The 121,400-nt window shown below is 39.6% G+C and overlaps 7 protein-coding genes and 1 long non-coding RNA gene across 8 annotated transcripts; 6 read left to right on the top strand and 2 right to left on the bottom strand.

Annotated features, from left to right (window-relative positions):
- The first annotated feature begins 13,637 nt into the window (after positions 1-13,637).
- Positions 13,638-16,739, top strand: LOC139783678 (uncharacterized). Its single transcript, XM_071722820.1, has 2 exons — positions 13,638-14,886; positions 15,133-16,739. Exons 1-2 carry the CDS (start codon positions 13,638-13,640, stop codon positions 16,737-16,739), a joined length of 2,856 nt encoding a protein of 951 aa, XP_071578921.1.
- A 163-nt stretch (positions 16,740-16,902) lies between these two features.
- LOC139783679 (uncharacterized) lies at positions 16,903-18,906 on the top strand. The gene has a single exon (XM_071722821.1). The coding sequence runs from the start codon at positions 16,903-16,905 to the stop codon at positions 18,904-18,906; it is 2,004 nt and encodes a 667-aa protein (XP_071578922.1).
- Positions 18,907-27,376: 8,470 nt separating this feature from the next.
- Positions 27,377-28,587, top strand: LOC139783681 (uncharacterized). Its single transcript, XM_071722822.1, has 2 exons — positions 27,377-27,550; positions 27,835-28,587. Exons 1-2 carry the CDS (start codon positions 27,377-27,379, stop codon positions 28,585-28,587), a joined length of 927 nt encoding a protein of 308 aa, XP_071578923.1.
- A 5,368-nt stretch (positions 28,588-33,955) lies between these two features.
- LOC139783682 (uncharacterized) lies at positions 33,956-35,605 on the top strand. The gene has a single exon (XM_071722823.1). It carries the CDS (start codon positions 33,956-33,958, stop codon positions 35,603-35,605), a length of 1,650 nt encoding a protein of 549 aa, XP_071578924.1.
- Positions 35,606-44,660: 9,055 nt separating this feature from the next.
- LOC139783686 (uncharacterized) lies at positions 44,661-59,498 on the top strand. The gene is made up of 4 exons (XM_071722827.1): positions 44,661-45,007; positions 45,110-45,896; positions 51,480-51,998; positions 59,054-59,498. The coding sequence occupies exons 1-4, from the start codon at positions 44,872-44,874 to the stop codon at positions 59,055-59,057; spliced, it is 1,446 nt and encodes a 481-aa protein (XP_071578928.1). The 5' UTR covers positions 44,661-44,871; the 3' UTR covers positions 59,058-59,498.
- LOC139783685 (uncharacterized) lies at positions 50,416-51,279 on the bottom strand. The gene is made up of 3 exons (XR_011721345.1): positions 51,004-51,279; positions 50,842-50,909; positions 50,416-50,553 (listed from the first exon to the last, which is right to left on the bottom strand). It is a non-coding gene; the product is annotated as an uncharacterized lncRNA (long non-coding RNA).
- A 5,861-nt stretch (positions 59,499-65,359) lies between the features above and the next one.
- LOC139783683 (uncharacterized) lies at positions 65,360-70,044 on the top strand. Its single transcript, XM_071722825.1, has 7 exons — positions 65,360-66,443; positions 66,551-66,872; positions 67,536-67,737; positions 67,811-68,004; positions 68,124-68,343; positions 68,745-69,186; positions 69,399-70,044. Exons 2-7 carry the CDS (start codon positions 66,564-66,566, stop codon positions 70,042-70,044), a joined length of 2,013 nt encoding a protein of 670 aa, XP_071578926.1. The 5' UTR covers positions 65,360-66,443; positions 66,551-66,563.
- Positions 70,045-102,811: 32,767 nt separating this feature from the next.
- LOC139783684 (uncharacterized) lies at positions 102,812-107,138 on the bottom strand. The gene is made up of 4 exons (XM_071722826.1): positions 106,846-107,138; positions 103,620-103,761; positions 103,355-103,530; positions 102,812-103,271 (listed from the first exon to the last, which is right to left on the bottom strand). Exons 1-4 carry the CDS (start codon positions 107,136-107,138, stop codon positions 102,812-102,814), a joined length of 1,071 nt encoding a protein of 356 aa, XP_071578927.1.
- Positions 107,139-121,400: the final 14,262 nt, after the last annotated feature.

Consider the following 121,400-nt stretch of genomic DNA (forward strand, 5'->3'; position numbering starts at 1 on the left):
GGGGGGGGGGGTGCTTCGCCCCCCTGCACCCCCCCATACACGTGAACCTCGCTTTATAACTTATAAAGCACATGCATGGGGGATACATAAACTTTCGTATTTTATTTCCAAACGGCACCGTGTCCGATCAGCACCGTGTCCGATCGGCACCGTGTCCGAATGCAACTAAATGTGTCCGATAGTAACTGTGTCCGATCGGGATTGTGTCCAATCGGTACCGTGTCCGATCGTCACCGTGTCCGATCGGGACTGTGTCCGATCGGGAATGTGTCCGATCGGGAAATATTGTCGTGTCCGATTTGTAATGTGCGCAATCGGGACAATCCCGATGGTAGTTCGATGCTTGCGCGCGTTGTAATCCGATACGAGTCGCGGCAAGGCGCCGACCCACTTGTAATTTCCATTGAGCGTAAACATCTTCCACATGTTCTTGAGCGTGCGATTGAATCGCTCGACGAGCGACGCCTTCAACATCGAATATGTGGAATAGTGATTGATGCTGTGTTTCCTCACGAGACGTTGCATGTCGGTGTTGTAAAATTCCTTCCCCATATCGGTTTGTAGGTTTCTAGGGCACCTCTCGCTGTCTCGAATGATCTCAGCGATAGCGCCTTTACTCTTGAGTGGCACGCGTGCTTGCTCAACACATCGATGACGGGTAGTATGTAGTGGTAGCTTCCGTTGAAACGTGAGTACGGACGCATCTCGACGATGTCAGCCTGCCACAGGTCATCGTACCCTCGCACTATGACGTGTCTTCGGGGATAATTTCTTCTCGCCGGAACGTACAGTTCCTCGACGAGTCGTTGCTTCTCGATATTTTTACGTTCATCGGATTTTAACGATGTCATGTTTTAGCGGTGCGATTGGTTGGCGCGTAATAATGTGTGCAAAGAAATTATATTATAATTTATATTTAAAACTTTTTTAACCATTCAATAGCTGTTTATTTCCGTTCCTGAGCTGTTTCTAGCCTTTTCTAACCGTCCCTGAGCCGTTTTTAGCCGTTCCTGAGCCATTTGTTAGCCGTTTGATATCTGTTCGTTAGCTGTTCGATAGTCGCTCGACAGCCGTCCGATAGCCGTTCCTGAACTGTTCGTTGTCGTTTTCGTTCGTTAGCCGTTCGTAACCGTTCCTGAACCATTTGTCCATTGTTGTTCGTTGTCGTTATCGTTCGCTATCTCCTCGTTGCGCCCCTCCCCCCCTCCGGGTGTTGGTGGTGACGATGTCAGGGAACAAGAAAACCCCGCTTGAACCCCGGCCCCCATGGCCGCAATTGATTTGGCTTAGTACACAGCCTAAGTTAACTTGAAATTAAAAATGAACATTAATAAACGCAAGTTTTTTTTTTAATTTTTTAGACAGTATGTTGAATCTAACTTTAAACTAAATGTATGATGTGGCAAATATGTAGGTATTACAAAATATTATTTTAAGTAAGTACTGATTAAGAAAAGTTTGTGTGTGTGTGTGTGTGTTGTATAAACTCTTGAGTATTGAGTATAAAAATAAAATATAGTAAAGTTATATAAATTATTAAGTAAAGATTAATTGTGTTAATTATTCTCTGGCGAAGCAAATGTTACTTATTTGGTTTTAAATGATTATTGAGAATACACATAAAAAAATTAGAAGCTAATAAAGTACAACCGTTTTAAAAGAACTCGTAAAGTTTACTCACATTTAACATATAAGCCTAAATTAACAGAAAATTAAAAGTAAACATTAATGAACGTAATTTTTTTAAAGCAATATTTGTTGAACTTATTTTTAATCTAAATGTATTGTGTAGCATATAAGTATTGCAAATATTATTTTAAGTAAGTATTGGTTTAATATGTATGTATATGGGGCATTCTTTCTCAACGAGAGACCCGTCGCCCCCAAAGTTGGTTTTGACGTAAAGAGTTCTAATATGGCTTAAAATTTAGGTAATTATATCTACTTTTAAATGCAAAGTGGCAAAATAAAAAATTCAATATGGCCGATCCAATATGGCGGACAATGTACATAAAATTGCTTAAATTCGCTTGAAACTTGTTACTCGGGGGTTTTTGGTGTCGCTGAACACGAATCTAACATTAGATTTTCAAAATTCAAAATGGCGGATCCAATATGGTGGACGATTTTTTAAAATTATATTGAATTCACATGAAAATTTTTACACGGGCGTTTTAAGGTGATTGAATAGAAATGTGACATAAGATATTCAAAATTGAAACAAAAGCGGATCCAACACAATGTTCCCAAAGCATAATAAATAGCAAGACAAGTTTTCAGTCCAATAAGCAAAGGCAAAGCAATATGAAAGTTCAGGCAGTGAAGGCAAGACTAGTTAAGGTTCCAACTAGTAAAAGTAAGACACGTTGCTGGTCCAACCAGCAAAGTAATGACTAGTTAAGGGCTCAACCAGTAAAGGCAAGACAATACCATAATCCAACCAGTAAAGGTAAGACTACTGAAGTTCAATCCTGTAAAAGTGTTACGTCCTGTTGACTCCACGATTTCTTTCTTTCGTGGGATCGCTCATTTCATCACACAAAACAGACGGAAACCGTAAAATAGCGGTTATCAATTGACGAAGCGGATGCACTCCAACTGTCATCGCTCATTAAATAGTAAATGACGAAACCTTCCAGAAGACTCGAGCCTAATAAAATAGGCAAATTATAGACTTGTTTGTCGCATTCCATTCTAATTCCACGAAATGAAGCACGAAATTTCAATTATCTCGAAATTTCGTGGCATAGGGCGCAACAAATTAAAAATGCCATAAGGATCTGGGTGACCTCTCGGGTCACGGGGGAGCTGATCTCACGCTTTTCCGTGAAACGCAGATTTGACCTAAGACCTACGGCTCGGGACGATTGATAAAGTTAAGCCTCTGGAAGGGACTGTCAAAGGGCAAGTGATAACGTACTCGCCAATGAATAGCCGCTAACTAGAAATTGCTCATAGACAATGACGATTTTTGGGGAAACTCGCCAGGGGATAGGCGGAAAGTCGAAACCGACGTCACGATCAAAAGAGAACTCCACCAATCAAATCAGAATAAAACATAATCCCGCCTCCTTAATTTTGTATAAAAATCGCGACTTAGCGCACTTGGAGTCACTTCTGATCCAGTCCGAGACGTCTTATCTTGAAGCGATATTCACCAGCCGTACCTATTACTCAAACGTGAAACAGATTTCTGTTGCTCCCGCGGTTTCAACAATCGCGAGTAGATTCTGTGTGCGTGCCCATCACCCCGCAGTACTAAGCCGAACCGAGGCCCCAGGCGAACTCACTAATCAGCACCACTGCCGCAATTATACGTTTCACGTCCGGAAGAATCCGCCGCAGTCACCTTAGACATTCCCCGATCGCAACCGTCAACAGTAAGTCCGAGATACCCCCTCGGTTATCTATATACATCTCTACATAACTATATATATATATATGTATATACCATATACGGGAATACATATATATATATATATATATATATATATATATATATACATATAAATATAAATTTGTCATTAAAATCCTGCCTCATTTCGGATTCAAATTAATTTTAGTGAACTCACAAATACCCCGCCGCAAGTCCTTGGGAATTACTATTCGCAATCGAATAAATCGGAGCAGGCGGGGGCGCGCGGTAGAGAGGAAACTCCTACGTTCATATATAAACTGTCTTAGACATCCATCGCGTCTCGCCCCTCCTCCACCACTCTCTGTCCCTCTAAACTATCGAGTCCTCCCCGATACCCCTGACTCATCCCCCTTCTTAGAGCCCTCCTATTCCCCGGTTCCTTCCGTCGAACTCGAGGATTCCCCCCGGAGCCCCTTTTTCGACCCCTATTCCCCGCTCCCGTATGAATATCCCGAAGATCAACATTACCGGACATCCTCTCCCGCTATCTCCACATCATCGATCGAGATTCTCGACCCTCGATCATCTTCCCCCGCGCTCTCTACTTCTAGCGTAGAAATCGTTTACGAAGCGATTTCTTTAGATTAGAATATCTTTTAAATAATATAACTAGAAGCACAATAGTTCCTCGATATGTGTACATACTTTATATAAACATCTAGCTTGTAATTATATTTCATTCTTATACATTACTTTTATATATTCACACATATACAGCCCGTGCTTATTCCCCACAATCTAAAGTAAAATATTAATTTACTCACCAAATGTATTTTGACGGGGAGAATACCGATCTTTATAAAAATCATCCCCAACCCTCCGAATCTGTGTAACATCCGTACCGGAACAAATGTCACTCCACACCCACACACCACACTCCCACGCATTTTATATATAATAATGAATTTTAATTTGTAATAATATTTGTTCTTTTGCTTTTTGTAATAAATGTTCTAATTATTTTGATAAGATTAAACTCAATGTTTATTCGTTATAAATAAGACCTCGCCTCACCGCTACCTCTCTAAATCGCACAAGGTCCGATCCCCGGTAATAGGGATATTATATCCTTGACCGAAAACAGGACCGCGAGTGCACGAAACTCTCAGCTGGCGTAATAGCGTCCCTTCTGGACGTTGACCCACGACTAGAGTTGTCCCGAAAAGTGCATTCGACTCGAGGCACGCGCCCTTCTAGCGTGAACCCGAGAGAACATAAAGATCTCGTTACGTCTTCCCATACCCCCTCCCTTGGATAGCCTTTCCTTCGCTATCCGTCGAACCAATATACCTAAATTCCGGGGTTCTGACGTAACAAAAGTAAGAGTAGTCGGTTGTCCAACCAGAGAAGGCAAGATGATGATTAACTCTAAAGCACAAGTCAAAATGACAATAACTATTTTAATATCAAAGTTAATAGGTCAGAACATTCCCAGTTGAAGCATTGGAATATCTTTTTATTAGCAATTGTTTATTGTCCTGAACAAGGAAGCAATGATTTTTTATCAAAAAATCATCTTGCCTTCTCTGGTTGGACAACCGACTACTCTTACTTTTACAGGATTGAACTTCAGTAGTCTTACCTTTACTGGTTGGATTATGGTATTGTCTTGCCTTTACTGGTTGAGCCCTTAACTAGTCATTACTTTGCTGGTTGGACCAGCAACGTGTCTTACTTTTACTAGTTGGAACCTTAACTAGTCTTGCCTTCACTGCCTGAACTTTCATATTGCTTTGCCTTTGCTTATTGGACTGAAAACTTGTCTTGCTATTTATTATGCTTTGGGAACATTGTCTTGGATCCGCTTTTGTTTCAATTTTGAATATCTTATGTCACATTTCTATTCAATCACCTTAAAACCCCCGTGTAAAAATTTTCATGTGAATTCGATATAATTTTAAAAAATCGTCCACCATATTGGATCCGCCATTTTGAATTTTGAAAATCTAATGTCAGATTCGTGTTCAGCGACACCAAAAACCCCCGAGTAACGAGTTTCAAGCGAATTTAAGCAATTTTATGTACATTGTCCGCCATATTGGATCGGCCATCTTGAATTTTTTATTTTGCCACTTTGCATTTAAAAGTAGATATAATTACCTAAATTTTAAGCCATATTAGAACTCTTTACGTCAAAACCAACTTTGGGGGCAAGGGCCTCTCGTTGAGAAAGAATGCCCCATATATATATTATGTGTTATATGAAAACTCTTAAGTGTGTATTGATAGAAGGGGGTGTGTGTACGTCCCCTCGTTTGCGAGAAAACTATGAAAAGACTCGAAGGACCAGAGGAGGTGTGTTGGCGTCTCCTCAAAGCGAATAGTAGCGAAATAAACGAAAGCAAAAAGCGACTCACTGTTCGGTCGGCCGTCGTCTCCTGGAGGGATTCGTCCTTCTCCTGGCGAAGCTCGGTTATAGGCAAGCACGTGCAAAGCAAAGTCAGATCTAGAATGTGTAGCACTAAAGTCGCAATTTCGGAAAATTTCAAACAATTTTATGAAAATTGTTTTGAAAACATAAAAGGTAATGTAACAGACGTATAACAGACGTATCATCGGATATTTCGATAAAAAGTAACGATAATGTACCTGCTTTAGACACAGATTTTTCTAAAGCTAACTTGACAAATAGACTTGACACAAACGAAAACAATTCCAAATGTAATATTTGGAATATACTTGAAAATTGGCACGGTTTGACAAGTTCAGATAACGTTGATGATTGTTTGTAAGATCCTAAATCTGTACCTGTGTAAAACGTTCTAAACCATCCTATCTCGATAAATGCCCAGAATGGGATTACTTAAAAAATACAAAATTATTTAATTTACCTCTTCTTATTAACGGTAGTAAAGGCAATCCGGTCAAACAAGGACAGACATTAATAATTGTGGTGGAAATATGCGCTTTTGATTCGATTGTGCAGCTCGTCACCAATGGAATTTCAGCGCATGCAGCATATCGGGATGCAATTCCGTCATCTGAGGATACTTTTAATTTAGCGCGATCCATTCTAGAAAGTGGAAGAATACTCTCAAGGCATTACGATGAACGAGCTATCATCTTGCAAAATTTGCCACTTTTTTCTGAGGCGATTAAATGGTTGTGACATGACAAGGTCACGTCCCCTGTCCGGATGGTAGCTCGGTCGAGTCGAGGAGGAGCGTCAGGAGTGGTGCTTCCACCCGAGAGGGGCGGGGCGTTTGCGTTAGAATTAAATCTAATTGTATTTGCGAGACTTACAGGTTGCGTGAAGTTGCTGAGCAGGTGGCCACCGAATATTGTAACGACTTGAGTCGCACCGCGGGAATTACAGGTGGAGGCTTTCTGCGGAAGAATGGCCGGCGGGCGGGTCACGCTGGGGCCCACAGCCGGTAAAGCAGCGTCTCGCACGGCGAACGCTCAGCCCGTGACGCCGATTAACAAGCCCGAGCACGGAGAATCCGGGAAGGGGGACGCCCCGACGAGATCGCCGCCGAGGAATAGAACAGCCACCGCCCACGAGGTCCTGCCACCGGTCGACAAGCCACGGCCCGGCCAACCTGGCTGTCGAATTACCGGTCCCGGAGTCGCGGCCTGGTCAGCCGGACTCGGAGCGGATTCAAAACCACCGCCGCCGCGCCGGCGGGTGGAGGCGGACGCGAGGGGCGCTCAGGTCGGACGCAGCGCTCGCTAAGGGTTGAGTGGCGGACAGGACTTGCAACCCCGGCGCGCAGGCGCGCGGGCCCAGAGTGGTCCCGCCGGGCCAGAAGAGCGACAATGTCGCGCGAGCTTGCGAGCGGAGAGGTGCCACCCATCCCCTGTCATCGCGAATGACTGGTTGCCGACGAGCGTGCGAAAAATTGTAAGGCCACTGCTCAAGCACCGTACAAGTAAGATCGTCTCATGGCGAGTGTTGTGAAATTCCGCTATTGTAAAGTAATACCGAGAGAAGTACTACGGGAGGGCCCGGCCGGGAACGTGAGACGCAATTGCCCGTCTCGGGAACTCGCGCGCGCGGCCGCCGACAGTCAACGCGTGTTTAATGCGTGATTAGAGTCACCGCGGGTTTAGGGTCAATGTGCGATTGGAGTCAACGCGTAATTAAAGTCACGCGTGCGCCCCGTTCCGTAGTGCGGGAGCGGAGACGTGATCTTCGCGTATGGATACAGTACCCGGAGATCGTGTGCATTTACCGTCCCGTAGCGTGGGACCGAGTAATTGCTATCAAATTGTGTAATCGTCATCGGGGATGATTGTAAAATTCGGTAGTGCGTAACCGTCATCGGGGATGAGAGTAAAATTCGGTTCAGACTCGAGATTATTGTGAAACGGCGAAATGCGCTACGCGTAACCAAGTCGTTCTTGGCGAGGTGTCCTTCGCACGGGCCGGACAGAGTATTATCGCGGAGCCGTAAAATGTGTTTCGCGTATTCGCGTCGTGGCGTGCAGGGCATTTTTGCGTTTGGTATTGCGGACCTCGCGAGGTATCGTGCGTGATTGCAGATGCTCTTCGCGAGATCATTTCGGACTTGCGGGATATCCTAGCGTATTCGTGGGATATTCGCGTGGTCGTTATACGCTATTGCGGGCGAGGTAGCTTCGCGGAGAGGCGAACTATCATTCGCGTTTAGTCGTAATCCGACGTTTTTGTTACTGTGAGATTGTAACGGGACGTGTTACAAGAGTATTTCTTCAAGATATTATTTGCTGCGGTCGTGATGGTATTATTGCTATCCGTGAAACGACCCGTTATTGACTCTTCCTTATTTACTATGCTATCTATTCTTATTAAATATATCATCTATTTTTGTTTATCTATTTTGTGTGCTGATTGCGCTGCGTTCCCTCTCCTCCTCTCCGAGATCTAACAGCGATCAAAATATTGAATTCACACCTGAGATAATTAGTCGGCTTAGATTTCGTGTACCGTGGTGCGAGTAATCGCGCCTGGCGCATGGAGCTTTAGAAAATATACCTGGTCGAGCTACCATTCGTTATTAACACCCTTCACCAATTTCAGAGCACATTCCGAGATACTGAGAACACCTTGAGAGATTTAGTGAAATTGACGGCGCGCTCCTTCTCGGCAGGCGAGACCGAGGGGACTCGTCGTTGTCATATGGTATACACATGGTATTAAAAGATTGAACGCTAATTGCAATGCCGCTCACCTAGCCGATCATCTGTTTAAAAATGAACCTACACGGAGAAAAAGTTACGGTTGCTACAACAGAATAATAATGTTAATTTTCGCCCATCCATACAAAAGGGTTATGGAAACCATAGTACTCTGGAAGTGACCTATATGGTTGCCCTAACCTTAGTGAGGGTAGCTACTATATGGATGTTGCAACCATAATATATGGATGTTACAACCATAATGAACAAATATTCACCCGACAAAAAAAATTATTTATTTCGAAATTTTATTACTATTTTTTAACTAAATTTGTTTCTTAAGATGCGGTCTATGATTATAAATATTTTCTCGTATTTGAAAAAAACACCTTGGTGGGATTCGAACTCGGGACCTCTGGATCGTGAGCCAACTGCCTTACGTGGTAGACTACTTCTTAATTTAATGTAAGTGTTATATATAGTCTACATATGTACCAGCGCAAATATATAATTTTTCAAAAATCTTCTTAAAAAACAAATTCAGTTTAAAAAGAGTAATAAAATTTTGAATTGGATATATGATATAATATTTCTTAATGTCGGGTGAATGTCAGAAACCAGTGTCGGCTCATTACGAAATTTTGTGTTCGTAAATATATTTATAAAGAAAGTATATTTATAAAGTTAAAACATCCTTATCAAATCCACTTTATTCTATGCAGAAATTCTTTTGCGCGCGCAATGGAACTAAACTCTCAATCATGCAGTGATTCAGTGCTGTACCGTGCAGCTATATCTTATGGATCTCTCAACCATAATATTTGTGCTGCAGACCACATAAGAGAGATAGCAATAATCCTTTGGTTGAGGCAACCATATACGAGGGTATTGTAACCGAATGTCACGTATCGTAAGAACTACGGTTATGAAAACTGTATAAATGAGCATATCTTAACAGCTACATTCAATGTAATATCAATTTAACTTGAATTCACATACATTTCTTTTTCAATCATAGAGAATGTTGTTGTAACAACCGTAGCAATTTTCTCCGTGTAGTTGCGCGTTTACTAGGTCTTGTTCTTGCGGTAATATGCATTCGCGTCAAACAATAACGTGCAATGTAAATATAGACATACTTCTACAGGAAGGTTTGGCACACATGCAACGTGCTATCGACGATACAAAAAATATTCAGTCTAAATGTCGTACGTGTGGTGCATCAGCGGAAACTAGTGTGACTTACGGTAAACACGTAATAATTGATACGTCTATATTTATAGATGATACAATAGATATATTCGATCAGATATAAAACAAAATTTGCATTCCATTGCCAAAACTATTACATTAAATAATATACATTATACTTTGTCAGGGGTAGTGCACTATATACCAGGCCACTATATAGCCTTTGCATATGCAGGCACACATTGGTATGGATACGACGATTTAAAGAAAAAGCGTATTACTGAAAAACCCCAATCAACATGTGACTCCACATGTTATATTATATGTTAGATGTGAGTAAACTAAATAAGTTTTTCAAAATGGTTTTTATTAGCTCCTAAGTACTTTTTATGTGTATTCTCAATGGCAATTTAAAGCTTTACTATATTTTATTTTGATATCAATTGTTCGGCGCTCGCCTCATTGTATATAGTAATTGTCAGTATAGTCGTATATTCATTAGTATATTCGTATTCGTGTTAATATTCGCTTTATTTAGTAGTTATTTCGGGTACTTGCCATTAGGCTTTACCATGAGCTGCCAATGCTCATTATTCGGTATATTGCCGATAAAATCAGTTTATTCACGGTGACTCGCGCGAAACGTCGGTAAATCGCGATCGAATTGTGTTATCGATATTTTCGCGACTCACTAATCGGTGCTGCCTTCGTTCACACTACGAGGGTACCAGTTATCAAGGAAGAGCAAGTACTCGCTCGCGACACGCGTTACAGGACTTGCTCATCACTCATCGTCACGAAGTTTTGGGGTGCACAACTCATTCGGTTGCACATCTGAACCTCCGGGAGGCCCTATAGTGCTCGCTCCATGGTGCGCGATCTCGGCCTGATCGTGCCTGTCTTGCCTGCCTTTGCCTGCTTGCGCCCGCTTGCATATCGCCTGACTTTGCTTTGCACGTGCTTGCCTATAACCGAGCTTCGCCAGGAGAAGGACGAATCCCTCCAGGAGACGACGGCCGACCGAACGGTGAGTCGCTTTTTGCTTTCGTTTATTTCGCTACTATTCGCTTTGAGGAGACGCCAACACACCTCCTCTGGTCCTTCGAGTCTTTTCATAGTTTTCTCGCAAACGAGGGGACGTACACACACCGCCTTCTATCAATACTTAAGAGTTTTCATATAACACATAATATATACAATATACATACATATTAAACCAATACTTACTTAAAATAATATTTGTAATACTTATATGCTACACAATACATTTAGATTAAAAATAAGTTCAACAAATATTGCTTTAAAAAAAATTACGTTCATTAATGTTTACTTTTAATTTTCTGTTAACTTAGGCTTATATGTTAAATGTGAGTAAACTTTACGAGTTCTTTTAAAACGGTAGTATTTTATTAGCTTCTAATTTTTTTATGTGTATTCTCAATAATCATTTAAAACCAAATGAGTAACATTTGCTTCGCCAGAGAATAATTAACACAATTAATCTTTACTTAATAATTTGTAACGATGCACCCCGAAAAATGCATCGTTCCGGCCGAACATCAGGCCGAGCCGCCCGGCCGACCATCCGCCGGGCGAGGAACGGGCCCACTTTATTTTAAACGCTTACATGTAGCGATAAGAAGTCCGCGAACGGGCTTACCGCGGCAACCGTCTCGACGCGCCGAGCGGTGCCGACCGCGACCGAAGACCGCCGAACGCGATCGCGGAATCGGGACGCCCGTAATTTCCGACCGTTCCGCCGCACCGTCCCGGCGCTCGCGATCGCCGTCGCTATCCCCGCCACTCCGTAGCGCCGCCGCGACGGCTATATAAACGGAGCGTTTTTAACGCTAAATGCGATTTCCTGATCAACTTTCCGACCGAACGTACCGATCCTGAACTCCCGCATCCGCCAGTCATAACGAGGGTAGAGCGCCTCCGGCATACTCTGTCTTCATCGAGCGAGTCTTGATAAAGGACCGGCTTCCTTACACCCACGGCTATCCGAACGGGGGTAGAGCGTTTCTCTGCCTCCACCGAGCGCTTCTCGCCGGATACCGCTCCGTCTCCAGACGCTTGCAGCCTTCCAACGGGGGTAGAGCCACCGTACTCTACCTCCACCGAGCGCTTCTCGGTGGTTGGTCTCGCGCCTTTTCCTCGATCTAGCCGCTCGCAGCCGTCCTCGGGGGTAGAGCCCCGTACTCTGCCTCCACCGAGCGCTTCTCGGTGGTCGGACTCGCACTAGACCGATCCTGCTCCGCACGATCTCATCGCCGCTTCCGCGCTTCGCGCCCCTACCTCGGGCCACCCGCGGCACGCCGATAGCATTCTGCTGTAAATACCGCGAGCACTGTACGTTATTCGCGCTCCGCGATCTCAAACTCCGCCGCACGCGCGATCTCTGCGATATTCGCGCCGATCTCCGCGAACCACCCCGCGTCACCCGCGGCACGCCGACAGTAATCCGCTGTAAAATACCGCGAGTACTGTATGGTCGTGGCCAAAAAGGTTGTCCGACTTTTTTTTATAAGTTTTGGAACGCACTCTGTCATGTGAGAGTTGATGATCCCTGCTCACGGCCATAACCTAAAGTTTCGCAGTGACACATTATCGGAGCAGACGGGCAGTCTATACAAGGTGTCAGAAAAGTTTAGAATACCAGAAAAAGTAAGCACGTGTATTTGACGTAAGGAACAAAACCCGTCATAAAGAGGAAAAAGGAGAAGAGGAATATGAGCAGAGAATGGTAAGTAAAATGACCAGTGACCAATATTAGAAAAGAAATGTAAGATATATTAATAATATACCCATAAGAAAGTATAAATAGATATTTTAATACACCTGTAAAAAAGAAATTTATTGAAGTATAATTTGTTTAAACTAATAGATAGAATATGATGAAATCACATTAGATTTCAATGTAAATTAATAAAAGTCTTGTTAACATTAATTGAATTAAATTGAATGTAATGTAATCCTGTCATGTTCTATCTGTTATGTCGAACAGTATATGTTCGAGATTCCGTTATCGCGTTGCGCCATCTCATCAGATGGCAGCATCAATCGGGTATCGACAGGCCGGATCGGCGCGGCAGCTTGCGCAAGCACGGGCGCGCTCATCGCGAACTTCTCCCTCGGCAGAGAGAAAACATGTCTGCGCTGTGAGTAGACGTACGACGTGTGCTCTGTGCGTTTCTCGAGTGGAACTACGGACAAAGTGCCCATCGCAGTGATTGAAGCTTCCGAGATACTTTAACGTGTAAAGAAACCGCTTTTCCAGCTCTGGTACGTCAACACGACGACTCAGGCTCACACGTGCGCGAGTGCCGACCGCCACGTGTCTCAACGGCTCACGGGCGAATCACCACGAGCGAGGCAATTCATATAATTGCCTCGCGCATTAAAGACTTCTCACTTATACACTGCTCATCGTTTCTCAGGTCAGATTGTATATATTTTGACGCATTAAAGACGGCTCAGACTGTGGTCTGAGTTACACAAAAAACATAAAGAAAATAATTCGTTGACACCCTCCACGCGCGTCCTTCTCATCCCGCTACCATCGCCGGGATTAATCAGCGATTTCGCGAACATTTGGTCCTTCGAGCCGGATCCGTGGAACGTATGGTGTAACTCAGACACAGATCATGTGAAAAGGGCATGCCCTTCCCGAAGTGCCACGTAGACATTATCGCGCCTTCGCGAGTGACGTATAGACATCCTCACGCGCGCTCGCGAGTGTTATACAAATATGTCGCGCTCTCGCGAGTGTCATATAAACATTATCACGTGCTCAGTACATGACTCTCGCTTCGCATAGCGCTTTTCTCTCGCATTCCTCGAACGTTCTCGTCTCGTGCAGCATTTCTTACACGTGTCTCGACGTTTCTCAGGTTTCTCATCGTGCGCAGCTCAGGGACGGCTCATCATGACGGATCCCGCCAAAACCGGGACGGGCGGAAAGACCCCGCCATTGCTCGAACTGCCGGGCGACAAGCGCACGTCAGAGCGTCAGGCCTCACCGGTGCGTCTGTCCGCGGAGCTCACGCTGAAGGTGCAGACGCAGATGAACCGCATCGCGACGGTGCGGGCCATTAGCCAGACGTTGCCATCTACCGCGGATGACACGTCGGTGGATGAAATCCTCCAGCTCTCGATCCAGCTCGAGGAAGTGCACAAGGCGTTCCTTAAGGAACACGCCTATTTCGAGGTCTCATGGCCGGCGGCGCTCATCGCTCATGAGTACTTCGCCAAGAACGCTTTCACCGTGGAGGCGCAGGAGTGCATGGCGGCTCGTCGCTCTCTGGCGAAGCTCAAGGGCGCATTGGCGGAGAGGCTTGCTCCGAAGGCGGCGTCTGAAACGGCGCAGCCCTCACAGTCTCAATCGAGACTGCCGGACATCAACATTCCGTCGTTCAAGGGCGAGTACGAGGCTTGGCCCACATATCGGGATCTCTTCAAGGCTGTCATTTATGACAGCCGACGTCTCACCGACGTGGAGAAACTCCACTATTTGCGGCTCTCACTGGAAGGTCCACCTGCTCAGCTCATTTCCGGATTGCCTCTCACCGCCGACTCGCTCAAACCATCCTGGGAACTGCTCGTCGATCGATACGAAAACAAGCGCCTGCTCATACACTCATACCTCGACCAGCTCTTTGCCAGCTCAACACCGGTGCAAAAGAACGCCGCATTACTGGACAAGCTGCTCAACACCTTCAAGGAAGGAATAAAGGGCCTGCAAGCCTTGGGCGTCTCACAGGATCTGGGAGATAGCATCCTGGTGTACCAGCTGTCCAGGCAGCTGGATCGCCAGACGAAGGAGCAGTGGGAAACGTCCTTAGGAGCCACGCGCGAGTATCCGCGATTCGAGCAGCTCGAGCAGTTTCTCTCCTCTCGAGCACGAGCACTCGAGAGGATAGAGTCCACGGCCAGCTCAGGGAGCACGGTCGTCTCAACATCCAGGCGTTCTTCGACAGCTCAACATGCGGCAGTTCAACCGGCTTGCACGGAACCATCAGACGGCTCCACGGTGTACCCGTGTGACTGCTGCAACGGCACGCATTTTGTTGTGACGTGCACCAAATTCAGGGACCTCTCACCGGTCGACCGACAAAAACTCGTCATCTCAGGGAGGCTCTGTTTTAATTGCCTCGGCCGCCACAACGTCCGCTCATGTAAGAGCTCACGGGGGTGCAAAAATTGCACCAACCGACACCACACGATGCTGCATGAGGCTCAGCAGTCGAACTCATCAGCGAAGCCGATCACCAGCTCAGCCACGTCCTCTCAATAGGAAGATGGTGCAATCGTCGCTCACTTCTCTTCGGCCCGCTCATCACACTCAACATTATTAGCTACGGCCCTGGCTCAGATAAATTCATTTGTGACTACTCAACGCGTACGGCTTCTCATCGACTCAGGTTCAGAACTCACCTTCGTTTCTGAATCACTCGTTTGTCAGCTCAACATTCCTCGACAGCATTCTGTCATTGTCATTACTGGAATTGGTGGCGAAAAGTCAACTCAAACTCGAGGAGTTGCATCACTCAAGCTCAGCTCACTTCAACCAAGAACAGACGTCATCGTTCAAGCTCACATTCTGCAGACGTTAACCAACATCCTGCCATCCTTCAACGCTGCACCACAGGAATGGCCGCATCTCACCAAGTTAACCTTGGCCGATCCAGACTTTCTTACACCACGGCCAGTGGATTTCATCATTGGAGCTGACTCATATGGGCAGATCATCAAGCCCAACATCATCAAACAAGATCCATTGATGCCAATTGCGCAGCTCTCAATTTTTGGATGGCTCGTCCTCGGACCTGTCGACACATCATTATCGGCATCTGCTGCAGTGCATCATGCCTCGATTCAGGAGAGAGAAGATGCTCTCGACGAGTTGCTGGCGAAATTCTGGACGCAAGAAGAAGTGCTTGCGAGTAACAATCATGAGCTTACTCCTGACGAGCAACGATGTGAAGAATATTACAAGAGCACTGTTTCGCGGGACTCAACAGGTCGATACACGGTTCGTCTTCCGCTAAAATCATCACCTGATACTCTTGGGGATTCGTATCACACTGCGCATCAATGTCTGCAGGGCTTACTCAGAAGATTCTCACGAGATGACAACTATCGACGCCTGTATCATCAGTTTATGACAGAATATCGAGAGCTCAATCACATGACGGAGGCTTCACCCGCGTCCAGCCAGCACGCGCAATATTACTTGCCACATCACGGTGTGCTCAAACCAGACAGTGCAACCACAAAATTACGGGTGGTGTTTAATGGCTCGAGTGCATCTACATCCGGCCGCTCACTCAATGATATCATGTACACGGGAGCCAAGTTGCATTTAGACATCACAGACGTTTCGCTCTGGATTCGACAATTTCGGCACTTAGTGGCCACTGACATCACCAAAATGTACAGGCAAATCAACGTACATAAGGATGACTGGAATTTACAACGGGTCCTCTGGATCGGCAAGCAACTCAAGGAAGTGGAAAATTATCTAACAACGGTCACGTATGGTACCAAGGGTGCCCCGTTCTTAGCAGTGCGAACACTGCTGCAACTGGTGAAGGATGAAGGCCACAAGTTTCCCCTTGCAGTGCCGCCACTCACTGAGGGTCGATATGTCGACGACACTTTTGGAGGCGCCGACACAGTTCAGCAGGTGATAAAAATTGCATTGCAACTAAAGAGTTTGTGCATGGCGGGCGGTTTCCCATTGTCAAAGTGGCCCGCGACTCATCAAGATGTGCTCACTGCGGTTCAAGCAGAAAAAGACCAGGGCTCACAAATTGCATTTGACGATTGCACAACCAAAATCCTCGGATTAAAATGGCTTCCTCACGAAGATTCATTCACATTCTCAACAAGGATCTTGTCGCACACCAATCATTTCACCAAACGCCTCGTTTTGTCTGAAGTGGCTCAGATAATTCGATCCACTAGGCTTTGCATCACCAGTAGTGATCAAGGCGAAGATGCTCTTGCAGGAGCTGTGGCTTCATAAACTCCGATGGGATGAACCACTGCCATCCCAGCTCTCATCACGGTGGCTCATCATCAGAAAAGAACTCACCAGCTTAAGCAGAATCTCAATACCTCGATGGTATAACACATGGAGTACCTCGTCAGTGGAATTTCACGGTTTTTCTGATGCTTCTCAACTAGCAATGGCTGCAGTCGTATATATCACCGTCCGCGGCTCTAACGGCGCCACGATTTCATTGGTGTGCTCCAAAACTAAGGTAGCACCGCTCAAACGGCTCACCATCCCGAGACTTGAACTCACCGCAGCACTGTTGCTCTCAAGGCTCATGCAATACGTTCAAGCCACCTTGAAGTTGAACGTTACAGCAATTCACCTGTGGACGGACTCTGTTGTGACACTCACGTGGATCAAATCTCATGCATCGCGCTGGAAGGATTTTGTGAGAAACCGAGTTTCTCAGATTCAAGATCTCACTGCAAAGGCACACTGGAGATACGTACCTGGTACATCCAATCCAGCCCATTGCGCATCACGAGGATTGACTACTTCTCAACTCCAAAGCCACTCATTATGGTGGACGGGACCACCGTGGATACTCACACCTGAAGCATGGCCATCACAACCCGCGCTGTCGGACGAGTTGAGCACTCATGAGGCTCGTCCTGGCATTGCGCTACATGTAGCAACATCGCAGTCGGACTGCCACTGGGACCTCATATCTAGGTACTCAACCCTCAATAAATTATTAAAAGTAACAGCTCTCTGTTTCAGGTTTATATCTCTTTTGAGAAAGGGCCGAGCCAAGTCACTGGACTTGCACTCAGCTTTGGAGAAGGCCAGACTATTCTGGGTCAAGGCTACTCAAGCGGCTTACTTCACGCATGAGATCAAGATGCTTACGACCAATTCGAGACTACCACCTACTCACGCATTCAGTCGATTGACTGCGTACATAGACGCTCAAAGGGTTATCCGAGTTGGCGGCCGCCTCAACCAATCAGCACTAGCTCAAGACAACAAACACCAGGCGATTCTACCTCGCCACTCACGGTTCTCAACCCTCATCATCGCCCACGCTCATTCGCGCACCCTGCATGGAGGAACACAGCTGACATTGGCTCATGTCAGACAACAATACTGGATCATCGGCGGACGGGCTCCAGTAAAGTCTCATATCTTACGGTGTGTCATGTGTGCTCGGCAGAGGGGGATCCGTGCTCATCAACTGATGGGCCAACTACCTCTCTCTCGGGTTACGCCGTCACGTCCGTTTGCTCATACAGGAGTCGACTATGCCGGACCGCTCCCCATCAAGACATGGAAGGGACGAGGTGCCAAAACATACAAGGGATGGATCTGTGTGTTCGTCTGCTTCTCCACCTCCGCAATTCACCTCGAAGTAGTCAGTGACTACTCATCAGAAGGATTCATAGCAGCCTTCCGAAGATTTTCAGCGAGAAGGGGAATTGCTCAGACCATGTACTCAGACTGCGGGACAACTTTCATTGGAGCAGACGCCGCGCTCAAAAAAATGTTCGTCCAAGGCGCTCAAGAACATCAACGGATTGCTCAAGTTTTGCAACTTGACGGCACAAGATGGGAGTTCAACCCACCAGGCGCTCCACACATGGGGGGCAAGTGGGAGGCGGTTGTAAAGTCCGTGAAGTTTCATTTGAGACGGACCATCGGGGAGACTCTACTCACGACGGAAGAACTAACAACGTTGCTTACGCAAATAGAAGCCATTCTCAACTCAAGGCCTTTGGAACCGTTGAGCGACGACCCTGAAGACGTCTCAGCGCTCACCCCAGGTCATTTTCTCATTGGAGGTCCACTCACTACCATACCCGAGCCATCTCTGATCGACCTGGCAAACTCGCGACTATCTCGGTGGCAGCTCATCCAGCAGCATGTTCAACATTTTTGGGCACAGTGGTCGGTTCATTATCTGCAACGCCAGCAGGCGATATCCAAGTGGCATCATCCTAACAACAACATCAAGGTGGGTTCTATCGTGCTGCTCACCGACGAACGCTCTCCACCGTGCAAATGGCCACTCGCAAGAGTAACGGCCTTGCACCCCGGAAAGGATGGACTTACTAGGGTGGTTACCCTCAAGACGGCCACCACGACGCTCACCCGGCCAATTGCCAAGCTTGCCGTATTACCCATTTCATCAGAATAAAGGATCAAGAGTAAGGAATCATCAACAAGGTTGCTGATGGCGGGCGGAATGTTCGAGATTCCGTTATCGCGTTGCGCCATCTCATCAGATGGCAGCATCAATCGGGTATCGACAGGCCGGATCGGCGCGGCAGCTTGCGCAAGCACGGGCGCGCTCATCGCGAACTTCTCCCTCGGCAGAGAGAAAACATGTCTGCGCTGTGAGTAGACGTACGACGTGTGCTCTGTGCGTTTCTCGAGTGGAACTACGGACAAAGTGCCCATCGCAGTGATTGAAGCTGCCGAGATACTTTAACGTGTAAAGAGACCGCTCATCCAGCTCTGGTACGTCAACACGACGACTCAGGCTCACACGTGCGCGAGTGCCGACCGCCACGTGTCTCAACGGCTCACGGGCGAATCACCACGAGCGAGGCAATTCATATAATTGCCTCGCGCATTAAAGACTTCTCACTTATACACTGCTCATCGTTTCTCAGGTCAGATTGTATAGATTTTGACGCATTAAAGACGGCTCAGACTGTGGTCTGAGTTACACAAAAAACATAAAGAAAATAATTTGTTGACACCCTCCACGCGCGTCCTTCTCATCCCGCTACCATCGCCGGGATTAATCAGCGATTTCGCAAACAGTATATTTTATTACAATTGGAAAAATAATATGCATGAATATTACAGAGGAAACAGTGGTTCGAGACGTGGAAGAAAGCTTTTAATCAACGATGGACGCAGGTATGATGATAATTAATGTTTAAAACAACATTTTTACACAACACTAATGAAGAATTTGTCAGCATAATTAAGAATTGAGAGATTAAATTAAATTAAAATAACTTCAATTAAATTGTCATATGTCTGCTTGTAGGTAAAAGGGGAGGCAGCGTTAAACAGAGGTAAAAGAAGAATACTTAATGGGATTTGTGGGAAAGTTGGAGCTTGATGTGAAAAAATGTAAGAATATTCATAAAACTGAAAATCTGCACTTGGAGATGAGAGAAAAAATGAGGGATTCGAAGAACTTGCCGAAGGAGAAGGAAATACGCAATATTAAACAATTAAGAGGTATGAAAAATCAACAAATTCAATAACAAGGTAAGCTGCTGAACTGATAAAATTTCTCTTGCATTGAGAAATTGTAGTGTATCATATTGCAAAATTGTTAACAAACTAAATTAATTCCTGTTTTAAACCTTTAGGAAAATGAAAAAACTACGCCTAACAGGTGAAGACGTCACATAAATACGACAAAATAACAAAGCCAGGCTGCGTTCACAAATTGTGGAAGAATATATACGATTAAGAGGACGATAAGTATAGGCATATATCCACGCGGTAAAAATTTTTTATATAAAAATATATAAAAACAAAAACATATATATAAATATATCTACTATCTACTATCTACTATCTAGCGAAACCACTGCCAAGGGAACGGGCTTGGAAAAATTAGCGGGGAAAGAAGACCCTGTTGAGCTTGACTCTAGTCTGGCATAAATTATATATATTTATATATGTTTTTATGTTTTTTATGTTAATTATATATAACAACTGTTACATTTATACATATATGATTATATATGGGCAATTTTTTTCTCATTACCTCAAACTTCACATATTATAAAAAATGCAATGCGAAAATGATCTTTTTAATCATTTTTAGATTCTTCTTTTTATTTTTTTTCTGTAATATATATTATAGAAGAGACAAAAACATGTATGGGCATATTTGATGTATTTAATTATAAATATATATATATATATATATATATATTTATAATTAAATATATCAAATATGTCCATACATGTTTTTGTCTCTTGTCTCCGGGTAAAAAAAATTATGTACATATATATATATGTATGTATATGTACATAATTTTTTTTACCCGGCATTAAAAAAAATATGTATACGATTATCCATTGGAATAATGTGCAATAACAGATTTGTCCAATATTTGCAGAGTTACTTGGATAAATTATACTAATAGGTTGTGGTGATGCAATATCAACGAAGTATTGAAGATAAAAACCGGCGATCGCTCAACGTTGGAGAAAGGAAGTGGGATACAATTTCCGATTTCGAATCCAGTATGCAATTTAAAGATCATTTATTATTGAAGGTATACATATTAACAATAATAAAACAAGGGCTTGCGAACCAGCAGGTTGTTTATGCTATCGTGTATATTTCAAACAAAATAAGGACAAACGTTTCGGCCATAACTGTGGCCTTCTTCAGTGTATCAACTAGTCGTTAAAATTTAAAACATCCCCCCTTTTTACAATAATAAAAACGCCATTCGCTTACAAAAATCAGATTAATCAACTAGTCGTTAAAATTTAAAACATCCCCCTTTTACAATAATAAAAACGCCATTCGCTTACAAAAATCAGATTAACGCATCTTCTTCCATTAATTCAAACGCCAGTTGAATTATTAACCAGTGACCTGCAATGTGGGGACATGGTAGAGACGGATTCGTTCTCGATTGACTCAGGGAAGGCTCAAATCAAGTACTAGACACGATGATACGTCGACGAGCTGTGATCGGACTTGAGACGACGATTGCATTGACGATGTAAGCGAATGGCGTTTGAATTAATGGAAGAGGATGCGTTAATCTGATTTTTGTAAGCGAATGGCGTTTTTATTATTGTAAAAGGGAGGAAGTTTTAAATTTTAACGACTAGTTGATTAATCTGATTTTTGTAAGCGAATGGCGTTTTTATTATTGTAAAAAGGGGGGATGTTTTAAATTTTAACGACTAGTTGATACACTGAAGAAGGCCACAGTTATGGCCGAAACGTTTGTCCTTATTTTGTTTGAAATATACACGATAGCATAAACAACCCGCTGGTTCGCAAGCCCTTTGTTTTATTATTGTTATTCCAAGCGAACACTATATACTAATTGTTATACATATTAAGTAAAAGTATCTGTGCGATTATCCATTCAAATAATGTGCATTTACATATTTATCCAATACTTTACTTGCAGATAAATAACTTTGACAAAGGATGAATTACGTTGGGACACAGGATGGATTTACATTAGTTCATCACAAGAAATTCTGATATATGTGAGTGTATAAGGTATCTACTTAATTGTTACGCCGATTGCACGATGTGTATTTTTATACGCCGCAAGAGTATAAGTGACTTCCCCCCGATAGGAAAAGATTTATAAGATGATATGACGAAATCTGAATGAAATTGGAAATGCTGCAATTATATGTCTCGATATTAATTTGCAACAATACTAGTAGAAATTGAGACCTTTGTGCAAATATTGATACATATTTGCACAATTTATTTATAAATAGTATTTCAGCAAGACAGCAGCGTTATGAAGAACCATCTTAGCGCAATAATTGTCCAATTGTAAATGATAATATTTGAGTAATTTTCCTATCGGGGATCCTTCAAAGGAGCAACGGATGGCTTTCGCTTTGTTCACTATGCGCAGCATTCATTCAGCATTCACTTTCCTCATTCACACACACACATACACTTTTAATTATATTGCAATAACAATTATATTTACAAATTATATAACTGTTACTGTAATATAATTAATTCAATCACTCATCGAGAATTGTTCACTTTGCAGTCATGCAACATTCATACATCACCATGCATTCATAGAGAGTAATGGAGGCGTCACTCAATATCGCGTGACGCTTCCATTACTGTTAATTACGCAATTCATTATTCGGGGCATTGACCGCACTAAATTTTTCAAAAAATTGTGGCCTTGCGCGGAGACCCTCCCATTTTTCCACAACATATTGTGCAAGAGCCTCTCGTGTTCGTGGAATTTGAGGGTCCCACTCTTGCACCATAATGCCCCAAACATGTTCGATAACATTCAAATCAGGAGATTTGGCTGGCCAGTTCAACGTCCTGAGGTTGGGTTGTTCAGCCAGCCAATCCTGGACAATTCTCGCTCGATGCACTCCTGAATTGTCTTGAACGAAATTCACGTACGGTATGCCAGGAAAAGTCTCCGCGACGTATGGCATCATAACATCAGATAATATGTGGTTGTATTCTTCGCCGTTCATGTGTGGTGTTGTGCGAACAAGCGGCCCAGGGCCTTGCGAAGTCATACATCCCCAAAAACTTAATGTGATGCGTCCACTTCGTGCGCGAAAACGAACATTTTCATCCGCATACCTCGTTCCTCTCGTTCTCCACAATGTCACTCTACCAGACTCGTCAGTCGAAAATACCTTCTCATCTGAAAAGATAGTATACATCCATTCTTCCTCCCATCCCAAGTGTTCCCTTGCGAAAGCCAGCCGTTGCTCCTTGTGCCGATGAGAGAAAACTTCTCTTTGTGCGGGAATCCGGTGATGATAACCGGCATTGTGCAAACGGCGCCGCACAGTACGATCTGAGCAAGTTAGATCGACATTTAGTCGGATTTGTCGCGACGAATGGAAGCCAGATTGTTGAATGACGTTCAATATTCCCTGGTCTTCCTCAGCATTTGTTCCTCTCGGTCGTCCAGGTATCGGGGACGGAGTGACATGTCCCAATGTGTCGTATCTTCTCAAATTCGATGAACTGAACGTTCCTGTAATAAAAGCGCATGTTCCTGAAGATGCTATGTATGCATTCAGAACGAACTCTGTATACATTTCTTTTATTTTATATATTTTTTAATTACAAAGAAAGATACGCGCACGCTTGTGTGCAATTTTTAGATCGATGACTTTAGGCATGAAAGTGTCTAAACAACGTTTTTTCGGTGATTTATTTTTAGCTCGAGCAATACTTACACTTATATTCAAATGGGCTGATATGTCTGTCGGATCCATGCCACTTTCCCTCAACGCTATTATCTGTCCTCTCTTAAATTGGCTTATGGGACCAGGCATTTTGTTCTTCAATTAATTTTACTTTGATTATATATTTTCTTATTATACGATGCGCTTCTCTACGCCGTCACGATCGTTTCAGACGCCACATCAGAAGAAATAAAGGAACATCGAGAATCTATTATACAATTATTATCTATTTCTTCTAACATTCTCGATGTTCCTTTATTTCTTTTGATGTGGCGTCTGAAACGATCGTGACGGCGTAAAGAAGCGCATCGTATAATAAGAAAATATATAATAATAATATATAATATATAATATAATATAGTAAAATAAATAATATATATAATATATATAATATATAATATATAAATATATTATATATATTATATATTATATAATATATAAAATAAATAATATATATAATATATATAATATATAATATATAAATATATTATATATATTATATATTATATAATATATAATATATATTATATAATATATAATATATTATATAATATACAGGGTGAATCTTAATGGATGCACCAACTTTTTACCATAGGAGATGAGTTACCGACCGCAACTGTAATGAACCGAACGATCCATAGGTGACACCAGCTTGAATCGACCGCTTCGATCGACGAGTCCGAGGTGATGTACAGGCAAGTTAAAAACTGTGAATCAAATAACGTATATCGTATGTACATACTTTTCTAATATATCCAACTATCTTACGCATTTTTTTTTTACATATAATTTTATTTAATAACACGATTTCTTATTATTCTCCATCTATGCGCAACGTATTTACCGCATGTACTACGTTTACGCGAGCGTTACTTTTGTAGTAACTTACAATAATTCACTCGTTTACGCAGAGTAAATTATCGTAAGTTACTACAAAATTTCCTTTACGCGAAGGAATTATCGAAAGTTACTACAGAAGTAACGCTCGCTTAAACGTAGTAATATAGTACGAGATCCGGCCGCGTGATTTATACGTTTATCTGTTATTTTATCGAAAATGCGATTTTAATGGAAGATTACATATCAGGTCATACATCGCGGCCGGTGTGCCTAGCAAAATCTTGCCGCAAGTATGAAGCATTGGAATATCTTTTATTAGCAATTGTTTATTGTCCCGAACAAGGAAGCAATGATTTTTTATCAAAAAATCATCTTGCCTTCTCTGGTTGGACAACCGACTACTCTTACTTTTACAGGATTGAACTTCAGTAGTCTTACCTTTACTGGTTGGATTATGGTATTGTCTTGCCTTTACTGGTTGAGCCCTTAACTAGTCATTACTTTGCTGGTTGGACCAGCAACGTGTCTTACTTTTACTAGTTGGAACCTTAAACTAGTCTTGCCTTCACTGCCTGAACTTTCATATTGCTTTGCCTTTGCTTATTGGACTGAAAACTTGTCTTGCTATTTATTATGCTTTGGGAACATTGTCTTGGATCCGCTTTTGTTTCAATTTTGAATATCTTATGTCACATTTCTATTCAATCACCTTAAAACCCCCGTGTAAAAATTTTCATGTGAATTCAATATAATTTTAAAAAATCGTCCACCATATTGGATCCGCCATTTTGAATTTTAAAAAATCTAATGTCAGATTCGTGTTCAGCGACACCAAAAACCCCCGAGTAACGAGTTTCAAGCGAATTTAAGGTGGTTCATGCAGTACTTGCAAGGCAAATAGGCAACTATTCTTATTAGTGATAATAAGTGTGATTTTTTGTCCGTAAAAAATCAGCATATAATTAGATTTTTTATTTATAACATCTTTAATGTTATACGAACCTCTACGTAATTAAAATATTGAGACAAAAGTCACATTTTTTGCTAGAGTTGTGAGACCGTGTGAATATATTGTATACAACAGCAGCGCGGCAACGTCGCAGTCAGCTGAGTTCAGCAGTCTTCGCGTCGTCGCGATCTACATAACCTAGTGTAGTACGTAGATAAAAGTGTGAAATATGAGTTGGAACGAGCAGCCTCGACGTAAGGGACGTTTCGAGACGAAACGGAAAATTGCGTGGAAAAACAATGTCGTCGCCGGAAGCCAAAAAAAGAAAATTAGCATCTGACATAAATAAAGTCGAAGGTCAGCGAATCGTGAATATCACGCGAGTGGCGGAGGATTTGTGGTGCAAGTCCTGCAATAAAACACTTTCGTTTCGGCACGTAAAAAGTGAAACCATATGCGGTTTGGCAAGCACCTTCAAAGTGCAGTGTCCAAATTGCATCATGATAAAAACAGTCGCAACTAGTAATCGGGCAAAAGATGTCAGCGATAATCGTAAAATGATGTTTGAGAATAATTACAAAGGAGCTATAGGTAGGTGAATATCGTCGGATCCAATATGATTGTCTCTCGACAAATTTATAATATACAATATTTTAGGAGTCATCGATGGAGGCATTGGTGTAACGCAGTTGAACACTTTCTTGCAACCATGAACATGCCATCAGTCCATTCTACGTTATTAAACGTTACGAACGTTTAGTTGGGGTCGCTATCGAAGCACTGCTAAGGAGAGTTGTGCCGAGGCAATAAAAATAGAAAAAGAGGTTTCTATTGCTGCAGACACGTAAGCTAAAGTGTTATATGACTGACATCTATCCCTGTCATGCAACGCATGCAATTAAAAAGAGAAACGTTAATTCTAGATCGAGGCAACCACGAAGTAAACGATCCTGTAATGATCGCAGCTTCCTACGATGCTGCCTGGCCAAAGCGTGGAAATGGTCACTCATATGATAGTTTTAGCAGGTATTTCTGATGTTTTAGTTGCAAATGATTGAAACGCAGGCTAAACGCGTAATAGTGTACATACAACTACGATTATATATATAACTTATATATACAACTGTATACAACAATTTTAGAATAATGAATAAATAATACTTTATACAATAATTACTATATACAATAATATAACTTTATAGAATAATTACTATATACAATTTTAGAATAATTATGAAATAACTAATACTTTATACAATAATTACTATATACAATAATATGTATAACTGTATAGGATATTTACATTAGATATATTTTTCTATATTCAAAATATGACGTGTGTTTTAAAATATTTTTATCATCTCGCAAAAGAAATGAATTAAATATGAAACCGTACATTCTACTCCTGATTCCATAAATTCTTCCCATTTCTCTTAGCTCTCGGATCTTTAATTGGCTCGAATTCAGGAAAGATTCGTGGATGGTCAACTCGGGTTAAGCACTGCCGAAAGTGTCAAGCGGGGCCATAGCCCAGAAGATCACGACTGTCGGCTCAATTGGACCAGGAGTGCAAAAGCAATGGGAATCAGATATAGCAGTAGAAATTATTGCAAAAAATAAAGATCTCGAAGAGAATAACGTCAAATTGGGCACACTTATTGTGATGATGATAGCTCCACAATTGCTGCAGTCCGTCGTGAATGCAGCCATCCTGTAACCAAGTGGTCCGATTTAAATCACGCTACAAAGAAGTTGAGCAAAGCTTTGTGGTTGCAAAAACTTCCAAGAGACTGTGATAGAATACTTAAAATACTGCTTTGGATGTGCTTTTGAAAAAAAAACATAGGCGATGTAGAGGCTACAGAAAAAGCCTTAAAAAACATTATACCCCATGCGTTTGATGAGCACGAAAAGCTGTGGCGCGTGGTGCAAGTATAAAGAGGATCCCGAGAATTACAGCATAATGTGCTACCGGGAGGCAAAGGACTCACTGGATCTACCACAAGAGCAGCACTTACATCCATTTTTGATGCATTTTGGAAAAATGCAGATAAACTCGCCCCATGTGGGTCTAGTCACCGAACGAAGCTTTCAATTCGAGTGTGGCAGCTAAAACCCAAAATCTCACCACTACGCTGGTTCTGAATCGTTCGACTTTCGTGTTGCTGCTACAGTCTGCGAGAAGAATATCGGCACAAAATATGTCGTCGATTTGAACCAAAAACTCGGGCTGTCTCCAGGTAAAATAACCGAAGCTTTTCGGAGAAGAAAGATTACTATCGAGCTAAGAGAAAAGAACGAGCGCAAAGGCCGGAAATCAAGAGACGACGTCTCTTTCTGCAAAAACAGCGGTCCAGTAAGAAGAGTAGCGCCGAGAGAAAGGAAGGAAAAACATACTTGTCTGAGTGTGGATTTGATGGAATAGCGGATCTCATCGATAGCCCTATCGTAAGAAAAGCTGCACCTGCCGACAGTCCTATAGTTTATTTCGATCTCGAAACGACGGGACTTTCTTTACAATACGCGGAATTTGTCAAATTGCTGCGAAATATCAAGATCAAGAATTTAATTGCGTACATGGTGCCGTTGAGAGCCATTTCGAAATCGGCTGCCGAGGTAACTGGCTTGTCAATCTGCGGCGGAGAAATGTTTCTCAATGGACAGAAGGTCGAGACAATTCCATTTCATGCTGCTCTTCAGAACTTTCTGCAGTTCCTCAGTAACATAGGCAAGGAAATTACTTTGGTTGCCCACAACGGATTCAAGTTTGATTCTCGGTTTCTTATCAGAGATATTCGCGCAAACAATCTGTGGGACGACTTTATATCCATCGTGTACGGTTTCGCGGATACTCTTGGCATTTTAAAAGCAAAATTGCCTGCCAGAACTGCTGCGAAGCTAAAATTTAATCAAGTTGATCTGGCACGTGATTTGTTGGGCGAGAATGTCGTGCATGACGCTCACAATGCATTGAACGACGTGAAAATTCTCCAGAAAATCGTTGATAAAGCTGAAGTTACACGTAAAGAATTGTTGGACAGCTCGAAATCTGTGACCGCTTTGATGCAGATAAGTCAAAGGTCCTGCTTTGAAAAATGTTAATAAATTAACGTTGGATTGTATGAAGAGTTCTATTTCTGTGAGCATGATTGGAAAGATGGCAGAAGCAGGTATAACGCTTGATTATTTGCAACGTACCTATAAAAAAGGGAGCGATAAGGGCATAAAACTTCTACTGGGCGAAGATATTGGAGGACGCCCAAGAGTAACGAAGAATAAGAAGTTCTCCAGAATGTCATCGCAGAGGTGATAAATTCAATAGGAAATACGCAAATTAGCCCGTGATTTTTCATCTAGAAGATGTTATCGTCAATGCGTCCCACCTCTGTGCAAATATTTTGATTTAAAAAATTATATTTTTTCCTTTATATATATTATATACGTAATGTGATATTAAATATATGCACTTATGATAATAGAATAAACGATGCATGTTAAAATTATTTGGACATCCTATAACTTCATTATATTGAAACTTGTATTTATTTAGTATTTTGATAAAAAAAATGATTTTTTTCCCCTTTATATATATTATATACGTAATGTGATAATAAGTATAATGCACTTATGATAAATGATAAATAGAATAAACGATGCATATTAAAATTATTTTACATTTCATAACCTCATTACACGGAGGAATAGAATCTATGCGCTATACTCATCAGCTGACACGTGCGACGTTGCCAAGTTGCCGCTCGAGTCCAGCCATCAGTTCCGTGTTGTCGATTTAGTCAATCGAAAATTACGTTTTATTATTATATGGTACGGTCAATGAACTCGAGCTTTCATCCAGTATCTTGCAAAATGTTTATTGCATCGTTCGTCAGTTTTTGGTTCGTTTATCTATTTTTGAAGTATTGCAATTTTTGCAGCATAAGCGCTTTAACCTCGTTTTCGGATAAGGGGTCCCCCCACCGCGTTAAATTGGCAAAGTTTACGGACAGATATCTCCGGAACCAATCGGTTAAAAATCCAAAATTTTACAGACACACTCGAGGAACGTTAATCTTTCATTTCATATTACATTTTCCGGGCTAAGTACATATGACCTAAATGCATGAACCACCTTAAGCATTTTTATGTACATTGTCCGCCATATTGGATCGGCCATCTTGAATTTTTATTTTGCTACTTTGCATTTAAAAGTAGATATAATTACCTAAATTTTAAGCCATATTAGAACTCTTTACGTCAAAACCAACTTTGGGGGCGGGGGGTCTCTCGTTGAGAAAGAATGCCCCATATATATTATATATAATATATTATATAATATATAATATATTATATAATATATTATATTATAATTGTTTGGCGCTCGCCAAATTGTATACATATGTGATCGTTAGTTAATAATCGTTAGTTTAATCTCGTTAAATACATCTCGTATATAGTATATAGTAGGTTACAAATATCCCGCGTTAACGTATTTCGGCGACTCGCGCGAGACGTCGGCGGATCGCGATCGATCTCGCGTTAATCGATATCCCCGCGACTCACCAATCGGTGCTGCCCCCGTTCACCCCACGAGGGCACCCGCCGAAGAAGAGCAAGTACTCGCGTGCGACACTGTTCCAGAGCGCGAGCTCCGACACACACTCGCTCATCGTCCATCCGTGGGGATGAACACACTCAACTACCAATACGGAGCCCGAGAGCTCTAGAAGTTTTGCTCCTCGGAGAGATCGCCTGTTCTCTGCCTGCTTGCCTGCTGCCTTGCCCTGCTTGCCTCGCCGTTTGCTTGCTGCTCTGCCTACCTTGTTAGCCTGCTGCCTTGCCTGCTGCCTGTGCCTCGCCTGCGCTTACTGCACGTGTCCACGAGCTTGCACGAGAGATCCTCCAGGAGACGGCGGCACCCCCCGAACGGTGAGTCGCCTTTCGTTATATCTTTTCTCGTTGTCTATTGCTTTCATTTCGCTTTGAGGAGACGGGATACACTTCCTCTGTTCCTTCGAACCTAAAATCTCGCGGACAATCGCAAATCCGGGAACGGTCTTACGCACCCCCCGAGCATTGGTCCTTCAAGCCGGATTGTCGCGTTAGTGAATACCGCCGACCTTTCGCTAGAATACCTCGTAAATTCGATATCAAGCATCCCTTATAGCGGATCGCTATCGTTAAATTAATTCGCTCGCGCTCGTGCATCTACGTATTAATCGGCCTAGCTCGCCCGCCTCGATATCTCTCGCTCGCAACCGCTCGCGACGAGAATACACGTGCGGAGCCTTGCGCGCCATTATCGCTGATCGCTCTTGTCGTCGAATTAATTGTGCAATCAAATCGTCATTGTCGCTCGCGTGCACGATACGATTTATTACGTTAGAATTAAGGAATATTCTTTCGCGAATATACCACAGTGCCGTTGCTCCGATATTTCTAACGGAGCCATCCGTTACTCGTCACCTTGGCGAGCGGACGTTATTGTTTTGCCTCAGTTTTTCTGTCGGTCGAACTCAGAGTCTTTGTGTCTCGTTGTTATTGTGGATCTTTCGAGCTGCCGTCGACTCGAGATTATATTTCGCTGGCCTTCGACCGTTCTGACTTCGTATATACTCTGCTATAATAATTGTTTGCTGAATCACTCTCTTCCTCTCTGCTTCCTCGCGGGAAAATAGTCATACACCTATTTCTTATCGTTTATTCGCACCATGCCTAAGAACGCCGAAGCTTGTTGCGAATTGTGCATTAGGCGGATACGAGAGATTCACGATCTCTCCTTGCAAGCCGCGACAGACACGGCGATCCGCGCGAATTTTCTCGCCCGCTATCCGAGCGTGGCGAAACTCGCGGAGGATTTCGAGAACGCTCACCTGAAAATCATTCAGGAAACCGCGGATTTCGAGGCCGAGGACGTGATTAGAGCCGAATTCGACAAAATGCACTATGCCGTAAAGAGCCGGTATCACCTTATTGTTGGATAGCGCGAGCCAGGCCAATTTCATTACAGAACGCTGCCTTCAGGCGGCTTCCGTCGCACCAAGCACAGTGCGACCGTATTCGCTGTAAACGAGACTAACAAGGGAACGGTCGGAAGTGTCCCTACCCGATTTGGATGCGCTTTGGATATGTTGTTGAGCATAAAAAAAACAGACTCGTATTTTTTTTTGCGGCGTATCTCGACGTTTAGGGGTTGAAAAAACCCCTAAAAAATAACGACCGATTTGGATGCGCTTTGGATATGTTGTAGAGCATCAAAAAACATTAGACACGGGTTTTTTTTGCTGCTTATCTCGACGTTTAGGGGTTGAAACAACCCCTAAAAAATAACGACCGATTTGGATGCGCTTTGGATATGTTGTCGAGCATCAAAAAACATTAGACACGGGTTTTTTTTTGCTGGTTATCTCGACGTTTAGGGGTTGAAACAACCCCTAAAAAATAACGAATTTTATAGTTTTTAGCGAATATCTTCGAAAATATAAGGCGTATGAAAAAAAGTTTGGTACAAAAGGTTTATGGCTTTTTGTGCTCTTTACAATGGCGTAATCAGATTTTTCAAATTTGTCACATTTTTTAATTTAACCCCACTCCCACCTATTATTTTTGCCAAATATAACAATTTTTTCAAAGCAAATTTAAGAGCGTCAAATGCCAAATACATCCATGTGTATTTTTATTATGATACCATTATTAGATTTTTGGCAAGACGAGATGATATGTGGTATAGGCGTCGCCCTGTAGGTAGGAGTTGCGTTATTTCTGTTCAGTTGCGCCGTACGCTTAAAAATTTCCATTTCAACTCCGGGATGACCGAAAGCGCTGATGCAAAGGCCAGCGCAAGGCACTGACAGCGAGAGGTTAACGCTATTTCGAGAGTCCTAGACTAGCAACGGAATGTCGACTCCGACATTATAAATACCGCCGAATTGTAAGATCACATTAATGAATAATTATATTGTTGTGCGCTCACAATTTACTTCGACGCGTATTTATAACACTGTTTTGCGCACGCGCCATTTGAACTTCGGATGACGTGATATCTTTTCCTCTGCTTGGACTTTCATCGCATATTATGTCGTAGTATATAGTAATGGAAATTTTTAAGCGCACAGCGCAACTGAACAGAAATAACGCAACACCTACCTACAGCGCGACGCCTATACCACATATTATCTCGTCTTGCCAAAAATCTAATAATGGTATCATAATAAAAATACACATGGATGTATTTGGCATTTGACGCTCTTAAATTTGCGTTGGAAAAATTGTTATATTTGGCAAAAATAATAGGTGGGAGTGGGGTTAAATTAAAAAATGTGACAAATTTGAAAAATCTGATTACGCCATTGTAAAGAGCACAAAAAGCCATAAACCTTTTGTACCAAACTTTTTTTCATACGCCTTATATTTTCGAAGATATTCGCTAAAAACTATAAAATCCGTTATTTTTTAGGGGTTGTTTCAACCCCTAAACGTCGAGATAACCAGCAAAAAAAACCCGTGTCTAATGTTTTTTGATGCTCGACAACATATCCAAAGCGCATCCAAATCGGTCGTTATTTTTTAGGAGTTGTTTCAACCCCTAAACGTCGAGATAAGCAGCAAAAAAAACCCGTGTCTAATGTTTTTTGATGCTCGACAACATATCCAAAGCGCATCCAAATCGGGTAGGGACACTTCCGACCGTTCCCTTGTAAGGCGGCTACAACGAAGGGCCTCACCTCCTTTGTAATTCGTGCGCGAGGTCGGCACGATACTCGTTTCTCCATTGAGGCTACGGTCCTCTCGCGTATAACTTCGCCGTTGCCTAGTGATAAAGTCGAAGTCCGGTCGTGGAATCATTTAAAAGGATTGCCGCTCGCGGATCCCGAGTATTGTGTGCCCGGTAATATTGACATTCTTTTGGGAGCTGAATCGTTTTTATCTGTGTTGCGCGACGGCCGCCGTAAGGGAGGGGAGGGAGAACCTGACGCTTTCAATACGATATTCGGTTGGGTACTGACAGGTGCGGTATCCTCAACGGTGCAATCGGCACCCCTGCGCTCGTTCGCTACCACCCTCGAGTCGATCGAGAGATCCGTGAGCAACCTTTGGCAATTAGATGAGGTGCCGGAACACGCTCCTTGTTCAGAAGAAGATCGGCGTTGCCAAGAGATCTTCGCCAAGACCACATATCGTGACCACTCGGGCCGTTTCGTGGTTTCGTATCCATTCGCGTCGGATCCTCCTACATTCGTCGACTCGCGTTCTATAGCTGTTAGTCGTCTCCGCGCGCTTGAACGTCGCTTCAAATCGAACCCAGAGTATAGAATCGGTTACAATAAATTCATGCAAGACTATCTCGATAGCGGTCATATGGAAGTAATTCGTGATCCATTCCCGTCGGATAGTCATATTTATTATTTGTCTCACCACGGCGTGTACAAACTCGATAGCACTACCACCAAATCTCACTGCGGACGTGAAACAGATGTTTCGCCAAGTATGGATAAACCCGGAGCAATGCGACTACCAACGCATTGTCTGGCGGTTTTCGGAATCGGATCCTATCCTGGATTACATTCTCAAGACAGTTACTTTCGGCTCAACTTGTTCACCGTTCCTGGCGATCTATTGCTTGCTCCAGCTCGCGACTCTATATCGGGAAGAATATCCTTTAGCGTTCGCCGCATTATTCGAGGCGCTTTACGTGGATGACGTCGTGGTTAGTGTTCGTACGGTGGAGCAGGCTCGCGCGCTTCGAGATCAGTTGTTATCGCTTCTCCGAAGCGCCGGCTTCGAACTCAGAAATTGGGCGAGCAGCCATCCTGCCGCGTTGGATGGACTCGACCCGCAGTTATGTAACCCATCCGAGTTATCGTTTGAATCGAGCGAAGATCAATCTCTTAAAGTCCTGGGCCTTCGGTGGTACTCACAATCCGATAGTTTCGGATTCCAGGTTAATCCGTTGGATCGCAGATGCACTAAACGTACTATCCTGTCGGAGGTGGCGCGTATTTTCGACCTTTTAGGATTACTGGCTCCTCTCACGTTTACCGCGAAGTGTTTCATCCAACGTCTATGGACGCTTAAACTGGAATGGGATGACGAGCCTCCCGCAGATATTCGTCGCTGCTGGGATCGGTTTCAGGCGGAAATCGACACGTTAGCTTCGCTTCGCATCCCTCGCACGTTTGACACACGCAATGTCGTTCGTTGTGAGATTCATGGCTTTTGCGAAGCCAGTGAATTGGGCTACGGAGCCGTGATTTATTTACGTTTTGTCACCCGGGATGGTGTGGTCATTCGCCTACTCTGCGCTAAATCTAAAGTGGCGCCGCTTCGGCCTGTCACGATTCCCCGTTTAGAGCTCTGTGCAGCTTTGCTTCTTTCGAAGCTCATCGCTTACGTTCGTCAAGTCCTTCAGGGACACCTCGGAATCGATGCTGAGTATGCATGGTCGGATGCCGAGGTGGTCCTTGCCTGGATTCGCTCGTCTCCACATAGGTGGAAGACGTTTGTTCGCAACCGCGTTGCTCTCATTCAAGAGAAGGTACCGGTCTCATCCTGGGGCCACGTCGATACGGAGACCAATCCGGCGGATCATTGCTCCCGCGGACTTTATCCCCGCGATCTGGTGGCTAATTCGATGTGGTGGACGGGCCCCGAGTGGCTCGTGCGCTTCGAACCTCGAGTTGAACCTTTACCTCAGCTAGTCGTCCTTCCTATCGAGGAAAAACAAGTCACATCTCTTGTCGCGCTCGATACGCCCAACGCGGTATATTCGTTGTTAAATAAATTCTCGTCGCAGGACAAAATTTGTAGAGTAATCGCGTACCTTCTAAGGTTCGTAAGTCGCTTTCGTGCCAAGTCGGCTCACACGACTCTGGCCATTGATCGACTCGAGATGCAGGCCGCGCTATTAGTTATAGTCAAAGTCGTACAAGCGGATGCATTTCGAGACGAGATAGACCGACTGAGGATCGGGAAAGGGATCCCTAAGTCTCTCCTCCAGCTTGCTCCCTTCCTCGATCCCTCGGGCGTCCTCATGGTGGGCGGGAGACTCGTGCAGTCGGTGCTGCCATACGAGAATAAACACCTGCCTTACTACCGAACAAACATAGACTCACGGAGCTCGTGATCGAACAAATGCACCGCGCTCACCTACATCCGGGCAGACGTACCATGCAATATTTGTTGGCTCAGAGATTTTGGATCCTTGGCGTACACCGCGCTGTTACCGACCGACCGCGTTAGTCAGGTCAAGCTATTCTCGATTACCGGCGTCGATTTTGCGGGACCATTCTCGTTGGTTACTCGCCGAGCGCGTGGAGTCTCATCGTTCAAAGCCTATGTCTGTATATTCGTTTGTTTTGCGATCAAAGCTGTTCATCTTGAAGTCGTTCTTTCGCTGTCTACTGACTCATTTCTCGCTGCGTTGCAACGCTTCGTGGCACGACGCGGCCGCTGCTCACTCCTCTACAGTGACTGCGGCACCAATTCGTGGGAGCCGCGCGCGAACTCGAGGGGCACATGAGCCTCGCGGCAGAGCGGGAGACGATCAAATGGACGTTCAATCCTCCCTCCGCGCCCCACTTCGGGGGCCTCTGGGAGTCGGGCGTTAAATCCTTCAAAACCCACCTGCGACGGTGGTGGGGGTTCAAGTCTTGTCAATCGAGGAGTTTACTACAGTTCTCGCGCAAATCGAGGCCGTCTTGAATTCCCGACCCCTCTGCCCTGTGAGCACCGGTCCTTCAGATCTCGAAGTACTGTCTCCGGGCCATTTCCTCACGATGGAGCCCCTGGTATCCGTTCCCACGCACGACGTGACTCCGCTGCAAATTAATCGTTTGAGTCGATGGCAGCTCATACAACGAATCCACCAGGATTTCTGGAAGCGCTGGCACCATGAGTACCTCAATACGCTACAGCAGCGTCCCAAATGGTGGAACTCGATCAATCAGATCGCTGTCGGCTCGTTGGTCCTCATCAAGGACGCCAAAATGTCCCCTTTGCGTTGGAAACGTGGACGCGTAGAGGCGCTACACCCGGGTAGCGATGGCGTCTCGCGTGTCGCCACGGTGCGGGTGGCGGATGGCTCAATCGTACGTCCCCTGGTGAAATTGTGCCCCCTACCAATGGGCACTGTTCCACCGGCGGCTCACTCCGCGTAATAAAATACAACACGCTGTATTTTGGTGGGCGGCATGTTTGGCGCTCGCCAAATTGTATACATATGTGATCGTTAGTTAATAATCGTTAGTTTAATCTCGTTAAATACATCTCGTATATAGTATATAGTAGGTTACAAATATCCCGCGTTAACGTATTTCGGCGACTCGCGCGAGACGTCGGCGGATCGCGATCGATCCCGCGTTAATCGATATCCCCGCGACTCACCAATCGGTGCTGCCCCCGTTCACCCCACGAGGGCACCCGCCGAAGAAGAGCAAGTACTCGCGTGCGACACTGTTCCAGAGCGCGAGCTCCGACACACACTCGCTCATCGTCCATCCGTCGGGATGAACACACTCAACTACCAATACGGAGCCCGAGAGCTCTAGAAGTTTCGCTCCTCGGAGAGATCGCCTGTTCTCTGCCTGCTTGCCTGCTGCCTTGCCCTGCTTGCCTCGCCGTTTGCTTGCTGCTCTGCCTACCTTGTTAGCCTGCTGCCTTGCCTGCTGCCTGTGCCTCGCCTGCGCTTACTGCACGTGTCCACGAGCTTGCACGAGAGATCCTCCAGGAGACGGCGGCACCCCCCGAACGGTGAGTCGCCTTTCGTTATATCTTTTCTCGTTGTCTATCGCTTTCATTTCGCTTTGAGGAGACGGGATACACCTCCTCTGGTCCTTCGAACCTAAAATCTCGCGGACAATCGCAAATCCGGGAACGGTCTTACGCATCCCCCGAGCAATAATATATTATAATATATTATATTATATAATATATAATATATATATCATATATTATATATTATATAATATATATAATATACCGGGTGAATCTTAATGGATGCACCAACTTTTTACCATAGGAGATGAGTTACCGACCGCAACTGTAATGAACCGAACGATCCATAGGTGACACCAGCTTGAATCGACCGCTTCGATCGACGAGTCCGAGGTGATGTACAGGCAAGTTAAAAACTGTGAATCAAATAACGTATGTCGTATGTACATACTTTTCTAATATATCCAACTATCTTACGCATTTTTTTTTTACATACGTATAATTTTATTTAATAACACGATTTCTTATTATTCTCCATCTATGCGCAACGTATTTACCGCATGTACTACGTTTACGCGAGCGTTACTTTTGTAGTAACTTACAATAATTCACTCGTTTACGCAGAGTAAATTATCGTAAGTTACTACAAATTTCCTTTACGCGAAGGAATTATCGAAAGTTACTACAGAAGTAACGCTCGCGTAAACGTAGTAATATAGTACAAAATCCGGCCGCGTGATTTATACGTTTATCTGTTATTTTATCGAAATGCGATTTTAATGGAAGATTACATATCAGGTCATACATCGCGGCCGGTGTGCCTAGCAAAATCTTGTCGCAAGTACCCTCAATTAGATCTGTATTAATTAAATTTTTTAAGACAACTTCGTTCATTTGTTTGCGAAGTAAATGAAGCGTCATCTGAAAGAGAGTGATCTAAAAAACTTGAAAAAATAGGTTTCCACCTCTCAGTCTGCCGCAACCTCCTGGCAGCCAGATGCAAAAAGGTTCTTTTTTGTTAATTATCAACGTTCATCGTGTATCGAGACAATTTTTACACAAATTGAAGCTAAATTTTTCCTCTACACGATGGAATATGGTTGCCTGCGTAAAAGCTGCCGCAACTAGTGGTTGCTAGCATTTGAATGACTCGCTCTCGCCTGCGCGAGCTCTTCAATCTTACAATGTGTTACAATGGAATAATCACAGCAATTTCCTTGAATTTCTTTAATATTACAATAGTTCCTAAACAAGTTTTCAAAAATTCCTTTTATAAATAAATTCCGCCGCTCATTCGTCTTCCGACTCGTCTGAACTCGCAACATCATACTCCAAATCATCAGAATTATCATTCGCGTTTTCAGATCTTTCATTTATCGACACGCGCAATTTTTGTAAATTCGATGTGGCAAAATGCTACAGATCCGTGTTGTATTAAATTACGCGCTGAAGATTGCGGTTGGTTATTAGATGGTTTTTTGAAACCAACGTGGTTCGTTGGGTACCCAACGCCGTTGAAAGTCGAAGATGTATTGCGCGTGTCGATGAATGAAAGTTCTGAAAACGCGAATGATAATTCTGATGATTTGGAGTATGATAGAGGAAAAATTTAGCTTCAATTTGTGTAAAAATTGTCTCGATACACGATGAACGTTGATAATAATTAACAAAAAAGAACCTTTTTGCATCTGGCTTCCAGGAGGTTGCGGCAGACTGAGAGGTGGGAACCTATTTTTTTCAAGTTTTTTAGATCACTCTCTTTCAGATGACGCTTCATTTACTTCGCAAACAAATGAACGAAGTTGTCTTAAAAAATTTAATTAATACAGATATATTTAATTGAGGGTACTTGCGGCAAGATTTTGCTAGGCACACCGGCCGCGATGTATGACCTGATATGTAATCTTCCATTAAAATCGCATTTCGATAAAATAACAGATAAACGTATAAAATCACGCGGCCGGATCTCGTACTATATTACTACGTTTAAGCGAGCGTTACTTCTGTAGTAACTTTCGATAATTCCTTCGCGTAAAGGAAATTTTGTAGTAACTTACGATAATTTACTCTGCGTAAACGAGTGAATTATCGTAAGTTACTACAAAAGTAACGCTCGCGTAAACGTAGTACATGCGGTAAATACGTTGCGCATAGATGGAGAATAATAAGAAATCGTGTTATTAAATAAAATTATATGTAAAAAAAAATGCGTAAGACAGTTGGATATATTAAAAAAGTATGTACATACGATATACGTTATTTGATTCACAGTTTTTAACTTGCCTGTACATCACCTCGGACTCGTCGATCGAAGCGGTCGATTCAAGCTGGTGTCACCTATGGATCGTTCGGTTCATTACAGTTGCGGTCGGTAACTCATCTCCTATGGTAAAAAGTTGGTGCATCCATTAAGATTCACCCGGTATATATATATAATATATTATATATTATAATATATATATTATATAATATATAATATATATAATATATTTATATATATATTATATATATTATATATATTATTTATTTTATATATTATATAATATATAATATATATAATATATTTATATATTATATATTATATATATTATATATTATTTATTTTCTATATTATATTATATATTATATATTATTATTATATATTTTCTTATTATACGATGCGCTTCTCTACGCCGTCACGATCGTTTCAGACGCCACATCAGAAGAAATAAAGGAACATCGAGAATGTTAGAAGAAATAGATAATAATTGTATAACAATTCTCGATGTTCCTTTATTTCTTCTGATGTGGCGTCTGAAACGATCGTGACGGCGTAGAGAAGCGCATCGTATAATAAGAAAATATATAATCAAAAGTAAAATTAATTGAAGAACAAAATGCCTGGTCCCATAAGCCAATTTAAGAGAGGACAGATAATAGCGTTGAGGGATAGTGGCATGGGTCCGACAGACATATCAGCCCATTTGAATATAAGTGTATTGCTCGAGCTAAAAATATAAATCACCGAAAAAACGTTGTTTAGACACTTTCATGCCTAAAGTCATCGATTCAAAAATTGCACACAAGCGTGCGCGTATCTTTCTTTGTAATTAAAAAATATATGAAATAAAAGAAATGTATACAGAGTTCGTTCTGAATGCATACATAGCATCTTCAGGAACATGCGCTTTTATTACAGGAACGTTCAGTTCATCGTATGGTGAGAAGATTCGACACATTGGGACATGTTAACCCGTCCCCGATACCTGGACGACCGAGAGGAACAAATGCTGAGGAAGACCAGGGAATATTGAATGTTATTCAACAATCTGGCTTCCATTCGTCGCGACAAATCCGACTAAATGTCGATCTAACGTGCTCAGATCGTACTGTGCGGCGCCGTTTGCACAATGCCGGTTATCATCACCGGATTCCCGCACAAAGAGAAGTTTTCTCTCATCTGCACAAGGAGCAACGGCTGGCTTTCGCGTTGGAACACTTGGGATGGGAGGAAGAATGGATGTATACCATCTTTTCAGATGAGAAGGTATTTTCGACTGACGAGTCTGGTAGAGTGACATTGTGGAGAACGAGAGGAACGAGGTATGCGGAGGAAAATGTTCGTTTTCGCGCACGAAGTGGACGCATCACATTCAGTTTTTGGGGATGTATGACTTCGCAAGGCCCTGGGCCGCTTGTTCGCACAACACCACACATGAACGGCGAAGAATACATCCACATATTATCTGATGTGATGATGCCATACGTTGCGGAGACTTTTCCTGGCAGACCGTACGTGAATTTCGTTCAAGACAATTCAGGAGTGCATCGAGCGAGAATTGTCCAGGATTGGCTGGCTGAACAACCTCAGGACGTTGAACTAGCCAGCCAAATCCCCTGATTTGAATGTTATCGAACATGTTTGGGGCATTATGGTGCAAGAGTGGGACCCTCAAATTCCACGAACACGAGAGGCTCTTGCACAATATGCTGTGGAAAAATGGGAGGGTCTCCGCGCAAGGCCACAATTTTTTGAAAATTTAGTGCGGTTAATGCCCCGAAGAATGAATTGCGTAATTGACAGTAATGGAAGCGTCACGCGATATTGAGTGACGCCTCCATTACTCTCTATGAATGCATGGTGATGTATAAATGTTGCATGACTGCAAAGTGGACAATTCTCGATGAGTGATTAAATTAATTATATTACAGTAACAGTTATATGATTTGTAAATATAATTGTTATTGCAATATAATTAAAAGTGTATGTGTGTGTGTGTGTGTGAATGAGGAAAGTGAATGCTGAATGAATGCTGCGCATAGTGAACAAAGCGAAATCCATCCGTTGCTCCTTTGAAGGATCCCCGATAGGAAAATTACACAAATATTATCATTCAATTGGACAATTATTGCGCTAAGATGGTTCTTCATAACGCTGCTGTCTTGCTGAAATACTATTTATAAATAAATTGTGCAAATATGTATCAATATTTGCACAAAAGTCTTAATTTCTACTAGTATTGTTGCAAATTAATATCGAGACATATAATTGCAGCATTTCCAATTTCATTCAGATTTCGTCATATCATCTTATAAATCTTTTCCTATCGGAGAAAGTCACTTATACTCTTGCGGCGTATAAAGAAACACATCGTGCAATCAGCGTAACAATTAAGTAGATACCTTATACACTCACATATATCAGAATTTCTTGTGATGAACCAATGTAAATCCATCCTGTGTCCCAACGTAATTCATCCTTTGTCAAAGTTATTTATCTGCAAGTAAAGTATTGGATAAATATGTAAATGTACATTGCTTGAATGGATAATCGCACAGATACGATGTTGTGAGCGCACAACGTATTCGAGATCAATTATTGCACCTGGCAACACCGAGGGCCGGATTACTTGGTAATCCGACCCTAGCGACGAGGACCGCTGACGCGAAAGCCAGCACGCGTCGCGGTAATGACCAAATATGGGCATTCTGGACATCACCAGCCCGCTAGGACTTTGATCTCGAAGTCAAAACCGCTGACTGCTGAGTCAGCAATATCGAGCGCGATAAAAAGCCCGCCCTTCCAAGGAACGGCGGGCAGTCTAAGAACCGAGCGCGTACCGCGAGTCAACGTATCGTTAATATATGGTAACCCGCAAGTCAGGGTAGTGAAGTAATTGATTCAAGTGTAACTACGAGAGATCTGTTTTATTAAACGCCTTTGCAACCACAACTCCCGAGTGTTGTTCTCTCCTCCAACCCGGCGGATCCAAAGAACCCGGTGCCGGCCCTGAGCACTCATTCAAGGCGCGGCACAACACTTTTACTTAATATGTATACTTTCAATAATAAATGATCTTTAAATTGCATACTGGATTCGAAATCGGAAATTGTATCCCACTTCCTTTCTCCAACGTTGAGCGATTGCCGGTTTTTATCTTCAATACTTCGTTGATATTGCATCACCACAACCTATTAGTATAATTTATCCAAGTAACTCTGCAAATATTGGACAAATCTGTTATTGCACATTATTCCAATGGATAATCGTATAGGGGAGACCGGGGCTAAACCGCCAACGGGGTTGAACCGCCAAATCAAATATCTCGGAACCTGTATATTGTGCAAACTCGCTATTAATATTGTAAACGCTGCTTATGGTACCCATGTGACCAACGGAGTTTCGGCAGGTTACCTGCCGTGTTATGATTTTTACGGAGGCAAACGTGTTTTCGTGGTGAAAAGTGAAATTTTCTGCGCGTGGAAATTTTGTAATATCTGCAATAATATTTGCTCTCCAAATCTCGAGGTAGGTGATTATAAATGCATGCTGATTATAAAGAGTAATGCATGCTGAACACGAATCCAGTGTAGATATCTAATATTTCATGGGCGATCAAACCTGAAACTGATTTACTCCGGAGGGGTGGCGGTTCAACCCCGGCATTTTTGAGATTTTAATTTTTTCACCGTTGTCGTTTTTGCTCTATACCGGTTAAACAAAGCAACATAGATAAAAATTTCCTATATAAATTTTGTAGCTAAAGGTTCACTCTTTACAGTGGTATACCACATTTAACTAAAATTATTTATTTTGTTGTTAAAAATCGGCACCGAAAAAAAACTGGCGGTTTAGCCCCGGTCTCCCCTACATATTTTTTTAATGCCCGGTAAAAAAATGTATATATATATATATATATATATATAATTAAATATATCAAAAATTGTTGTGAGAAGGCTTTGAACGAGCGATGTGCTCCCGTTCTTCCAGAGGGCAGCTCGCTGTCGGTGGCGCGGCTGCCGCGGCGCGAAGCGCCTCGCGTGCGTGCGGGCATCTTGGATGCGCAGAAGAGTCTCGATCGTGGTCGTGTTCAGACGTCGGTTACGATATAAAGTGTGATATATTATATACAGAATAAATAGAGTACCCAGAGTATTAGAAAAGCTGAGGTGATTATTCCCTGCCCATCTTGCCACATCTCGCAGCGTTCTTAGCGATATTTACAATTGGTTACGGGCCCAGGGCACGATTCCCCTGCGCGAGAAACGCGGCACGTGCGTGCATAGTGTGTGAGACGCCGGTGAAGGCATAAGAAAGAGAGGTAGAAGCATCTAGAAGATTAGAGGGTAAGTAAATAATGTCTCTCGTTGCTGACGAGCAAAACGAGAGAATTCTCAGCTATCACTTATTAAAGAAAGTTCGAGAAATGCTGTTAGAAGGAGATAGATGTTTTTGCCTTCTTGTTGAGAGATAAAGGTAATAGTGATAATAAGAGAATTAGAGAATATATGTATAAAGTGTAATAGAGAAGTAGAGAATGATGAAATAGAAAGAGATAGAAAGATGCCGCTTGGTAACAAGCCGGCGACGTGCGCGTGCAAGTCCGATCGTGAACGGCGATAGTCATTTTTTTGGCGCGCGGAACTTGTTGCTGGGCGCGCACTAACACATAATCGATTTCGAATAACAATATGGCATCGATGCTAGATGGCTAGATTACGATACATGTGTATATATGTGTATGGGTATGTATAAAAAATTCTATATGACTCTATATGAGCTTATTTTCTTTGAAATCGTTGTTACCGCTTGGTAACAAGCCGGCGATGTGCGCGTGCAAGTCCGATCGTGAACGGCGATAGTCATTTTTTTTGGCGCGCGGAACTTGTTGCTGGGCGCGCACTAACACATAATCAATTTCGAATAACAATATGGCATCGATGCTAGATGGCTAGATTACGATACATGTGTATATATATGTATGCGTATGTATAAAAAATTCTATATGACTCTATATGAGCTTATTTTCTTTGAAATCGTTATGTATCGCGTCGGTAATTGAGCAGGACTTGCTGTGCGGTGTAGCTTGATTACTGTTCAGGGAGGCCGCGTAAATTTGTATGGGCCCCGTGCGCGTGCGTGATCAACCCGAGCTCCCATAGATCTTTTCAGCAGTGCTGGGGATCGCAACGGAGAGTGGCGTACGGATAGCCCTGCAGAGGCGCGTGGTTTTCTCGCTTTGGGGCAATTGTGAATTGCAGTACGTTCTATATAGCCTCATAAGCATCGTTTTTTTATCGCTGAAAGAAATTTGGTGATAGAAATTGTAAATTATTATATATCAATAGTATGAATGTTAGTTTATCTTGTCAAAAGAGGAATGCTAATGTTCAATTGATATTTAAATCCCGATCTAGATGGAAAAAGAGACAGAGAATCTTCCGATGAAGGAAGAAAATCAAGATGCTTTAGTGGACTATGACAGCGAAGACAGTGTTGTCACAGTAGTAGAAAGAGAAAGAGATAGTGAGGAGATAGTAAGAAAAGATAGAGGTAAGAGAATAATTTTTGTTTATGAAAATAAAGCAATCTAGAAGGATAATATATATGTAGATTCAGAGAAAATAAAGATAGTAATTTAAAAACTTTGTATAGAAAAAAAAGAAGAAAAAGAGACTGAAGAAGGAGGTACAATACCGAAACGCAAACAGACACCGAAAGTTAGAGAAAATATAACTTTAGCCAGGGCATGGGCAGAAGATCGCCCTATACTACTTATAGGAAGCCGAATGTTGTATGAAAAACAAGAAAAACTGGTAATGAAAATGGATGCGGTATCGAATAAATTAGAGGTGTCGTTGAAGACACTTGAAAAAGTTATGGCCCAAGCCAACTTAATGATGGAGAACATGGTAGAAGTTGCTCATACAAATCTTGAAAAGGAAAGAGTAAAACTTAGACGTTTAGAGGTAAGCAATAAAAATACGCAAAGTTCAGTAGAGAACAGTATACAAACGGTTAAAGAATTAGAAGTAGAGTCTAAAAAGAAAAAGTTAGATGAAACAACAGTCTGTTCAGCCGAAAAAAATAAAAGTTTAGAGACAATCAAAAGCGCTTTAGAGGTGGAATTAAACAGCCAAAGGTTGCATATTAGAAGAGAATATAAGCTGACGCAAAAATCCAACTTTGATCTTTGGATGGATTATTTAAAATCCGAGTTAATGAATAACGACTTGTTAGATGTAATAGATTCAAACATTGGAGGTCCAGAAAATCTTTCCGAATTAAAAGTTGCTAAGAGAAAAAGTTTAGTTAGAGATATAATAACCAATCATTTAGATGAAAATTATCATAAAAGGATCTTACATAAAAAAGACCCGAAAGAAATTTTAAAGAAACTAAAAGGATATAAAAAGAGTGAAATAATCGTTACTCATGCATCGGTACGAACCAGGGCTCGGAAACTCCCATACTTTTAACTGTAATCGACTGTAACGATCGCCCTCTGTAGGTGCAACCTATCACTAATCTTTGATGGCGCGTCGTTTAAACCCGTATTTATGTGGAAATATTAAAGTCTCGAATTGACTATCTTCCAAATAAAATTAATGCTCTCAGTAGAATTGTTTGCCATTAAATAAATAGTCATTAGGATTAATAACCACTTATTTAATTATTAGGATTAATAACCACTTATTTAATTATTAAATAAGTGATTATTAATCCTAATGATTATTTATTTAATGGCAAACAATTTTACTGAGAGCATTAATTTTATTTGAAAGATAAATCAATTCGACTTTAATATTTCCACATTGTTATTGTTTATTATTAATTTTAATTTTACTGATTATTTATTTGTTAATAATTATTATTTATTGTTTATGACATAAATTTCATTTTAAATAAAGTTTATTAAACGTAAAAAATTCAAGTTAATAATATCTTTAAATAGATATGCATCATAGATAGTAGAGAAAAAGTTATGAAAATGAAATATGTATTAATAAAGCAGGCTTAGAGTAATACAATACATGTTGAGAATTAATGTATCAACAATTATATTATTTTTATAGCGTTGGGAGAAATAAGTATACAATTTTTTGAATAAGACAATTAAGAACATTTATTTCTGATAAACTCCTACAAAGGAAACAAATTCCACTCTCTATCATGGCCAAAAACATTTATGTATTATGTGTTGGTGTAATAACATGTGTAGCAATACATTTTATATAATCGATATTTATTACTTTATTTAAAAACAGTATTCTTATTTTTTAAAATATATTCTACCTATATTTAGAATGTTTCAATTTATAATGTTGCGCTTGTCGAAATATAACATTATTACCAGTATATCTTTCTTTCCCAGATAATATTCTATTTACTTTTGTACAAAACGCATGTATCTGTAGTGATACTATATGTTTGGCAAAACATTGTTTTATAAAAGACGCATGATGTGAACATTTTACCCATTCCATCGGTTCTTTTTCAATTAACATTTCTGTTAGTTTTTTTGTAACATTCCTAGCAAATGCACACGATTGCAGCAAATCCTGAATGATCTGTACGGATCTTGTAAATGATTGTAATATTTCTGAGCTTGGACATTGAACGAGATTACTATTTGCATCTATATTAGAATAATTTGAAAAAAAGTTTGATTGACACTCAATACAATCTTTCGTAACACGTAATATTTTGCGAATTACAAATGCTACGGATGCTAAGCTGTTTTGTGTATATAACATCGAATTTGTGAATGAAGAGCACTGTTTAGCACTGTTTTCAACAAAGGAACTATGTGTATCGATATTTTTATTAGTATTATCAATATTATTATTATAGTTGTAATTTATTTCGGTAATATCAATATTATCCTCCTCAAGCATGTCACCATCAAGACTGTTATTGTCATGTTTATCGAGCATGTAAGCAAGATTCAAAAGCATATCAGCTTCATCATTTTCACAATTCGCACTTAATGAATGTGGCGATGTAAAATTGTGTATGAGAAGAGATTTATATGCTCCAATAAATTGCCAGCAAGATGGCTTAACATTTCGACAACCTTGACTTCTAATAGCACCGAAAAAGTTTTCAATACAATCTTGATTAATATTACGGGAAGAAAAGCTCTTGAAATTTTCTTTCAAGATTAGTCGTTTGTGCAAATTTATAAAACCTTGTAATGTAATTAACCAATTTGTTATACATGGAACACGATGGAGTGGCCTCAATGTTACTTTGTGTACAAATCGCATATTCTTTATACATTTTCTTTGTTCCACCCAGAATTGTTTGTGGCCAGAATTAATAGATACTTCTCGGCGCCACTTACTTAAATCACTTTTGCCTGATCTTCCATTAAGCGAGTCGAACAAATTATTCATAAAAAGTAAAAATTTACTTGTATCCAATGCTTCTTTTGGCATGACTGACCCGTCAGGCATTGAATGCCTATATCTTGCTGCTGTGGCCAATGTACTAGCAAACGTTCTGCTAAAAACTTGTGTTGCGTATTTAACTTTTATTTTTTTAATAAATGAGCGCAACACATGATATTGCGTAATCTTCCTCAAGTTTCTGAGTTCCGCGTCTGCACACATATTTATTTTGTATGCCAATTCAAGGTGGTCCCAATTAGCGAAATGACGATTATTATCGTTATTATTAATTACAAATTCCAAGTTCTTTGTTAACAAATTGTTACGCATACATTTTACTAAATGTGGTACATCAAAAATTGGGATAATTTCCATTTTGTTTATGATAAATTTACTTACATTTATTTTATCCTGATTAATAAGCTTGCCATTATTAATAAGCTGTTGTCTCGTTTGAGATTTTAATTCATTAATAGCAACAACGTTTGACGATCTTTGATCACATATTGTGGCAACAACTGTCAAACCTGCTTTTTTGGCAGCTAAAATATGAGACTTAATGAGCTTGACAAGTGGAAAAGTTTTCATCTGAGATGCAGCAAATGTAAAACTGAAAGGCATCTTCCAATTTCTATAAATTCCCTTGAGCATGAATACTAAAGCGTGATCCGCGAATGCTGAAGTTCTGCAAGTACCCCAATCTTCGAAACCAACAATTTTGTCTACATTTGCATCATATTGTAAATGTGCCGATATGCTTATTTCATCCCATATTAATACTACCAATTTATTTTGTATCACATGTGCGCGGAAAAGTGCCCTTTATTTCACGGATTTCTGTGCGAGAAATAGCCTATTTCTCACGATAAGCCAATTACTTCACGGAAATGTCGTTTCCACGGGCCGTGACGTCATCAATGCAGTAAATGAAGCAAAACGGTACGGTAATGGAAATACGGGCATGTGATTGGTTGCTCGAGCGTGGACAATGTATTGCCCACGGGCATGAGCGCCACCCGCAAGCAATGAAACATGCCCGATGTCCGGTATTAGTTATCCGGACTGCACTCTAACGTAACGCCATCTCCCAGCAGACGAAGCTAATTCGTAACCAAAGCTAACCTTACAACAATCTGTCAAATGCTAGTCATCAGTCGTGTCCAGTCGTGTCATTCTTTTGGTGTTGCACGATATTATTTAGACGTAAATTATTACAACATGAATCATCAGCAAGAAATCACATCTGAGAATGATACTGATAGCCCACTCACACCGGCAGAAATAAAACTATTGTTTATTTGTATTTTTATTTTATAATCACTTCAAAATAAATATAAATAACAATTTTAATATATTAACAAACTTGTTAATTTATTCCATAAACACACACTACACCGATTTTTAAAACTGATATTAGTTAATCAAAGTCGGGGGGGGCTTGGCCCCCCCCGAACCCCCCCTGACCGGAGAAGGGGGCTTCGCCCCCTTCCCCGGACCCCATCCCCCATACATATCACTCGTGCGCTACGCGCACTCGTGTATAAGGTTTATGTCTGCTCGTGCGCTTCGCGCACTCGCGTAAGTTAACAGAGATATCGTCCACGTAAATTTCGCTCCACGCACTTTTAAGCGCACTTGTAATACAAAATAGTATGTGATACACGTGCGTGCGTAGTTGGCTATTGTTCACTCGTGCGCTCCGCGCACTCGTGAGCAATAGCCAACTTCGCGCACTTGTATCACAATATACTATTTTTCATCTGTCATCTTATTTACACAATTTCTTAATGATTTTAAAATTGTGTGGTTCACACCAGTATCCATTGCCAAATGACTCAACATTTTACGCAATGTTCTTACAGATGGCAAAATAAACATTGATCTGAGTAAATGGTAACACTGACCAGATGCTTTATAAAAACTTAATGCTAATGCCTTCTTCTTTAGTGAAACGTCGACCATTGGGAGCAATATCACTCATACGCAACTGTAATTTAAAGAAAGTTAGTTGCCTGGAATTTAATTTTTTAGCAAATAAATTAAAAGCTTGTTCTTTAAACATTTTTTTCGCGGCTACAAGTCGTTGCTTAAAAGAAAAACATTTACGTTTATAATAACTTGCAATATTTCGAAATTTTTTAGCCATTTCATACATTTTTGTGGCTTCTGGACAAGATTTAACAGCGTGCAATTTCCTTTTTAATAAAATATGACCTGTTTTGCATGTAGTACAGTTGCATTGTAGGTTGTCAGAGCTGCTAATTGTAGGTTTTCGAAGCTCTGAAATAGCAATAGATGTCTGAACATTAGAATTTCTTGCAATTTCTTGCTCTCCAATTACATTGCAGCTTGTAATTGTCGAAGGTTCACTGTATGCGTACATATCTGCAACTTGTGGTGTATCAAAAGAAAGAAGCAATGATGGCATTGCTTCTTTCATTAACATTGGTTTGCATGTTCCAGGTATGTAAGCATTTTCCTGAAAATAAAGCTTGCAAACATAATAAGATTTACTTAAAGTCTGGTAATTCATGTCTTTTAAAGCATCGTTACAAATAATTCGTTTCCAAGCTTCACATTTCGCAGGATCTTTTGGAAACCTGTGTTTTGTTATGCCTGTTCTTCCTGACTTGCATCCTGGAACAACACACCGTCCTCCTGCAGCAGCTGCACGTTTTGGTGGCGACATTCTTTTGATAACTGAAACTAATAAGTATATATAATATAAATAAAGTATATATAATATAATATAAATAAACTATTATCATGTTTCGTGTTCAAGTTATTTAATAAAATTTAATAAAATATTTAATAAAAAACATTTTTTAGAAGAACTTTTTTACTTATGCTTTTTTTAAATAAAGGCAAAATGTTAATTCTTATGCTTTGTTGAATATAATGTATAATTAGGATAAACTTGATAAATATAGACATTAAGATAGTATGGACATTGCCTTAGTGTCTATTATTTAACAAATTTTCATAGATACTTACGTTACATGAAATAATCTAAAATGCTTGATTCCTGTTGATATTCGATTAATTTTGATCCACAGTTTTTCCTAGAAATTTAAGCGTAAAATATTATTTATTTTATACTATATTTATTTTTAAAATACACAATCTAATACCTTATATAGATTGAGATAGACATACCTTTTGTATAGCTGTATAACTTCGTTTCGGGGTGTTTTCTGTTTTATTCATATGAACGTAACGTTGCTTCGAGTAACGTGAATAACGTTATTATATCATGAATACACTTTTTCTTCTTCAGTGTTCCCCGATAGGTTTTTCCGAATCGTTAATAATTCTTCAGAAACTTTCTAGAATTTTTGGATGCAACCGTGAAATGTCGTGAATACACTTCTTCTTCTTTAATGTTCCCCGATAGGTTTTTCCGAATCGTTAATTCTTCAGAAACTTTCTAAAATTTTTGGATACAACCTTGAATTGTCGTAAATACACACTATTCTTGTGAATCTTGCGCGCGTAAGTTTGATTGCGTAACCTATAAAAAGATGCATCTCAGAGAGCTAAGTTACATATATATTACGTCAACAGCGCGCTCTTCAGGTGCAACCTATCACTACCACTGTGTAATCGTCCCTCCATAGGAGTTTCCGAGCCCTGGTACGAACTAAACTTTATCAAATTAAAATGAGAAAAGATGAAAAAGTAAGTGATTTTTGCGAACGCTTCGATTCAATAATTAGAGAATATGAATCATGTGAAGATGCGGTACCTCTCGCAGAACAAGAGATTAGATCTGCATTTTATCAGGCTGTGTCAATAAATGTACCAGAGCTGAGGAATGTAGATTTAATTAGAAGACAAACTAATCTCAAAGAAATGAACATAGATGAAATAAAATCTTTTATGATGCAGTTAGAGGCAGAGACTAAGAGCGAAATTAGAGAGAAACCAGACAAATCAGAGAAACCAGAAATTAGAGCACAGAGGGCTGCCGCAGAAGAAAATATTAGACAGGTGAAGTGTTATAGATGCAACCGAATGGGCCATATGGCAAAGGACTACCCGTTAGCGGAATCAGGGGCCTGGTTCTGCTATTACTGTCAAGAAGTACGAGGTCACAAGGGTGATAGTTGTCCAAATGCCGGAACCCAGGCGAACAGATTTAGAGGAAAAAGGTATTTAAATAAAACCGTTAATAAAAATGTAAAAAAAAGGTAAATTTGAGCAAAAAGGTACTAAGAGAGTAAATAATAAAGGGAAAATAACCAAGATACAAAACGTCAAGAAACCTATACCAACGACAACAGCAAATGAAGGAAAATCAAAAGAAAGTAAATTATGCATGATTAAATTACATAATAGAAGATAGAGATAGTTAAAAAGAGTTAGTCAATTTTATTGCAGATTTGGGTGCCACGGATCATATTGTGAATAAGAATATTATTTTGTCAAATTTTGAAAAATGTAAAGATAGAGTTATTAAATGTGCAAATAAAAATGAGCTTGCAGACATTTCAATAGATGGTAAAGGAGATTTTTTGTTGATAACAAATGAAAAAGAAAAAAGAGTCATTAAATTAACAAATGTAATTGCAACAAAGGAAGTATCCAAAAATTTATTATCTCTAAGAAAGTTGGCTGATGCAGGGTTCAGTATTTATTTAGATGATAAATTGTTTAAAGTTTACAATAAACTGACGAATAAAATAGTTTTTGAAGGAATTTATGAGAAACCAAATTGGATTATACAATTTGAGGTCAAAAATAATAATATAGAGGATAATGATAATGTAGAATGTGCTGTGTATAGATGTAGAGCAGAAATTGTTCCACAGTGCGAGCTTCCTGAACAATCGCAAGCAAACATTCAGAACAATGAATTATCAATTTCGGAGGGAGAGTTAGATGAGAGGGATAATGTTGGCTCTGCGATTGGGAGGGAGAATAAAGGAGAGCTCACAAATGTGAACAAAAATATAGAACACAACAATACTGAACTCGAGCAAGTCATTAAGTTGGACAATATACAGGCAATAGAGAATATAGAAGAAATGTTTGAAAGCTCAGTAATTGAAAAAGTAAAGAAATTAGAGAAAATAGATGAGGCGATGTTATGGCATGTTAAATTAGGTCATGCATCGTTAAACTATCTAACAAGGGAACGGTCGGAAGTGTCCCTACCCGATTTGGATGCGCTTTGGATATGTTGTTGAGCATCAAAAAACATTAGACACGTATTTTTTTTTGCGGCGTACCTCGACGTTTATTGGTTGAAAAAACACGATTTGGAACCTACCCGATTTGGATGCGCTTTGGATATGTTGTTGAGCATCAAAAAACATTAGACACGTATTTTTTTTGCGGCGTATCTCGACGTTTAGGGGTTGAAACAACCCCTCGAAAATAACGGATTTTATATTTTTTTGCGAATATCTTCGAAAATATAAGGCGTAACGACAAAAAATTTGTACGAAATGTTTATGGCTTTTTGTGCTCTTTACAATGGCGTAATCAGATTTGTCAAATTGGTCACATTTTTTAATTTAACCCCACCTCCACCTATTATTTTTGCCAAATATTACAATTTTTCCAACGCAAATTTAAGAGCGTCAAATGCCAAATACATACATGTGTATTTTTATTATAATACCATTATTAGATTTTTGGCAAGACAAGATGATATGTGGTATAGGCGTCGCGCTGTAGGTAGGTGTTGCGTTATTTCTGTTCAGTTGCGCCGTACGCTTAAAAATTTCCATTTTAACTCCGGGATGACCGAAAGCGCTGATACAAAGGCCAGCGCAAGGCACTGACAGCGAGAGGTTAACGCTATTTCGAGAGTCCTAGACTAGCAACGGAATGTCGACTCCGACAAATTGTAAGATCGGGCGGGCAGTCGCAAATCATAATCTGAACGAACACGTGCGTCACATTAACCGCTACAATAATATACTATCCCGGTTACGGCACAACAAAATCAACAACCAAATTCACGCATTTGAATATCATTTGCTCGTGTCATAATTCCGGAAAGCAAGCATTTCAGATCTTAAGTTTGAAGTGTAAAAAACTGTGTGTTGTACGCTGTTGTTTTGTGAACATGTAAGTGTATTTTTTTTGTTAACTTTTATTGGTTTCTTACGCTTGTTACTTTTTCCTTTGATATTGAATATTTAATATAATTTTTTATTCAGCTCTTACTCAATTCTTTGCCAGTTTTGCCAGTGACTATATAATCTTTTGGGAGAGATGCACTTGGACACGGTACATCTGGACACGGTCATTTGAACACGATCAATCGGACACCGTTTATTTGGCCACGGTTCATTTGGACACCGTTTATTTGGACACGGTTCATTTGAACACGGTTCATTTGAACACCGTTCATTTAAACACGGTCATTTGGACACGATCAATTGGACACCGTTTATTTGGACACGGTTCATTTGGACACGGTTCATTTGGACACGGTTCAATTGGACACGGTTCGTTTGGACACGGTTCGTTTGGACACCGTGTATTTGGACACGGTTTATTTGGACACGGTTTATTTGGACACGGTTTATTTGGACACGGTTTATTTGGACACGGTTTATTTGGACACGGTTTATTTGGACACGGTTTATTTGGACACGGATTATCTGGACAGATCGCGCATTTTGGTGTCCAACTGCACAGGCCGCATTTTTTACGGTGTCCAACTGCACAGGCCGTATTTTTTACGGTGTCCAGATAATCCGTGTCCAAATAAACCGTGTCCAAATAAGCCGTGTCCAAATACACGGTGTCCAAACGAACCGTGTCCAAACGAACCGTGTCCAATTGAACCGTGTCCAAATGAACCGTGTCTAAATGAACGGTGTCTGAATGACCCGTGTCCAAATGAACCGTGTCCAAATAAACCGTGTCCAAATGAACCGTGTCCAAATGAACCGTGTCCAAATAAACGGTGTCCAATTGATCGTGTCCAAATGACCGTGTTTAAATGAACGGTGTTCAAATGAACCGTGTCCAAATGAACCGTGTCCAAATAAACCGTGTCCAAATGAACCGTGTCCAAATGAACCGTGTCCAAATGAACCGTGTCCAAATGAACCGTGTCCAAATGAACCGTGTCCAAATGAACGGTGTCCAAATGAACCGTGGCCAAATAAACGGTGTCCGATTAATCGTGTTCAAATGACCGTGTCCAAATGTACCGTGTCCAAGTGCATCTCTCCCAAAAGATTATATAGTCACTGGCAAAACTGGCAAAGAATTGAGTAAGAGCTGAATAAAAAATTATATTAAATATTCAATATCAAAGGAAAAAGTAACAAGCGTAAGAAACCAATAAAAGTTAACAATTAAAATACACTTACATGTTTACAAAACGACAGCGTACAACACACAGTTCTTTACACTTCAAACTTACGATCTGAAATGCTTGCTTTCCGGAATTATGACACGAACAAATGATATTCAAATGCGTGAATTTGGTTGTTGATTTTGTTGTGCCGTAACCGGGATAGTATATTATTGTAGCGGTTAATGTGACGCACGTGTTCGTTCAGATTATGATTTGCGACTGCCCGCCCGATCTTACAATTTGTCGGAGTCGACATTCCGTTGCTAGTCTAGGACTCTCGAAATAGCGTTAACCTCTTGCTGTCAGTGCCTTGCGCTGGCCTTTGCATCAGCGGTTTCGGTCATCCCGGAGTTGAAATGGAAATTTTTAAGCGTACGGCGCAACTGAACAGAAATAACGCAACACCTACCTACAGCGCGACGCCTATACCACATATCATCTCGTCTTGCCAAAAATCTAATAATGGTATCATAATAAAAATACACATGGATGTATTTGGCATTTGACGCTCTTAAATTTGCGTTGGAAAAATTGTTATATTTGGCAAAAATAATAGGTGGGGGTGGGGTTAAATTAAAAAATGTGACCAATTTGACAAATCTGATTACGCCATTGTAAAGAGCACAAAAAGCCATAAACATTTCGTACAAATTTTTTGTCGTTACGCCTTATATTTTCGAAGATATTCGCAAAAAAATATAAAATCCGTTATTTTCGAGGGGTTGTTTCAACCCCTAAACGTCGAGATACGCTGCAAAAAAAAATACGTGTCTAATGTTTTTTGATGCTCAACAACATATCCAAAGCGCATCCAAATCGGGTAGGTTCCAAATCGGGTTTTTTCAACCAATAAACGTCGAGATACGCCGCAAAAAAAATACGTGTCTAATGTTTTTTGATGCTCAACAACATATCCAAAGCGCATCCAAATCGGGTAGGGACACTTCCGACCGTTCCCTTGTAAGACAATTACAAAAAGTAGAAAAGAGATTAGAGAATGTTAAGTTTGATAACTCCATATTAGAGTGTGAAGTCTATATAATGGCAAAGATGGCAAAACTGCCGTTTAAAGAAAATAGAAATAGAGCACAGAGACCATTACAGGTAATACATACGGACATCATGGGTCCAATAAAACCTACATCCTATCCAGGACGAAAGAGGTTTATAATTACATTTATAGACGATTATTCTAGATTAGCGAAAGCCTACTCTTTGAAGACGAAAGATGAATCGGGAGAGGCTCTAGAGAAATATCTAATATCCGCCAGAAATCTACTAGGAAAAGAAGAAAAGTTATACTACGTGAAGTCAGACCAAGGCAAGAAATTCACGGGATGTGCTTTTAAAGAGGTATTAAAAAGAGAAAAGATAGAAGCCATATTTGCACCACCGTACACTCCGGAACATAATGGAGTTGCAGAAAGGTTCAACAGAACGTTGCAAGAGAAAGTAAGAACATATATGTTCGACTCGGGTTTACCAAAGAGCATGTGGGAGCTGGCAGTTGACGCTGCTGTGCATACGTACAACAGATCTCCACATAAAACTATAGAGTACGAGATCCCGTTGAAGAAGTTTTCATCAGAAACGAGTTGTCATTTTGAGCAAATAAAGAGATTTGGATGCATTGGATATGCAAGAGTACCAAAGCCTATGTTGAAATTCGACAAGAGAGCTATTAGAGGTGTGTTGGTGGGATATACTGACACTGGATATATACTCTGGCATCCAAGCACAAGAAAATTTATAGAGTCCCGACACATTCGATTCAATGAAAAGGTAACATATAAAGATATGTATAAAAACAGTCAAATAGAAGATGAAAAAGACTCAAATAAAAATTGGATGAAAGAATTCGTAGAAGATGAAGAAAAGGGAGAACAGAAACTAGAGATTCCTGAGAAAAGGAAAAGAGGAAGGCCGAGAAAACAAACGACACAATTAGACGAACAGAAGCAGAAGGTCGAACGAAAGGAAAGTGAAACTCCAATGACTAGAAGCAAAACCAAAAGAAAACTAGAAGATAATGGAGACCCTGATGTGCGGAGACCAATAGAAGATATTAGCTTTGCTAATTATACTACTGTGAAAAATATTCAACCGAATATAGAGAATGAAGACGAATTGAGTCGATGTCTTCTGGCATCATTACATAGAGAGCCTTCGACATATGAAGAGGCGATGACAAGCAGTGAAAGAAAAAACTGGAAAAATGCTGTAATAGAAGAACTTGAGTCTATGCAAACCAATCAAGTATGGACGCTTGTTGATAGACCGACAGAGATGTTAGATGGTAAACGAGCTAACATTATAGATTCAAGATGGGTGTTCAAGAGAAAATTAGAAGCAGATGGATCAACCAGATATAAAGCGAGACTGGTAATAAGAGGATGTAAAGACAAAAATGTGTATGATCTGAAAGAGACATATGCACCGGTTTCAAGATTGTCATTGGTTAGATCTATACTGGCAATAATAAACAAGTATAATTTATATACCTGTCAATTAGACGTAAAGACTGCATTCCTGAATGGAACTCTAGAAGAAGAAGAAATATATATGGAAATTCCAGACGGAGTAGATGTGGATGAAAACACCAAGAAGACCAAGGTGTGTAAATTAAATAGAGCTTTGTATGGATTGAAGATAAGTCCGAAAAGATGGTATAAGAGATTTTCAGAAGAGGCTCAGAAACTTGGATTGGAAAATGACCTACATGAGCCATGCCTGTTCACGTGGAGGAAAGAAGGCAAAATAGTGGTCGTACTACTTTATGTAGACGATATGTTAATTGCAAGTAATGACAAGGAGAAATTAGAGGAAATGAAAAAGAAATTGAGTGAAATATTTGTGACGAAGGATCTTGGAGAACCCAAGAACTTTCTGGGAATAACAATAGAGCGAAACAAAGAAGAAAGATATATGAGTATTCATCAGACGCGTTATACTGACAATGAAAACATATTGGAAAAGTTTCATATGAATAAATGCAAGCCTCAGAGTACTCCTATGGTCACCAGGAAAGTGAGCAATAAAAACAAAAAGAGTAAATTGGAAGAAAAGAGTATTGGAGAAGAAATTAGAAGAGTACCTTATAGAGAAGCTATAGAAAGCTTAATGTATCTAGCAAATGCTACACGACCTGATATCGCTTTTGCAGTGAACTATTTAGCAAGAAGACAACTAGAGCCCACAGAAGAAGACTGGCAAGATGTAAAAAAAGTCTTCAGATATCTTAGAGAAACTGTGAATCGAGGATTAGTATTTAGAGGTAAAACAGATGAGTTAGAGTCACTGACAGACGCTAGTTTCAGAGATTGCATTGATTCTACATCCACTGGAGGATATATAATCAAACTATTTGGAGATGTGATAGCATGGAGAAGTCATAAACAGACATATGTTACACTCTCTACTTGTCAAGCAGAGTATCTAGCAATGAGTGAGGCATGTCAAGAAGTAATCTTATTAGACAAGTCGCTCAGGTATGTTGTTGGAAGAACATTCTTGCCTGTAACAATCTGGTGTGACAACAGAGCACCAGGAAACTGCACTAAGAAGGATGGAAGTCACAAACTTAAAATGTTTGATGACGACTTGGAGGAAATAAAACTGGAGGAAGAAAAACTTAGAAGAGAGAGAAGAAACTGGAAACAGAAAACATATGGCTGACACTCATGGAGATTTTATCAAACAGTATGTTGATCAAGGGAAGGTGAAAGTCGAATGAATTGAGACCAAAAAGAATTTGGCAGACATTATGACAAAACCTTTACCTTTAGAAGCATTTGCATATCTAAGAGACAAGATAATGAATATAGAGTTTAAACAAAATTAGAGATTAATTTTACTCGATAACTAATTCTTGTTATGTTTCAGATAAAGAGGAAACTTAGAGAGGCACCATGGATCGCTCGCACAAAGGGAAGGAGTGTTGTGAGAAGGCTTTGAACGAGCGATGTGCTCCCGCTCTTCCAGAGGGCAGCTCGCTGTCGGTGGCGCGGCTGCCGCGGCGCGAAGCGCCTCGCGTGCGTGCGGGCATCTTGGATGCGCAGAAGAGTCTCGATCGTGGTCGTGTTCAGACGTCGGTTACGATATAAATTGTGATATATTATATACAGAATAAATAGAGTACCCAGAGTATTAGAAAAGCTGAGGTGATTATTCCCTGCCCATCTTGCCACATCTCGCAGCGTTCTTAGCGATATTTACAATAAATATGTCCATACATGTTTTTGTATCTTCTATAATATATATTACAGAAAAAAAAATAAAAAGAAGAATCTAAAAATGATTAAAAAGATCATTTTCGCATTGCATTTTTTATAATATGTGAAGTTTGAGGTAATGAGAAAAAAATTGCCCATATATAATCATATATGTATAAATGTAACAGTTGTCATATATAATTAACATAAAAAAACATATAAAAACATATATAAATATATATATATATAATTATATATATTTATATATGTTTTTGTTTTTATATATTTTTATATAAAAAATTTTTACCGCGTGGATATATGCCTATACTTATCGTCCTCTTAATCGTATATATTTTTCCACAATTTGTGAACGCAGGCTGGCTTTGTTATTTTGTCGTATTTATGTGATGTCTTCACCTGTTAGGCGTAGTTTTTTCATTTTCCTAAAGGTTTAAAACAGGAATTGATTTAGTTTGTTAACGATTTTGCAATATGATACACTACAATTTCTCAATGTAAGAGAAATTTGATCATTTCAGCAGCTTACCTTGTTGTTGAATTTGTTGATTTTTCATACCTCTTAATTGTTTAATATTGCGTATTTCCTTCTCCTTCGGCAAGTTCGTCGAATCCCTCATTTTTTTTCTCTCGTCTCCAAGTGCAGATATTCAGTTTTATGAAGATTCTTACATTTTTTTACAGCAAGCTCCAACTTTCCCACAGATCCCATTAAGTATTCTTCTTTCACCTCTGTTCAACGCTGCCTCCCCTTTTACCTGCAAGCAGACATATGACAATTTAATTGAAGTTATTTTAATTTAATTTAATCTCTTAATTCTTAATTATGCTGACAAATTCTTCATTAGTGTTGTGTAAAAATGTTGTTTTAAACATTAATTATCATCATACCTGCGTCCATCGTTGACTAAAAGCTTTCTTCCACGTCTCGAACCACTGTTTCCTCTGTAATATCCATGCATATTATTTTTCCAATTGTAATAAAATATACTGTTTGACATAACAGATAGAACATGACAGGATTACATTACATTCAATTTAATTCAATTAATGTTAACAAGACTTTTATTAATTTACATTGAAATCTAATGTGATTTTATCATATTCTATCTATTAGTTTAAACAAATTATACTTCAATAAATTTCTTTTTTACAGGTATATTAAAATATCTATTTATACTTTCTTATGGGTATATTATTAATATATCTTACATTTCTTTTCTAATATTGGTCACTGGTCATTTTACTTACCATTCTCTGCTCATATTCCTCTTCTCCTTTTTCCTCTTTATGACGGGCTTTGTTCCTTACGTCAAATACACGTGCTTACTTTTTCTGGTATTCTAAACTTTTCTGACACCTTGTATAGACTGTCCGTCTGCTCCGATAATGTGTCACTTTTTTTTTTGTAAGTTGCTCCCCTTGGGTCAGGAGCGTAGACGCCTTCAGTCCTGCTTTTGGACTGTGTGACGCATATATTGAAGAACTAAATAATTCTGTTGATCTTTTTTACAAAGTTGTAAATCACTCCAAGCTTGAACCAGTCTTCTCGCTGTATTATAACCTCAATAGCCTCAGTTCCCGCAATGCTGCGCTTCATCAACTCCTCATCCATCCTCTCTCTCTGCCGCTCGTATCTACTGCACTGCCAGATCACGTGATTGATATCCTCCTTCTCGTACCATCATTCGCATTCCGGCGAATCGATATAACCTTTTCTTGCCAATGACTCACGCAGATTGTAATGATTGGTTCGAACTCTATTTACGAACGAATAAAAGTACCTGTCAGCTTTGATTTTCTGGAACCACGGTTTTTTCTTATTTTTATCATAAAAATAGTTGAAGTAAGCTTTGCCCTTGTATCCGCTTTCCCTGACTATAACATCCTGGGTTCGCTGCCACGCTTCCTGCTTGAATAAACTGCGATAATCCAATATAGGAACCTCTATGTTCTCGTCTGCCTCGCCCTGCGCACCCGTTCTTGCCATCAAATCAGCCGCCTCGTTGCCTACATATCCACTATGTGCCGGAATCCATCCGTATACAATTAGTACTCCATACTCGCTTTTAAGTTTAAAATGACGTCTTCTAATATCTAATATGTACCGATTTTTATACACATCCAGCCTATTATTTTTAATAGCCTTTAACACGCTTTAACAATCTGATAAAATCAGAATGCTGTTGCCAATATTCTTTCCTTGTGCCTTCTCATACTCCACTTTTTCCAGGGCCGCTTTAACCGCGAAAGCTTCTGCCGTAAATGATGAGCTATGTCTAGGGAGACTCACATAAAACGCCTCATTCCGCTCCTCGAACACTATTCCCGAACCCGTAGCACTAGACATCTCTGGCCTTGATCCATCCGTATAAATCACCAGAGGGCTGTTCATCTCATACTTGCGATTAAATTCTTCGACGAAGTCCAAATCCTTCTGACCATATTTAAGATCTTCCAAACTGTTCCAAACTTTGGTCCTTTTACCCGGCATCACATCTTTACCTACTTCTATGTCTACTATAATACTGACCGTTAAAGCCTCATATTCATTTTCCCACAGATCATATACTTCCTTAGGTTGGCCGATGTACCTCCTAAGCGGTCTAACTTTCTCCCACGCCACTGAAATAACACTTTTTCTTAGGTTAGGTTGTCTAAGTCTAATAAACTGTTCCTTATTGCATAGGTTGTCGATACTTCGTCTAATCTCCTCGTTGCCATATTTTAAGATCTTGCAGCAGAAGTTCCTTGCCAACATCAACGCTCGCTCTCTAAGTAGATCGACCTTGGCCTCCGCCAACATCACGTTCGTGGGAGTACTATTTCTATACCCCATCGCTGTTCTCAATCCTAGGAACTGACCCCTCTCTAACTTGAGAATCTGTTGCTCAGTCACCGGAGCGTACACAAAACAACCGTAATCCGAAACCGATCGGACCAAGCTCTTATAAAGCATGAGAGCCGTACCTCCATCCGAACCTCTAGTAACATTATTCAAATAACGCAAAATAGAGTTAGCCCTTTCGATCTTTGCCCTAACGTCTTGTACCTGGTTCTTATACGTCATTTGATTGTCCACATGTAATCCCAGAAACTTAGCTTCTCCATTGTTAGGTACGCATACCCCCTTAACCCGAATCGCCACATTCCTGTCGATGAATCCACTCTTTGAAAACTCCACCAATGACGTTTTTCTAGGCTCCAAATCCAAGCCAATTAACCCCAAATTGTTGGCCACAATATTTACAGCTTCCTCTACACGTGTCCTGTTTTCTTCTCTATTGGGCCCTGTTGTGTATACCACTATGTCGTCCGCGAACTGAAGCACGATCACGTCATCACCAACATCCACCGTAATATCGTTCGTGTTTAACGCGTACAGAATCGGACTCAATACTGCACCTTGGGGTAACCCTTTCCTAGATATTCTCTTAACTTTTTCACTGTTGCTAACGATGTACTCCACCTCCCTATCCTTTAACCATACCTTAACAAACGATCTGATTCTTTTAGGGCACTTCATCTTCTTCAGTTTCCTATTGAGAATGTGAAACTGTACATTGTCATACGCAGACGAGACATCCAGAAAAGCCGCTAATCCGTAAGTACCACCGTGTATTGCCGCCTTAATATCCGCCGTCAACTTAGTCAGATTCTCGATACAAGATTTACCACGCCGAAATCCGTTCTGCAGGGGGTGTATTTTACCCTCTCTCTCCGTCCACCAAACTAATCTCTCGTTAACCATGCGCTCCATCACTTTGCCTACACACGAGGACAAAGATATAGGCCTGACTTTCTCCTTATTAGCTTTATCAATGAAAAGGACTTGATACTCTCGCCATTCTTTGGGGAACCCATTACCACTCCAGATCTCATTGAACAGACTTAATAGGAAATCCAAAGCTCTTCGGGGAAGCTGTTTTATCATCTTGTAATCGATGCAATCGGTACCCGGTGCAGACTCTTTCCTAATCATATTTATTGCTCTGTGCAATTCCTCCATTATGAATGGAGAGTCCAGACAATTCTCTTCCTGTGATGCTCCTTATCTTCTTCTTCCAAAGAGACCCCTGGCGCCGACAATTTATCAATCTCTTCCCTGATGACTTGATTCCGATCCGTCGTCTGCCATTTGTTCCAGTTTATTTTACTCTTTCCTTTCTTGAAGGTTCGCATAACGTTCCACACATACGAAAGGCTAGTAAACCTAGTAATACTGTTACAGAAGTAGTGAAAGTTTTCCTTCTTTTTCTTCTTTAATGTTTTCCTTGCCAATGCTTCGACCCTTTTATATTCGAACCAGGAGTGTCTCAAATCCGTATGATTAAGATAAATCTTCAACTTCTTTTTTCTATCTTTAATGGCTTTCGAACAATCTTCATCCCACCATCTCACCGGTTGTTTTTCTTTCCTATTCGATTTTATTACGGGCTGCGTAGGTTTCTTATATCCCTCCCTTCTTCCAGAAGCGACATTGATCGCCTTCTTCATGATGGACATAAAAATTTCATATTTTTCCTGCAACATTTTACCTGAACATGCGACCTCGATCTTCTCCATTTCTTTCTCCATAAAGTCCTGAAATTTGGCCCAATCAGTTGTTTTTGTAGATAGACAATTCGTAGTTTTCTTGTACACAGAGACATCCGTTTCCACCTCTATAAGGATAGGGAAGTGATCTGAATTCCACGTATCCGGCAATTGTTGGTAGCTAATAAAATCTATTATTGAAGCATCAGCAAAAACAAGATCCAAATTTGAGGCTGCCTGATTCATACAGTTCCGTCTGGATTTGGTGTCGACATTGACGCATAGGTATCCCGAGTTGAACATCTTCTCGTATAGATTTTCTCCATTAAAGTCAGTATCTCTACAGTTCCATACAACATTGTGGGCATTGAAATCACCCACTATAATAGAGCCACATTTCTCATTATTGTATTTCAAGATATTTTCCCAAATTTTAGGATCCTCTCTGGCTACCGGTCTGCGGTATATAGCTATAATATTGAACTTGATCGCGGTGTTATTTATTTTGACGCCACATCAGTGATCGGCAAAAATTCTGTTTTTAGTAATGATATCGGCGGTTATTTGTAATTAATCAAAAATAAAAAATTTTAATGTTTTTAATTTTAATTAACAAAAAATTGGTAATTAATAAAATACTAACAATAAGCTCTAAATTTAAAAAAATTATTTATTAATTGAAAATGTAATACTTTGTTTGAAAAATTTATAAATAATCAGAAATATATTTCTTATAATTTAAAAATTGGCAATTATATAAAATAAATTGTCAATTTTTAAAAAAATTACTTATTTGGGAAAAAATATTTTTAATTTTTTGAAAAATTAGTAATTTTTAAAAAGTAAATTATTTGATAATTATTAGAAAATATATTACTAATTTTTTAGAAAATTAGCATTTATTAATTTGTAAAGTATTCATTTTTAAAAGTATATTAGTTGCAGTAGAAAAGAAACGATGACGTTAACTATACTAAATAATTTTTTTATACTGAAAATTTGTGTCTTTTGGGAAAATTTGCAATTACTAGATGAACTATAATTCGACGATGGTCTCTTGCTCTCTTTTAAGGCTATTGCACACAAAATTGCATAGACTGCATAAGCACACCCTCAGAAAAGATTTCTAATAACGAGACTAAAAGTATTCTTGACATGTTTAATCTTATCACAACCTGAAGTAGTGTAAAAATAAAACAATATTGAGATTAAATCAATAATTCCTATTCTCTTCTCTCGAATAAAATAAGATTGACTTAATATTTTGAGACAAGAATAACATATATAAATTTAAGCTTATATATTCTTGCGTTCAGAGTTCAGACTAATCTTCACATATGTAAATTTAAGCTTATATATATTCTTGCGTTTAGACTAATCTTCACGCGACGTTAACGCGCGATGTTAGCGCCATAACATTAGGCGCGATCCGCGCGACCGCCGCCCGCGCGCCGCGAAACGCTACCCTCTTTTATCGACGTGATACGTGTTCACGCACCCGCCGCGAGACGACTCATTCCCATAATGGCTGCCGTCTCCGGTGTTGTCAGTGAGTGTGATTGTATGTTCTGTGGTGCGGATGCCCGTCGCGAGTAAGTGCGAAGGCGCGTTGTTTCGGAAACCTGTGTCCGTCGGTGGGTCGCGAGTCGCGAACCCACGAGAGCTTGCGCGCACGTTGCGAGAGAGCAGATCGCGGTGGTGAGGCTACGTTTCGGCGCGGCGCGATTTCGCGCGTGTTCGCGCGTGTCTCGCGCGTGACTCTTTCCTCTCCGCACCGGCGGTGATTTAAAAACGAGCGACACCGCATACTTTGGTGTGTTGTACTTTACTTCTCCACCTTCCCCCTTACCCGGGGCGTGTGACTAGTGTCGAGAGTGTCGGCGACCCGTCCGAAAATCCGCGACGGCGTGCTTCCGCGGTCCTCCTTCCCTTCGCCCCCCCTCCCCCGTCTACTACCTGATCGTCCGTTTGTGAGACGCGTCGATGAACGCAACGGTGCGTCGAGCGAGTTCTTTTTCTTCCTCTCTTTTTCGCTCTTTCGCTCGCTTCTCGCCGTCGAGTGATGATAAACACGTCGAGTGACAACGTGCGCGAGTGAGAGGAAAACGTTTCGACTCGTCCGGCCGAAAGAAGGCGAAAGAATCGGGAGTCTGCGAGGGAAGGAGCGTCGTCCGGTAGATCCGCGGCCAGGCGGGCCCGCGAATTCTTCCTCACGTGGTTCAAGGCCGTCTAAAGGCGTCCGCGGGCATCAGGAGTGCGTGTGTATATGCGTACGACGCGAGACGACGCCGAGAGAGCTGTCAGCGTCGCCGAGACTTTCCATCCCGGAATATCGAAGAGAGATACCGGGGGGACTCGTTGGGCAGTCTCCTCGAGCGACGACGACGTCCGCCAAAACCCGATACATCGAAGATCTGAGTCTGGCGACGAGGGGAGATGCTCAATTCCCCTTATTAATATATATTCTAAGATTGAGAAACTCAGGGAAAGCGTGTAAAGGTGTAAAGGTATGTTTGTATAAATAATTAATGTGCAATACGTGAATACAGTGAATAAATTAACAGTGCAATATTTGAATATAGTTTAGAATAATTATTTACGATTGTTTGTGTAGAGCTATATGTAAAATGTCGAGTGACGAAAACTTGATAACCTCGAGCCAGGATTCTCCTAACCAAGAAATTAGAGAAGAAGTTAGAGAGACTCCAGTAGTATTAGGTGTTGTGCAAAATGTAGAGAAAATTAAAAGAGAATTATTAAAAGAGTGCAATCGTCGTGCGTACCTTGATGGTACATACTTTTCACCTGATTTAGACAAATCATCTCTCATTGGCACGATAGTTGGCATATGCCAATTATGTAAGAGAGAAAATAATAAATTTCATACCATCAACGGTTCACTGAAGATTCCCTCGAACTACGTATCACACATTAAGGTAAAGATTTTGCTTTATACTTTTACTTTTTTATACTACGAGATGAACTATACGTGCTTCGCACGCTTCACTTTACCCCAACACTGCAATTATAATTTAATCATAATAATAATTATAAACAAACAATTGTGAATTTTCATTTTATGTGTCCATATTCCCATTTGTCTTTTATTCAGATAATTCTTGCTATAAATAATTTTTAACGTTTCTAACTTGACGTTACGCCGAAAAACTTTGAAATATCTTTAATATGTCTTTAAATATTCGTATATTTTACAACTTTGTGAATTATAACGCAATAATGATATGCATAACTAATATGTTTTTTAAAATTAAATATTGCCAGACGAATTAAAGATGTACGATCACAGTAGTGGGAACTTTATGGGTGTTAACGGTAAAAAATAAACTCATTCACACTTTTCTTAAGTATAATTTTAACAATATATGACTTTTTATGTCTTAAAACAGTAAATTAATGTTGTAAGTTTGAAAATTATAGTTTTTCGTTTCATTATCTTTGGTAAATTGTAACAAAAATCATTGATACGTTTTTAAATTACTGGTTTATTACATTTATTGATGCCGTATAAAAAAATACCGATAAAAAGTGTTTATAACTGCAAGATTTAATTTTTGTAACAATTTTATATTTCCTTTTAGAAAGTTCACAAACACAAGCGTGATGAATATGAAGAATATGCTCAACAAAAAAAGATGAAAGTTATTCATGAAGCCGAGCAGTATAAGACGTACTGCCATTTTTCTCAGGCACAGTTTGAGGAAAACGTGATAAATTACATTCTAGAAAACATCGTTCCTTTCAGCACTGTGGAGTCAAAATCATTTAGAAAAATATTTGATGGTAATTGATTCTTACAAATTATTATTTCAAGAATTAACTAATAAATAGAATTTATAATTATAATTTTTTATAGATATGGAAATTAAAAAAGGTGGCAAACGTCTTGCTCATCTATCTGCTCGAACTGTCGAACGTAGGATACACAAAACATTTAAAGAGAACATTTCTTCTATCAAAAAAATGATTAGTGAAGCTGAAAACGTTTGTACGACAGCAGCTGTGTGGTCTTGTCAAAGTCGACGATTTTTAGGAATGACTGTTCATTGGGTAAGAAATAATTTTAATTCTCTATTACTTTTGCTGTTTTAAAAAAATTCTTTAAATTTATATATTATTTTATAATTTCTATTATGGGATTTTATAAATTTTTATTAATTGGTTTAAAGATTGACAATCAAACGATGGAACGTAAATCATATGCAATAGCATGTCGAAGATTCAGTGGGACACATTCATACGATAGAGTCGCTCGTTTCATTGAAGATATCCATACTTCATTTGGAATTAATAAGAATAAGATAATTGCCACAGTAACAGACAACGGATCGAATTTCGTGAAAGCGTTTCGCGAATTTGGAGTCAATTTAGGTGACTTATTTTTTTCCGGTAAATATCAAAATGTCTACATTTATAATTTATTATAGTCTTTATAGATAAATATATCCCTCCCCCCTCTAAAATTAGATTTCAATACTTAATTTTGCTTGCTGTACTTTTACATTGGAAAATTTCGACAAACTTATGTAAGTTTACACTCGACTTTTTACAATTTAAAAAATTTTATTTAAAATTTTTTTATAATTTATCATTATTTGGTTATAATTTGACCATTGATAATGTGTATTTTTTAATTTTAATTAAAAGGAATGACAATGACTGATTTATTGATTACAAAATATTTTCCATGCATTTTATAAGAATATATCTATTCTCTTTTTTATACACTAGTAGAGTAATTTTCTTTTCTATTTCATTTAGTTGAATATTTTGTGTTTTGACATTTACAGAAGAAATTTCTGATGACAAAGAGGTCGGTACTAACTTTGAGACAGAATTCGAAAACGAAGAGCATGCTGAACTCGAATTATTTGAAGAGAAACCTAATGATTATTCAGAAGAAATATTACCACAGCATTTTCGTTGTGCTAGCCATACTTTGAATCTTCTGGCTACAAGTGACGTAATTTCTCTCATAAAATCATCAAAAGAATTGAATTCAGCTTACACTCAGATGATTGAACGTTGTAATGAGCTATGGAACTTGCAACTTTCTCCAAAAAAATATGAAAAACTAAAAGAAGTTTTTGGTCAGAGTTTGAAAAGGCCAGTGATAACCCGTTGGAACTCGCTATATCGTGCATTATTGCAGATTTTTAGCTTAAAAGAGAAAATATTGACTAATATTGATGAGTTGGGTATAAATAAGCCACTTGATGAAATCGGTTTTAGGTAAGAAAAATATTTATTTTTACTCAAATTTACTCTTGTTACTTACTTTTGTGAACTTTTTACTAAAGATAAAGATATCTAGGTTCATGTCCATTAATTTTTTTATTTGATTGGAGGTTAAGATATTTAGTTTTTAAAAATTTTTACAATTTGAGTTAAGAAATTGAATTTTACTTGAGAAACTGAAGCATTGTTAAATTATTATTTTACAGATTTATGGAAGAATATCTTCATTGTAATAGACCTCTCGCTGAGGCTATTGACATTTTACAAGGTGAAAAAGTCGCTAGCTACGGATACCTGCTTCCCACACTCATATCCGTCAAGAATAAATTACTGGCTTGTCAAAAAATAAAGTTACAATTTTGTAAAAAGTTAGTGTCTGGATTATTGAAAAGTTTGCAGTTGCGCTTCAAGCCAATTTTTGATGTTGAAAATGAAGGACGGATTAGCGCTGTAGCAGCAGCTTCACATCCTAAATTTAAATTGAACTGGCTCAATTGTTTAAGTCGCTCAGCGCAAGCAAATGTTATGGTAGCAATAAAAGAAGGACTTACTTCTGTGTCGAGTAGAATTAAAGATAAGAAAAAAGATCATAGTGTAGCTGAGGATGATTTTTTTGACTTTACATGTGATTATGATACACCTGATGTAGTCGAAACTTTTGGGGCCTCTGATGTAGAAGCAATATTTCAGAAATTTAGTACTGAAAGTAGGAATGATCTCGAATTACTTAATTTATATCCTATTGTTAAAGAAGTTTTTCTCAAATTTAATACACCTTTACCATCATCTGCACCAGTAGAAAGACTTTTAGTTACGCTACAATGTTTAATTTACCTAAATTTAATAAATTAACTGATGAAAATTTTGAATTAAGAGTAATTATGAAGTGTAATTCGAGTGTCGCTAAAAATAAAGTTTTATCTACTTAAAAGACACGTGATTCTCTTAAATAATTTGGACATACTTAAGGCTCCTGGGTACTCATCGCAGCCATGTTGGAATGTGAGAAAGAAGCAAGAAATGACACGTTGAAAATTCTTGCGTAGTATTTCCAAATAAAAAGATATTTGCTTAAAATAACACTACAGATCACTTCAGCACACTTCAAAAATACGCCAAGTTAAGTCTACCCCTTTCCCTTGACAGTTAATAAACAGCCGTAAAACGAATGTGATACGATGCAGGCTTGTGCGCAGGCACATGACTAGATTTCGTATTACATTTATTTTACGGCTGTTTATTAATTGTCAAGGGAAAGGGGTAGATTTAACTTCAACTCGGCGTATTTTCGAAGTGTACTGAAGTGATCTATAGTGTTATTTTAAGCAAATATCTTTTTATTTGCAAATACTACGCAAGAATTCTCAACGTGTCAATTCTCAACATTTCTCGCTTATTCTCCATTGGAGAAAGTTCTTATTTCTACCGCGACGGTACGTCGCCATCGTCAACGCGGAGTTCTCGGCTCAGGGACCAGGAGCCTTAAAGAGTATTATATAAATGAGATATGGATAAATAATCTTGATTGAAAACTTCTTGGAGAATAAATACGCTGTATCTGCTGATACGTTTATACAATAGAGGAAAGTCCCCTATTATGAGATAGGATCCTAATATGAGATGGCGGAGTTTTTTCATGGTGCGATCAACAGATGGGGCCTATATAGGGCCTTTTAGCTTAACATATCTCATATTAGGATCCTGTCTCATAATAGGGGACTTTCCTCTATTAATATATAAGTAATAGTTAATAAATTATTCTTGTAAGTCAAATATGTACACATTTATTGCCGTGTTGACTGATTTAATGATAACTGTGTGATAATATAAATATAATTTTTTAATCATTGACTTCGCTTTATTTAATACTTCTGAATATAAAATTGAAATTTCGAATACATTCATAAATTTACAAAAATTGTATGTTATATGCACATTCAAAGGGAAGGAAAATTTAAGAACAACAGCTTTATACTCATTAACCTTTAGAGGCCGGGAAAAGGACTTGAAGAGTTTTTGTTTTTTTTACTATTTTTCCCTTATTCAACACACAAATTTTGCCTGAAAACATCAAATAGCTTGTGTTTTTTGGGTGGTCGATATTTCGACCACCCCCGGCCTCTAAAGGTTAATATAATCTAATAAATATCGACTAGGTTAATTAATAGATATATTTTCTCACAATCTTCACAATTATTTTCTTAGTTGTTCAAAGAATGTTGGCATTCTTAAAACAATTTTTCGCTTTATCATTAATGTGTAAAATAAGTGTAATCAAGAACTTTATGATGTTCTCTTCGTCTTGTCTAGTATCTCTGATTGTAATATTGTCAGTTACCTCATATGTTCATGCTTGTTTTTGCCAAAACAACTTGTTTCAGAGTCAAGGATAAAAAATTATTTTTATTTAATTGTTAATTTTCTGAAAAATTAGAAAATATTTTTATTTAATTATTAATTTTTTGAAAAATTAGAAATTATTTTTATTTAATTATTTATTTTTGAAAAATTAGTTTTAATTCTCGATTTATTATTAAATTTTCTAAGAATTAAAAAATAATGTTAAACATTAATAATTTTTGTAAAAATAATCTTTTTTTAAAATTAATTACAAATTGTTAGGTAAATAAAAATAAGTTGAAAAAAAATTTTTATTTTTTTGGCAATTAATATTGTATTTTGGCTTATTAATGATTGCTTTGACATTAAAAAATAAATAATGAAAATTTTTTTTTTGCCGATCACTGCGCCACATATATCAAAAGAATCCGATCTCACACTCAGATCCTTTATTACCTTATATTCTATATCATTTTTGATAATGATCGCTATACCTCCGCTGAAACCTATGCTCTCTATACCAATAACTTTATAACCAGTAAATGATAATTTTTGTAAATCCTTAATTTTAGACTCTGTTATTACAACTATATCGTAGTTACCTATATGTGCATCCAACTCATACTTTTTATTCCTCAAACCTCGGGCATTCCATAGTAGAACCTTAACCATATATTTTACTTGACTCCATTACTTTATCTAGGTTCCTGCCACTATAGGCAGATCTTTCACCTGGCTGTCCCTGTTTTCTTGCTTCTCCTTCCTCTTCATCGTTGTTTCGTTGCGACATTGCTTGCTGAGTGATATTCAACAGTAATTTTCTAAACTCCTGTGAAGACTCCATGAGTTTCACGATAGTTTCCAGCAGTACTTCGTTAGATTCTTGCCACTCCAAAGTACTTCTTCTTCTTCTTTTTCTACTTTGTTTTTCCTCTTCGCTTTCACTATCCGAGCAGCTAAGAACTAATCCTCTTTTATCCTTTGAAAAATATCCCCCTCTCTTGTATTAAATTTGCTATAATACTTCTTTGTACTATTTTCAGCTATCACATGCTTCTTAGGAGTATTCAGCTCCTTACTGCTAGTCTTAAAGTACTTAAACTTATCGTACCTGGCTTTATTATTCTCTATCTGAGGCTACCTGACTCTGACCTGTGATAAACGGTGATCCTGCACAGCGCTCTTGACCGATGCTCTTTGTACTGGGGGACCGATGCCCTTTTAACCGTGTTAGCGAATGTCTTGGGAAGTGCCGGCCATGTTTCTGGTTTAATTAACCTATCATACTCATTTTCTGGTTTATTTTCCTTGCCAGCTTGGATTCTTTTAGCTTCATGAAACGACACATTCTTATATGCCATAATCACCTTGATGTCTCTGTTTTTCTTAAAAACCGGGCAGCCCTTGTACGTGGACTTGTGTTCACCATCACAGTTTCTGCAACAAGCCACATTATTACAAGCGCCGTGAAACTTATCTCCGCATATTGCACACCTCTCCTCACTTTTACAAACAATCTTAGTATGCCCGTATCTAAAGCATTTATAGCACTGTTTGACCGCATCAACAAAGGGTCTAACCTTTATAAAACCCATATTATCATATATACCTGACCTATCGGGTAATTTATTGCCTTTTAATGTAATAACAATGTTATTCATCTCTTCTATGACAAATGATTTACCATCCTTATCAAACTTTTTCCGAGTCATATTTTCCATCTGAATAACTTCTTCCTTGTTGACTAGTTCGTCCCACAACTTAGGTATATCAAACGGCCAGTTTACTATTACTCCTTTGCACGAAATCGATCTATTATCAATATAACCCTGCATGAATCCTTTTAGTTCTTTATCAATATTCTCCAGACACAAGTTAGCATCTACTATATTCTTAAACTTAAGACTAGCGAGGTTAAATTGATCCATGTCAAAAATGTCTGGAAAACTTTTTAATTTATGTAAGGCATCTAATATTTTTAACTTATTCATTTCTTTATTATTACACACCTTGTCAACACACAACTTGCAATGGACTATTTTATAGTCTTTAAAATCCGACTTGAATTTATCACAGCCCTTGTTTGGAGCACCTTGGTCATTTTTATATAAATATCCTTATTAGCTACTACCAGATTACCTTGGTCTTGTACGTACACTTTGTGCTGCCGCTCTATTATCTTACCGCTATCGTTCGCTTTATTCTTATTCAACAAATCTTCCTTACGCGTTGTCACCACCTTGCTTGTATCTTCATCTGATAACTCCATCTCATCGTTGCTGTGAGAGACATCTGCCATTAACTTCTTATCTCCTCTGTCCTTTCAGCCCAATTCTTTGTCGATTTCCTTCAATTCCTTGACACTTGCCTCTACTGACCCGTCGATTACTTTTTCTTTCTTGAGCGCGTTCTCGCTCCTTTTCTCCTTCCCGCCAAAATCGCTCTCCCCTCTAGTCTTGCGATAACCTGAACTTTCTTTCGGCATATTTCGAGATTGGACCCCCCACCGAGGGGGGGCTCAAATACAGCAAAATTTTTCTTTGCTAATCTCCGACACGTCCTGCCACCCTCTAATATCGTACTTCAGCCTTCTCTACCTCGCAAAATTGCTTTATATTACAACTATTTTAGCCCGCCAACGATAACACGTCCGCCACTCAACACGGCCGCCAACCTCCCGTCATAATGTGTCACTGCGAAACTTTAGGTTATGGCCGTGAGCAGGGACCATCAACTCTCACATGACAGAGTGCGTTCCAAAACTTATAAAAAAAGTCGGACAACCTTTTTGGCCACGACCATACATTAGTTAATGAAATATTTTGTAAATGTTGAGAACATTTTTTGCTTCAAAGTAGTTTCTTAGACCGTCGTGAGACAGGTTAGTTTTACCCTACTGATGACCAGTCATTGCGATAGTAATCCTGCTCAGTACGAGAGGAACCGCAGGTTTGGACATTTGGTTCACGCACTCGGTCAAGCGGCCGGTGGTGCGAAGCTACCATCCGTGGGATTATGCCTGAACGCCTCTAAGGCCGTATCCTCTCTAGTCAAAGGTGGCAATGATATCTCTAGGAGTCTCGTGAGTCGAAAGGCTCAAAACAATGTGACACACTACTAGGCGGCCGGTCCTCGCGGGCCGGTCGCCGCACGAGCCCGGTTTGCCGTACGGCGCCTCTGCCCGTCGTCGGGATCTCACCGCTTACGACGGCACGGCGTCTAACGGTCGAACATGAGTTTCGCGAGTTCGATGTCGAGACTCGGAATCGTCTGTAGACGACTTAGGTCTCTTGACGACCTAGGACCTAGGTAGGACGACCTAGGTAGGAGAAAAGCCATTAATTATAATTAATTCAAGTTGTCTATTATTTAAAAAGAACTTGATTTTTAGTTTCGTTTTTTTATTCTACCTTCAGAAAGAGATAAAATAATTTAGATTTCCTAAAATTAATTTTGCTTATGCTATCGGAGAGAAAACACTTATTATAAAATTGATTATAATACCTAGACAATTATATATAACAATTTCAGATGGTACGACGGCTTTTTTATTTTTTATGTTAATGCTAAATGGAAAAGTCTATGAGCATATTGCGGACAAGATGATGCCCGATCAGGATACAGCCACGAAAAGGGAAGACCTGCGCATAGCACCGAAATTAGCGTTATTCACAGGCTTTGTAAGCATATTTAGTAACAACGAGGATTCTTTGAATTGAGCTCCGCCTTAAAATCGCATTAATTGAAGTGAATCCACTGCTGAGTGCTGAAATTATACGATTTTATCCGTCACAACGAATAGAAGAATGCCTTTTCCAGTCGAGGGTTTCGAATGTTGTTGACGTATCTATTTTGTTGCAAATGCATCATTATGAAATGATGATCGGTAGTAAATGAGAGATATGTGAATTAAAAAGATGTGTACATTACCTAAACAGTATCTTTGTATGATTACAAACTATCTTCATCTGATTTTTTAGTGACAATGTCTGAATAACTTGCGTTAGTATTTCTGTGTAAAAATAATATGACGATTATATTACAGTATATTTGATGATTTTAACATAATTATAGAGGTAGGGTGTCTAAATTGTTACCGTTCCATCCAAATGTAGCTTTTATACTATTCGGATTGTATCGATATTTTATGCTGTTTATAAAAAAGTAAAAAGTATTTTAAGACACTTGTATCGTTTCCAGAATATAAAAACTTGTGTTTAGATTACAGATATATGTTTTGGGTAGTGGCGTATCTATTTCGTTGCAAATGTATCATTATGAAATGATGATCGGTAGTAAATGAGAGAGATATATGAAAATATGTACATTACCTAACCCTTCATCTGATTTTTTAATTTTAGTAGTGACAATGTCTGAATAATTTTAGCGTTAGTATTTCTGTGTAAAAAAAATATGACGATTATATTACAGTATATCTGAAAAATGTTAGAAAATGAAACAATTGTTTAAAGGTATCCTGTATATCATAGCATCTATTTGCTTCGTCTGTATGGAATGTTAATAACGCGTAAGATAATACAATCATTAAAGTAATATTTCTTAAATGTATATTTCATACTTAATTTTATTTCATAAATATCACATTTATTCCTATGAGTCGTTTTCATTTATTACGCTATTATGATTTTACCCTTGGGAAAATTTACTTAAAGTTTTTTAAAGTATTATAAAGTATACTAGCCGTAATAATAGTATACTAATAGTATAATAGTAGACTAATAGTATACTGACAGCCGAGCGTAAAGTTTTCTTTAAGTTATTAACCTCAATAAAAACTTTATAAGCAAGTCGCAAATATACTTTAAATTTACTTTTAACAAACGTAATACTTATAAATATACTTTAAATTTACTTTTTATAAAGGTAATACTTAAAGCTGATTTTAACTTATGCGTGTTGTTTCAACAGTATACTTAAAAAGACAAGTTCCCTTTTTCACCACACTTGCACCACACGAGACATTAAGAAATATTATATCATATATCCAATTCAAAATTTTATTACTCTATTTAAACTGAATTTGTTTCTTAAGATGATTTTTGGAAAATTATATATTTGCGCTGGTTATGACATATGTAGACTATATATAACACTTACATCAAATTAAGAAGTAGTCTACCACGTAAGGCAGTTGGCTCACGATCCAGAGGTCCCGAGTTCGAATCCCACCAAGGTAAGTGTGTTTTTCAAATACGAGAAAATATTTATAATCATAGACTGCATCTTAAGAAACAAATTTAGTTATAAAATAGTAATAAAATTTCGAAATAAATAATTTTTTTTTATTCCGGGTGAATATCGGAAATCAGTGTCCTCTAGTATTAAGAGGACTGCAATCTTAAGTCTAGTGTCTTATGGTTAGAGGATATTCCTCTAGATTTTAAAATATCTTCTTGAGACCGTATTTCAGAGGAAAATCCTCTAAAATCAAGCGGGAGCCACTAAATGACAAAATATTTTTTTTGGGGTGATTAATAGTAATTGCATGAGTTAACTTAAAGTAACCTTTAAAGTATATTATAGAAATACTTAAAGTTTGGTTCGAAATCACTTCTAGTTTATCAATAGTTTATCAATAGTAATTTCTTTGGTAAACTTTCTAGTTTATTTTAAGTTTTTTAAAGTAAATTTTCCTAAGGGTAACATAATTATAGAAGTAGGATGTGTAAATTATTACCGTTCCATCCAAATGTAGCTTTTATACTATTATTTATTGTATCGATACCTTACCCAAGCAGCAAAATAGGGCGAAATTACGTTTATTCGACCTTCTGATAGGTTCAAAAGTCTGTTCGACCAAGCCCAACTTACGTCGAATCGACGTTGAAAGAAAGTAAATAGGAAATAAAGTTGAAGTAATTTTACGGTTGAAATTAGGTAATGCAAGGCATTTCGCCTTATCCCAGATAGCAAACTGTCGGCACTGTGCTAGCATAGCGCATTCACATCTGCGCATAGGCGTGTCGGCATATTTGCAACAGTTGAGTCGGCATGTGAGGTGCATGTGTGGAGCACGCTCTGCCGACACATAGCGACACGATTTGTCGACACAGCATTGGCAAGCTTTGCTGGATTTGTGTAATAATAACGGCTTGGAAAGAAAATATATACATATATAACTAGAGTTTAAATTATAAGAGAGACAAACATATTTGAAAATAGATATATATATTTTTTCTTTATTATGTAATGAAACACTTTTATATCATGTAATAAAGAATCAAATACATACGCCAATACAAATTTCTTTGCCGGTGGAATATATCATCGGTTTTCTCTGTGTTATTAAATAAAAATATTATAATTTCTTTATATTAATCGCGCTGTTCTGCTCATTCTACTAAAGAAATATATTCTGAATAGTAAAGTAGTCACAATCATATTGATACAGGCATACCTAAATATTTTAACATCTTTGCAGCATCGACGCCGCCAAACATATGTGGCCACAAGATCTTAAGGCTATTTACAAAAAAATTAAGAATCTATCCTCTAAGAACGGGTATCCGAAGAATGCGTAGTGTTACATCTATCAGGAAGTCATTGATCTCGGCAGCGAGTCAGCAAGTTCGAGTACAATAATATCGCAAGTGTCATTGAGTTCCAGTATGGCATTGTTTTGGGTAATATGTCCCGCGGTAAAGACAATTTGGCAAGATTGCAAAATTTCGATGACGAAAAGGCTTGGAGACTGATACCCTCTAAAGACGCGTTAGTCATGGTTGACTTTTGATATCACAATGTTATTAATACTAATTATAAACTAATTTGTTCTCGCTATTTGAGGCATTATCATCAGTTTTATCGCTACCATCACGGCTGTTCCCGCTATTATTTTCAACTTGCAGCACATCTTGTCGATTTCGGAATCGTTGCTTTATAGACCTCAACGCTTCAGTGATAGCCTCCTTGAATACGGTTTGCGTTAATGTAAAATTTTGATTTGCCGCCATTGCTTCTGTACGGACATAAATAATATAAATCAATACAAAAATGTAAATTCGTCTGCTGCAAATCTTCGCAGGTTTCTAGAGGAAATATTCGAATTTTCTATAAGTGATGCCTATACAATATATGAATGTTCTCATGATAAATTGGGATATAAACCTGTAGAGATTTGCAGCAGAAATATATATAGTACGATAGTATATCAATTGTTAGAATAAAAAGCTAATATAAAATATTAGCTTTTGAAGAAAAATACCTTCACAAGCTTTTGCAAAACGTAAATCTTTAAAAACATTCTTTCCTTTGTAACCCGTAAAAGTGAAGTTATGAAAGACCCCGTCATTTGCGGCTTCCTTTAACATAGCATTGGCACAGCTACGTGCTGTCCATCCACCAACGTGGCTAAGATACTTTACCTGCAATAATCAAACAGAATAACTTCATTATAATACTTATGCAATGATTTTTATAACTGAGGTACCGTTCCACAGCTCGCATTAACCGAAGTTTAACTCGCTAAACTCAGTTTAGGGCGAGGGAAGCTAGATAGCTTCCCCAGCTAATGCCCATTTCTACCAATGTAGATTAACTTCTAATCTCGGTTTAACTTACTTTCTATCTTTTTCTAACTTTTAGAACTAGGAAAAGATGACGGATAAGTTAAACCAAGATCAAAATTAACCTGTGTTGATAGAAATGGACATAAATGTCCAAAATGCAAATTTATAATCCATAAATTGAACTGCCGGATGCAATAACATCTATTTTACTTCAGGAGCCATTAAAAAGTTTTTTTTAAAAGTAGTTTCATTTAGTTTACCTTACAGAATAGTATCATTCAAAGGAAAATAATCAATTCAATATTTGTGAAGCAAAGTTACATGAATTCTTTGGTGTTCACAAAGGCTTTTTGAATAAATGTTGCTCACGAGGGCACAAAACCTTATAGATTCTTAAAGTAAAAAGATCTATATATATCTTATTCAAATTAACGTTAGCAGTTTTTTAAACATTTTGTTTTTATAGTGCATAAAAACATTTTTATACACTATATGTTTATAAATATTATACATTATTCAATTTTAAAATTTGAGTCTCATTCTATACTGAACAGCATATTCCATAAGAGCAAAGAATGAAAAAAGTAATAGCCTAAGTTATTATTACATCATCAGATATATATATAATTGCATAAATGTTTTTGACTCACAACATTGTCATACTCTTCGTTTGGCAGTCTGTCGAATTTTTTTATGTCTTCTGCAGTCTTAAGAGGAAGGCATGTTGGCTTGCATGGGACCTTGACATTTTGTGCAAGAGCAGCCTTGATCACCCTTCGTACTTCATCCTTAATTATGGATCTTAAAAATATACATGGTGTTTCATAAATAATATATATATATATATATAATTATACAATACATATTGTCACGACTTTTTCACTCCCGGAGCGGTCCGGGGCGTGTGCCGGATCAAAAGGGGAAAAGAGAGCGGGATGATAGGCCTCTCCGGTGATTCTCTCGCACCTCCGACACTCCGCGAAACGATTTTAATGTTGGGCGCCAGACGCGTGAATTCGCGTCCGCGAAATCGCGAGAAACCAAAAACGAGACGCAAAACGAAATAAGTCGGCGTGCGAGGGAATGGCTAGCTCGACTTAATAGCAGGGCGGGGTCGATGAAGGGCAGCGCGGTATTCGGCGGGGTGACGCCTAATAAATGATGTCGTAAACTCAAGCAATTAACAAATAAAGGATAACATTTATTCTGTAGTAATCCTCGGATGAACAGCAAATGCCAATTCGGCGTCTTTTAATCGAACCAAAACAAATAGGTGATTGATAACGCGGGCGTCAGATTTTTAATAACCAAAGGTGATAACGCGGACGTCAGAAATAAACGAAAAATTACGTTAACTCAGTAAACGCGCGGAAGGCGCCGTTAGTAAGCAAGATAACGCGAGAAGAGAACTAAACTTACAAAATCATCGAGATTATAGAATTTCACAGATAATAATAGTAGAATATTACGCGCCGTGGTACGTAGTTAGAGAGGAGCTCCAAAGGGAGAAACTAAGAGAGAGGGCGGGAATAAGCGCATGGAAATTCGAGAAGAAGTTAGAGGAGAAAAAAGGAAGTGAGCTGGCGAGGTTATGTTGGGAGGAGCTGAAGGGAAGGGAGAAGGAAGGGAGAGCAGGATCGAGCTGGGAACGGGAGAGAGAAGGGTTCTTTGAAGAAAGAGCTTGAAAGGTTGAGAGAAGAGGGAGGCGGTTGGCACCGCAAGCTAGTTGGAGGAAACAAGGAGACGCAAAGGAAAGAGAGATGGGAGAAGATCGAGAAATCGGATTATAATAGGTGGTACAAGGTAATAAAGGGAGAGGGTATCCCAGGATATCTGAAGAAGGGATGGGGAGAGAGCAGATGGAGAAGGGTGGCGAGGTTTAGGTTAGGGAGTGAGATGAGAGAGAGCAGGTACTGGGAGGGGGAAGAGAGGAAGAAATGTAGGATGTGTGAATATAGGGAAGAAACGTGGGAGCATGTGTGGGAGGAATGTAGAAGGTGGAAATCAGGAGGAGGAAGTTGGCAGGAAGCGGTGGGTTGGGTTTTGGGTGAGGAAGGGGGAGGAGAGGAATGGATGATGGAAATAGAGAGGGAAAGAATGGAAGGGAAAGGGGAGTCGGAGGAGTAAGCAGAAGGATTAGGGGATGAGAGAAAGGGAGAAGGAAGAGACAGACAAGGGAAGGAGGAGGGAGAGGAAAGTAGAATAAAGGAAAGGAGAGCAATATGCGGAAGGGCTGTAGGTGAAGGCGGAGGAGCTTCTGAGGGATCCGGACGAGGACAGGGAGGAGCCGAGACAGGAAGGATGGAAGCAGACGGACGTAGAACCGGAGGAAGCGGAGGAAGACAAACAGAGGGGGGAAGGAAGAGGGGGAGGGAGAGGGAAATTAGGCAAATTGTAAGGTCGCATAAGGCCAGGGCGCGAAGGGGAGTTTATGTAAGAGGTTTGGGTACGTTCCTCACAAAAACGCCTTGTAAACCCTACGGGGATATACAATAAACTTATCTACTACTACTATCTATCTACTACTAGTAGAATATTACGCGGATAAATAATATAGAGTACCGGTAAAAATTACGACCGACTACGACGTAACTGGAATAAACGCGAAATAATAGCGTGAAATGCCGCGAAATGATAGTGCGTCACGCTTGGAGCGCGTGAGCGCACGGTCCAAACCCGTGCAGAGATTCTGTCGCCAAATAATCTTAATCTAACGCAAGTAATAATATTAATCTAACGCAAGTAATAATATTAATCTAACGCAAGTAATAATATTAATCTAACGCAAGTAATAATCCTAATCTAACGCAGAGAATAAACGTGACGCGAGTAACGTCCCAACGCAAGGAGGAACGAACGCAACATGTGATATCGCCAAGGACACCCTAACGCGAAGAATAAGGCGCCGGGGCGCTCGACATAACGCGCAATACTAAACTAACGCGAGGAAATATGCGGAATTACCGCGAGCCATACTATAACTAACGCGAAATTACCGATTTATCCTAACGCAGGAAACTGAGCTTAACGCAAGTGATTCTGATCGAACGCAACACACGCGATCGTCAGCGATCGTCCAACGCGAAAAATGATGCGCCGAGACACTCGGCGTAACGCGAAATACTCGAATTAACGCGAGAAAGATTACGGAATTATCGCGAGTAATAACGAGACGCAATATTAGGTCAACGTGAATGGCATCTTAAGGCGAACAACATCCTAACGCGAATAATATCTCAACGCAGCCGATATCGCGAGGATAATCTAAATGTCCCAACGCGAATCGTAAGTAACGCAATTAAACCAACGCGAATAACCGTCTGATGCCATTAATATCGCGTGCAGAATCTAAGATTCGACCGGGCGAAGTACTACGCACAACGAGACACGCGGTCGTGAACGCGAAGGGCGCGAGAAATGGCGTATTCGCGATATCGAATGTTGTCATTGACGCGCCTACCGCGATCTCCAGGAGTCCGTAGACTTCGATCGCGATCCCAAGGCCACGAGACCATTCCGGTGCCCCTTGCTCTCGCTATCGATCGCTAAATACGCCTTGTCGGCGAATACGCTAATTATCGCGAGTACTCCCGAGCGAGAGCGCGACCCGGGGAGCGGTGTCGTGGCTTTACATCGAATATTACCGAGGCAACCTCACCGTAGGCTGATTCTCTCTCGAGGATCTTCACCGTCGTCCCAAGGGTCGGAAGAGTAGCTGCGAGAAGTTCGACAAGCTCCAACGTACGAAACGACGAAGTGCGGAACACAAAATTATCGCGACTTAGATTTGGCGTGTTTCGATGGGCGAGGACGATCCAAGAATGCTCCCGAAACTTCGCTCGATGGCGGAATCGATAGCGCAACCCACCCCGGGCGTACGCGGCCCCGCGACGTTGGAGCGCGGACCAATGAGGGGTGAGCTTGCAGGCTCGCGGCGGATTCGTGCGTAGGGCCGTGAATTACGGCTTTCCGCAGGGCGCTAAACGGCCCTTCGCTCGCGCGGCAAATTTTCCGGGATTCTTCCCGGCGGCGGACGGGACGTGTCTGCCTCCGCGTTCCTCCTTTTCGGTTCGGGAATGGTGGCCACCATCCCGGAATCCGGTCAGCAGTGTGAGGAGGGCAGTTGAGCTGATTTAGCCCCGGCGTCCCGGGGCCCTGCCATTATGGGTCCGCCCGCCGCTGTGTCACGCGCCGCGCGCGTGTCTTCCTGCGCTCCGTCGCTCTCGGCGGTCCGCGAGTCGCTTCGATCCGCTTTCCGTCGTCCGATCTCTCGCCTTTATCCTTTTCGTCGACTCCGTTTTCCGCGATCCTCTGCATCCTCTCAGGAAACCAGGAAGGCGCCACGCAAATGATACAAAATAAAAATAAAAGGAATCAGTAAATGCAACGCGATTACAATATGCCCCTGGAGATCTCGCATCGATTCGTTGAACCGTCCTCGGGCGTGAAAAAGGTCGCGAAACCCGCGCCTTGTGACGGCGGCGGGGCGCTGCAACGATGCAGCGAAACTGCAACGTCACAATATATATAATATATACATATATATATTGTATATATATAATTATCGACTGTTATACAAACTTACCCGAGTTGATCAGTAATCCTTTTCGGCAGATCTTGTAATTGCCGTATAATGTCCCTACAATAACATAATAACATTAACAAGTTTAAAAAAAAAGTATCTTTACATAATGCAGTACACAATGCAATATTCAATAAACAACATAATATTCTTACTGGATATTCCTTCGAATTAGAAACAGAATTGTAACGGTGGAATATTATTCGTAGTTTTGTGGACACGAGTTTTTGAATCTGAAAATTTAAATTGAGGTGTTCAGTGATTATAGTTCAATAATTATACTTTACTTAAAATTTTACTTAAAAAATTTTGATATTAGATATAAATAATAGGATAATTATTATTTCGAAACTTGTGATCATGAAGAGAGAATTTGTTACGATAAATAAATTCAGATGATGAATACGATAAATGTTTCTTACTCTTTAAAAATGAGTCAGAGGAAGCATCATTGGATTGAGGTCGATGTGTGATTATGGTGAGAATCTGATTCGTTCATACGTTCCGTTTGGAAAAACGAATAAGTGGAACGGTTGCTACAGTAGGAGGTAGTTTGGCGTTTATTCTGAAGTTGAGCAAATGACATTGAGGCACGGTTAATATGAGAATCTACATGAGCAGTGCGGTCAAGTGGTGAATGTGGAGTCTGAGAACGATTCCTGTGGGAATCTACATGAGCAGTTCGGTCAAGTGATGAATGTGAAGTCGGAGAATGGTTCCTGTTGGAATCTATATGGGCAGTGCGGTCAGGTGATGAATGTGGAGTCTGAGAACGATTCCTGTGAGAATCTATATGGGCAGTTCGGTCAAGTGATAAATGTGAAGTCGGAGAATGGTTCCTGTGGGAATCTATATCGACAGTTCGGTCAAGTGATGAATGTGAAGTCGGAGAATAGTTCCTGTGGGAATCTATATGGGCAGTGCGGTCAGGTGATGAATGTGAAGTCGGAGAACGGTTCCTGTGGGAATCTATTTGGGCAGTGCGGTCAGGTGATGAATGTGAAGTCGGAGAACGGTTCCTGTGGGAATCTATTTGGGCAGTGCGGTCAGGTGATGAATTTGGAGTTTGAGAACAATTCCTGTTAGAATCTACATGGGCAGTGCGGTCAAGTGGTGAATGTGAAGTCTGAAAACGATTCCTGTGAGAATCTACATGAGCAGTGCGGTCAAGTGGTGAATGTGGAGTCTGAGAACGATTCCTGTGGGAATCTATATGGGCAGTGCGGTCAAGTGGTGAATGTGGAGTCGGAGAATGGTTCCTGTTGGAATCTATATGGGCAGTGCGGTCAGGTGATGAATGTGGAGTCTGAGAACGATTCCTGTGAGAATCTATATGGGCAGTTCGGTCAAGTGATAAATGTGAAGTCGGAGAATGGTTCCTGTGGGAATCTATATCGACAGTTCGGTCAAGTGATGAATGTGAAGTCGGAGAATGGTTCCTGTGGGAATCTATATGGGCAGTGCGGTCAGGTGATGAATGTGAAGTCGGAGAACGGTTCCTGTGGGAATCTATTTGGGCAGTGCGGTCAGGTGATGAATTTGGAGTTTGAGAACAATTCCTGTGGGAATCTATATGGGCAGTGCGGTCAAGTGGTGAATGTGGAGTCTGAGAACGATTCCTGTGGGAATCTATATGGGCAGTGCGGTCAGATGATGAATGTGTAGTCGGAGAATGGTTCCTGTGGGAATCTATTTGGGCAGTGCGGTCAGGTGATGAATTTGGAGTCTGAGAACGATTCCTGTGAGAATCTACATGGGCAGTGCGGTCAGATGATGAATGTGAAGTCGGAGAATGGTTCCTGTGGGAATCTATTTGGGCAGTGCGGTCAGGTGATGAATTTGGAGTCTGAGAACGATTCCTGTGAGAATCTACATGGGCAGTGCGGTCAGATGATGAATGTGAAGTCGGAGAATGGTTCCTGTGGGAATCTATTTGGGCAGTGCGGTCAGGTGATGAATTTGGAGTCTGAGAACGATTCCTGTGAGAATCTACATGGGCAGTGCGGTCAAGTGGTGAATGTGAAGTCTGAGAACGATTCCTGTGAGAATTTACATGAGCAGTGCGGTCAAGTGGTGAATGTGGAGTCTGAGAACGATTCCTGTGAGAATATACATGGGCAGTGCGGTCAAATGGTGAATGTGGAGTCTGAGAACGGTTGCTATGTGAAACTGACTTGGTCAAAGGAAATTTACAATGAGAGGAAGAATTAACTTTTAGTAAAGGTTGTGACAATGACTGTTTTGACGTAAGGGTGTTTTGAATATGTTTATTCTGTTTCGGTCGTTTTAAGAAAGAACGACCAGCCAATGATGATTTGAGTTGTTGAATATCATCCTTAATAGGTCCTGAGTTGTCCAATAAACGCCTTCGGCTAATAGGTGGCTCGCTCTCAGATAAAGTGAACTCATCAAATGGGACCATATCTGCAAAACGCGCTGGCTGCTTTGTATTTCTGGTTGCTCGTCGTTTTATTCTGTCCAATCTGAGAAAATATAATATGATCACATAGCCATATATATAAATATTATACATATTATATATATATTTGTTGTTTCCATACTTCGTTATTAATATAATATTTTGAATATTACACATAATTAATATTTAAATACATTGAGAATCAGTTACATTTGAATCGATGCAATTGTATTATACAGAACATAAACAATAACACTCTTCGACCAACCAAATCCGACTCATAATGCTGAATAAGTTTACGTTAAATGTGAGTCACAAAGTTTCATATTCTACTTTATTATATATGTACAAGAAATGTCATAGAGAAGTTATTTTATTGAATACTGTCGAAGAGTGTTATTGTTTATGTTCTGTATAATACAATCGCATCGATTCAAATGTAACTGATTCTCAATGTATTTAAATATTAATTATGTGTAATATTCAAAATATTATATTAATAACGAAGTATGGAAACAATAAATTCGAAAATAAGAAAAAAATTTACAACAAACCATTCGATTAATTATATTAAAGTCATAATGATGAATTCATCATTACGTTCACCTGATGTTTCATCGGAACTACTAAAATCTTCATCAGTATTGCCACTTCGCCAGTAAGGCATTTGGTAGCATTTTACTTCGATTGCACTCGTAGGCACAGCAAAAGTTTCGAGACTCAACATCGAACACTTGAAAACCCCTACAGCAGTCGATGAAATTCCAACGTCGTAAAAAGGATCAATACGACGAAATTTTTTAACAACCAAGTAATAGGTTTTTTGAAATGTCAGAATATTCACAATAATGCAAATAGAACTATCTTTCAACATGCAACAATGATTGTGAAATTGAAGACCTAATGTAAATCTCTGTGTCTGTAACTCGGAATACTGCTGTGCACCAGAAAGTTCTTTTGGAATTGGACCAGTGTTGTGTTTTTTACGAACAGCCACTAATTTGCTAGTTTGGTAGTCTCGAAGTGATTTTCTGTTTAAGTTTCTATCATGGCAGTTTGACTCTTCAGCCTTTCTGCGCACAATCTGTTGCAAAGGAAGGTGAGGTTTTCTGCAATATCTTCTAAAAATACGCATGTTATTTTCATATGCGAAGGCAGATTATGACTCAAGAGGACCTAAAATCTTAACATCTTCTACAACGTGTAGAAGTCCATGAACATTAAACGACATAAAAGATATTCCATAATATGTTGGACACTTTCTTACATACAAACGTAAAGCGAGATCTGCAAACCTTAACTGTTCTTCAGTCAGCGAAGCAGAAGATAAACAGCGCAATGCTGTGTGCAGAAGCAAGAAGTGTTGATATAATTCATCCGGCAAAATACCATTCAAAATCACTGGCCCAGTATAAAGAAAAAAGTGTCGAAATTCGGTTGCTTTATAATTTGAATACTCTTCAATCGGTCTTGGTGGTCGATTAAAGTCTCTCGGATAATACTGGACCAGATGAATAAGCCTTGCTGAAATTTCAGCCACTTTGGAACTTGGAAGTCTACTCGAAATTGAATACTGACCGCTTACCCACGCTGACATTAACTTTTTCCCTATACCAATATATAGCAAATGCATGCTTTCATAAGGAACCTGCTTGACCATACCGATTGGAAGGTGTGATAGCGGAGTGTCTCCTTGCTTATGATGATCTTCGTCCCGTCGTTCAGCATATTCTTCATCTGTGCGAGCAACATGATCAATTCCAAGAAAAACAGGTCGTCGTTCATGAAATTCGCCGGACACTTTACATTTGGAACATGGATGGAAAGATGTGTGACCTTTGTGGTTCAGAACAAATGCCCGAGCTGGAGCATCGGCTATGAAGCATCTGAGGGCAATGGGCAATCTACTACCTTCAAACATTATTCCCCCATCTGAGATCACTGTATTCACTTCGACAACAAAATCTTGAAAGAATTCAACAGCACTAAGAGGTTTAAGTTTTCCTCGATAGATACCAACAATTTCTGGTCTACTATTAGAAATGTTGGCAATTCTACATTGGATCGGCCAAATTTGGATTTGACCGGACTTGTCCAAGGTAGCACCATCAGTACTAAAGTCTATTTCTAAACATTCAGGAATCATGGCTCGTGGAACGTTCCGAAGACTGTCGGTTATTCCAGCTACAAACCCTGTATGAAGATATTCTCCAGGAGGAACGTTTCTTAACTCGACGGACATGCGAGGAGTTTTCAATAGAGTTCTTACGTCCTTCGGGAGATATGAGAGACAGTTGTGAGAGCGCAACGTGTTTAGAATCATATTCCCTTGTACGTGGTTAATATCAGTCTCTATGAAACATGTTGCAAGTTTTTCTGTAAACGTAGATATATACTCTACACTATCCTCACCTTCACTGTCTTCATCGCTGTCACTAACACAGGTTGTACTAGCATCTGAAAAGCTTTGTTCACTCTCACTTAAACATTCTGAATTTACCACATCATGAGATTCGAACACTAAATTGGAATTACCTGGCTGTTCGCTAGTCGCTGAATTATCAGTTGAAACAAGATGATCGGCAGGATCCCTAAGTTCAAGTATTTTATTATTACAATAACTGCGTAATAAATTGTTTGATGCCTCAATGCGATTGGGTCTCAATTCAGCTGCAATTCGCTGACGTTGACGAGAAGAAATGTGGCGAAAAGCACGACGACTACAATAATTAGTATGTATAACGGACTGTTTAAGATGTTTCATTATATTGATGATATTTACATAAAATTGTTACGCTCGTCGAGTAAGCTCGCCGCCGTAGCACTATCGCGCACTACACACTCGTGCACGTATTCCGCGGAACTCGCGAAAAGAAAGAGAACTCAAAGGAACTTGAGAAATGCGTTTATTCAAAGCTCGTAAAACAGAACGCGTGCGGATTCCAAAAATCCGCCAGACAAGAAATCAATAAATCTATAAACAAGCTCCCGTTGTCAAGGAGCGCGCTTCACAGCTTTCCGCGACTTCTCTACTCAGTGTCCAGCACGGGCGTAACACCGTCCCCCTCTTCTTTAGTTGTCGTCCCGACAACTAGAAGGAAGTTGTAAGCAGTTTCTTTCTCTTAAACTTTCGGGAATTTGAAACGCTTCCTGCTCTACCTCGAGCTAAGCTGCGAGTTAACGAGCTTCGTTTCTTCCTTTAATCCAAGAACGCTTCTTTCCATGTGTGAACCTCTTCAACGTTGGCTTTCCTTCTACCAACGCCGTCCTCTTGAGAGTTTTCGGACTGGAGGGGGAAACTTTTGTGCACCCTGCGTCTCGCAAGACTCTCCAGTCCCCGCCTTGGCATTTGCCTTAAGTCCCACGGAAAAACCACGGTCAAAAACCGTGGGCAAGGCGGTCTTCTTTCAGCTAATATCTTCGCCTGATGTTGTTCGGCACCATTTTCCCGGAGAAGTAGCTGAAAGTAACAACAAAAGAAAAGTATCTTTTTCTTAAAATCTAAACAAAAAAAACTAATTAAATGAATTGAAATTTTTCGGGCTCCGGATAAAAGTCGTGATTTGAAAGGAATTACCTCTCATAAAAAGTAGCTAATCTATCTAAATGAACGACTTTGTTCTTATGCCGTTTAGACTTACGAATGCAATAAACTACATCATTTATTCTTTTAACGACTTCAAAAGGACCTTCCCAATTACTTTGTAACTTAGGAGTTATTCTTATTTTCCTTCGAGGATTAAATAACCAGACTTTTTGCCCAGGCTCATAGCATAATTGTCTGTCCTTCCGATCATAAAGCGTCTTGGCTTTTTGAGACTTAATTTCCATACGTTGACATACAACGTTATGAATGAGATCCACTTTTTCTTTCAAGTGACGGAAATATTCTTTTTCCGAAGGAATAACCTCAGAATCAGGAGGATGTCCGCGAAGAAGATCCAAGGGTAATCTTAACTCCCGACCTAAATGTAATTCAGAAGGAGTGAAACCAGTAGTTTCATGTTTAGAAGATCTGTACGCCAGCAACCCTAATGGAATCCAACGATCCCAATCTTGTTGATTTTCAGCAACGAACTTTGCCAGATAATTTAACAACGTCTGATGTTGACGTTCCACTTGACCATTGGATTGAGGATGAAATGGAGTAGTTCTCGTTTTTTTTATTCCCAATAACTGAGTTAGTTCTAAGAATAATCGAGATTCAAAATTCCTTCCCTGATCAGTATGTAATTTCGAAGGAATGCCGTACCTAGAAACCACTCTCTTTGCAACGCAAGCTTTACAAGTCCTACACCAATGTTCGACATCCTGCTTACAGAAAGCCCAATAAAAACGTTTTCGAATCTTTTCTAAGGTCTTATTGACACCAAAATGGCCACCTGTGGAAGAATCATGAGCTTCTTCTAAAATTCGTGAAATCATTCCTCGAGGAACTATTGTTTGAAAAACAACGGAACGTAAATTCGGACTTTCTCATTTCCTACACAAAATCCCGTCTTTAATTACCAGGGAATCCCATTGGAGCCAATAGTCCTTAGCAGTCGAATCTCTCTGAGCTATTTCTTGACGAAGAGGTCGCCTATTTTCCTCTTTTCCACGATAAATTCCTACAATTAAAGGGTCCTCCAATTGCATTCTTTTCCAGTCCGCAGATTCAATTTCCTTGAAGATTATTCTTCTAACATCTTCCCTTACAATACTTTCTTCCCCCATCTCCACTTTATCACAATATCTGCAATTCCCCTTTGCACATGGACGCCTAGACAACGCGTCAGCGTTTGCGTGCACCTTTCCCGCTCAGTGCTTGACTACGAAATTAAATTGTTGTAGGCGTTCCATCCATCGTGCCAACTGCCCTTCTAGATTCTTAAAAGACATCAACCAGCGTAAAGAAATATGATCCGTTCTAACCGAGAATTCTCGTCCATATAAATAATGATGGAAGGTCTTTAAAGCCTCCACCAAAGCTAACAGCTCCCGTCGAGTTACGCAGTAGTTCCTTTCCGACTTGCTTAAAACCCGACTATAATAAGCTAAGACCCTCTCCTTACCATCCTGAATCTGAGAAAGTACCGCGCCCAAGCCGTGATTTGAAGCATCAGTATCAAGAATGAATTCCCCTTTTTCTATTGGTAAAGCTAAAATAGGAGGAGAAATTAAGTTTTGCTTAAGCTTCTCAAAAGCTTCTTGACAAAGCCCATCCCACATAAATTTTCTAAGGTTCTCAGTTAAAAAAAATAATGGCTTAGCAATAAGAGAAAACCCCTTCACAAATTTTCTATAATAAGAGCAGAGTCCCAAGAAGCTTCGCACTTGCTTCTTATTTCGAGGAATAGGCCACTCTTGAACAGTCTTAATTTTCTCCGGATCAGTAGAGATTCCTTTTTCTGAAACGACATGGCCTCACTTCTCTCCCAAAGAAAGTACATTTTTTTGGATTGAGTTTTAAATTTGCACCCCGTAAACGAAGAAATACTTCCCTTAAATTTGCCAGCATTCCCTCGAAAGTTTTACTATAGATGATGACATCATCCAAATAAACCATACAAATCTTATTCAATATCTCACGAAGAACCTGCTCCATTAATCGCTCAAAAGTAGCGGGAGCATTACATAATACAAATGGCATTACAGTAAACTGCCATAAGCCATTTCCTATAGAGAAGGCCGTTTTCTCTTTATCCTGAGGACGAAACTTTACCTGCCAATAGCCGCTTTTCAAATCTAAGGTAATGAACCAGGAGTTTCCGGATAAACGATCAAAAAGATCATCTATCCTGGGAATAGGATAAGAATCTTTTTCTGTAATAGCATTGAGCTTCCTGAAATCGATACAGAATCTAATCGTACCATCTTTCTTCTTAACTAAAACAGCTGGGGAAACCCAGGCGCTATGAGATTCTTCGATGACACCTCGTTGTTTCATTTCATTTAAAATCTTTTCCACTTCTTCTCGCATGTGCAGTGGGATTCGCCTAAAAGCCTGTTTGATCGGAGAAGAACTTTTCACCTTAATAGCATGCTCAACGACGGAGCAATTTCCTGCAATTACATCTTCCGAAAAGACATCCTGAAACTCAACTACCAATTCGGCAAACTGCTCCTTTTGAGAAGCGTTGAGAGTTTCGGAATTTTTCTCAAAGAATTCCTTAAGAAAAAGAGGAATCTCCCTATCAAAACTACAAATTCGGGAACACAAAAAGTTTTCTTGACTCTCTGACACCGTTTCCTCAAAAACCGAAGAGAAAACGCTTTCTACCCCTATTTTTGAAAGGAAGTCCGCTCCTAGAATGCACTCGTCTTTAATAGCCGCTATGAATACCGGAAAATCCAAAGAAAATTTTCCTATTTCGATTCCAACCACCACTCTATGTTTTACAAAAACTGTTTCTCCCGTTGGGTAGGTCAAAAAATATCTCTCTGCAGGAGTGGGTGATTTTAAAGGACCTAACAAACCTTCCCTTAGTACCGACACATCGGAGCCCGTATCTATTCTAAAGACGCAAGTCTGGCCATTAACTCGGCCACGAAAACAAAAATTACTTAAGGGGGAACATATGAGTAGACCGCAAGAAAAAAAGGTGAAATTCGGGAATTTTTATCTTGGAAACTATTAATTCGATTCCATCCGGGTTTTTTTTATTTAAAAGTATCTACATTGAGGCACGTTCACAAATTTTTTTAAGGGAATTCATTTCCTCGGAGCGCTGTTCTCGTGGCCGGCGTAAAATGTGTTCCTCGCGGACACGGTTCACGGTTTACAGAATATCTCGAGAACGGCTGGACCAATTTGCTTCAAATTTATACACAATGTTTTACGATAGTTTTTCTCGTTTCCATCGGGAGATTTTTTTTACTCAACTAGTTTTTTTTTATCAGACTATAAAGGTCACATTCATTTTTCGACCCAAATTTTCGACCTTTATAGTCTGTTAAAAAAAAACTAGTTGAGTAAAAAAAAATCTCCCGATGGAAACGAGAAAAACTATCGTAAAATATTGTGTATAAATTTGAAGCAAATCGGTCCAGCCGTTCTCGAGATATTCTGGGAACCGTGAACCGTGTCACATTTTACGGCGGCTACGAGAACAGCGCTCCGAGGGAATAAATTCCCTTAAAAAAATTTGTGAACGTGCCTCAATGTAGATACTTTTAAATAAAAAAAACCCGGATCGAATCGAATTAATAGTTTCCAAGATAAAAATTCCCGAATTTCACCTTTTTTTCTTGCGGTCTACTCATATGTTCCCCCTTAACCCGCTACTTATCCTATTTAATTTCGCAGGGCCTTTGCACCCCTGAGCCGAACATGCCCCGCTGAGCTCGGCTATTCCGAGTTTCCCTTCTCTTCCGTGGTTAGAGAAGGGCATTCCGACCGGAAGTGCCCTTTGGCACCGCACTGCCAGCACTCCTTCTCCTCACGCCCGAATCTCGTTCTGAAACCCGAATTTTTCTTAAAATTTGCAGAACTTTTTTCCCTTTTCTCGTTTCTTGCCGATTTAATTTCGTTCCCAGCTCTGTCTTTTTCGAGATCTCTACTTTCAAATTTCCGCGAAAAACTATTCGCTTGGATGACTTTAATTGCCATGGCCCTCTCTATGGCGGCTCTCAAAGAAGTCAATCCCTCTAACTGAAGAGTTTGTTTTACGAAACCGTCAGAAAGCGCCGCGACGAACTGGGCGCACGCAATCTTATCCCGCACTTCGGCCGGGCACTCCGAATAAGCCAATCGCGCTAAACGTTCTAAATCTGCTCCCAGAACGGGCAGATCTTTTCCGGGTTTCTGTCTCCGATTAGTGAACTGGGTGTAAAATGTTTGAGACATATGCGTTTCGCCAAAACGCAACTCTAACCTAGCCTCTAATTCAGAATACCGAAGGCTCTCGAATTCGGTTACACCATCCAAAACGGCACGCGCCTTCCCTCTTAAGCTCGAGGCTAAAGCCACGGTTCTTGAAGATTCCTCCCAGCCGTTCGCTTGCGCAATTAAATTAAACTGGGCTAAATATTAGCGCAGAGGAACACTCCCGTCGAACGTGTCGGGCTTTAATTTGTAACCGAGCCCAACATTCCCGGAACTACTATTTATTTCTCTCGCGGTTTCGGGGTTAAACAAAGTTGGAAGCGACTGGCCTGTTAAAGAAGAGAGCCGCTCCTCCATCCGCTGAAACAAGGTGTCCCGCTCCTGGAGCTGCGCCTGCATTTCCGACTCCCGCTGCCGCTGCTGTTGTCGCTCCTCCCGGAGTTGCAGCAACTCCTCGGCAATAGCTCGCAGAGTCGACGCTTCGCTGGGCGGTTCCGGAGTTCCGGCGCGCAGCCTTTTTCTCACCGGGGCATCCGTCGCTCGTGAAGAGGTCGTTGTCGACGTCATTCTCACTCTTAATCATCCGTCCGATCCCGGACGAGCCCCCAAAAATGTTACGCTCGTCGAGTAAGCTCGCCGCCGTAGCACTATCGCGCACTACACACTCGTGCACGTATTCCGCGGAACTCGCGAAAGGAAAGAGAACTCAAAGGAACTTGAGAAATGCGTTTATTCAAAGCTCGTAAAACAGAACGCGTGCGGATTCCAAAAATCCGCCAGACAGAAAATCAATAAATCTATAAACAAGCTCCCGTTGTCAAGGAGCGCGCTTCACAGCTTTCCGCGACTTCTCTACTCAGTGTCCAGCACGGGCGTAACAAAATATTGCAGATGTCAATCGCGGAGGAATTAATCAAAATAACATCGTCAAATCTGGAACAAAATAGAGACATTAACGTTATTATGTTTATTAATAGTTTTTAGATAGACAAAAAATATATAGCTTTCTTGATGAGTATAAAAATGTTTTATCTCATGCAGTTTCTGGTCTACAATATATTAATTGTTTATCATCAGTTTGTGGACTACAAAAGAACAGTTTTTTGCGTAATAATATTATTCAAGAATAGATCAAAAAGAGCTGAGAGAAACATATAATCTGCAGGTGATAAGCTGTGGTGCGCAGGCAAAAATCGCAATTATACAAATTTATCGAGTCAAATATGCAAATATTGTGCACATTGTACGGAAATGGTTTTCTTTTGAATATATAATATAAAATCTAACTGCATGGGTTTGTCGAAGAGAGGCAAATTGACAATGCGTATGAATTGTTTCGCGACAATCAAGCGATTATAGATTTTGTGTTATAATATAAAATATTTATCGAAATGCATAAAATAATATAAATATATTAATATATTTTAGTGTTGCCTCTTACTTGTTAACAGAAAACTCCTTGAAAAGTATAATATCTTTTAGGCCCAGTTTCACAGTGGCCAGTTAGCTTAACTAGTAGTTAATTCTCACTCTCCGTCTCTTTCTAACCACTGTGAAACTGGGCCTTATAGTCTTAATCCTGCACGTTAAAATCGAAACTCGCGCAGTTGCTCGTGCATGCAATGCAGTTGCTTCATGAGAGCGAATTAGAGAGTCTCGCCTCGAGGAGAGAGTGGCGCCAAGTGGCGCCAACAGGTCACGTGACACTGACTCAGCTTGATACCAACCAATCATAAAATTCGGGATTCTATAAGTTATGTGAACTGCGTGATATATGCCAGTAGCCAATCAGAGAACGTTTGTCACGTGACTTTTTGGCGCCTCTCTCTCCTATATTAGAGGCTTCTTCTATATTATAGTTTTGATGCAATGTTCGTCAAAACTCGTTAGTAACAATTTGAGATAATAACACTGACCGAATAATATGTTAATATAATATAATTATATATATAAAACAATTAGTTTTATTACTAAAATCATTTAAATAATATTATACAATAGTTATAACCTCTATGTTGTGCATATGCCGAATTTATTATCCGTCATTATATTGAATAGTTGTGCCGACATCAATCTTGATAGTCTTGATGCAATGTTCTTCGTCAAAACTTTAATTTCAGTAACAATTTGGAATAATATCACCAATAGGACAATGTTAATATATATACGAGCAAATTGCATTACTAAAATCATAGTTTTTAAACATACGATTTTCTATATGCGACGCGTATTGCACTAGGTACGGCACAGGAGCAGCAAACAAATCCGACAAGGCTTGCCGTTTCTGTGCTTCTGCTCGTTTGGCTATCTGGGATAAGTCATAGTCTGATTTGGTGAAATGGACCTAGCACAAGGTCAAATATCGGTAATATTTTAGTAATTTTGACCAATTTGTGCCCTCTCTTCGACCTAACCTTTGTCTTTGAGACATTTAGTAGATAGCAGCGCTGCACATCATGAAAAAATTTAGGGTTGGCAAAGTTACTTTGTAAAAGTTGTGACGTGACATTAGTCACGTCCCCGGCCCGGATGGTAGCTCGGCCGAGGTGGGCGTCAAGGGTGGTGCCTCCACCTGAGCGGGCGAGGCGTTAGAGCTATCGTTAGGCTAAATTTTGTAAGACTTGCAGGTTATGAGCGAGGGGTGCGGAGCAGATGGCCAGGGATTCGTGTAACGACGTAAAGTCGCACCGCGGGATTATTGCAGGTGGACAGCCGGAAGCTTACCGGGGAAGGACGGCCGACGGTCGGGTCACGCTGGGGCCCATAGCCGGGGCAGCCGAGCGCCTGGCACGAAGAACGCGCAGCCCGCAACGACGGATGACGGCCCGGGACACGGAGGGACCGAGGAGGGGGACGCCCCGACGAAGGTCCCCGTCCCACGATAAAACCACTACCGGAATTCCGCCACCGGTCGACAGGCCATGGCCCGGCCAGCCTGGTCGTCGACGGACCGGTCCTCGAGTCGCGGCCTGGACAGCCGGACTCGATGTGAATTTGAAACACCCGCCGGTAGGTGGAGGCGCGTGCGAGAGGCGCCCGGACGGGCGCAGTAGGCGCATAGGGCGCAGCAGGAGTCGAGTGCGGCAGGCGCGCGAGGCGGCGATCGCGCAAGGCGCCGGAAGTCGGGCGCGGCGATCGCACGATCGGCGGTGCAACCCCGGCGCGCAGGCGCGCGGGCCCAGCGTGGTCCCGCCGGACCGGCGAGAATTACTGTCGTGCGAGCCGAGGTTGCGAACGGTACCACCCAGCCCCTGCGAGCGAGTCCGGAATACGGCTGCCGGCGAAGGACGAAGGAAAATTGTAAGGCCACTGCTCACGCATCCAAAAGTAAGATCGCCGCGGTACCGAGGCCCTCCCGGGAGTCGCGTTGTGCCGCGAGAATGTGTTATCGCTATTAGAGAATCGAGAGGAATATCGCGGGAGGGCCCGGCCGAGAAAACGAGAGTTGTGCTGCCCGTCTCGGGGGATTCGGAAGTGCGGCCGCCGACAGTCAGCGTCTCGTAAATTGTAGGATTCCGCGTACGTTGAGTCGTCCGGTTTCCGTTCCGTGTGATTTGTGATGCGTTTAGTTTCGTGATATCGTGGTGAGAACGGGAGCGTTTGATGTGTCGTGAGATTTTCGTGAGATAGTTGTGAGGATTCGGTGGAGTTTCGCGAACGGGAAGATGCGCCGGGCGTAATCGAGCCGTTTTAGGCGGGGTGCTCTTCGCACGACCGGGCACCGTATCATCGCGGGGCCGGAGCGTGGCCTCCGCGTGATCGCGTCGCGGCGTGCGGGGCATCGAGTTGTCGTCTTGCGGACCTCGCGAGGCTTCGTGCCTGAAGGCCGAGGCCAATCGCGGGGTCAATCTGGGACTCGCGTAATCCGGGGGATTCGCGGTCATTTTTGGGAGATTTGTGTCGTTGCGTTCGTTGTACGGAAGTGTGTGTCGATGCCGCGAAACCCGGCGTAATGTTAATGTGTCGTTGCGTTCGTTGTACGTAAGTGTGCGTCGATGCCGCGAAACCCGGCGTAATGTTAATGTATCGTTTGCGTAAAATGTATCGCCCACGGGAGCGTATCATTCTCGTGTCAATGTGTCGTCTCGCGTAAAATACCGAGTCGCGTTAAAATATCCGTTGTAGAGTATTGTGTCGCGTTAGAGTATCGTCGCGTAAGGTATCGTCCCGCGTTAAAATTTTGTTCCGCGCTAGAGCTAATTCGCGCTCAGTCATTACTGAGTAGTAACGAGATACGTAGCCGATCTCGCGAAGCGTGGCGGGACGCGCTATGACCGTCGTCGGTCCCTTGCGGAAGATCATTATCCGGTCTTCGTCTCTTGTCTCAAATATACTCGTTACCATTGTTATTTAAGTGCTTTATTTCTTTGTGTGTCGATTGCGCTGCGCTCCCTCTCCTCCCTTCAACCGAGATCCACCCGTGATCTCGCCTATAGAATTCACGCCTGAGATATTTCGCGTTTGAGTATTAGTGTCGGAATTCAAGTAACGTGGTGCGCGTATTCGCACCTGGCGCCCATTATCGTCGGAGAAAATTGTCTAGTCGAGCTACCATCTTACCGCTGATTTTCGGGAAAAATTTGGAGAAAGCGACGGCGCGCTCCTCTACGGCCGGCGAGACCGTGAGGACATCGTCGTCGTCGTCATAAAGTATCTAGTTACAGTTACAGTTTTTTTCACTAAAAAAGTAACTCGTTACAGTTACAAGTTACCGACTCTGAAAAATAACATGTTACAGTTACAATAACTCTAAAATAGTAACTCGTTACTTTTCAGTTACTTTTCAGTTACTTTCTTGCAATGATTGTGTACTACTATTTTAATATGGAGTGAATTACTATTCCTTAAAAAGATTTATTATTGGATGGCAAGGCACATCCTTATTAGAATGGGAACTTGTTTATTTTTATTAAATTTTATAATTAATATCTATTTATTCATTTAACAAGTATTAAATCTACACTTAATATGATAAAAATTGTACTAAATATGACAAAGACTTAATAATAATCTTGTAGGAAAAAGAATTTAATTATATGCTTTTTAAATGCGCAGATAAAGGCCATAGCCGGGTTTGTATGGGAAATCTGCCCCCGCGGCTTTTTCGATTTGCACTTGGGGGATCGATTTGACATTAAATAAAAATAATTCAGCTAAACTTTTAGCTCTTTATCTCAAACAATTTTCGAGATTTTCAAAAAAACCACTTTTTTCGATTTTATTTTTTTTTTTCAATAGTAAAATTCAAAATTAATGAATGGTGATTTTTTTTCTAATTCTTAGGAGTAAAAGGGATGAAAAAACACTTTCATTATGAATCTCAGGTGGAAAGCCGATTTTTAAGAACAGAAATAAAACTATAATCATTTTTTTTACCGTGTTATTTAAAAGTGTCCACCGCCAAACTTTGTCAGAAAATGTCTTCTATACTCCTTTACACTCAGGAATTTTTTCATTTTTTTTGAAGTGGTGGAACATTATGAAAAAAAATAAAAACTAATTTTTTTTTCAAAATCTTGCGTTTGAACGCATTAAAACTCTTATACTGCTAGAGAAATATATAGAAAATAATTTTTCAACTGAAAAAACACAATTTACTTACAAAAATATTTAAAAAATTAAGAAATGCATTACTTCAAAAAATAAAAGACATTAAAATTTTTTGAATTGACGTTAAAAATTTTCTTTTTCACGCAAAAATTAATAGAAATAAAAAAAATATAATGTTTCTCTACTATTGGCAATAATTTTATACCGTTAATAAATAAAAATAAAAATTCTTATTTGATAAGTTATACTATATTATTTATTTTTAACAATACGTATCATCAATTATTTACATTCAATGAAATGATTTCACATTAGATATATATAAAAAAGACTGTTTTGAATAACGTCGGTTAGTCTTCGTCACTGTCTTCATTCACTACAGCATTAACTTTTTCATTTATAAACAGACGACTCAATATTTCGGCAGGTCTTATTATTTTAGCCAAATATCGAGCGTAAGAAAGATAATATATGATAGCTGCAATGTGAGAGCAGCACCCTACAGTACGCCTACCATTAGCACAATCACAACAATATCGACTAATCCCAGAGATCTTATTCTTATCTGGCTGATAATCAACAAAACAACGGTATGTTTTTGAGTTAATATGCCGAGACCTTACTTGTAGTTTAATAATATTAGGTGTTATTTTCACATACTGAAGTGTTATTGTTCCGTCTTCATTCATCATCTCAGCTAAGTAAGACACAGCTTGAGACATTTGACAAGATCTAAAGATTTTTTTTACGGGGTCATATCAAATGTCTCAAGCTGTGTCTTACTTAGCTGAGATGATGAATGAAGACGGAACAATAACACTTCAGTATGTGAAAATAACACCTAATATTATTAAACTACAAGTAAGGTCTCGGCATATTAACTCAAAAACATACCGTTGTTTTGTTGATTATCAGCCAGATAAGAATAAGATCTCTGGGATTAGTCGATATTGTTGTGATTGTGCTAATGGTAGGCGTACTGTAGGGTGCTGCTCTCACATTGCAGCTATCATATATTATCTTTCTTACGCTCGATATTTGGCTAAAATAATAAGACCTACCGAAATATTGAATCGTCTGTTTATAAATGAAAAAGTTAATGCTGTAGTGAATGAAGACAGTGACGAAGACTAACCGACGTTATTCAAAACAGTCTTTTATATATATATCTAATGTGAAATCATTTCATTGAATGTAAATAATTGATAATACGTATTGTTAAAAATAAATAATATATTGGGAGTACAAATAAGTTTCCGCCGTTTTTTATAAAAAATTGGGCATTTATTGTGAAAGAACGGTACGTACGGTTTTATTCAAAGTATTGTCCATCGCTAGCCACTACTTTTTCCCATTTTTCTGGCAGCATATGGATACCGCGTCGGAAGAACGCTTCATCCTTTGAGGCTATCCACAAATCGACCCAATTTTTAGTATCCTCATATGATGTGAAGTGCTGCTCAGACAGGCCGTGCGTCATCGATCGAAATAAATGGTAATCAGAGGGAGCAATGTCTGGTGAATACGGCGGGTGGGGTAAAACTTCTCAATTGAGTGTTTCCAAGTACGTTTTGACCGGCGCCGCAATATGTGGACGAGCATTATCATGCAGGAGAATAATTTTTTCGTGTCTAGAGTAGTAGTGGGCGCGTTTTTCCTTGAGTGCTCGGCTCAATCTCATCAGTTGTGTTCGGTAGCGAGCCCCAGTAATGGTTTCGTTCGGTTTGAGCAACTCATAATACACGACACCAAGCTGATCCCACCAAATACACAACATGAGTTTTTTTCCATGAATATTCGGCTTGGCTGTCGATGTTGAAGCATGGCCAGGTGGTCTCCATGATTTCTTCTTCTTTGGGTTATCGTAGTGGATCCATTTTTCATCACCCGTGACTATACGATGCAAAAAACCCTTTCGTTTATGCCTGGCAAGCAGCATTTCACATGTGCAAAATCGGCGTTCAACGTTTCTCGGCTTCAGTTCATATGGAACCCAATTTCCTTGTTTTTGAATCATTCCCAACGATTTTAAACGATGTGAAATTGCTTGTTGAGTCACTTCTAATGTAAGTGCAAGTTCTTTTTGCGTTTGGCACGAATCTTCCTCCAATAATGTTTCCAATTCCGCGTCTTCGTACACTTTCGGCCTTCCGCTACGTTCTTTGTCTTCGACGTCAAACTCACCGTTCTTAAACTTTTAAAACCACTCACGACAACTTCTCTCACTTAAAGCAGCCTCATCATATGCTTCTACAAGCAATCGATGCGCCTCAGCTGCAGATTTCTTCAAATTAAAGAAGTAAATCAAAAGTTCCCGCAAATGACGCTTATTCGGCTCAAAACTCGACATTTTTGCACGAAAAAAATTATGTGATGCTGATACAAAACGCTAATATTTCAAGGTTATGGTGTTGCCAGATGTCCAACCCTACGATATGACGTTTTACATCTGACAATTTCAACCATAACCTCCTGGTTGCGCCATCTTTTGTAAAACGGCGGAGACTTATTTGTACTCCCAATAGTATAACTTATCAAATAAGAATTTTCATTTTTATTTATTAACGGTATAAAATTATTGCCAATAGTAGAGAAACATTATATTTTTTTATTTCTATAAATTTTTGCGTGAAAAAGAAAATTTTTAACGTCAATTCAAAAATTTTTAATGTCCTTTATTTTTTGAAGTAATGCATTTCTTAATTTTTTAAATATTTTTGTAAGTAAGTTGTGTTTTTTCAGTTGAAAAATTATTTTCTATATATTTCTCTAGCAGTATAAGAGTTTTAATGCGTTCAAACGCAAGATTTTGAAAAAAAAATTAGTTTTTATTTTTTTTCATAATGTTCCACCACTTCAAAAAAAAATGAAAAAATTCCTGAGTGTAAAGGAGTATAGAAGACATTTTCTGACAAAGTTTGGCGGTGGACACTTTTAAATAACACGGTAAAAAAAATGATTATAGTTTTATTTCTGTTCTTAAAAATCGGCTTTCCACCTGAGGTTCATAATGAAAGTGTTTTTTCATCCCTTTTACTCCTAAGAATTAGAAAAAAAATCACCAGTCATTAATTTTGAATTTTACTATTGAAAAAAAAATAAAATAAAAAAAAATGGTTTTTTTGAAAATCTCGAAAATTGTTTGAGATAAAGAGCTAAAAGTTTAACTGAATTATTTTTATTTAATGTCAAATCGATTCCCCAAGTGCAAATCGAAAAAGCCGCGGGGGCAGATTTCCCATACAAACCCGGCTATGGCCTTTATTATGCATTTATACAATGTTATAATTATAATACGTAACTTTTACTGTTTTGCTACAGAAAATGCGCGCATATGCGCTTTACGGAACCTATATAATATATAATATCACGTTTTAATATCCAAAATAATTTTAATAAAAATTTTTATTAATTTTTAATAAAATTTGATATTCGATTATATCATCATTAAGATGTCCTCTTTGTGGCGTTATTACAGAGCCACCGACACTGAACATTCGTTCAACAGACGCACTACTCGGAAGTGCCGTATTATATTTAATAAAGAGTTTCTTAATTGCAGTGTAATCATTTAACATGCCAATATTGCAATTATTCGATTTTAAGAATCGATATAATTCTTCTTGTGCGGACTCGACTTCTTTTGTTTGTTGGCTAAAGGCAAAAAAGTCATCATAATCGTCGAGTTTTTCAGTAAGATTTGAGGAACTCTCATTAGAACGAATTCCTAATAGGTCTTTTAAATAATTTTTAGCACGTTTCCTTTCTTCTCCATTTATCCAATTTAACTTGAATTTTGGATGTAAACAACTTGCGATGATCAACTCTTTTTTTTCAAATAATGAGGAAAATCTAAAATTATATGTTCAGAATTAATAAAAAATAGTTCTTTCTTTAAAAATAACAAACACATGTTAATTAAATTAACACATTACCTTTTATTTAAACTTTGTTGAATAGCTGTGATTAGAGACTGGCAATGCGTAAATCCACTTTTATTTAGGCTTTCTAATTTTTCTTGCAAGGTTTTCAAAATTGGTAACATATATCCCATGTACATTCCTGACTCACTTTGTAATATATCTAAGGCTTGTGCCAAAGGTTTCATTATCTATTAATCCAAACAAAGAAAATGAAAGAGATATATTTCAATTTTTACTAAATGTATACCTACATATTACAATCTATCTAGAGGCATACCTTACAATATTCATCTATGAATTTAATTTCGTTTTCTGTTAGTCTTTGCAAATTGCAATAATCCAGACATTGATTAATCTTTTCAGAATCATTTTTCAAAAGTGTTATCAATTGTAAGAGAGAATCAAATGTGGAATTCCATCTATTAAAATGAAAGATAAAGATATAGAAAATCATCATTCTGGAAAAAATACTTATATTTGTATAAGTATTTTTTCCAGACTTAAATAAAAATACAATAAGAAACAAAAATTAAATATCTCTTGCCCAATGTGATTAATATTAAAAAATAAGGTAATTATACAGTAATAAGAACCACCCTTCGATGACCTTGACCTTGACATATGTTGTCAAGGTCACCCTCCTGAGTGACCTTCAGAAGGTTTTAGCCGTCGCTCGTTATTCGTTAAAAAGTTATTAACAAAAAAAGTTTGGAAAATATAGCAGTTATTTTGAGTTTTGAAAGGCATAAATGACTAATGAAAAAGTAGATCACTATATTAAATATGTATATTTATTAAATATTTTTCATAAATTTGTAGAAATTTGGGCGAAATCGACGTAGTCGAGTTTACAGCTACAGTGTCTATTTCAAAGAAATGTTGGATTTAAATTTTGAACCACGTAAAAATTATTAATAAAGTAATAATTATTATAATATATGTATACTATTATTTCAATTAACCCTTTGCGGCACAGCGGGATAGAATCTATCCCACCTAGATTACCACCATTTTTTCCGTTTTTAAGCCAGTTTTTAATCGATTTTTTTCGGGTTTTTTTGTAATTTCAATATCGTAACATGTCAGAGAATCTAAAATTACACGCAATTGGTGAATATTGTCACCGAATTTGTTGATATCAATAAACAAATGCTAAAAAATATCACTTTTTAAGCGAAAAATTCATTATTAGGAAAAGTATTTACCAAATTCATGTATAATATCATACATAGGGGTTTTCGGGGTCGCTGATCACGAATATGACCTCAGAATTCAAAATTTAAAATGGCGGACTGAATTCGTAAAAAGTTTCTTGATCAAGCTGAAATTTGTCACTCGGGTGTTTTCGGGGTCGCTGATCACGAATATGACCTCAGATTTTCAAAATTCAAAATGGCGGATCCAATATGGCGGACCAAATTCGTAAAAAGCTTTTTGCTCAAGCTGAAATTTGTTACTCGGGGGTTTTCGGGGTCACTGATCACGAATATGACCTCAGATTTTCAAAATTTAAAATGGCGGATCCAATATGGCGGACCGAATTTGTAAAAATTTTTACCATAACCACCATTATTTTATAACATTGATCCGCTATATTGGATCCGCCATTTTTAATTTTGAAAATCTGAGGTTATATTCGTGATCAGCGACCCCGAAAACCCCCGAATGACAAATTTCAGTTTGAGCAAAAAACTTTTTACGAATTCGGTCCGCCATATTGGATCCGCCATTTTAAATTTTGAAAATCTGAGGTCATATTCGTGATCAGTGACCCCGAAAACCCCCGAGTGACAAATTTCAGCTTGAGCAAGAAACTTTTTACGAATTCGGTCCGCCATATTGGATCCGCCATTTTGAATTTTAAAAATCTGAGGTCATATTCGTGATCAGCGACCCCGAAAACCCCCGAGTGACAAATTTCAACTTGAGCAAGAAACTTTTTACGAATTCGGTCCGCCATATTGGATCCGCCATTTTGAATTTTGAAAATCTGAGGTTATATTCGTGATCAGTGACCCCGAAAACCCCCGAGTAACAAATTTCAGCTGTTTTCCGTGTAAAGAAAAATGTATGCTTCAAAGGGTTAAATAGTTATAGCAGACAACAGTTTAGATAAAAGCTTTTGGTTAAAGCAGAGAATATTTTGTATTCTTATTTCCTAACAACATAAAATTGCGTATACATATTGTATATTTTTCAATGTATGAACTATTCTCTGCTTTACATGACTTTCCTTCGTTCATACTTACCCTATTTCCACATACATATTGGTCTTCCAATACTCAAAATAATTGCTATATTTTTCACACTTTTTTTGTAAATAACTTTTTAATAAAGCAGCTTTTGGTAAAGCAGCAACTTTCACGCGAAACGAGATATTCTCTACCATTTTAATCATTATTTAGCGGAATTTATGTTTAAAAAAGCATACGATTTTCATGAACGATTAGATGCTTTTTTCGAAATAATGTCTATTATGTATCCTTTAACAGAAAATATAAATGAATAAATATTATAGTAATTATTATCATTTCGTCCTGTAATTTCTTTTTTTGGTAAAGCAGCGACTTCTCGCGAAATAAAGTATTCTCTGCTTTAACAAAAAAACTTCAATTTATCAACAATTTACGGCTTTAAATGTTGTGTTTTGGTAAAGTACCGACTTTCACGCGAAACGAGGTATTCTCTGCTTAAAAAAAGACTATTTTTTGTGTCTAAAAAGTTTTAAATATTGAGAGGCATAAACGACCAATATTACATCTTTTTTTTAAAGCAGAGAATACCTCGTTTCGCGTTTTATCAAAACACAACATTTAAAGCAGTGAATAAAGTATTCTCTGCTTTAACAAAAAGACTTCAATTTATCAACAATTTACTGCTTTAAATGTTGTGTTTTGGTAAAGCAGCAACTTTCACGCGAAACGAGATATTCTCTACTTAAAAAAATAAGACGTAATATTGGTCGTTTATGCCTCTCAATACTTAAAATAACTGCTATATTTTCGAAACTTTTTTTGTTAATAACTTTTTAATAAAAAACGAGCGACGGCTAAAACCTTCCGAAGGTCACTCAGGAGGGTGACCTTGACAACATATGTCAAGGTCAAGGTCATCGGAGGGTGGTCCGTATTACTGTATAATTACCAAAAATAATAAATATGTAACTTATTTGGTCGTAAGATTGATAACAGTTGTAATATTTTTTACCATTGTATCCAGAGGATAATAATATTGTATCTGCGGGGGGGGGGGGTATTTATATACAAGTCAGCAAACCAAGCTTGCATATAAACACCGGGAATATTATGTTCTCAACACTTTTTTTATTTTCATTATCTTGGTCTTCAGTGTCTTTGCTGTCTTCTTTGTTTAATACTTCTGTGAAGTATTCGCGCCATCTATTGAGTTGTGCTTGCTCGTTTGTTATTAATTCGCCTTCTTTGCTTTTGATGGGGCGGTTTTTAGTATGCCTTTTCCTAGAGAGTGTTCGAGTAATTTCATACAGGTCCCTTAGATTTTCGGTTTTTGCTGCTACCTCTGCCTCTTGTGCGAGGTTTGATACCCATTTTTTCCGGTCCGCTCTAACTTCTCTCTTGACTTCTCTAACCTTTTCGTGGTATGCCGCTTGGGTTTTTGCTTTCTGTGCCCTTGTTTTGCTGCTGTTTAATTTTATTTTCAGTGCTCTCCTCTCTTCTATCCTCATCCACGTTTCCTCCGTCATCCATTCCTTTCGTTTGGCGTTCCGAAAACCAATTGTGTCCTTTGCCGTGTACCCTAAAAAACTTTTAACCTTCATCCAGTGTTCCTCCACTCTCTTCTTGTATCTCGAGGTTTTCGAATTTGTTCCTCAGTTCCAGTTGGAATTTTTGTCGGTGATCTTTGTTTCTTGAGTTTCGAGTTTTGCTTTTGTTGATGATATTCTGATTCGAATTCTTGCAGTCATAAGGTGATGATCGCTTCCTATGTCCGCCCCTCTTCGATTACGCACGTCTAGTAAGGATCTCCTCCACTTTCGGCTGATTGCGCAGTGGTCAATCTGGTTTTGCGTGTGTAAATCTGGCGAGACCCATGATACCTTGTGGCATTTTTTGTGTGGAAATACAGTGCCACCTATCACTAGATCGTTTTCGTTGCAGAAATCCACAAAGATTTCTCCGTTTTCATTCATTGTTCCGATGCCATGCTTCCCCATGGTCTGTTCCAATCCAAGGTTATCCGCTCTGACCTTTGCATTTAGGTCTCCCATAACGATGAGAATATCCCTTTTTGGGGTCTTGTCAATTAGTCTTAAGTTTCGAGTAGAAGCATGTTTTCATGTCTGTATCTGCATCTTCTGTAAGGGCATAGCATTGTACTATTGTGACGTTTCTCACCTTTGCCTTGAATCTCGCGCTTATTATCCTCGATGATATTGGTCTCCAATCCATGAGACTCAGCTTTGCTCTCTTGTTTAGCAGGAGTCCAACACCTTCTCGGTGAAGATCATCTTTGTTTTGTTGTCCCGAATATAGTAGATGTTGTCCAGACCGCGTCCTGATCTAGCCAAACTCGTTCCAACGTACCTCACTCAGCCCGAGGATGTCGAGCCCATATCTTTGCGCCTCTGCCGCCATCTGTGCTAGTTTACCTGCCTGGTATAGCGTTCTCACGTTCCAGAATCCAATTTTCGTATCCTTTTTCATGCCAAAGGTCGTCGATCTAGGGTCCGTCCGGCTGTTTCTCTTAGTTTCTTTAATAATATGTTGTTTAAGCACTTGCAGGTTATTAGTCTACCTGTGCCGAGTGTCTTAATGGGGCTGCCACTTCGGAGCATAGACACCTGCTCTCTTCTTTGGTATATTGAAGTGAGAGTGTCATTTCCTACAGTCTCTAGTGTTCTATGGTTATACCGCCAATACCCGGTCGTCAGAGCCTCGTTTGTGGTAACAGGGTGCACCGCTGGAAGGTGAGGTTGACATTTCCGTAGGAGAGGCTATGGGAGTCGCGTCACTACGCCTATGCACCCCTTCAAATTTTATAGTTCTCTACAATACCTTGTTGAAGAAGGTCGACATTATTACAATGATAACATTATCGTAAGATAAAGTGAGAAGCAAGGGCACCATTGAAGTTAAACATATATTTATCGGATATTTCTTTGTCTTGTTTAAAACTTGTTTGTATTCTGATCCGATGATCCATCACAATTCCATTTTGTGAGCAATATTAATTCGTTTACATCAACCATATTTTCCTTATCTATCGTCTTAAATAGTCTTTTTGCAGTATGATCTTTGTAAATTATTTGACGTCAAATTCTCTGTAATATTAATGTCCTCTGGGCAATCCTGTTTTCATTTTTTGATATTTCTGTACGATGGAAATATATTGAATCCAATTTTCTTTGTCGCAGCTCTTATCGTTTCATATTGTTGTTTTGATAACCGAGCATCCATTATTAATGCCAGAGCAGTGTTAGCATCAAAACAATTTCTCTGGTTTTATATTTTTCTTGAAACGGCATCAATCATTTGTTGTGGGCAACCTGCACGTAATTCACTTAATTTCTTCCGTTTTGCGGTTACAGCATTCGCCAAAACTCTTTTTCGGTCTGTCTACTAAATAGTTTAATGGCTCAGTTGGAATAGAACTTGCAACTTCGAATTCTACTTAAAAAATACCTTGTAACCAAGTACTGTACTTCTTATAGAATCTCGGCTTTGATCGTTGCACTGTATTCCATCTTGAATTCAGCTGTGGAAGAATATGTTTTCTAAACTCCTGTAAAATCTTGTGGAGATAATTATCTGGAAGATTTGGGAAAGATGTACCAATGCATAATTTTAGACGATTGAGATCTCGATCACAACGGAAAAATTCTGTGACTAATTCTTGATAGGAGATGGAAAAGCTTTTCATGTCTTGAAAGGAGAAAGGAACTTTTGAAGGATGTTTAATTGGATAAATCTGCTAAATAACGTAAACAATTCTGATAATGTTAACGTATATTGCCGAAATTATAATACTGACAAGGAATAATTTTTACAAGCTTTTAGTTATTACTTATTTTTTTTAGAAACTAATGATTATTTTTATTTGTCATTATGTTCTTAATAAATAATGAGTATTGAATAAAACTATTTCATTGTTATTCATGATTATATATCTGACAATATATATATAGTGGTCAAAATAGTATGTGTGCGTGTGTGTATGTATGTATTGTCACGTCTTTTTATTCTGAAAGCGCGCACGAGGCGCGAGACGGATCAAAAGGGGAGGTGAGAAGAGATGGATGACAGGCCTCTCCAACTGGTCCCTCACACGGTCCGACAATGATATTCTAAGTCAAAAGTTGGGCGCCAGACGCGTATTATCCGCGTCCACAAATTCATTCCAAAATCGCGAAATCCATATGCTAACTCGAAAATAAATACGATAACTCAGTTAGTCAGACGTGCAAAAGATCGGCCAGCTCGACCCAACGGCGGAGGGCGGGGTTGATAATGGGCAGCGCAAAAATTCGGCGGGGTGACGGTTAAGCAACACTCAGTTGTTTAATAGTACTCGGTAACAATCTTTATTATAATTAAGAAATACGGTGATATCAGATGTCAAAAAAACTGCATCGGGTTATTGAGTAACTAAGGTCGAGAATTAAGTTGAATAGAGTGATTGAGTAGCGGAAATTAAATAACAATTTGAACTAAGCAACTGAATAGGGGAGACTGGGGCTAAAAAGTCTACGGGGTAAATACGTCTAATCAAATATCTCGGAACCTGTATATTGTGCGAACTCGCTATTAACATTGTAAACGCTGCTTATGGTACCCATGTGACCAACGGAGTTTCGGCAGGTTACCTGCCGTGTTATGATTTTTACGAGGGCAAACGTGTTTTCGGAAGGTGAAAGTGAAATTTTCTGCGCGTGGAAATTTTGTAATATCTGCAATAATATTTGCTCTCCAAATCTCGAAGTACGTGATTATAAAGAGTAATGCATGCTGAACACGAATCCAGTGTAGTTTTTTCAGTATCGTTGATGTCTAATATTTCATGGGCGATCAAACCTGAAACTTGTGTTTGGGGCTAATCAGTCTACAAGCACCCGGGGCTAATCGGGCTAATCTCGTCACTGTGGCGCGCCGGGCGCACGACTTCAGCTCACGGCGATTTCAGGTTAGGTTTCCCTCGAGCGTGATTCTGTCTTCCCTTGCACGTGCGTCAGTTTGTGTAGGAGGGAAATGGTACGCATGTTACACGTATTGTCGCAAAACGGGTGTTTTGGCCGACCGAAAAGATGGCGGACCGTTGTTTTCGAGATCGCTCGCGCTCACGGCACGTCGGCGAGGTACGGCGAGGCACGGCACGGCTTTGAGATCCCGCGATTTCCGCGCGAGAGTTGACATGCCGCGCGCGCGGCAGATCGTCCCGACTCCCGGCCGTGGTAAATCGTCGTTGTTGGTCGTTGTGTCAGTGACAGTCGCGCGTGCGACCGCATCGTCCAGCGTTCGCCGCATCGTCTCGGCGTCATTGTCGCCGCCGTTGTAGTGGTGGTGGTGTCGGTGGTGGTCATCGTCGTCGTCGTCGTCGTCGTCGTCGTCGTCGTCGTCGGCGCGTCGAGGAATCGGCGCGAGAACGCCGTCGAGTCGGTAAAATGGTCGCGCTCAACCGCGAGCTTTTCTAACCCCCCTGTCGCTATTTATCGCTCCTCCGCGAGAAATGCGGCTTGGTTAGGTTGCTCAAGGGTCCGCGCTGATCCTATGGCACCGGAACGCCGTCACGCGTGTTCCCCGTGGTTGCCCGCGTTGACAATGTGACGTGCCGTTGGGGAGTTTACGATTTGGTTAACCTCTGTATTCACGTGCCTAAATTGTTTTATGGAATAGGTAAAACAATTATTTTTTAATAATGTTTCGTGTAAAAATTTTAAATAAATTTTTATATTTTTCTCTTAAAAAACAATTATTAAAATGTATCCTATCATTTTTCAGGATTAGATGTACAGGGTGTATCAAGACGATACAGAGCGGTACGGCGGGTTGCCCATTCGAGCAGGCGCGCATGGTCGTTCACAATTGCGTTGACTTCGGTGCATCACCTATAATCACTCGCATATCTTTTTTAAAATAAAATGAACTTTTTAGCGCCCGAAGTTGCAATACAATTGTGACGGATTTCCGTAGCAGTAACGTTAAAACAGAAGTCGAGATGACAATACAGGTTATGAAATAAATTTTATTAAGAAAACGAAAGACATCTTCTCTCTTACGAAAAAAGCTCGTACCATAGACCATCATAATCATTATATATTATAATTTTATTACTTAAATTATTTTTTGCACACAATGTTTATGCACAGGACAAAAGTCAGCAATTAGCATATGTGTGCAAATTTAAATTATAAGTCGGCTAATAAATTTCATTCAATGTAAGTGTAAATAATGGCAGAAATTACCATTAACAAATCTTACAATATTCATTTTGTTTAATTAATAAATAATTTATCATTAAATTGATAATCAATTTAATATATCAATACTCTAATGAGCATTATATAATTCTTTATATAAATGATGCTGCTGCATCTTAAAAATCTTAATCTTAATCTCATAAACAAGAGGTTTATTAGTATAAAATATACATTTTAAATATGATGCTAATGAATAGTTTATATAAGGCAAATTATCATAATATTTAATGAATACTTTTCAGTAATAAATTTCTTGTAGATTTATATGAGATTCAGTAGCATTATTTACATAAAGATGCTTATTAGCATCAGTATATTGAATTAATTATTAATGTTAATGATGAAATATTAATATTCTGAAATAAATGTTGTTAGACATAAGATCCGCTGATAATCGTTTTTATCGTTATAAATAACGATGGAAACGGTTATCAGCGGATCTTGTGCCTAATAACATTTATTTCAGATTATATATATATATATATATATATATATATTATATCGTACATATATAATTTATATTAATTTTTGTATGAAATATTTCGTTCCGTGCAAAATAAAATAATTGAAATAATAAAATAATAATGTATAATAACTATGATCGACTATGATCCAGCTTTCTTGGTAAGAGAAAAATAAGGCATCCCTCGTTTGTCACGTTTACTTTATAAAATGTATTTTCATACCTTGTCACTTTGGCTTCTGTTTTAACCGATCAATGTTGAAGTCTATTAAAATTGAATGTTTCGCATAATTTAAGTGAATGTCTCGTATGTCTGATGGAAATTTGTCGAAAGCGCAGAGATTAAACAAAAATCATCAGTAATCAGTAATATAAATATTAAGATATAAACTCGTTTCTACAAGGTGGCAGTGTCTCATAAACCTGATCTCGTATGTAACCCCATACAAAAAAAATCCATAGGTGTTAGAGGTCAGGAGAGCGTGGGGGCCATTCATGCAGAGTGCTATGGATGCCTATCCATCTGTTAGGAAATCTTTGATTTAGTATATTACGAGCGAGAAGGGATGTATGAGCAGGATGGCCATCTTGTTGAAAGATAATATTTGGTAATACAGCCAATGGAACATCTTCTAATAAATTAGGTAATGTTTCCTCCAGGAAAGCGGAATAAACTTCTGCTGTGACGTTAATATTTTCCGGAAAGAAATACGGCCCGATAACTTGATTATCTAAAATTCCCATCCACACACAGAAAAATATCGTTCTACAGCCAAGAAAAGCAATTACTCATTTTATTTTATTTGGTTTGAGTAATAGTTTTCTTCAACAAAGAATATTTTCTTAATATTAGTTTTAAGATATACTTATCATAAGTATTAGAAAAGCTTATCATCATGTGCTTAAAAGAAGAATTTATTCTTCTTTCAAGTATATTCTGAAACTTTATCTAAGAAAAGCAACATAAGCTTGATTTGAATATTTACTGATTCTTTAGGTAAGAATATGAAATACTTGGCTGTATAGAACAACATTATTCTAGGTTAGGAGGTTTTCGTGCGCGGTCCGGGGGGGTACAGTTTAGAATATTAAAATTCCTGTCTTTAGATGGACTCGAACTCGGTTCCTCGTGGTTATGAGTCTGATACTTTATTACTAGGCCACATCTCTGATTATATTCTTAGTGCTGCAGTATCTAGTTTTGACAGAAGTGATTCATTGATTTCAAGTATATTCTGTAAACTTTATCTAAGAAAAACCACATAAGCTTGATTTGAATATTTACTGATTCTTTAGGTAAGAATATGAAATACTTGAAATCAATGAATCACTTCTATGAAAACTAGATACTGCAGCACTAAGAATATAATCAGAGATGTGGCCTACTGATAAAGTGTCAGACTCATAACCACGAGGAACCGGGTTCGAGTCCACCTGAGGACAGGAATTTTTATATTCTAAACTGTACCCCTCCGCACCGCGCACGAAAACCCCCTAACCTACATTCCACTTAGGAACTATAGAATTAAAGAAAATTAAATAAATAAAAATAATATTAATTGTAATCATCAAGAATACAAATTCTTTTTTGAAGTAAACGATTATTCTAGATGAATAAAATTTTTACTTGATTCAAATAACGGATAAACTTCTCTCAAGAAAATGTGATATCTTTATTGAAGTATATGCTTCTCTTCCGTGGACTCTATATTGTAAGTAAACAGAATGTTCGTATTAATTTAATATTCTTGTTTCAAGTACTAAACTTGCTAAGATCTAGAATATGTTTTGAGTAAATGTGATACTTATGACGACTTTATGGTAGATTTGCTCATATATGAACTTATCAAATACTTGAAGCAAGTAATATTAACTTGTAGGTAGTATATATTTTTCTGTGTGCAGACATTAATATGGAATTGGCCCTGGATGTGTGTTTCCTTTCGGCAATAAGGATTTTCCTCCGCATAATGATGTTCATTATGTCTGTTTATGTCTGATAATGGAGCGTATTAATTGTTATTAATTTTTTATTAACCATTTATTCTCTAGCGGTCGACAGCAAAGAGCGATTTTCTCCAAATTTTTAGGGAATCACGTTCTTGCGATAACAAAACGATTCAGCAAGTATTTGCGACAAGACGAGAGAATCGTTCTTTGCTATCGGTCGCTGCAGAATAAATTATTAATAAAAATATAATAACAATTAAAGGAAACCGCGTCTTGTCGTAGATACTTGCTGAATTGTTTTGTTATCACAAGAACGTAATTCCCTAAAAATTTGGAGAGAATCCTTTTTTGCTATCGACCGCGAGAGAATAAATGGTTAATAAAAAATTAATAACAATTAATACGCACCATTATCAGACATAAACAGACATAATGAACATCATTATGCGGAGGAAAATCCTCATTACCGAAAGGAAACACACATCCAGGGCCAATTCCATATTAATGTCTGGATGGGAATTTTAGATAATCAAGTTATCGGGCCGTATTTCTTTCCGGAAAATATTAACGTCACAGCAGAAGTTTATTCCGCTTTCCTGGAGGAAACATTACCTAATTTATTAGAAGATGTTCCATTGGCTGTATTACCAAATATTATCTTTCAACAAGATGGCCATCCTGCTCATACATCCCTTCTCGCTCGTAATATACTAAATCAAAGATTTCCTAACAGATGGATAGGCATCCATAGCACTCTGCATGAATGGCCCCCACGCTCTCCTGACCTCTAACACCTATGGATTTTTTTGTATGGGGTTACATACGAGATCAGGTTTATGAGACACTGCCACCTTGTAGAAACGAGTTTATATCTTAATATTTATATTACTGATTACTGATGATTTTTGTTTAATCTTTGCGCTTTCGACAAATTTCCATCAGACATACGAGACATTCACTTAAATTATGCGAAACATTCAATTTTAATAGACTTCAACATTGATCGGTTAAAACAGAAGCCAAAGTGACAAGGTATGAAAATACATTTTATAAAGTAAACGTGACAAACGAGGGATGCCTTATTTTTCTCTTACCAAGAAAGCTGGATCATAGTCGATCATAGTTATTATACATTATTATTTTATTATTTCAATTATTTTATTTTGCACGGAACGAAATATTTCATACAAAAATTAATATAAATTATATATGTACGATATATATATATATATATATATATATATATATATATATATAATCTGAAATAAATGTTATTAGGCACAAGATCCGCTGATAACCGTTTCCATCGTTATTTATAACGATAAAAACGATTATCAGCGGATCTTATGTCTAACAACATTTATTTCAGAATATTAATATTTCATCATTAACATTAATAATTATTTCAATATACTGATGCTAATAAGCATCTTTATGTAAATAATGCTACTGAATCTCATATAAATCTACAAGAAATTTATTACTGAAAAGTATTCATTAAATATTATGATAATTTGCTTTATATAAACTATTCATTAGCATCATATTTAAAATGTATATTTTATACTAATAAACCTCTTGTTTATGAGATTAAGATTAAGATTTTTAAGATGCAGCAGCATCATTTATATAAAGAATTATATAATGCTCATTAGAGTATTGATATATTAAATTGATTATCAATTTAATGATAAATTATTTATTAATTAAACAAAATAAATATTGTAAGATTTGTTAATGGTAATTTCTGCCATTATTTACACTTACATTGAATGAAATTTATTAGCCGACTTATAATTTAAATTTGCACACATATGCTAATTGCTGACTTTTGTCCTGTGCATAAACATTGTGTGCAAAAAATAATTTAAGTAATAAAATTATAATATATAATGATTATGATGGTCTATGGTACGAGCTTTTTTCGTAAGAGAGAAGATGTCTTTCGTTTTCTTAATAAAATTTATTTCATAACCTGTATTGTCATCTCGACTTCTGTTTTAACGTTACTGCTACGGAAATCCGTCACAATTGTATTGCAACTTCGGGCGCTAAAAAGTTCATTTTATTGTAAAAAAGATATGCGAGTGATTATAGGTGATGCACCGAAGTCAACGCAATTGTGAACGACCATGCGCGCCTGCTCGAATGGGCAACCCGCCGTACCGCTCTGTATCGTCTTGATACACCCTGTACGTATATGTATTGAAAATGCAGTGTGACCGATTAGCCCCGGGGGGGACCGATTAGCCCCGGCATTTTTGAGATTTCAATTTTTCCATCGTTGTCGTTTTTGCTCTATACCGGTTAAACAAAGCGACGTAGATAAAAATTTCCTTAATAAATTTTGTAGCTAAAGGTTCACTCTTTACAGTGGTATACCACATTTAACTAAAATTATTTATTTTTTTGTTAAAAATCGGCACCGAAAAAAAAACAGACCGTTTAGCCCCGGTCTCCCCTACTAGAAATAGTACAATTACACCGTTGAATTAATATGAAATTGAATATAAGAGTTAACGGAACTCTATATGAAGTCGTATCAAACACGTAGTAATTTAACCGAGTCGAAATTAAAGGGATGCTGGAGTGACGGCCGAACTTCCTCGATGTCGATAATGTCAACATTTCTCATTTTGTTTTTCCTGTATCTGTCTTTGTCTAACGAAATGACATCTGTCCTTGTTCGATTGCTGCGCCATCTCTCGCAAGATCCGGGAACTACTGCTACACATGATTGCTGCTCTACTTACTAGCCTGCGTGTATATTTTTGTGGAAAATATACACGATTTCTTCGGCGCCTAAATTTCTTTAACAGGCTTTCAATCTCAATTTCAACGGTACGTTATTGTTTGTGCACGTATTCTGAAGAGTGGGAACATTTCATTTCGTACATACTAGGTGCGCAACTAAGTTTCCGGGTTTCACACATAGATGGCACCAATAACACATGTACTCGACTTACATGTCTGAAGTTGTCTGAAGTTATAGCTTGGACATCTGTTAACAATAACCAGTCGTTATATAAACACGTATCGCAACGCAAAAATATTTTTTCTAACAACGGAGATGTCGAGTTTTGTGCCAAATAAACAGCATTTGCGGAAGCTTTGCTTTTCTGCTTTAACTTGAAAAAAAATGCAGCTGAAGCACGTCGTTTGCTTGAGGAGGCCTACGGCGAACATGCACCATCGAAAACTACCTGTGAAGATTGGTTTAAACGCTTCAGAAGTGGCGATTTCGACACTGAGGACAAGGAGCGCTTTGGTGGGACCAGAAAGGAATCGTGTACTATGAGCTGCTGAAACCGGGCGAAACTGTCAATGGGCATCGCTCCCGACAACAACTGATCAATTTAAACCATACATTGCTCGAAAAACGGCCAGAATGGGACACGAGACACGAACGAGTGATATTGCAACACGACAACGCTCCGTGCCATCGCAGTTCCATCGTCCAGGACACCATCAAAACGCTGAAATGGGATCTGCTACCGCACCCGCCGTATTCGCCAGACCTGGCGCCTTCCGATTATCACTTGTTCCGGTCGATGGCGCATGGCTTGGCTGGGCTACACTTGACCAATTTCGAAGAAGTGCAAAATTGGTTGGATGAATGGTTTCGGTCCAAAGACGCGTCGTTTTATTGTCGCGGTATTCATGTATTGCCAGAGAGATGGCGAAAATGTATAGCTAGCGAGGGACGATACTTTGAATAAACCATTTTTTGTATTTCTCTTGAAATTTTCCATTTTTATTGATTAAAAAAACCCGGAAACTTAGTTGCGCACCTAGTATAACCTATACAACTGTTCATATTAGAAAATATGGTTATGAGGTGACAGCATTTTTACATTTTTTTTCAATTACCACTAATTTTTTTAATTTCCACTCTTCATTAGTACCTATACTTTACTCCTGTAAAAGGATTTTGCGATCTATAAACCCGTTTCAAAGAAAGAGCGCTGACTGTTTTTGTCGGTAATTGTCCCCTGTCCAGGATCCCCTTAATCGGACATAATTGAACAAAATACAATTGGATACTGAATCCAATTAACATCACAGAAGAGTGAAAGCAAAATAACGGAAGTCAATAGTAGCATGAAACGTAAACGCGAATTACATATGAAACAGCCAGAACGTGAAATACAGTCGAATAGAGCTTAATATTAAATATAAAATATAATCAGGTGAAAGAAATGCTGCGCCACGCTCGGCGCGCAAGGACGCAACGTCCGAAACCGCGAAAGGGTTCTGTCGCCAAGGTATAATACGCTCGAGGGAAGCGCGGGATTCTAAACACAACGCAAAATATCCTACGATTAATACCGCGCCATTATAACACACGCGATGACTCTACCGCAATCCAACATACACGATAACACTTGCTCCGACGCACTATAGATCACGCAATCACACGAGATACAGCGCGAAAGATAGGACACATTAACACGGGTTATTTTGCACAAACTCGCGCTAACATTACAGATGTGAGAACGCCGAACGCGAAAGATAACGCAAGATAATAACACAATTACCGCACGCGGAATAACACGAGGTACCGCGTAAAACGCTGCGCGGAATGTTACTCGTGGTCGCGAGCATAAATGACGCGAGAAATGGCGGATTCGCGATCTCAGGATTCGGCCGCTGCCGAATACCCATCCGCGTCTTCCCTACGGTCGCGTTTTCCAGGAGTTTGCAAGGAATAATACGCGATTCCCTCGAGCCAACAAGACCATCCTGGGGTCCCTCGCTCTTAATGCCGATCGCCAACACCAAAATTATGTCTTCTCGACAGTTAATTACTCGCGTGTCAGCACCGAAGCGAGAGCGCGACCCGGAGAGCGGTTCCGTGGCTTTACATGCACCAAAATTACCGAGGCAACCTCACCAATGCACTCCCTCCCAGGTTGGGATTCTCCGCCGTCGGGGCGTCGCCGCCAATTCACGAGAGGCTCGATAGCCGGGCGCAACCAAATCCGCGTGACAACGCCGGAGGACGACCAGGAAGTGATCGCGAGATTTCGCTCGATAGCGAAATTGATGACGCGCCTCACCCAGGGCTTGCGCGGCCCTTCGACGTGATAGCGCGGGCCAATTAGGGGCGGGCTCGCGAGCTTGCGACAGTGCCGTGGGCAGCAGATCCAAATAGCGCACCGATATACGGCTGCTGTAGGCATGGTGACGAAGTCCCCTTTAAATACAATTTTAATTTTTGCATAAGCCAATGACGTGATATTGTTTTCAAGAACATGCCGCAACATGTCTCACGATGACATCATCGAATACATGCACTAAATCTGTACAGGTCAATGACATGATATCAAGGACAATGTCACGATGACTTCATTGAACACTTGCAAAATTGCAAATCGCGCATTTTTGTATATGAAAAAATCAAACGATGCAACATTAGTGAGATATAAAAAGAGTCTGAGGATACACTCAATAATAGTCGAGATCTGGAAATTGGTACATCAAATTCTATGTAAAGTAAAATGGAAATCGCACCTCCTAAAGAAAGTTGAAGTCAATGAAGAAATAGAAGTTGAAGTCAATGAAGAAGAAGAAATGTCTAATGAAGATGCAATTCCTTCGGATGATTCTTGTTACGACAGCGAAAGATTTGAAGATGTTACAGAAGAAGTTTTTCGAGTTTTAAACCAAGCTGAAGTTAATATCTTGGATAATTTGAAAAAAGATGTGCTGTATATACTTCTATTACACTCCCGGTCATGCAAAGTTTTGCTCATCGTGTATCGTAAGAATAAGCGGACTATTTTCATGGCTTCGCGCTGTTCGAAAACATGACACCCGTCCATATGTACTTATCGATGGTCTATTCTGTTCGGAATGTAAAGATCCGTTGTATCAAATAATGCCCTGTAATCTGTGTCCTATTTGCACTATTTGAAAGGATGTAAAGACATTTGTGATTGAAAGTGCTACGTCGACGTTGCCAACGGATTAAACAGATATATTTCAAAGTGGTTTTGTGAAATTGAGGACATTGCAATGGAGCAAGAGTTGTTGGAGCAATCCACCCTATTAAAATCGCGGGAAGAATTTACCGCGTGGGAGCAACGATGTGACAAGTTTATCGAATCGTTGGAAGAACAAAGCCGAATTAAACGGCCACGATTATCGATCGGTCTCAAAGAGTCATTGATCGCTTGTATCGCACGACTCGAAGGTCTGAAAGATTCGGTACGTCAACGTTTCGTGCATGTGGGTCCCGGATACAGTGCGAGTGAGGCAGAACTCAGATGGCGCGAGATAGATACGGCTTGAAAGTCATATACTGACTGGTGCGATAATAAATTCTAAACACATCGAACCTCGTCAATTTCTCGAAGATGCGGAAGACATTGTACTCAATCGTGTGCGGAACGTCATGCAACGACATGACAATGTATGGATAGACACTATGTTTAATGGTGAATTTGTTGCGGGTGACAAACGCGCGAACAAAAGTATCGCTACGAGAAACTGTGAACTCTTTCGTACGTCCGATCTGCAAAAATGGTACGTGTTGCGCGTTATCTAGCCTACACTAGCATCGCTGGAGGAATTCCAGGAACGTGATAGCGGGTGGGCGTTGTCACGTATACTTAATTTGACTGTTAACATAAACAAGTACAATGCACGCGGGGTATTTTGTGGAAATACCGCGAGAAATTAAAATGAATAGAGCTGTGATCAACGTACGATCAATGGACAATGCATGTTTCGCATGGTCAGTGGTGCTCTGCATCCAGCTGAGAACACACATATCGGAATCCTCGTATCCTCATTACACGTCGGTGCTAAATCTTACAGACATTGAGTTTCTAATGACGTTGAATCAATTAAAAAGTTTGAAATCTCAACGACATCCCCATCAACGTGTATACCATCGAGGAACAGAAGACGCCAAATGTTCTCCCGATACGGCTTATCCACCGAAAGATGGACAGACATGTAAATCTACTGTACATGCATGACGACAACGAGGGACATTCGCGCGGATCAAGAACCTATCCCGCCTCGTGAGCTCGCAAGTGAAACAAGAATAGGAACAAAAAATACTTTTGCGATCGGTGAGTATACATCCTAATACAATAAAATAATTCTTACGTAAAAGATATATAAAAAATTTTATTATTTACAGATGTTTGCACTATTTCTACACGAGCGAGAAATTGGAAGCC

The sequence above is a fragment of the Temnothorax nylanderi genome, unplaced genomic scaffold (assembly GCF_030848795.1).
Source record: "Temnothorax nylanderi isolate EJ_2023f unplaced genomic scaffold, tnyl_v1.0 TNYL_tig0530_pilon, whole genome shotgun sequence".
Taxonomy (NCBI): domain Eukaryota; kingdom Metazoa; phylum Arthropoda; class Insecta; order Hymenoptera; family Formicidae; genus Temnothorax; species Temnothorax nylanderi.

What these genes read in the sequence shown, in the direction of transcription:
- LOC139783684 (XM_071722826.1), bottom strand. Translation starts at nt 107,138, where the DNA reads ATGAAGGTTAAAAGTTTTTTAGGGTACACGGCAAAGGACACAATTGGT. An exon ending in ACCGAAAATCTAAGGGACCT is followed by an intron (nt 103,762 to 106,845) that starts GTATGAAATTAC and finishes TCATTTTAATAG; the next exon opens with ATGGAATTCCACATTTGATT. An exon ending in CAACAAAGTTTAAATAAAAG is followed by an intron (nt 103,272 to 103,354) that starts GTAATGTGTTAA and finishes ATATAATTTTAG; the next exon opens with ATTTTCCTCATTATTTGAAA.
- LOC139783681 (XM_071722822.1), top strand. Translation starts at nt 27,377, where the DNA reads ATGCGTTTGATGAGCACGAAAAGCTGTGGCGCGTGGTGCAAGTATAAA. An exon ending in TGCAGATAAACTCGCCCCAT is followed by an intron (nt 27,551 to 27,834) that starts GTGGGTCTAGTC and finishes CTGCAAAAACAG; the next exon opens with CGGTCCAGTAAGAAGAGTAG.
- LOC139783683 (XM_071722825.1), top strand. Translation starts at nt 66,564, where the DNA reads ATGTCGAGTGACGAAAACTTGATAACCTCGAGCCAGGATTCTCCTAAC. An exon ending in ATTTAGAAAAATATTTGATG is followed by an intron (nt 67,738 to 67,810) that starts GTAATTGATTCT and finishes AATTTTTTATAG; the next exon opens with ATATGGAAATTAAAAAAGGT. An exon ending in CTTGATGAAATCGGTTTTAG is followed by an intron (nt 69,187 to 69,398) that starts GTAAGAAAAATA and finishes ATTATTTTACAG; the next exon opens with ATTTATGGAAGAATATCTTC.
- LOC139783679 (XM_071722821.1), top strand. Translation starts at nt 16,903, where the DNA reads ATGGCTGCAGTCGTATATATCACCGTCCGCGGCTCTAACGGCGCCACG.
- LOC139783678 (XM_071722820.1), top strand. Translation starts at nt 13,638, where the DNA reads ATGACGGATCCCGCCAAAACCGGGACGGGCGGAAAGACCCCGCCATTG. An exon ending in CCGCCACAACGTCCGCTCAT is followed by an intron (nt 14,887 to 15,132) that starts GTAAGAGCTCAC and finishes TCATCGACTCAG; the next exon opens with GTTCAGAACTCACCTTCGTT.
- LOC139783686 (XM_071722827.1), top strand. Translation starts at nt 44,872, where the DNA reads ATGGAAAAAGAGACAGAGAATCTTCCGATGAAGGAAGAAAATCAAGAT. An exon ending in GATAGTAAGAAAAGATAGAG is followed by an intron (nt 45,008 to 45,109) that starts GTAAGAGAATAA and finishes AACTTTGTATAG; the next exon opens with AAAAAAAAGAAGAAAAAGAG. An exon ending in ATAATCGTTACTCATGCATC is followed by an intron (nt 45,897 to 51,479) that starts GGTACGAACCAG and finishes TTTCCGAGCCCT; the next exon opens with GGTACGAACTAAACTTTATC.
- LOC139783682 (XM_071722823.1), top strand. Translation starts at nt 33,956, where the DNA reads ATGTTTCGCCAAGTATGGATAAACCCGGAGCAATGCGACTACCAACGC.